The sequence below is a fragment of the Thamnophis sirtalis genome, unplaced genomic scaffold (genome assembly GCF_051295495.1).
Source record: "Thamnophis sirtalis isolate CommonGarterSnake01/CBP01778 unplaced genomic scaffold, rThaSir2_p1.2 scaffold_7, whole genome shotgun sequence".
Lineage (NCBI taxonomy): Eukaryota > Metazoa > Chordata > Lepidosauria > Squamata > Natricidae > Thamnophis > Thamnophis sirtalis.
In genome coordinates this window covers 14977724-15121902 of record NW_028261387.1, presented here as the reverse complement: position 1 = coordinate 15121902, position 144179 = coordinate 14977724, and the positions used below count along the sequence as shown (strand labels likewise).

Here is a 144179-nt window from a genome sequence, read left to right as displayed (position 1 = left end):
TGCGACCACCCATAGGATATACAATATTTTGTTGCAATGAGAAGCCAGCCATGGTATTCTCTTGTCCTGCTTTTTCTGTTGCATTACCCAGCATAACAGGGTTGGTGCACCTCTGAAACAATGCTCTCTGGTGAGACCTATTACCTATGCCTTTTCTATTAGTGGAGCCTTCAGAAACGCATAAAAATCTGATATATTTTTTCTTGGACTTTAGGCCTGGGTTGAATGGAAAGATATGAATAGAGTAATATGAAAGCAATTTTCTGGTCCACCTATTGAGGTTTTGAATTAGACTGAACTTGTTTATTTTGTTTACTTTTATTTATTTATTGTACTTTACCTGATTTGCAATATTCAGGTTAAGTAAATTTTGTAAGTAAATAGGTAAATCTGCATTGCATTGATTTTTACTCCCAAAGCAGGACTGTAATGTCAGAGTTTCCCCCTGCCCCTCATGACTGCAACCAGGGAGATTAGATTTATTCTCCATACTTGCTGTTATTCTAATAATGAACAACTCCCCCACCCCATTTTGTGATTTTATTTATAACTTTAGAAACCTGCTTATTCATATAAACTTGCATTGAGCCACATCAGGCTGAATTTGGTGCTTCATTTCAAGTTTGTAAAGACCAGAATTTTATACTTGCAGCCTATAAAGACTGTGTGGTGTTTTTTTTTTACAGAAAATACTGCTATATAAACAATACACTGGCAATATTCATCATGTTTACCTTGAGGGCTTTCTGCGCAATTTCACTTGAACCAATAGCAATGAGGTTTGGTCCAGCCATGCTGCAAAAGCTTTTCAGATGCAAGGAGTCAGCAACAGGGACTGTAGAAACAGCATAATCCTGCATATAAATGAGGTGTTTGCAAAGAATTGTTTAGATTAATCGTTTCATAAATTAAGCCAATTAGATAGGTAGTCCTTGACTTACAACCATTCATTTAGTGACCATGCAAAGTTATAGCAGCACTGAAAAAAATGACTTAATACTGGTCCTTGCATGACAAATCATAGCATTCTCATGATCACATGATCAAAATGAGGGTGCTTGGTAACTGGCATGTATTTTATAATGGTTGTAGCATCCTAGGGTCACATGATCACAATTGGTGAACTTTCCAGCTATCGTCTGACAATACGATAAAACAAACCTATTGAGAAATCAATGGGGAAACCTGGATTCGCTTAGGAACTGTGTGATTCACTTAACAACTGTGGCAAAAAAGGTTGTAAAACTAGGCGAGGCTCACTTAACAACTTGGCATAATTGGTCCCAATTATGGTTGTAAGATGAGGACTACCTGTAAATTGTACTTTTCAGTGTCTGCATATCTGCATGTATTTTGGAGGTAAAATGCACTCAATTCTAGAAACACAGCACATTTCACTGGACAATTTTCTTTTCTATGTCATCATTATTTCAGAAAACGAATAAAAAATGAACTATTATTCCAAGAAGAACTTCTGTACACTTACAATTTATTTGAATTTTTTACTTACATCAGGTAAAATAAATATATCACAATATTGGAAAGCATTAAAAGCACCCATTCTTATGAACAGGAACCGGAACAAATAGAAATCAGCATGATTTGTAAAACAAACTTATTGACTTTCTGTAAGTTAAAACACTTTTTGGATACTGTTCATCCTATAAACATACAGTGAAAATAAACTAAATTGTTTATTGTTGTTAGAATGTATTGTTAGAATAAGTTTAGTATGAAAATACCAAAATCTTTGGTAATTTTGAGTGATAATTTATTGCATTTATTTATTTATTTATTTTAAAAAAGTGGTAAGCATATAGCTCCCAGGTATTTTTACCTTCATTTGTAATGGAATCATATGCAAAAATCATACTAGCTTAAAGCATCGTGTATCACATTGCTCATTTTTTATCCTGCTGATAAATCTTAAGATAGAATACTGGCTTGGCTCACACATCACAGTAATTCCTAATTACTGGGTTTCAGGGTAATTCCTAATTATTGTTTGGCTTTGGTTTAATATGAACCCAATGACAATTGTTTGTTACCATTGTATATGGTTTATGGTGATGTGTGTGAGAGTATATTTAGTAAATCCCAATTGGTTAGAATAAATCTCATGATGGTCTGGTGTTGGAGAGCAATCATCACAGTCAGGAGGCAGGCTGAAGTGGGGAATTGTACAAATTCCCGTGCCTTTATGCCTGTATATCTATCCCCAGAAAGAACACTGGTAAATCTGCTAACCTTAAAGGTGTCTGCCAAAATTTCTGCACCACGATGGTTGGTCCGTTTTGAAAGACCCACGAAAAATTCCCGTCCTTAAAAGCAGAAAGGGTACAGTTAGCTTAAAAACAGCATGGACTAGAAGATCCAGAAATGATCAAAAGTCTATTAAAAGGGGGCTATTGGAAACATTCTTTCATTATGTTTCATCATTCTTTCATTATGTTTCATCATTACTATTTTCCAAATCAGTCTATGATTTTACTTCCACTTTTCCTGTTCGGGCTATGAACATAACACTTTTAAAACATTTTACATTTTATCTAAAATGAAATTGTTTTTGTCTTTTCTCTGCTTGTGATAAATTATATAGGACAATTAAGACCTAAATGTTACCAATATTGTACAAAGAAAACTATTTGTTATTCACAATGTATGTTACAACTAAGAAGGTCAATGTCAGAGGAAATCTTTTTTTATATCTATCATAATACATAACACGTAACACATGACATACAGGTAGTATTTATTACATTTGTTCTCTTTCACTTGCTATAATAACAAGACCAAATTTTATCTTAGAAAAAGATTTATTGTACTGAACGCCTAATGTGCATGATAGGAAAGCAAGTTTACTAATGTAATATTGTGTTGGGAGAATCTAATAAGTGGATATGTTATGATCAACCTGTCTGCAGAATTCAAATATTAAAAAGATTTTTAACCTTACTATACCTGTAAATAAAACATCTCCTCCGTCTAAGGTTGCCTGGTCATCTGTCATCTCTACAATATTCAGGCTAAGACTGTTAAGTGCTGTTTTCATTGCTTCAACCTGTTTGAAAAAATGAAACAAAACTTTGGTTTAGTGATGCTAAAATATCTGCATACCTGAAATTCAGATCTACCCTAACTGAACCATACTTCTTTTAATAAGTCAACTTTATTAAACTTTAAAATGATAGTATTACCACTGTTACTGATCCAAAATTCTACTTCATGTATAGATTGAAAAAAAAAGACAAATTCAATAACCTGGTTAGGGAAATCATTTAAAAAAGATAAATGTACCCCAGTTTGAACTAGAATACTTCTATGCCAAGCCATCTTTGAACTTGTTGTTTAAAAATGTCAACTATGTTAATGTTTGGAGATATAAAAAAAGAGCAGTACATATAATAAGTAACTAAGTAGTCCAAGCTGCCCACTCATCAATAAATATAGAACTGCTTTGTTATAATTTTGGTATCAAGTCTAGCAAATTATTTCTTCAACTACAATTAGATATTCAATACGGTCAATCTTAGATGCTTTGGTGTGACTGTTAGGACAGTAAAACAATATTTGCCACTTCACAAAGAATCAATTGTTTTCAACTGTGCAATATTCTTCAGTGATCATGGATGTTAATTGCAGCTATATTATACAGTATAGATTTCAACTATACTCACAGTTTATATAAACTGAAAGGTAACATAATAAGCGGTATCCAAATTTTGTGTCTTTCATTGGATTGCATCCAGGCTGGATTGCATTCAGCATACTAAACTCACAAGCTTATGAAATAATTATCAGACTAACAAGATGGATGAAAGCAAAATTAGAGACAAATTTTTGGAAATGTCAATTACTTGTCCTGGTACATAGACTTCAATGTCTTCTAATGGAAAGCAATACTAAGAGAATTCTCTAAGGCTGAATGCATTCTACTTTATTCTGTTAATACTGAAAAAAGGGGAGAGAAGAAATAAAGATAAATGACATTTAAAAAAAAAAGGAATTTCCTAATGCGATCTAAATTCAAATATGGAGCCATTTTTAATATAAATTAATGCTGTGTGTAAGTATGTTCCTATATTAACCAAGTACACAGAGTAAAAAGTGCTTTGCAATAGTTCAGTCATCAGTAACTAGGACATGAGAACTGTATGAAGAGTTGCCCAACCAAGGAAGGGGCATTACTATGGGATTAATTCAAGCCTTATTTTTTTCATTAAATGTAGACTATATAAACCCATATTGTTCAATCCAGGATAAGACTATATGGAATAAGTGAGGAAGACTTACACTGAGCACCAAGCTGACATCCTAATACTGAACCTAAGCCCATAATATATTTAAGTCCAGCTCCTTCAAGACTGAATCCTTAAGCCCATTCTTAAGGTTGCCCCTCCATCACCAACACAATCAATGTACTATATTTATTAAGAAATCACAAGCAGTTATGATATGTCAGGTTTTAAAACATGAGACTAGCCCTTTACAGCAGTAGAGCCTTAAATCGGGCCCAGAAAATATAAATTGGTTTAATTAAATAATTTAATTAATTAATAAATAATACCCCGTGGAGGTTGGAGAAATTAAATTTGGTTATGCTGTAGTTGGGACATATATTTATTTCTTGGAATCTCAACAAGTGATTGAATACTTCCTCTCTATATTGTGATGCTGTCATCTACTTATCGAGTGCACCTTGGCAGAGCTAAGTAGAAAAAGAAATGGTAGGATAGGTTGGCTCATCAGATCCTCAATTCGGTTCTGCTTCAAGTTCTGGTATTTTTAAGGTAACCTGATTATTTATCTCCAGATCTAATTTTGAAACTATTCCTTCTCAGATATCTGCAGAAAAGTGAATTGCTATTTAGTCTTCTAAACAATATTATGAGAAGTGTAGTTGACATTTTTGATTAATTTTTATCCATACTGTTTTACACGTCAGGAAATGCTGAACAATGTAAACAAATTCCTTTTTTGATTTTGACAATTAAAGCTTTACATATGTAAGACAATGGAATGATGCTTCAGTGGAAAGTAGTTCTGTTTGACCTGTTATCAGTGGAATCAATGGCTACTTTCATAGGATAATCTCTTTATACAATGTAGGTACCTTGGATAAAGTGCATTCTTTACTGTTCATCTTAGTTTCTTGTATTTAAAAACCATCCTTTGGTAGAGTACAATTTGGTTTTTGACTTGCAAAATATAAGCTACCTGTGTATGTATTTGACGGAAGATAAACTTGGGTTTGATGCAAACTCTGTTATTGATTAAATGAAATCAATGAAACTTCAGTTGTGAATAGCTTGTTCCACTGATACTAATAGCTTGACTCTGTTTCATTAAATATGGATGGATCTATAACATTGCAGCTTTAAAAAAAAACCAGATGATTACACTTTGTGCACTTTTCCCACTTAAATATCATCCTCTTGACCCCCACATCTCTTTAAAGTGCTTGGAAGTGAAAATTCATGTTTATAAACAGCAAAGAAACTGTGTCTACCATTCTCTAAATGGTGCATCTGTACATATTCTTTACATGAAAGCTGCATATGCCCTCAGCTTAAGATAAAATACAAATATTTTCTAATAAGCATTTCCTACTGATATATCAAGTACTCGAATGGTTAAGCCTTTATTGCTTTGTTCCCCATTTCCCCTCCTTCCTAATAAGCACATTCCTGTTGTGAGATGGAATGTATCTAATCCATAATAAGTCTGGTTGAGAGACTCTGGGTTTAAGCCAACTGAACTTTGTTTGAAGGGAAAGAATACTAAATGTATTTGATGGTATTTGTAAGAATCTCGTTTCATCAATCCCTGGACCTTAAAAATGGAGCTCATTAGTCACTGCACAGATGCAGTTTAACTTTTTTTTTTCAACTGCTGCATATAAAATACCTGTCTCCTCTATATTTGTGCCAACATACTTCAAATGCAAGACATTTCTTAGAAATTATTTCCCGGTGCTCAGTTATCACAGCTCTGGCAACTAAACAAATGTTTTTCAACTGAAAGGAAATATGACAGGTTGATAAGCAGAAGGAGGAGAGGAAAATTAATACTTCACTGCAAATAGCATAGAACAATTTACAAAACAGGTTTGTAATTCTAATGATTATAAGTATGTTTATAAAAAATGTGGATCTACAGTCAAGATGCTCTACTTTCCTTTGCATGCATTCTTTGAAATGGTTAGCACAACAACTCTATTGTAACCTAGACTCCTAAAAGAAATCTGAAATGTCATTTAATGGGGAATAAATTTTCCAGCACGTAATTGCTTTGTCTGATACTTACTGATGCACTGCAAAATTGGGGAAAGTATGTGAATATCATCCTCAACCCCCAAACCATTTTCAAAGAAGTGACAATGCAAGCTAGCTATTAGCAACAAACAACAACAATAGAAGTCATTTTTACTTGGAATAAAAGGCAGCTTTATTTGGAAGAGTTTACAACCTGAGACAATACAACTCCCTATCCCAGGTCCTTGGAAAGGACTCGATAAGTAGACCAAAAATGCCAAATTCAGCCTGAACATCTGGCTGAGTGCAACTAACAATAACAATAATAGAAAATTGGTAAAGCAAACAGATATGTAAGCTTTAAAAGGCATTCTTTTTATTTTTTTTCATCATTATATTCTAAAATTTTATCACTATCCCCAAATACGTGTCTTCTTCTAATTCAAGCAGATATCACAACAGATCTACAGGCTATGCATTTAAGTTTTTTGATGCTTTGAATCTTCTCATTTATAATTAAATATATATACACATGTATTAATGCACAAACATTGATCTGAATATTACCCAAATATGTTGTCTGGTTTAATCTATCACTCAGTATACCATGCAGCACTCTGGAATCAGTTACAAAAAATGTTTCAGAGTGTGCCCTTTCTGGAATCAAATCTAAAGTGATGCATGAGTCTACTACAGACTCAGCATTTTCCAAGAAGCCAATATGTAGAAATGGAACTGTGCCATCTGGCTCATTCAGAAAGCATATCATACATGCCCAATCAATTCTCCCAGAGCTACATTTCTGCATACTGATTCATTTTTCCACATACTGCTTTTAGGCATGTCCTAGTACAGTAGGCTTCAGCTTTGTAGACCAATTAATCCTTGCTTAAGTTCCCTAATTGGGACAAGCAACTCTATAATTAAGTGAAATGGCTCTTAAGTGAAATGGCTGTTAAACAAAACAACACATGGCCATCTTGCTTAGTGTTATTCCAGCAGTCCTGGTTGCAGTCATTAAGTGAACCATTCATAGTCCTAAACCAACTGGGAGGGTCACAAGTGGCAAAATCACATGACTGCAAGATGTTGTGACTGTCATAACTTTATGACAGTTGCCAATAGTCCAAACCATGATCAGGTGACCACAGGGAAGCTGTGACTTTTGTCAATGTGAGAAATAATCATAAGTCACCTTTTTCAGCACCATTGCAAATTGAAACAGTCATTAAAAGAATGGTCATTATGCAAGGACTACTTAAATTATCATTCTTACCGATGGGAATCATTTCAAGGTCTAGCAATTGAAAAAAAATGGAAAAGGAAAGGCTGCCTCTGTGTTTGAAGGAATGAAGCAGCATCACAGAAGAATGCATAATTATTAAGAGGGACCAAGTTAATAAAGGGAAAATGATTTTTTAAAATTCAGCAATGGTACTAATAACAAATTAGTATCTAACATAAATATTGCCAAAAGACTTTTCTAAAGGGTCCAGGATACAATAAATTAGTACCTTTTTCTAAAAGGAAAAAAAGCATGTTTGTCAACATTATGAATTACAGACAGAGAAAGATAAAGGTATAATTAACACATTTTTCCTTTTAACTGATAGAAAATAGTAGCAATAGTGACCAGCAATACTATGAATGCAATTTTAATATATACATAAATGACGAATGTGTGACATTGCATTGTGTTTCTTGTCATATGTCCATGAGCAGCAATTAAATTGGAACAAATGCTACCATACTCTTAGCATACATAAAAAAAAAAGATATCCAAGTATCAAGAATGAAGTCACAGTCTACACAGATCATAGTCAAACTAGTAATTTCAGTTTTATTTTCTTCTTCTTTAGTCATTTTTAGATATCTTCCAAACAACAAATGATTGTTACAAGAACCATAAGTAGTGATCTGATCTTTAAAACATACACATATACACAAAACAGCAGTAAGTTGCATTACATGCTGTCATTAGTTTTGAATCTGTATTGCAGTGATGGACTCCAGATGTAAGCATATAGAGCCCGGGCCTGTATTTGAATGATAGTCAGAAGGCATTGCTCTGTCTGAAGAGCTTTTCTGTTTGAAGGATTGATCTGTTCAAACAACGACCCTGTGAGGTGGGTTAAGTTGAAAGAGAGTAACTGGCCTCCAAGTCACCCAGCTGGCTTTCATGCCTAAGGAAGAACTAGAACTCACAGTTTCTTGGTTTGTAGGCCAGCATAATAACCACACACCATACTGGCTCTTTTATGGTGAATTATACTCCATTTTTATTTAAATTATAGTGTTTACTATAATTTTATGCATATTTTTTCCCTCTTTTGTGTGATGTGCCTCAGTCTGCAGCTATATAATTGTGCACACAGTAAGAGAGAAAATTCCCATTCAAAACTAATGATGTAGAAGAACAAGGAAGATAGAACTCTAAAGAGTATCAAGGCAAGTTTTGGAGGTACATTATAGAAGCATAGAAACACTTCATGTGGGTTCATTATCATATTGCAAAAACATCGGTTAAAAATTGATTGAATAAAGATGACAAAAAATGAACAAAAAATTAAGCCAGAGTCATGTATGCTGAGATAGCAATATTTTGAATACCTTTCTCTGCACAAAGTAACAATTGGCTATTTTGCAAGATGTCGAAGTAAAGAGGCATAATCTATTCTGCCTGGACATGCACGGCAGGCCAAGAATGCACCTGCATAAGCCAAGCATTCATTATCTTTTGAGACACCTAATACTGGAGTGACTGCTAATTCCAAGTGCACCATTGACCACATGCCATGTGCCTCCCCCCTTTTGGAGGCAATGAAAAGTATTTAAAATTCATGAAGCTTGCTGAAAGCTCAGCTATCACATTCTACTCATTCCAAAGTGCATGGGAAAGAGAGAACATAATGGACATTTCAACTAGAGCTATTATTGTCCATGAATAACCAATATTCCATTAAATTGCTAATAGACCTGCTTGAAAATGTTGATAACAATTATGCCATGTAAGAACATTCCTTTTTCCTAACAATGAGATGCTCTATAGTCTTGTTGTTTCTGAGTTGTTTGTTCAGAGCTTGACACAAAATATTCAGAACACTTACTCCTTTTCAGAGAACAATAGTGACTCTATTTTAACTGCCTGCTTTTCCTGCTCCTAGAAACTCTTAATATTGAGTCCTCCCTTTTAGTTGTCATTCTTATTTAGAAAGGAAACTTTATAAAAAAAATAATAAATAAGAATTCTTATGCATAAAGCCAAATAATAAGCATCTAGCATGGCTATTTATCAAAAGGAAACATTTTCTAAGATTAGAAAAATAATAATGATAAATTGCCTGAGTTTGGGATTAAAATGATAGAATGATCCAAAAATATTCTTCAGATCTTAAAGATTTAAAAGGACTTTTTCTCTAATCTATATTTCATATCCAAGTTACGATTCATAGGAATGCATAACCCTATCCAGCATTGAATGTGTTCCCTATGTAGATTAAATAGCAATTTACTCTTACCATTGGAGTACTGCCTGAATCATGAAAATGATTCATGTCAACTGACCAAGTGATAATTAAAAGTTGTCAAAGACCGAAAAGGAAAATCTCATAATATTAATTAACTCTTCCATTTTAATGACAATTGAACAGAATTTTTGGTAACAAAAGTTACCAAGTTGGTAGCTACGTTTATTTGAAATGGACATAGGAACATACTATGGTAAATATACTAAGGCAGCCTTCCTTAATAAGTTATCCTCCAGATACACATATTGGACTATATTTCCCAATGACGTCAGAACACATAAATGGAAGATGAGGTTATGTGGTAAGCCTGCTTTTCCAGAATTAGCATACATTTACAGTATAAATATATGGTAATTAGAGTATAATTTGGTTGATTCTCTAAATGGGACTGAAGTAGCAATTGTACTAAAACATTTTTGTAGCATTGTGACAAATGATACTGGTCTGATTAAAAGAAACATGCTTCTGATCTTATCCACATTTGCCTTACATTCCAATTTAAAAATCAGCTACCTGAGAATTTCAAACATGCTTAAGTCTGATTAAATGAGGCACGCTAACTGGATTAGTTTTTTAAAAAAAATAGAGAGAGCATATAATGAATCCAATGGGTTTTTAGCAGGAGAAATAGATGAAAATAATAGAAAGGAATTTAATGAGAATCTAGACAAATGAGGAAAATTATGGTATGAAACACCTTATTTGAGGGTCTTTTCTATGGCTCAGTTATAGTACTATCCATTCATTCTTAAGCCAGCAAAAAACTATAGTGGCCTAACATTCTGGGTTCCTACTGACAATTTTTATCCTGCCTCTATAGCAGTGTTTCTCAACCTTGGCAACTTGAAGACGTCTGGACTTCAACTCCCAGAATTCCCCAGAATTCGCGAATGCTGGCTGGGGAATTCTGGGAGTTGAAGTCCAGACATCTTCAAGTTGCCAAGGTTGAGAAACACTGCTCTATAGCCTCTGTTCTGGCTTGCCACCAAATGAAAGAGTGGTGTATGGAGATTCTCAGTCATCCATGTCATGGTTGTCCCAAAGGTGCTTTTTCAAGAAGCAACTGGACTTTCTGGTTTTTGTTTGAAGACATTTGGCTTCTCATCCAAGAAGCTTCTTCAGCTCTGACTAGATGGTGGGGAATGGAAGGATTTATACTCCTTTCAGACAGCTACATTTGTTTAGTGTTAAGGCCACTTGGAGTTTTATCTGTGTCATCAGGGTCACCCAAGTAGTGCAAATGGAGCCTTCCTGGAACTGTTGAAAGGCCTGTTTGTAGACTGGAGATACATGATGTCCAACATTCCCTCTTCTTTCCCCCCCCCCTCATAGATTAACACTTCTGTCCATTTAACTTTTACTGGAATAACACACCTGTTTGTATCATTAAATATTATCCATTAACATTTCTTTGTTATTATTGTAGTTAACTAAAGATTATTTACTATTTATCTCACCTCTCCTCTCCACAAGCCCAAACGAGATTGTACCTGTATAACCGTCTTTAAACAAAGATTTGTTAATAGAATTTCTAGGTCTTTTCCCTCAGAGATGGCCTCTTTGACCCGCCTTTTAAACTAGTGGTCCTCTCTGTCCAAAACATGGACTTTGCAATATGTGTATCTGGAGGGGCCTTTGTCTTTTAAATGCAGATGGACTATTGAATCTAGTCCTGATGGTCTAGTCTCCTATGGTGTGCCATGTGTTTATGAAGTGGTTGTTTTGTTTCCCCAAAGTACAGATCTGCATATGACCCACTGCATTGTACTGCATATACCACATTACTCAATTTGTGTCTTGGTGTTTTATCCTTGGGGTGGACACTTCTGTCATATATTCTCTTCCCTTTGTTTGCACAGAGCAACACAAGTTGAGTCATCTGAACTTACTTCTCCTTGCCTGCTCAGTACCTGATCCATTGGGTGGGTTATGAGCCATCATGAAAACAGAAAACCCCTTCCACTTTATTGTATAACTCCCTTACTCAATGGAACAGCTGCAGATTTAGGAAGGAGGGATGACAATAGAATATTAGAACTAATTAAGATGCTGTGGTGGATTTATTCTTTTTCCCTCTTAAGAACAGTGCTTAAGATGAATATTATTTAATATTTATAAGGGCAGTATTTCCACAGAATCTTTTAAGTTCACTGAATCATACATATTAGTGGAACAAAATATTCTGAAGCTTGCTTGGAATGCTGAATGAAGAACATCCTTAGTTCAGCACAGATCAAAGCCAATGCAAAATCTAACATACTGTACGCATATAGAAAGAGACAGAGAGGCATTGGAAGTCAGGCAGCATTAAGTGTAACAAACTATTACGGTGATGGATGCATTTCCTTAGTAATATATTTCAACAACTTGCTTAGGAGCAGAATTTGATGCTACCAAAAGAGGACACATTAGAAAGTAGATCTTGCTACCTTATGTAAACCTCATAGAAGTAAGGCTTGGGGAATTTTTTCTCTGGGATTGTGGTGACCCTCTTCATGAAAGCCAAGTTCAAACTCAAATAGCTTCTTACTAGCTTAAACATGAAAAAACAGTGAGACTGCTAAAATGCACCTTAAGATAGGAAGGAAGGAGAAACAACTCAAAGTCAAGCATTTTTTCTTTCAAGCAGTACCAGTAAAAGGGCAAAGCAATATATTTCTTTTAACCTTGATTAAAGAAGGTATATAGACTGTAGAATTTTACTGTTGATTGCAATCCTTTTTATTATTTTTTATAAATATTTATGTTTTAATGTTTTACAGTTTTTAATCTTGTAAGCCAGCTAGAGTCACCTTGAGACAAATAAATCTACTTGCCACTTAAATAAATCATATTTGTGTGTGTGTGTGTGTGTGTGTATATATATATATATATATATATATATATATATATATATATATATATATATATATATATATATATATATATATATATATATATATATATATATATATATATATATATATATATATATATATATATATATATATATATATATATATATATTCATCTTCAGGCTTGGTGCTTCCAGGAGCTCCTGGAAGAATAACTGAATAACCAAAGACTTACATACTAACACCCGCGAAAACCTCAGAAAACATATATATAAAATTTGTTTCTGTTGAACATATATATAAAATTTGTTTCTGTTTCTGTTAGCAGATAGGAGTTTAAATAGTGCACTGCAATTCTACATATTTATTCAACAGTAAATCTTATTAAATTTGTCTAGTAGTGTGATTAGGATTAGGATTATAAATGATTTTTCTATGTGTACATGTTGCCCCACACAAAGGATTTTCCTAATTATAAAATTATTTAATTAATACAATTAAACATACTTTTGTTTTATTTATTCTTTTCAGAAAATATTTTTGTTTTTTAAATAACTGGGTGGAATATATATTTGGAACGGATTAAAATGAATATTGTCATGATTCTCACTACAGGTAGTCCTCAGTTTATGACCACTCTTGGAATTAAAAACCCTCTTCTTTCCATATCTCACCCCTTACCATCAAGCAAATTGCAAAAATACATATTTCGGTCCTTAACAGCAAAAGGCTATTAAGGGCAACTAGAATTATTAGTATATATATTTTAATCTTAATATTTTAAAAAATGATTTTCTAATCCAAATGTATCACTGTCTCTAAAAAAAATTAAGCAAAGACATCTGTCATAAACAGATCTTTAAAGTCTGGTCATTCAGTCCTGGTCAAAGGAAATTCCATTAATAACTGCCATAAACCACTACATACACATTTTAATCCCAATCAGATTAACTTTACAAAATTTATTTTTATTTTTAAAAAGCTTGATCTTTAGTCCCATCAAGTAGTCTCCCACATGTTGATTTATTATCATTTACTTTTTGTCTCTTTTCAGGAACAGCTTGGATAGCTCCTCTTTATCTCTTTCCATAAAGAGTTTCCTTGGTTTCACACATTCCTTTTATAAATCCAAGATAAAAAGGCTTACCCAGACACTCTTCTTGATTTATTATTTGTATGTCCCATTTAATTATTGACACCAACGGGTTTCATTTGTAAATTCATTTTGGCATTCTTTTTCATATTACACTTTGGCGGTTTTAAATTGATTTTCAGATCCACACAGCATCTTTTTCCATATCACTTTTGTATTATTCATTTTTAAAACTCTCAGTCCACATGCAATTCAATCTCAGTCTTTTTATCCAATCAAATAAAATGTTTGTTCATTACTGTAAATCATCGACTATAGTACCAAACAATCTTGTAAGTAATTTCTGGATATATTGTTCCTAAACAGCCTTAATTTCTTCTTTAGCCAAAATGTGCTGTTCGACTGGTTTTCAGCTATATATCCAGTTATTTATTTCAGTCATCAGAATCTTTCCCACTTTATCTTTATATTATTTATTCAAAATATTAAAGCTTTAGTTTCATTGTTATCATTTGGGGGGGGGGGGAATCTATAGGTGGTCCTCAACATATGACCATAATGGAGCCGTCTTATTACAGGCATATGTTGTGATGATAGAAAATAGATTAGTCACATGACCAATCCAATTTTACAATTTTTTTGTGGCAGCTGTTGTAAAGCAAACAGCGCAGTCATTAAGTGAACTAATGCTCACTATTGGTGCAGTTTTGTCAAAAACTGGAAGTAAGTTCTGGTTTTTGGCAAAACTATTGTAAAATCATCATGTGACATGGGAATCTGCAAACAGCTATAAATACAGCCATATTGCCAAATGCATGAACTTTGGTCACATGATCATGGAGGTTGGGCTGACCTTTGGAACTTTGAATCTGGGTTGTAAGTTCTCCTTTTCAGACCAATCGCTAAGCGACTGGTCGTAAGTCAAACACTAGTAATTCTTCTTTATCTACTATTGATTTTTTTTTTTTTGCAATCCAAGATATTCTCAACAGTTTTCACCAACACAACACAAAGGTATCCATTTGTCTTCATTTAGACTTTTTGACGGGCCATTTTTCACAGCTATTCTTATGTTAAAATTGCTCAAACCGCGGCATCAATAATACATATTGTTATCAATGTGGCTTCCCTTGCACTGTAAACTCTGCACAATCAACCAACCAACCAAGAATAAAGAAAAGAACATTCATACAGTCAGTACAGTAGCTCTTGCAATAACAATCATCCCTTATCTCACTACATAGTTACCCCCCACCCCAACTCTGGCATATACTTTTGCCTTTTTTCTAAAAAACAAATGCTGGAAACTACCTAGACCTACTTCAATATTTAACTTTCCATTGAACACCATGCAAATGGAAGAATGGTATAGTTTCACAGCCCATTGATTTCCCCAAGTATTATAACAATGGTTGTAATATAGAATCTCCCTTGTTCTTAACTTATAAATCATTCGTTTAATGAATGTTCAAAGTTATGACAGTGCTGAAAAAATTACTTACCACTGGTCTTTACACTTAAAAGTGTTGCAACATCTCCACAGTTACATCAAAATCTGTGTGTTCGGCAACTGGTATCCTTTACAACAGTTGCAGTGTCCTGGGGGGGTCATATGATCCAGTGGTTACCAACCAGTAGTCTGCAATAAAATTTTGGTGGTCCGCAGAATTATTTTTATTTTATATTGGACTAAATACTATTTATTTAAAAAAAAAATCATATTAGTGGTCTGTGGGATTTAAAATTATGAATTTAGTGGCCCCCTGAGGTCTGAAAGGTTGGTGACCCCTGATATGATCGACATTTATGACCTTCCCAGGAGGCTTTGAAAAATGTCAATGGAGATGGATTTGCTTAATGACCACATGATTTATTTAACAACTGCTGTGATTCATTTAACATATGTGGCAAAAAAAGTCATAAAATTAAGTTCAATTCACTGAATGACTGCCTCACTTTGTGACAGAAATTACAGTTCCAATTGTGGATGCAAGTTGAGGACTGCCTATAGCATGCAGCAGGGAAAATACATTGGTAAATACCCTTAAGCCTACAGGCTGAGAGATATGGTATAGCAAGATTTCAAGTATGCTGCTTATATAAACAAAAGAGTCAATTTCAGCTGTTTTTAGTTTTAACAGAGATTGTGACATTTGTGAAGGACTGACTAGAAGAATTAAGACTGGCTTCAAATCAAGATTGCCTGTGGAATCTCCAAGTTCGGGTGGCAGAAGATGCAGTGAGAAAAGAGCCTTAATGAAAGGGGAAGCTGCCTATTCCCAAATCATATGGATCTCCAGCACCCCAGACTGAAACATCAGAGTGATGGGAGGGGAGATGAGTTGTAGCAAAATGTGGTTAGCATTATCTTCTCCAGGTAAATGACATCCTGTGAACAGAGCCTGTTGGTTTGTTAGCTTTAAGGAGGTAACTATTTCAAGGTGTTTTTAGGAACACATTAAAGAACTTAAAAAACAATTGTTTAAAAGCCACATTTTCCTCTTTCTTCTTTTCTTTTGGAATAAATGGAATACCCAAATATTTTCTTATAGAACAGCAGCAATGGGCCAACTTTCTAAGGAAAATCTAATTCAGGTGCAAATTTTCAGAACCAATGTGCAATTACTTTCCAATATTACCATTCCCCTATTTTTTTTATCTTAACAGTCTGTCTTCTTCTGGGTGGGTAGAAAAACTCATATAAGGAGCAGGGTTAAAGCCATGCCGCTATTACTTATTTTAATGAAAGATCTTGGAGACATTTCTTATAAAAAATGATTCAGGTTAGTTGTATCACTGGAAATACCCAGAGGCACCCTTACCTAGTCCAATAAAAGTCCCTTTTTATGACCCTCTAATCCCTATTTAGGGTAGATTTTGGATGATTGGATGAAGCTGAGCATTTACTGGCCAGCTGCCCTTCCTGATGCCTAGGTGGAGTTTGCAGCAGATATTTTTTCATTTCTCACAGGAGAGAAACATCTGCTGCTATTTAGGATTGTACTCTCAATCTATGGTGTAGGAGGCAACCCAGAAGTGGTGGTTAGCAGGTTCTGACCAGCCCTGGAGAACCGGTAGAAGAAATTTTGAGGTTCGGAGAAATACCACCTCTGACTGGCCCCACCCCCATCTATTCTTTGCCTCCCGAGACCCAGTTGATCGGGAGGGAATGGAGATTTTACGGTATCCTTCCCCTGCCATGTCCACCATGCCATGCCTACCATGCCTGCCACACCATGCCCACAGAACCGGTAGTAAAAAAATTTGAATACCACCGCTGAGGCAACCAGGCTACCACACCGCTTGTCTTACCTATTCCAATAGGAAACGGAGAAAAAAAAGTGCTAAATGAAGCAATTGTTTTTAGTTGCATTTCTGTGTAATATGATTTGTAGTGATTTGTCCCTACAGATGCATTGTCAAGGTCAGCTCCAGGCTGTTTGTATGCAGTTAAAATATTGCTAAATATGTCTTCCCCATAAGAAACTAACACCATAAAGTGAGACATCAATCCAGTTTGTCTATTTCAATCATTGATTCCTTTCTCAGAAGTTTATCTCACAACCAAAATGTCATTCTTTGCTTAAAAAACACATAACATGTTGTTTCAAATTAATTTTTTTTCCTTCTCAAAGCAGGCCAGAATTAAAACTTCTTTGAATATTTTGTAACGCCTTAGCAATTAGAATAGAGCCAAATGCATGATTTATAGTTTCGCTTAAAATGCACAGAATCCTCTGCCAAATGATCTTAGTGAACTCATATTGCTACACATTATGGTAATATGTACCCTTAATTCCTTTAAACTCTTATGTAACAGAAAAGTGAATAAGTACTTAAACAATTCAGTCAATGCCAGAAAATATAATTCATCATGAAAATTCTGATTTTATGAAAAACAGTTTACTTGATAGTACATTTCTATTATTTTGAATAACTGCTATCTCAGAATATCTCTGAACTACTCTCTGCAAAATCTGAAAAAAGGAGAAATTTTGAAAATAGATTACAAGTAAATTGATTCAATAGGGGCAGTTTTATGGCCCTACTTAAATAACTCTGAATCATGAGGAAGACAAAGACACAGTAACCATAAAATGAGATTGCCAAGTTAATGCTGAGACCAAATGTAAAATCTCCCATTTCTTTCTTTTGCCTTTTACAAGCCATTGTAAGGTAAAGGTAAATATTCCCCTCGCACATATGTGCTCCTTGCTCCCGACTCTAGGAGGCGGTACTCATCTCCATTTCAAAGCCAAAGAGCCAGCACTGTCCGAAGACATCTCCGTAGTCATGTGGCTGGCATAACTAAACGCCGAAGGTGCACGGAACACTGTTACCTTCCCACCAAAAGTGGCTCCTATTTTTCTATTTGCATTGTTAGGTTGGCAGAAGCTGGAACAAGTAATGGGAACTCACTCCGTTACGCAGCGCTAGGGATTCGAATCGCCAAACTGCCCACCTTTCTGATCAACAAGCTCAGCGTTTTAACCACTGAGCCACCATGTTTCCGCAAGCCATTGTAAGAAGATGTCAAAGTAATGTATATAAGATGTACCGGAGTATAAGATACACCAAGATTTTAAAGAGGCAAATTAAAAAAAAAAGTTTTTGCACTCTGCAGACCTCCCAAAAACAGGCCCATTTTTTTTTCAAAAAAAGAGGCTGAAAATCTGGGTGCGTCTTATACACTGAATACAGAATTTTTTGCCTCCCAAAACCCTGCCCCCTTCACCAAAATGGCTGTGCATAGCCTTTAAGGGGTTTGTAGAGTACTCCTGGGTGTGGGGCTCCCCAAAATGAGCAAAAAAGTCTTGTTTTTTTTTTTAGGGAAAAAGGTGTGTCTTATACTCCGAAAAATACGGTATATCTCGAAGCAACATTGATAAAGCAGAATCTTGCCTTCTTAAAACAAACTCTGTGCTTGGGATCTGAATCTATAGGGATATAAAATGGGTTGGTATACTTTTAAGAGGGCTGTAAATCCCAAACAAATGTCACAAATGGGCTATCACATCAGATCTCAAGATATATCCTCCCTAAATACATATGATATTATTGGAATTCATGGAGATGCATATTTTCAAATCAACAACAAATCATTATTGTTCATGTATAACAAAACAGAGACAGGGAGTTTATGGTCTACTAGATATTGTTGAACTCTAAGCCAAACTGCACTTTATACCATTTATGCAACATGCAGTTGATCTTTTCTAAATATTAATAGAGGAAATGTAAGCATGGGAATTAAATCTTGTGGTACTTTTATAGATTTGTGCTTTCCATATTTAGCAGTCAAACAGGAAACTAAACAATTTCCTGTTTTATGATGTAACAACATCATAAAATACCTAAAATCAAATATACTATTTGACCATCTTTTTTGATTGGGAGCAACATTAACAGAATAATAGAGTTGGAAAAGACCTTGGAGGTCTTCTAGTCCAACCCCCTGCTCAAGCAGATAATCCTGTACCATTTCAGACTAGTACAATACAATACAATACAATACAATACAATACAATACAATACAATACAATACAATACAATACAATGCAATGCAATGCAATAGCAGAGTTGGAAGGGACATTGGAGGTCTTCTAGTCCAACCCCCTGCCTAGGCAGGAAACCTTATACCGTTTCAGACAAATGGCTATCCAAAATGTGGTTGTTCCATTTCTTTTTGAAAACCTCCAGTGATGGAGAACCCATAACTTCTGGAGGCAAACCGTTCCACTGGTTAACTATTTCCTTCTTTACCCAGGTCTCCTTGGGGTAGACTTCCCTTTCTATGGATGTCTCCACATAGCCATGAGCCTTGTCCTCAAACTATTTGCAGTATTTTGAGTTGCTATGTCACTGTCTATGTTCCTGTACTTAATTTTCCCATGGAACTCAATGGTTCCTCTAGCTGGCCAATAGAAGGGTGAAAAGTCAGTCAATGCACCTCCCTCATGCTTTCCCCACTGTTTTCCATTATGGAGAGATGGAGGCGAGATCCCATTTGGGTGCTATATAAATGAAGTGGCTTTGGAGTTATTCAAGTGGATAGCAGTAATGGTGGAAAAAATCATGACACTTCTAGTAGAAAGGAGATTGCAGGACATGGAAGACAAAATGAAGCAGAAGTTCTTGCAAAAGAAAACCACCTACCCCACAGGAGAAACATGAAAAGTAACTAAGGCTTTTCTTCAGTAACTATAGGCCAGTGATGGCTAACCTTTTTATCGCTGTGTGCCGAAAGTGCATGCGCACTCATAATGCATGTGTGTGTGGACCCCCATGTGTGCCCCTCCCCTGTGCATGTACACATGACCCCCACATGCACCCTGCCCACCCTTGCATGCACACATGACCCCCCGCATGCGCCCCACTCCTGAATATGTGTGCATGGCTCCCACATATGTGCATGACCCCACGCATGCACATGGATCTCAAGCATGTGCCCTGACCCCTGCGTATGCGTGGTAGAGACACGAAAACCAGTTGGCCAGTGGGAGGTGTGTGTGCAAGCGCGGAGCAGCTGAGCTGGGACGACGGCTCACATGCCCGCAGAGAGGGCTCTGTGGGCACGTATGCCATAGGTTCGCCATCCCGGCTACAGGCCAACAGAATCTAGATAGAGAAAAACAAACTACAGTGATCTCTGCAAGACTCAACAGATAGTAGGTATAAAAGGCAACAAATACTACTAGACTTCGATTTTTGCTTCTAGAGGGGATCATGATTCTTAAGCATAGCAGAAAGTTAGAAAAATAAAAGAAAAAAAATGAGGGCAGATAAAGAAAATAAGAAAATTTACACAAATCTGCATATTTGTATGTAATGTAGTTCATACATTGTGGTAAACTAGGTTTTGTGAACCATATTTTATTGAACAATCCACAAATTAGCTGAGATTATTCAAATGACTAAATCAGAATTTGACAGAGTGGCCTGGTAACAAGGAATCTAAAACTCAATGCTACAGTTTGGCTACAACCAAAATTATTATTATTATTTTTTAAAAAATATCAGGGTTAAAAAGAACTCTGCACCTCTGCATCTATGTCAACATATAAGACAGAAGAGAAAAACTGTATACATTATTTGTTTTCTGACTTCATAAATCATGGTAAATAACAATACATCTAAAGTGCACTTTGAATTCAACTCAACTTTCACCGGTCATCTACAATATCAACAATTAACATACTTAGAAGAAAAAGAAAGTTTAAATATTATTAACAATTACAATGTTCTGCTGATACACTGATCTTTTCATCTATGCTACCAAAATGGATCACATGAAAGTTGAAAGAAAAGCAGAAAGACAGACTGAAAAAGCAGCTCTCCTCCCTCCCTTCCAGAAATAGAAGGTAAGTTTATAAACCAATTTCTATCTATCTTTCTCCCCACAACTACAGATTACTTCATAACTAAACTCTGAATATGAATTGCAACATATTGTGATAATCAGCTGGGGTTTGGAAAATCCTTCAAGGAATTCAAAATAGTTTGGCATTTGTAACAAAGCTGCTGAAAGAAAACCCAAGTTTAACATCTGGAATTAACATATTTCATGGAAGTTGAGGCTTGAAAAGCACAGAACATTTTCTCCTACAGTCACTTCTAGTCTAATTAATGTAATTAATCTTAAAGGACAAAACCAGGGCTATAGACATACAGATGTTGAAATGTTTCAATTAAAATAAATTATGCAACACGTGAATTCAAATCCTGTTTAATAATCTGAATCATGGTCAGCAATGGAAGGCCTATTTTCTGCATACTTGGTTCAATCTCATTTTTTCAGATAGTTCTTTTATACTAGAAGTTGGCATTCAAATGATTGGCTAGTTATAGAGCCTTTTAGGCCAGTAAAACTAGTGTCAGCTAGAATTCATTGTTTCAGTAGCACAGTACAAGATAGATGATTTCATTACTGAATATTATCTGGGCAGCTGTCTATGTTGCCCCCACAAATAGGGCTTGAATATAAAGTGATTTGAAGAAACAAACACTAGACACATTCTCTTGGATCAATACAGTTAATTGTGATTAATGAGTGTCATTAATTTCAAAAGGTATTTTATACACTGCTCCTGGTTTTGATATAATTGAATCAGGTCAATTCAATCTGCTATTCATCCGAATTCAATGCACCAAGTTAACATGTAGAATGAAGAAATACAGAGAAATACAAGATAGGTTTTGAGAACTGTGACCTGTATAAATGTTTAATTTACAGTATACCACAGTATAGTTTCTTATTTGAACAAAACCTCCACTTGATAATTGAAAGTGCAAATATATAGGACATATATAAATCCCTGTTCATATGTTATTGATTTAATGAAGAGAGATGTGAAGAGTGTGATTTAATCAGGAGTGTGCATACAATATCAACGTATGCTTTGCATAACAGGATGCAAATGTTAAAAAACTCAAAATTCTCCATCTCTATAGAAGACGCTGCCTACCCTACATAAGCTCATTTTTTCATATAGCCCAGCTGCAAGGCATTAAGTATTATTTTTCTTTGATGCCAAAGCAGGTGTTATTCAACAAATGCTGATCCATAGTAGTCTAACTCCCATATATTCCTGAAAAAATTATGGCACTGCCTGAGTTCCACTACCATTTTCAAAACAATATTGAAAGGAGAGATGTGTTACTATTCATATTCTCTCTCTTCTTTGATGGAAAGCCAAGGACGTTTTCCTTTCCTTGTACCAGTGATACAGTGATACTAGGGGTAGGTTCTGGCAGGTACTACTGCTGGTTCGCTCATGTGCACTTTGTGTGCACGCTTGATGCACATTGCATGCACATGCACAGTGCAATAAAAATTGTTCTGTGCATACACAGAAGCAAAAAACAAGATGGTGGCCCCTATGGTGCTGCCCGGACAACCAGTTATGCGGTGTGGCAGGCCTGGGTCGTTGTTGGTTCCAGCGATTCAGGCCACCAAACCACTACCGGTTCAGTTGAACCAGTAGCAATCCACCACTGAATGATACCATATGTTCTCTTTTTGGACAGTACTATCACAATGTTATATATCTCTTGACAACAATAATTTAATGTTTCTGAAGTCAGAAATAAGATTTTAATCACCATTGTTTTCTAGTGAACTTTTATCACCCGGCCCACCCAGATTAGAGAGTGCTAAAAGAGAGCAGAGCAGGAAGAATTATAATACAAGAGGAATAAACTACTTAAGTGGGGGTGAATATAGCAAAGCAAAATAGATAATTCAACATTAGCAAGCTGCGCCACATGTTATATGGAAAAGCAAAAGCACAGGAGCCATTTCTTTAAAAATGCAAAAAAATAGCACAATTTTTACCCTTTTACCCGCTGCTTTTTACATTTCCAGAAATACTGCATTCAGTTACATTCTTTGCTCTCTAATAACCAATAACAGGCAAGCCTCAGAGCTAGCTGGCAATCTCAGAAACACAGGATCTCACAAGAATTTCCTGCTTCTGGTTGGGCCAGAAAACAACAGACACTTTTGTGGTATTCTGGCACATTTCTTCTGCCCTTATTTGTTCAGGCCAACGCTCAGTTTCAATGGAAAATTTAATAAGTTAATTTATGATATTAGAATTTCCTTTTTGCCCTATTTACAATTTTATTAAAAGCTACTGTGTTGTGAAATTTATGGTTTCTGTTTATTATTAAAGACTAAAGGGAGGCGTGTCATCCAGAAAGCAGTTCAACAGTATGTTTCATAACCATATTCACAATTAAACTATTCTAGCATTATGATCTTTAAATGTTGGATTCCTTAGCATTCAGTTTAGGTTAAACTTATATTCCATTTATTTATTTATATCAAATTATTGAGCCATTACAGAATTAACTCCCATTGTCTTCGATGAAATAATGATTTTTAATTAGAGTTAATATATTAGTATAGTACAAAGAATGAATAGTGAAACTGCTTCAAAGAAGTGCAGAAGTGCAGAAGAAGTGCTTAAGAAGCAAGAGAGAAGCTCTACATATATTCATATTTTCAGAGTCAAACAGAACATTAGTTAACAACCAAAACCAAAGTTACTAACACATTTATTTATAGTGCCTATAACTCTTCTTGGACCTTTCATACTTAGGGGTGTGCGAAGATAATGCCATAACTACCTTCCTCCCGAACAAGTATGATGCAGCATATCACATATTGGATCCTTTTAGAGCCTCAGACATGTAGGAGAGCATACATGTGCGAGATAGGTTAAAAAAGAGCATTTCCATTCACATTTGAATGAACAGGAAAATGTATATGTGATTATTTTCCTTCGAGTATTTGGTTCCTTAGTTATGTCCTGCATATTCTGACTTACCGGTAATATGTAATCTGTTATATATTAGAGTTCTGTGCCAAGCATTCACCAATTATCCTTGGAGTCTAGTCTTAACCTCTGAGTTATCTACCTCTCCAACAAACCAATAAAGTTTAACACATCTAAATATTGTGTAAATTATACATATATTAAAGCTGTCAGCGCTTTGGAAGACAAAAAGATGCTTCACAGGATACCCATTTCACATCTGCCTGTGTCTCCTTAAAGCAAATGAATATTTTCCCAGGATCAAAAATCTGCTCTTCAAAGCTGCAGCTCATGTATCTGATGTATGTAGTTGCAGAAGTGGTAAGTGTATGCTCTCCCTCATATTCTGAAACCCTTTTCTGCCCACCATCATAACACACCCTACTTCCAGCCACCAACTAATAGTTGTATCATTTATACAAATCCATCCCCTTACAGGTAAGCACCTGTGCAAACTGCAAAATACCCTAGAAGAATTAGCAAAGAAAAGAAATTAAAGGCATGAGAAGTGCACAATCCATTTTGTAATTAAGTCAGGCATTTGTAAAGATTAAAAGTTGCAACATAAGACATAAGCAGATTAATTTAAAAGTATTTCTAAAGTTTAATATATATATATTCAATTTGTCCATTATTGATTATTTTTTACTTTTTAGCTTTTCTCCCTTAACCCAACTCTTTAGTTTAATAATTCGTGTTAAATGTGAAAAGGAAGGGGAGAAAGTGATTGTCTAGGATTATTGGTAATGACTTTTCTCCTTTCTGGAAGCAAAAATGGTCAAGATTTTTTTTTTTGGCCCACTCATAATCAGTCTTTACAAAAGCTACATCCAAGAGCTTCCAATACAAGAATCAGAACATCACCAAGAAAAGGAAAAAAGTTAAAGTAAATAGATATCAATAGCAATAGCAATAGCAGTTAGACTTATATACCGCTTCATAGGGCTTTCAGCCCTCTCTAAGCGGTTTACAGAGTCAGCATATTGCCCCCAACAATCCGGGTTCTCATTTTACCCACCTCGGAAGGATGGAAGGCTGAATCAACCCTGAGCCGGTGAGATTTGAACAGCCGAACTGCAGAACTGCAGCTGAAGTAGCCTGCAGTGCTGCATTTAACCACTGCGCCACCTTGGCTCATTTGAGTATCAATTGAGTATTTTCCATAGGGTTTTATAGGTTTCAGAAATTGGCTTTGCTTAAAAGTTTCTAGGAATAAAATTAAGGGAACCTTCCACCACCATGTAAACTGCTTTGTTCTAAAAGAAAAAAAGGGCATAAATGCAATAAATAAAGACATCATAATCCCTCCAGACTGGTTGGATAGCTCTGAAAATCCTTTCTGGCTACTACAGAGGGTAGAAACTCTATTATAGTCCATTTTAATTTTTCTCATGTCTCTGAATTAGATATTGCAAGGAACTATGGAAAATCACAGTTGCAGATGGATGTGATTGAGGAGGTTAGAGTATAAGATATTGGTATAGATGGGCAATTGTCAAGAGTCAAGCCATACTTGATGGCATCTATCTAATTAATCATGGCAACTCCAAGCCTACCTGATAATGCTGCTGTAGACACTCCTGCCAAATAATCTTGAGGATTTGACCCACCAATTTAATTGTGAGATATGGCAAGCAAGCACCTTGAAATCAAACTATTTTGCGAGAATGTCAATGCAGATCTTCACAGCTCACCATACTCAAAAGCATGAGCTATCTTGCTTGGAAATAAGAGACACAAAAATTGAACGTTGTCTCTGTTAGATAGGGTTTATTTATTGCTGGATTTTTTTCTTCAATGGCTTTTCTAGTTCTTGCAATAAGCATACTTATTTGTGTCCTTGAAGTATTGCCAAGGAAGCTTCTAATTCTAGAATCAGCTGAACAAAAATGATGGGAGGGGGTTCAGAAATTCATGTTTCCCTCCAGTCCCATTTTTAAGTTCATATCAACTGGCTCAGGTAATTTTGACAATCTGGCTTCAGGATTCCCCTTGTTTAAGGACTGGAATTGATCTGGCTTCTCCATAGACCAAGAGACACCGTCACAGGGCTTCAGAGATTTTGTCTTAAGTTAACATCCTGATCATGCTTGATAATAGAACTTGTACAATTGCATGTTTTTAGGCTGTGGCAGAATTCTACAAAAATGTAGCTTCTCAGTCCTTTCTTTTCATTCTTGTCTTTATACCATGCCAGAGAACATTTATTTATGTTTTCATTTGCAGGCACTGAAGCAACTTAGGGGAAGGGAGACTTGTCAACAGAAAAGCAACATGATGTTCCATTCCTTCCACAGGCTGGGCTTCTGCTCAAGCCACAGACTCAGCAATCTGATATTTTACGGTCTGTAATACTTGAAAACATACTGCCAGTATCAAGCCATAAAAACAGTTGCCTGTTTGAAACGTAATAGTGAAGTTATTGTCACTTGCATTACTATATTTGAACCCAACAGCCTATCAGGAAATAATATGAAGTGGATAAAATTAATATTGTTTGAATTACTGCTTATGAACATATATGCTTATATTCATAAGCAGTAATTTAAAAAATATTAATTTTTATCCAGTTCATAAGGCCATCAATTCTTTTTCAGTTCTTTCCGCTATTTAATTTACTGTATATTCCACCTTCTATTTGAGCAGTGTGCTAATAGTTAACAACACAATTTTCCCAACAATTGCTATTATATACAAAAAACATTTTACTATAGTATGGTCATTGACTTACCACAACTGAGCCCAAAATTTCTGTTGTTAAATGAGACATTGAGTTTTGCCTTATTTTACGACCTTTCTTACCATAGTTGTTAAGTGAATCACTGCAGTTGTTAAGTTAGTAACAAGGTTGTTAAGTGAATCTGGCTTCCCGAATTGACTTTGCTTGTCAGAAGATTGCAAAGGGGGATCACGTGATCCTGGGAAACTGCAACCATCATAAATATGAATCAGTTGCTCCAGGCGTCTGAATTTTGGACACATGGCCATGGGGATGCTACAATGGTGATAAGTGTGAATAATGGTCATGCCACTTTTTCAGTGCCGTTATAACTTTGAACAGTCACTAAACAAACTGTGGTAAGTCAAGGACTATCTGTAATCAGTTTTTTCTCTGGCCCATTTATGTAGCCATTTCTATTATAACAAATTCTGTAGATAACTACATGCTACTTAATTCAACTTTTCTTACTTAAAATATTGCTACAAAGCCAGATGAGGCATTATAGTTTGAAATTCCACAATCAATGATTTATTCATAAAGAAATCCGTACATATCCATTAATTAATAGGATGAAACATAAGCAGAGCCTGCAGATGTAGACACTTTGAAATGCCCATAATTTTGGATGCAATATAATCAGAGGCTTCCTCTATTTTATTCCAAATAAGAAGGCAGTTCCAAAAATGTTCTCCCTAAACTGTTTTACCATTTCAGGAAGAGGAAGAGAACTGTCCTATTATTTAAGAAGTAATAATTAATTAATAATAACATTAAAACTACTCAGTATCATATACCTGAGAGACCGCCTCCTGCCGATTACCTCCCTTAGACCGATCAGATCTCACAGGTTAGGTCTCCTCTGGATTCCATCCGCCAGCCAATGTCGGCTGGCGATTCCCTGGGGGAGAGCCTTCTCTGTTGCAGCTCCAGCCCTTTGGGATGACCTCCCTGTGGAGATCCGGACCCTTACTACCCTCCCGGCCTTCCGCAAAGCCACCAAGTCCTGGCTGCTCCAGCAGGCCGGGGGGCTTGTGAAACATCCAGCCCCATGGAAACTGTGAATGTTGCGTTCTTTTTAAAGTGTTGTCTTTGTCTATTTATCCCCCTTTCCCTTGTCTATTGTGAGCTGCCCAGAGTCCTTTGGGAGTGGGCGGCATACAAGACAAATAAATAAATAATAATAATAATAAATAAATAAATATAATCAGTATCCATAATGCTGTCACTAAATAATTAGGTCTTTCAGAATGTGGCTACTACAGTAGTTTTATGGAACAGAGATTGGAACTACAGTGACAGTAGTACCATGTGCAACCTCCAAATCCCTTTTTTTGATTCTCCTTGCTATTATATGTTAATTTTTGATTGTGTAATTAGAAAAGGTGGTGCTTGACATCTTATGTTTAACACTCAACAGTTTTAAGAAACAAAAATCCCTGACACTCCATTCCTGAAAATATCTATTGTTTGTCTGCCTGTTTTGTTTATCCATCCATCCATCCATCCATCCATCCTTACCTACATACATACCTTTCTCTCCATAAAAAAATCACACTAGATTCCCAAACACCACATTAAATATAGTTCTGGCACCACAAAAACCTAAATAACCTTCTACTTAGCAATGTTTTAGTATCTTATGGTTTAAGAGAGTGAAACTTTAACACAGCAAGTTAGAATAGGAATTTGAAGCAAAAACTTAGAGGATTTTAAAAACTTCTTTTCTTGTTAAAAATATGAAATACAAAAGAAAAATGTACACGGAACTGTGATAATTAAAAAAAAAACTAAATGTGTTGAAAAAATTAAATATAACAAAAAATAGAATAACAAAAACATAGCTAAGTATAAGTATCTATAATGAAATTAATTTAATTGTTAAACATATTAAATCTGTATCATATAACAATCTAATGTGTCATCTTCTCATTTACAGGTTACACAAACCTTTCAAAAATAGATAATGAATTAATATCCTGGATCCATTACTTAAAATTAGAACAATGATTCCAATTACATAAAATTATCTTCTTTTCCATACCTCATAAAATTATCTTCTTCTCTATACTTCAAGGTCAATAAAATTAAAGCTCTTATTTTAGGAATAGTATTCAACATCACATTTAGATCTTTAAATAATATAGTTGATTTTTGTCTCAGCTTTACGTTATACAATCCAAGATGGTGTATATAATTTTTCTTCTACTATTTTGCACAATAACCCCAAATGTTGGGTTGGGCTGAGAGACAGACTGATACCAAGTCAACCAATTCCCTTGCAAATGTTCTTGCCTAAGGAAGAACTAGAACCCATGGTCTCAGAGTTTCTAGTCTAACACTGTAATTACTGCACCAGATTGGTGTTTTTTTCTCCTTTCCTAAATTATATTAACATGTACATAAATTTGAATTTAAAACAGAATTTCATTAGAAGAACAAAATAATTTTAGTGAAAAAAGCCAAAATCACTCTTTGAGATTTGTTCCATGATCTTTTTATTTTTCCTTTCAGCATTATTTCCAGCTGTACAGCATTATTTGTTGAGAGGTAGTGTTCAGAAACCTTCCATATATGGTTGTATCATGGATTTGTACTAATTATAAGAGATACAGTTTTGTTGGGGTGGGACTCCGTTTTACTTGTTATTTATATGTTTAGCGGTTTTGATCTAATTATAATGAATTATTTTCTTATGTGTATTATTCTTTTTGTTGACTATAGTATATAACTTGAAAGACACCACCTGTGGTAGTGTTGCCATAGGACGTAATAACAGTAATTATACAAACGTGATCGTTTTATTGCTTAATGGTGCTTGTTTTTTTTTATTTTTATTGCAAACATGAAATCACTGCCTTGCATGTCTTGATCTTGCAAACTTCTGTTAATGATGTGGAATCTCAGTAGTTTGATTTTGTAAATCCTTGCAATTAACAAAGATGTAAATAGCTACCGGTAGCTGTTTGAACTTCGACACTACTTTCAAGATGCATAGTTTTCAAAATTACTTTTTTCTTTATACAAAGTAAATCTATTTGGCAAGTTAAGTACTTGTCCAGAACATTTTCATGTGAAGAAATGGCTACAAATAAATACTCCTCAAAATCAAGAATAGGAAGATGATGATCGGGAAAGGATATAGAAGGCTTTTGTTACACATTTTTAATAGACAATACTGATTCTAATTAAATGTTCTAAATGTTCTAAACATTCTAATTAAGTGTTCGAATCCTGACACATTCTAATTAAAAGCACATGTCTTAGTGAGCAGGAGACTCAGTTTGTGCATGGACATGTGACAACTGCCGTATGCAAGTGTGCAGGTTACACTGAACATCAATTATCAACCATATGCTGATCAGCAGTGGGATTCACTTACTGTACCTTCCCTACCAGTTCGCAAATGTGAATGCACACGCTGCATCTACTCATGCACACTACCTTCTGCACATACACAGTGCTCACACATTATGTTATGGTGGGTGGGCGGAGTCTCCCGCAGCTGCTGCTACCGGTTTGCCCAAATTGGAGAGAACCAGCTAAATACCACCTCTGATGCTGATGATACTTAGCTCTGTATAGTCATCTCTATGTCAACTGGAGATGCTGTCAAAGTCTTGCCCTGCAGTTTGGAAACTAATAAAGTCTGGATAAATAAAAATAAATTGAAACTGAACCCCAACAAGACAGTTCATTGCAGTTTAATTGCCATATCAGATTGCTCTTCAATAGAGTGGGACTACCTCTGTGGGATAGGTCTGTGACTTGCAGCTATTCTTACATGGTAGGTGAAGGCCATTATCAGAACAATCTTTAACCAATATCAGCTGGTTACAGTTACAGCTGTTCCTGGAGAAAGAGGACATGGGTAGTTTACGCATTGCAAATCATCACCAATTTCTGCAATGTACTCTACATGACGATGCCTTTGAAGTTCACCTGGAAATTACAGTTCATCCAAAATAAAATGGTGCTAGTTACTAAGTTCATATTATAGATTTTCTACAAGGTCTGCACTGATTATCAGTAGGTTTATGGGTTGCAATTCAAAGTACTAATTTTGAGTTCTAAAGCTTTACATGGCTTGGTACCAACATAACCTACATAACTAGAACTCTGATCAGAATTGAATGTGGTATGTTCAATGGTACCAGTCATTGAGGTAACTATCAGTTATATGTCTACTTCAGTAGGAGGTTTTGTTGTCTGTTTATTCAACCATGCAAGTTGCAAATTCTGATTTTTTCTGTACATCTTCTTGTTAATGTATCAATATATGCTCCCTACAGTATATATGGATCTTTCTTTGATGTTTTAGGTCAGCATTGGTGAACCTTTTCGGCACCAAGTGCCGAAACGGGAGCATGCGCACACACGTGTGTGCCAGAAACCAGAACAGCAGCTGCCCAGTGTGCATGTGTGTGCCAGCCACCTGGTTTTACAGTTTCTGGTGTGCATACACACACGCAAAGACAAACTAGCCGGAGTGCATATGCATGCCAGAAACCAGAAGAGCAGCCACCCAGTGCACATGTGCGCAGTGGGAAAATGAAGAACCGGAAGACTAGTTGGCCAGTGCGTATGCACCTTCCAGAAACTGGAAGATTATCCTCCCGGTGCGCGCATGTGCATCGTGCAGCTGCTCTTCTAGTTTCTCATGCACATGAAGACCAGCTTCTGGTGCGCTGGAACCCAAAAGAGCAATGGGTGAGAGCTTGTGTGCCCAGAGAGATGGCTCTGCGTGCCACTTCCAGCATGTGTGCCATAGGTTCACCATCATGGTTTTAGGTTGTCCACTTACTGTAGAACAATTAGTCCAAAGGAGAAGTGTCATGTTTCCGCATGATGATTACAACTTGTAAACAGCACTGTGCCATTCACATTGCATGATTGCATTTCCTCTGAAGTTATATTTATATATTTCAGACTCTCCCCACAGTTTCCAATAGAGAAAAATATACAATTGGAAATTGTGGGGAGAATCTGAAATACAGATAGTCCTAGAGTTACGACAAAAGATTGAGCCCAACATTTCTAAGGTGAGACAGTTGTTAAGTGAGTTTTGCCCCATTTTATGACCTTTCTTGCCACAGTTGTTAACTGAATCACTGCAGTTGTTAAATTAGTAACATGGTTGTTAAGTGAATCTGGCTTCTCCATTGACTTTGCTCATCTAGGACACTGCAACAGTCATAACTACAAACCAATTGCCAAGCACCCAAATTTTGATCGCATGAGTCTGGGGATGCTGCAATAGTCGGAAGTGTGAAAAATGGCCATAAGTCACTTTTTCAGTGCTGTTGTAGTTTTGAACAATCACTGTCAGGGTTCCAGGTAATAGCTCCATAAAAAGCAGAACTCTGAGGCAAGCACATATATTCCTCAAAGAACAGTTTTATTGGTCATATCATATTGGCACAAACTGGTGAAAACCAACTCTGATAGTTTCTGCAGAAAGTTCTCGCTGCGTCACATTGCCATCATGTGACATTTTGTGACATTTTTCCCATTTGTGGAGCTGGGGTGGGCATGGCCGGCATGTGACACATCTGGCCTGCTGGCTGCCAGTTTGACACCCCTGTTGTAAACACTTTGTTTAAATTTTGGTATGGTACATCTTGGGAGTTTCCATCCACAATGGAAGGGATTAAAAATATGCTTGAATCAAGGCAAACAATATTGCTTAGCATGTAATAGTGAATCAAAAGCAGCTCTAAAGCCACCACAAAACTCTAATAGCTTATTCATGCCAAGAGGTGCCACAGGTGTAGTTGAGGGCTCCAACAATAACCTATAATAAATAAATCAGCATCCATCAGATCTAGTTCAGCTTCTATGATGTAGATGGAATTCCCTTTCAGTAGGAACTTGTTCAGTCAATTATGAACCCAAAGTGCAGGCACATCTGCTTACTACAGGTTGCTGATTGTTGTAGTGCTGGAGATAAAGAATTCATTCCAACTGGAATGTGTTTTCCCGTGTTTGTTTTTAACTGCATTTCTGATTATTTCAAATCAACATTAATTTTTTTCCAATAAAACAGCTACCATGCTGAGTTCTTTCTCACTATGTCCACTCTCCACGACCAATTCTTTATTATTACTATTTTCATTTGTTTCAATGCCTTTCCTTCCTGTTCAGACATAAAGCAAAACTCACTTTTCAAAAGCTCAGTTCCACCACTTATAATTGCTGTGTCTTCTCTACTCATCCAACAAGTAAAACTAGGAGTAGATTATTTTTTGTTCTTTTGTCTTTCTTGCTACCTGCTTTATTGAAATTTTTGGAAGAACACCACTAAATCTGCACAAATGAGAATGTATACTGCCTGCGGACTAACAGAGTAACAATATAAGTTCACAGGAACAATTAATCTATCAGCAATAACAATAACCTAATAAGATTACAATACAGCCTGAAGGTAGCATTTCAAGGGGACTGAATATAGCCTATGGATTGGTCCCCTTACCTCTGGAAGTTCACCACTCTTTAAACATCAAATTATTTCATACACAGAAAAAAGGAATTTAAGAAGACCTATTGCTGTGGAGGCATGCACACAATTTTTGTGAAAGTATTTTTTTATTTGACCTCCAAATGGAAACCCTGGGGGAAGGAGAGAGAAGGAGAAAACACTACTTTGTTTCATTTTCTTTAAAAAAAGCAAAACTATTCAACAGTAAAACAATATCCCCAACCTTATTTTTCATCTGTGATTTCCAATCTAATTGCTAACTCTCCATTGAAATGCACAGAACACCGAAAATCTATTTTAAATCAGCAATGTTATGAGATATATTCTAGTATTAATGTAATACTTTAAAAGTCTATTATTCTCATAACATGAAATAGCATATGGTCAACACTTTCATTAGTTTTTCTTATTATCAACTTTTATTGTTAATTAACATAGAGCTTTCAGGGCATATACTGAAATCATTACAGTAGCATTTCATATATGTCAATATCCCAGGCCAGCATAACCCTACTTGTCTTTTGCAAGGTAATAAAGATCTGGCTGTTCCCCTAAATATTTGGGCAAGGCGGTTAAACAAGCTTTGCTAGTTCACTGGCTTTATTGTTATTCTTTTCTGTTATTAAGTTGGAGGGAGAAAGCCATGGGTATATGTTATATGGAGGATTGATTTCATTGTTATTGTTTAATTCTTGTAGACTGTCTGGAATCTTTGCTTTGAACTGGGTAGACAAATAAATTGTTTAAATAAATAATTAGAGGGACCAAACCCCCCAGAGGTGGGTTCCTACCAGTTCACACCTATTCAGTAGAACCGGTTCGTCAAATCTACTGAACCGGTTAGAAGAAGTCCCACCAGTGGACCCGGAAAGCAGGCCACACCTACAGAAGAGGTTCCAATATCTTTTGAAACCCACCACTGGTCCTTGGATATGATTATTCTACACTATCATACTCCTATTTATAAAACTCAGTGCCTCTGTGAAAGGTAAGGATGACTACTGCGTTTGTGGTGCAATCAGAACATTGCGTGTGTTGAAGTTGTTTTAACGCAAACCAAAGTTGCCTTTTAAAAAACAAGTTTACATCATATTCTTATGCATGCCAGTGCTGTGTGTGAGGCAGTTTAAGGTTGTTCTGACAAGTATCGTCAGCATCTTCATATCCGGTCACATGGGTAGCAAGCCACTCCCATCCGGTCACATGGGCAGCAAGCCACTCCCACAAAGGAGGCCACACCCACAGAGTAGGTTCGAACAATTTTTGAAACCCACCCCTGAAACCCCCCCAAAAAACCTTACATAGAAGTACACCTTTAATATTCTATAAAGATATACATTAAAAGGCTTATCTTCAGAGGTATCCACCAGTGTCCCAAAAGTGCTTTTCCAAAAGACAACTGGACTTTCTTGCTTTTTTTCTTTTAAACCCTTTCACCTCTCATCCAAGAAGCTTCTTCAGTTCTAACACCAGTGATACCTCTTTCCATTTCCATTACCACCATTATTTCCATTACCACCCAACTACTTGTCACCTATTTTTCGCAGGGAATGAAGAATGACTCCTCTTTCTCTTCAGATACAGCTAATTACAGGATGGTAGTCTAGCAGTTAAGACACTGGGCTCATCGACTGGAAGACTGGCAGTTGTGAACCCAAGTACTGTATGATAGGATGAGCTCCCATTCTTGCACCAGCTTCTGCCAACTTAGCACTTTGAAAGTATGCAAATAAAAGTAGATAAATATTGTGACCCGACAATTGCGCGATAGACATATGCGTGCTGACAAAACCGTGATGACAAAACCGCAACGTCAAGATCGTGCCCACAAAAGCGTGCTGACAAATGCGCACCGACAAAAGCGCGATGACAAGCACAATTAGGGTTAGGGTTATAACATACATATACACATCCTACTATGTAGTTTGCTGATGATGAGATTTTGTTGGTGCGCATTTGTCAGCGCGCTTTTGTGGGCGCGATTTTGACATCACGGTTTTGTCATCGCGAATATGTCTATCGCGCATTTGTCGGTGAACCAATAAATATTTACCATTTTGATAGGAAAGTAAGTGTTCTGTTTGTCTCAGTGTACACTCATGCCAACCACATGACCATGGAATGTCTTTGGATAAGCTGGCTTCCTCAACTAGTAAAGTGAGATGAGCACCGCCCCCTAGAGTTGTACCTTTACCTATGGGAGGGAAATCTAGTATTTTTTGTGGTACTTTGTAATAATATGTGGGAATGACCTGGGGAGAAGGGACAACAAGACCCAGCCAAAGCAGCCATCAATAAAATGCAGTTTAACCTGCAGCAGAGATGTGGATGGGGCAAGAGCTATGGTAGTGCAGTGGTTAGAATGCAATATTGCAGGTTAACTCTGCTGATTGCCAGTGGTTCAATCCTGACCGACTCAAGGTTGACTCAGACGTCCATCCTTCCGAGGTTGGTAAAATGAGGGCCTAGATTGCTGGGGGCAATATGCTGACTCTGTAAACCGCTTACAAAAGGCTGTAAAGCATTATAAAGCAATATATAAGTCTAAGGGCTATTGTTATTGCAAGAAGTCTTCCCTAGTTTCTTAGGATGTAAAGGAGGGGGTGAAAGAGAATTTCAGACTTTGCAAGATTCACTTAATATAACCTTACAATAATGTAGAATTAGCCAATCTGGTCATATTTTATGTCTACCTTGTAAGGCTGACATATGTATTCATAATGATGATAATTTATTCCCCATAATTATTGGGTTTCTGTGATATTGAATTGACAGTGCCCTTATACATACCCTAAGAGTGATAATTCAATTCACTGAAATCATCAATCTCTTAAAAAATTGAAATACATTTAAAATTATCAACTTATTTACTGAATCTATGATCATTAGAGATACATAAAATTAGTCTGACTTTAGGTTTATTGCTATAAATCTAATAAAATAAATACTTCTTTTATTCAAGAATTATTCATTACTGATTTATTTTAAATACAAATATACAGCTTTTTGATCAATTAAGATGTCAACAAATGAAAACAAATAAGTTTAATAGAAAAAAGTATTTTAAACATAGGATCTAACCCTTTAATTTACAGTGTCCAAAAGCAGATTATCACATGTAAAGTCTAAATGATATACCCTTTTTGCTTCCATTACTTGATGTAACATTTTTTCTAAGGCTACTTTAATTTTCATTTCTACTGCTCAAGTGAATTATATCCCTAGTTTCTTTTCAAATATATATATAATTAGGGAATTTAAGCATAGTTGGATACTTATTTTTACAGCTGAGTGATCAATTACTGTCATTGTTATGCTAATATTAAACTGAAAAAAACTAGTTTATTTCAGCTTCAGACAAATAGATATTTATCATACAATTTCATGCATGCTTACACATCCTGGCATCCAATAGATAAATGATCTGACTCATTCTGTATCTAACTTTCTTGGAACTTCTAGAGAGATTAAATTTTCTCTGAGAAAATAACAGACGTAAAGATTAAAAATGAGACCTTTAGGTTGAGAGCTTTTGCTGACAATTTTATATGATCCTTTGAACGATATTGAGTTTTTCATGAACAAATTGAAAGATGTGTGTTAAATGGTTTTAAGATTAATAAACAGCAAAAAAAGATGTTGGTTAATATGATGGCCTGCTGAAGAAATATGGTTTTAAACCTAAGAAAAGGTTAAATATTTGGGTGTTACTTTGACTAATATGAACTGCATGTTGTTTCAAAATAACAATGTTAATGTATGCAATGAAGTAGAAAAAGATATGCTGAGATGGGAAAAATTGCAATTGTCTTCATTAGGAAGAATTTCTGGGATTAAAATGAATGTTATTTCTATTTCAGAAATTGACAACTGATGTATCATTCAAATAGTGGCAAGAAGATATTTCTAAACTTGTTTGACAAAGCAAGAAACAATAATTAAGCCCAAGCTGCTGTAGCATGGTAAAGAAACAGAGAGGTTATGATTACCAGATTTAAAATTTGAAGCTTCTTTAATTTAGATGAAAATGATGGCATTTAAGAAATATATGGTTATTGAAGTACCTGAGTAGAGGATTTAAAAGATAACAATTCTAGGTTGGAGAATTGAGTCTTTTATCTGTTAACTATGTTTTCATATATTACTATAGATGTCAGACTAAATGATTTGGATAATAGTGTTGTAAAGGTTTATAAATTGTATGCCTGCTTCGCAAGGGGAAACAATTTATGTATATGCCTGTTTTATTTTGTCTGTGCACTATTTAGCTGTAGTTTTACAGGTGAAACTCAAAAAATTAGAATATCGTGCAAAAGTTTGTTTATTTCAGTAATGCAACTTAAAAGGTGAAACTAATATATGAGATAGACTCATTACATGCAAGGCAAGATAGTTCAAGCCGTGATTTGTCATAATTGTGATGATTATGGCTTACAGCTCATGAAAATCCCACATCCACAATCTCAGAAAATTAGAATATTACATGCAATCAATAAAACAAGGATTGTACATAGAACAATATCGGACCTCTGAAAAGTATAAGCATGCATATGTACTCAGTACTTGATTTGGGCCCCTTTTGCAGCAATTACTGCCTCAATGCGGCATGGCATGGAAGCTATCAGCCTGTGGCATTGCTGAGGTGTTATGGAAGACCAAGATGCTTCAATAGCAGCCTTCAGCTCTTCTGCATTGTTCGGTCTCATGTCTCTCATCTTTCTCTTGGCAATGCTACATAGACTCTCTATGGGGTTCATGTCAGGCAAGTTTGCTGGCCAATCAAGCACAGTAATCCCACGGTCATTGAACCAGGTTTTACTGCTTTTGACAGTGTGGGCAGGGGCCAAGTCCTGCTGGAAAATGAAGTCAGCATCCCCATAAAGCTCATCTGTGGAAGGAAGCATGAAGTGCTCCAAAATATCCTGGTAGACGGCTGCGTTGACCCTGGATTTAATGAAGCACAGTGGACCAACACCAGCAGATAACATGGCTTCCCAAATCAACACAGACTGTGGAAACTTCACACTGGACTTCAAGCATCTTGCAGTGTGTGCCTCTCCATTCTTCCTCCATACTCTGGGTCCTTGGTTTCCAAATTAGATGCAAAAGTTGGTCTCATCAGAAAAGAGGACTTTGAACCATTGAACAACAGACCAGGTTGTTTTTCTTTAGCCCAGGTAAGATGCTTCTGACGTTTGTTGTTCAGGAGCGGCTTGACAAGAGGAATATGACATTTGAAGCCCATGTCCAGGATCCATCTGTGTGTGGTGGCTCTTGATGCACTGACTCCAACCTCAGTCCACTCCTTGTGAAAGTCCCCAACGTTTGAATGGCCCATTCCTGACAATCCTCTCCAGGTTGCGGTCATCCCTGCTGCTTGTGCACCTTTTTCTTCCACACTTTTCCCTTCCACATACCTTTCTATTAATGTGCTTTGATACAGCACTCTGGGAGCATCCAACTTCTTTTGCAATTACCTTTTGAGGCTTTCCCTCCTTATGGAGGGTGTCAATGATGGTTTTCTGCACAACTGTCAGGTCAGCAGTCTTTCCCATGATTGTGGGAACCAGACTGAACCAGACTGAGAGACCATTTAAAGGCTCAGGAACTCTTTGCAGGTGTTATGGCTTAATTAGCTGATTAAAGTGGGACACTTTGAGCCTAGAATATTGCACCTTTTCACAATGTTCTAATTTTCTGAGATTATGGATTTGGGATTTTCATGAGCTGTAAGCCATAATCATCACAATTACGACAAATCACAGCTTGAACTATCTTGCTTTGCATGTAATGAGTCTATCTCATATATTAGTTTCACCTTTTAAGTTGCATTACTGAAATAAATGAACTTTTCCATGATATTCTAATTTTTCGAGTTTTACCTGTGTTTAGTTTAGTTTAGTTTTTGTTATTTTTTTCCTCTTTTAGAGGAGTTTGTGAATAAAAAAAATGAGATAAAAACTATATGGTTATTGGAATTAGAAGGAGATGATTCAAAATTTGATTGGCAGAGTTATTTGTGGTATCGTAAAGTTAAGGTTCATATAGATTTTAAAAACCATTTTATTAGACATGCATCACTGAGAATTTGGAAGAGATATAAAGCAAAAATGTTTCCTAAAATCCTTTTATGTTTGGCAACCAAAGAAGTATTTTTTAGAAGGAAAATGATAGTTAAACAAAAATGGTTAACCTATGTTGACATGCTGAATTTTTCCCAAATTCAGAATTTAAGTTATAAACAAGAGAAAACTTGGAGTTGGAAAATTTTACATGCTACTGATTTCCTAATGTTCAGCTAATGGAAATATTTAAGTTGGATAAAAATAATTATGAAATTGAAAATGCTAAGACTGAATTGCATATGAAACTGATGAAACAAATGATAATCATATTATTTCTAAGATGTATAAACTTTTATTGAAAATGGAAAATGAATTTTAATTTTTTTTAATAAAAAAAGAAAAGAAAAAAAAGAAAATGGAAAATGAAAAAATTACAGCGTGTATGATAAAATGGGCAATTAATTTTTGGATGCAGTGTTGACTTAGACCAATGAGTGAGAATGTGTGGGGAAAATGTTTGAAATTTACTTTGAATTATAATTTTAAAGATAACTTTTATAAAATAATATACTGCTGACACATGACAAATGGTCAAAAATGTATAAAGCAATTTCAAATATGTGTTAGAATACATATTTGCCTTTTTTTTTTACAATGGAAGAATGGAAGGTGAAGCTGATGGAATTAATGGAGGTGGCAAAATTGATAGTCTTAAATGAAAGAAAGAAAAGGTCTAATTTTATTTCTATTTGGAAGCCACTTTTGGACTTTTTTGTAAGAAACTAAAAGAAATGAAAAGTTGATTATATGGAAATAATATAGATAATTGTAAACCTCAGATGTATTATTTTAATTCATATCTATACCAAGAAAAGTCTGAAGTCATTATTTTTCTATCTTTCTTATTTGTTTTTTTGTTTCTTTTCTGCATTTCTACTTTTTTCTCTTTCCTGATCATTTTTTAAAATCCCTGTTTATTTCTTTAAACCTGCATTTTTATGAAAATCAATAAAAATATGCATATGCTGTAAATGAGATGAACTTTTCTTAGTATTTTGCTCCTGAATCCCTGAATGCATGATATTCAAGTATTTTACTTATGTTTATATTCCATTCTTCCTCTTAAAGGTATTCACTCTTAATACCAGGGATTACATTTTATCTTTGCAACAATGGAGCAAGCAACTTCTCCATCCAAATAAACTTCTGAGCTGAATGAGGAAATAATCAAATTAGCAAACCTGCATTCTCCACACATACTATTCTAAAGCTTTCCAAATTAGGTTTCACCTGTCAATTAGATGCAGTCTGGTTACATCTGAATCACTATGCATAATACCACGTGTTATAATAAATTGTTTGAGTATCCTTAGCGAAAGAAGTTCATATCTTGCTTTCTTTTTGAATAAATGACAAAGGTGTCAATATTGCACTAAACGTATCTTAGATTCTGGCTACGTTCCGTTGTGGTACAAACATCAACTGAAAGTCAACGTACCCTCTCTTATAGAGCAAATTGTTATTGCCACATTCTACAGGCCAGAAAGCAGAACGGATATAATGTTTTTGCCAAGTTTCCTTGGTTTAAAACAAAACAGGAATCGGGATAAAGGCCTTCTAGGTCCAAGTCCATCTCTTTATCCAATGATGACTTGGTCAACATGACCATTCCATTAATGCTTTACCCAAAGTTAGTCTTTAAAAAACACACTTTGAATAAAGCTGTCTTGTACACTTTATGTAATTTATGCTAATTACTGACCATCTCTTTCTTCGCTTCACCTCTGGCATCCAGAAGGGCAAATAGAAAAATTCAAGTAACATATGACAAATTAGGGATAAGTTAGTGCCCAGCAGATTTAGTGAAATATCTTTAGAGTTTCAGCAAAACCCAGCAAGATCTGAATAGATTACTAGAAATAAATGACCATATTCACTTATACCTGTTTATCTATATTCCTTTGAAAAAATCTTTATATATTCCATTGTGCAACAAGCACAGTGTATTTACTAGATATTAGGTGTATGCTTGAAAGTTATAGAATGACATTTGTATGTGTTCTCATTAGTATAATTATGTTATTTCAACACATAGCGAATACAAATAGAAACCAAAGGGTTATCTAATTCATAAACTACATTCTGCAACACATACAAAAGGCAGATTACTCATTTAATTTCTTCCATTTTACTTTGGTTTTCATTTTTTCTTCTCCTTTGCTTAAGGCAATATTAATTGAGAAGACAAAATCATTAATCCACGAGCAAATAAGCCACATTTACATTTATGTTATATGTTATAAATGTTATGGTAACATTTATAACATTGATTTGGCTTTAAAAATATGATTTAGAGTTTGAATAGGTATAAATGTAGCATTTTCCGAGAACAAATATAGCTTTTTTGCAGAATTATTCAACAAACCCAGAAAAAGATGTAGCTGGTTTAAGTGATTGCAACAAGTACTTTATGTGTTACCCAGAAACTGTGAATCACATTTAAACTTCAAAGCTAGATTGCTACTACATTTCTCTTAATTACAAATAATATGATTTAAAATTCAAGAATAAGCCTTTGCACTTTTTATTTCAATGAAATGCAATTCAGTGCCCACTTTGGAAAATCTCTACAGGCTATTTACATGTTGCTTGTGAACTCGGGCTGGGCTCTTCTGCTTTTAAAAAATAGATATGATGTAGATTCTAGAGGTATGAGATATCTACACCCAAAAAGTTGTGCTTTGTAAATATATCTATTTCCCACCCTGAATGAAGGCACTGAAGCATTGTTCTGTGTATCCCCACTAATTGGAAGTCAAATCAGAACATTAACTCTGATTGAGATACAGCCCCAATTTGATATCTAAAGTGCCTGAATCAATACATTACAGGCGTTTCTATAGTTGCCAAAATTATGACCAAAAATTATCCCATTTTAAATAAAAATATGACAACACTATAATAGATATTGATTACATATCTTGAAGCTAATTGAATTTACACTGCGTTTGAAAGTCAATAAAATAATGAGTATGTGTGTCCATATGAACATACTTTGGACTCAAAAGTGTTTAATGTGTTTTTTAGATTCTAAGCCTTTTGTAACATACTATCACATTCAAAGCATAGAATATGCAACCAGTAGAAGCAATATACCATAAAGAACTCAAAGTAATTTAGCTAATATTTGAAATCATGATAATTCAGTGAGACTTAAGTCCATTTAACTTTTCTAGGTTGTATTTATATACTTGTTTTTCTTGTTCTACGTCCAATTGTATTTCATTTATTTTGCTGTTGAATTATTAGGTAGCTTATTTTTAGTTAGCTATTAATCTGTTTTGGCTATGACCAAAAATGCTGACTGCTTTTATTTCATTTTCCAGTTCACTGAGCTTATCTCTGTATGCCTGAACCAATTAGAAAGTGGGTTCTGACATGTCCATTTCTGTCTTAAAAGCGTAGACCATTCAGTATATCAACAAGCTGAAAAAGGTGAAACAAAACGAGACATATTTAAATATAAAATGATTTAATATTAACAAAATTTATTGCAAAACCAAACATTGAAGCATGTATTGCACTACACATAAAGATTGAAGTATTCAGATTATTGCCCACTTCATTGTATCACAAACAGAATAAAGGAAAATACACATGATTTCTACAAAAATACTGGAGAATTCTCACCATGTATCTTTTTGCTTATAAAAATAAATAGAAGTTTGAATTTATGTAAGATAATCACTGGAATAAGAAATGAAAGAACCTCATGTACACATAGTAGAACAAGGACATCATTTATGCATGTTAATTATAGTTCAATTAAGTAACCCAACTATTATTACTATTAACATTTGCCATATATACTTGACCATGATGGGTAAAACCTACTTCTGTTATAATAAAAAGCTATACAAAAGTTTTCAAAACCGAGTAAGGCTCACATGTTAAGTTTGCAATTTTACAACTACTTACCTTAGAATAACCCTTTGAGCATAACTTATGAGCTTTGTACGTTAATTTGACCTAAGTCTCTTTATTTGTAGTAATGTTAAAGCAGCTTAATATGCTACAAATTGTTTAACAAAAACCCTAATTTGTTCCTTCATTATGATTATCTGTGTAGCATCCATTATTATTCTTTCAAAGATTTGTATTTTAAAGGACATACTCAGAATCAGAAATATGATCTCGGCAACATCCACGCCTAGTTTTCTCATTGTGTTTGTTAGGCAGATTTACTTACTACCGCTGTAAAGATTCCTAGCGTTTGTAATAATGTCTGATCCTTTATTTTTATAAAAAAATAAAAATAAAAGAATTTTACTGGACGTTAATTAGAATCCACTTTCTCCTAAAAGCATAATTGATTAAGATAAATTAATTAAGATAATAAGCATGGAGGGATGGATGGAGGGAGGAGGATGCAAACAAGAGAGGAGTTAGGTAGACCAGACTAAACATGTCAAAAACAGGACACCATTCATCTAGGCTCCGCATTCTCTTCAGGGGTTGAAATCTGGTTCAGGTAAGGAAAAGGCTAACGCAGACAAGACTTTTTCTCGACATTCCAATTCGCCCAGAGTGCGCTAACTTGAGGAAGGTTGGTTAACTGTTCAAGGAGGAGAAGTGGCGTTTTCTCTTGAGCATCTTCGCTTTCCCATCACCTCTTCCGCCCTCTCGCTTCTCGCGCATCCTTCCACCGCCTTCTAGCACAGCTGCCACGCCTTACAATAATACCGCACTCCACAGCCAACCGGGGTGGTGGGGGTGGGGGTGTCGGCCTTTCAACAAGACAGAGGCCTCCGGGGCTGCCCCTCCCGGTATCATGTGGGGAGAGCCGTCCTTTCAAGTCCCTACCTTCGCCTGTTTTCCCGGGTTCCAGCCCCTTTCCAGGCAAACCGGAGGAAACGGAGCAGGGGAGCCGCGGCCGGGGGCGCTTGTTCACCGCGCCTTATCCCCATCCAACCTGCACCCCTCTGCGCGCGCGCGCGACCGCCCGCATTCCCGTCTCTACGGCGGGAAGTTGCTGGGAACACCTTCCCCAACTGCGTGAGGGAAAGAGAGAGAGGCAGAAAGGAGAATTCCCCCCCCCACTCCGGCCGCTAACCAACCTCGGAGGCGCCCACCAGCTCCTCGTCCCCGTCCCCCCCCCCTCATCCAGCTCTACCTCTTTCCTCCTGCTGGGCGCCCCCGGGCGCGTGAGAAGAGCGGTCTCTTCGCACACCACGACAACATCTTCCACAAAGACGCAGTCGGGCAAGCTCTCGTCGCCGGGCAGCTCCAACACCTGCAGCCCCAGCTTGTTCTTCAGCACCCCCACGTAGAGCTGATGCTCCCGCTCGGCGCGCGCCAAGTCCACCTCTTTCGCCTTCTCCCGCCTCAGCGCCTGCTGGCACAGCGACTCTGGCAGCGCCCGCACCACGGCGTGGCTGCACCGCCCGAAGCTGGAGGGGCCGCTGCTCAGCCCTGCCATGTTCGCAAAACGGGGGGGTTGGGAATTAGCCGGGAAACTCAAGCCGAACCGAGAGAAACGCCACACAACCCTGCCCTTGCGTGTCCGGCACCGCCGTCAGGAAGCGCAGCTTGCTGCCAAGCGTCCCTCTCCCTTCCCGGCGCCAGCTGAAATGGCCTCCCTTCCCTTCCCTCCCAACAGGAGGAGGTGGTCGCGAGCGCGCTTAGAAGCCGGAGCGGCGGTGGATTGGCCACGCCTTGCTATATAGTACCTACATCATGCTCCGTGTTCAAAGAAGCGTCCATTGGCCGGTTATTTGGGTTGAGATACCTGGTTGGTTCAAACTGGCCGAAATGACCCCGCACCGATTTTATTATAGCCTTGGAGAAACATGCTGATGGTTTAACTGCATCCCTGTAATCGGTGGCCCGTCGGTGGCAGATGCGATGCCTGGGGCTGGCCCTGATGGATGGACAAGAAAGAATAGCTTTCAAAATGCATAAACGTCTGTGGAGGTTCTCAGTCGTCCAGGTCATGGTTGTTGCCAAAGGTGCTTTTTCAGGAAGCTACTGGACTTTCTTGGTTTTTTCTTTTGAAGAGCTTTTGCTTCTCATCCAAGAAGCTTTTTCAGCTCTGACTGGATGATGGGGAATGGCAGGATTTATATTCCTTGCAGACAATTGGTCACTTGCATCCTTTTAGAAGGTCCTTGAAGCACTTGGAGGTTTATCTGTATCTTGGAAATATCTTGTTTATCTTGTATTTTGGATAACCTCCAAGTGCTTCAAGGACCCTCTAAAAGGATGCAAATGACCGGTTGTCTGCAAACAATATAAATCCTTCCATTCCCCACTATTCTGTCACAGCTGAAAAATCTTCTCGGATCAGAAGCAAAATATCTTCAAAAAAACCCCAAGAACACTTGCTTCCTGAAAAAGCACCTTTTGGACTTTCAAATGTATGTTAAGTTCTTCCTCAGCATAACAGTTTATCCAGGCTAAAAAGAGATTCTGTATGCTACTCCCTGACTGGTATTGAAGATAGTTTGAAGGAGAGCCTGTGTACAAATATCACACTTGTTCCTTCTGGTAATATTACACACTTTACAGATTTGTGCTTTGTGGGAGTTTTTAATTGGAGGGGAGGGGAAACCGTGCTAAAAGTGAACCAGAATATGTGCAGATTGTCTTAATAACTTGTGAAGAATTAAAAATAATGTAACATCTGCTACATTTGGGTATAGAATGGATGAAAACAAGCCTTTTCATCAACTTACCCTAATCAATGTTGCCAAAATTTAAACCTGGTGACTTCTATAAATATATATTTTGTACCATGTTTGACTATGACAGGGGTGTCAAACTCACGGCCCGTGGGCCGGTTGTGTCACATGCTGGTCCCACCCCCAACTGGTTTAGCAAAGGGGGGGGAAAGTCCCAATATGTCACGTGACATTGCTGTGATGCCACATGTTTGAAACCCCTGGAGTATGAAGTCACTCAAATCGTTTTATGTTTTAATTAAATTGTCTTTGTTCCTTAAAAATTTCCTTTCCTTTCCTTGCACTGTAACAATTCAGAATTATGTACTCACCTATACATCCCATTAAGTTTCATAGTTCGATTTCCATATGACTACATATAAATTTCAGCCTTAATCTATGTTTGGAAATTCTGGACTTTTTATTTAAATCTTGAAAGTTGAAAATTGCCATTACGGAAAGGGCTTTTTATTCTATAGTTTTCTGTAAGTGAATGTAGAACATCTTGTCTTCTAGATCAATATATCCCAGAGAAAACTAGACTACAGATATTGCACTTCCCTGCTTTCATTTACTGGAAAACAAAGTCATTACGTTAGTTTTTTATTGTGTGTTCTGGCACAATACTCTTCAACTCTTCATCTATTTATCTTTTCTGGATATACTTCAAATGCACATATCAGGTTAACTTATAAGGATATCTTCATATAGCTCATTCTTCAGCAATGGCTGGACACACCCAAAAAAGTGATGTGTAACCCTAAAATAAATTTTAAAAATGATTTAAACATCCCTGTCACAAGAAAGAAGGGCAGTACATTTAGGTCTCACCCCTTAACTTTGTGCTACCACTTAAACCACCATGGACTTCAACCCTCCCTCCACCCAGTGTTAATTCTACCATCGAAAGATTGCCCGTTCCTTGCTTGTAAGAAATGTATAATATATGAAAAGCCAGGATTCTGATTTTCATAAGAAAAGACTAAGGAGGAACGTGCCTTGCACGATGAGATCTAATTAGAAAACCCGTGACCCATTGAGTCACCCTTTCAGAGGCATTTACCTACATGAACGGAGAAACTGAAAGTCCATAGGCAGACTGCTATTGTTTCTGGTTTAAAACCAAAGCAATAGTAATCTGGCTGTGGTCATTCTGTTTATTTAAGTAAAGAAATGTCTTTGAAAGGATGACCTAGAGGATCATGGGTTGTCTTGTTAGATCTATTTACCCCTTTGTTTATGAATTCCCTTTCACACATCCTGACATTTGATGTTATCTCTTGACCATGACTTCCCCCTCTCTTTTCACATGGCGTAATTATGCTGACGATATTTATTTATTTTAAACACAGTGCTGCACTTTGCCATTCTCAACTCAGAACAGTTTAGAATCCTTGCCAGCTTCTCCACTGAATTGTAGGAAGCTGTCAGAGAAAGTTTAAAAATAGGGTCAAAAACTAAAGTATACTGGCAGACAGTGGTGGGATATGACTGGTACGCCCCTGTACGGGCGTACCGGTGCCTGCTGGGAGCACCAGGTACCGTTCTGGTACGGTGCTCTGGAAGGCCCACCTGCCCGCCTGCCCACTGCCCTTACCTGTATTTGAGCCAATTGGGGCTTCTGCGCACGGAGCGTATGGCAGCTGGAGCGTTGCGGGCAGTAAGTATGCATGCATGTGCTGCGTGCATGCTCCGTGCATGCATGTGGTGGATGCCCGGCCCCGTTGCACAGTACCAGTTGCAACGGGATCTGGAACCCACCACTGCTGGCAGATATATTTGATTGACACTAGGGAAATCCAGTTTCTACTCCATCTGCAGCCCCAGCCATTAACTTGGTGACTTTCAGCCCAACTTATCTCACAGAGTTGTTCTGAATCAATATAGAAGGATGCAACACTACGTCTGTGCCTTGAGTCCCTGAACAAAGATGGGATATAAATACATGTATATGTTTGTGTGCCAGAAAAGGGGCACATAAAGCAATAAAAAAATATGCAGGCCTTTCTTCATGCACCTTAAAATTGTTGCTTCTTTAAGAGCCACATTAAGAGCCAGTTGGTTGTGAGGGAAGGAAAGAGGGAGGGATTGCAAGACTGGCTGGGAAACTTCACATTGAACATTGAAAATGAAAGATCAGGTGACTGCAGCAGTATCCAGTAGCCCTAAAACAATCACAACATTCTCAAATAATGTGAATGTTCGCCAGGAATAATTGGCCCTGGATTTTAGAAACATTCTGTTCATTAGCCCATCTGAGTTACATTGGTTCAAAACTGCTGCCCTGTGATGCACTATTTCGCCCAGTTAAACAAGAGTTTTATATATGTGTTATATACTTGGACCTAAGTAACAGGACAGGAAATGACATCTGACGTAAGGCAAAAGCAGAACCAAAAAGAAATGTTCATTTCTTTCTTTGTGGATGAGTTCTGAAGTACAACAGCAGGGTCAATAATGTTCAGCTTCATTGACTGCAAAGATGCATGGCTGCTAAATTTATTTTGGCTCCACAAACGGAAATTGAGAAGATTTTGTGTTGGGGTGAGAAACAGAGGCAAGAGTCTATAAAGGAGCATATCACATCTATTTTAAGTAATACACATCCACACAAAGTGATAGTAAAAAGCTTATTGGTGCATTTTGTTTCTGAAATAGTGTCATTATTGGCTTTCCTTTAAATGTAGTAAGTTTTAAAAGGAACAATTTTGCCAAAACAGGTATCTAAACATGTATAATAAAAATTATATGGGCCTGCTGTATGCTGCCTGACCTTCCCCCCACCCTTCCACCCTATCTGCCTGGCCTTAAAAGCTACTTTAACTACAGAGACTCTATATGGGGCACACTCCAATCATAACAGTCACTTAACAAAATATACACAAGGCAACCATAAAACGCTGCGGGCAACATCTACTTTAGTTTCTGAAGACCTCTTGAATCAACCAGGTGTCAGTATCCTCCCTGAACTGTAAAAGTCCTAAACTGTAAAAGATTGGAAGCTGTTCTAATCCTAGAAGTATTCCAGAGGAATGGAGTTGTTAGAAAGAAGTCCCGTTTTCTTTAGGAGCAGGAAGTGTTAACAATATGTCATTTTAAATGTATGCTTTCAGTAACTAAGACATTCTTTTATTCAAATAACCTGTTAGATGCTGTTTACATATCAAACAGGACTCTCTTGCTACTACACTACTCTAGAATTAAACTTGTTGCATGCACACACTCTGGTATATTCAAGCAGTGATGGAGTTGCCACTACAGCTGACAAGCTGACCCTTTTAACATTTAGGTCAACTGTTGATTCAGAAGAGATCTCCACTATCAGTCTCACAGTGTTTCCCTTGGAGCTGTGGATGCTGAATCACCTTGCCGCCACCAAAAATTCAGGTTGACAGTGTGACTTTCCTCACAGGGTCACCAAATTTGATTCATTTTTCTTGCAATCATAGAAATAAATTGCTATTGTAATATTAGAACCTTAAAGAAAATTAAATTATATTTTACCATTTGGATCCATACTTAACTTAATAAATTAAATGTGATTCAGTAATTCTAACAAGATTAGATAGAACAAAATATTATTTCAACCTTTATTGTAAGTATTTTTTCTTTAATGCACTTTTTGTTAGTTATGTTAGTTTGCAATTTATATTGCTACAAAAAACAAGCTTTTAAAGTTAAAATAGTACAATATAAAAAATATCTAAAAAGTATAATGCTTATACAATGAAGAATGAATGTGTGTGTGTGTGTGTGTGTGTATGTATGTATGTGTGTGTGTGTATATATATATATATATATACATAACCCAATATTTTTACTGTTGCCTTCGATTCCCAGTAAGGGTATGGCTAGCTGATGAGAGCTAAATAGCTTGAAATAGATCTATACTAGTTTCCCTTTATTTATTTATCAGCACAAATACAACAAATGTAACAAAAAGGCAACAGTAAAAATATTGGGTTTCTGTCTGGATGGTCTCTTGTGACGAGCCGAAGGACAGAGAATGGAAGTAGTGATCTTCCTCCCATATTTGGGCATACCGGGGATTGTAACTCTAAATAGATACCTTTCACCCTGGCTTGGCTGATAAGGAGTCGAACTCTGTGGCTTAGTGGTTAACACATCTGCCTAAGATGCAATACAGCACAGGTTCAATTCCCAGTAAGGGTACGGCTAGCTGATGAGAGCTAAATAGCTTGAAATAGATCTATACTAGTCTCCCTTTATTTATTTATCAGCACAAATACAACATACATACACACACACACACACACACAACATTACAGTGATTAACTTGACGGTGACAAAAAAATCCTGAATTAACAGAACAAAAGTCCATATAAAAAGTGCAGCTAATAAAAATAAATTGAATTCTTAAGCTTATCTGGAACATATTGTATTGTATTTTTAGAATACAAAGACATTTCAAAAATAGATCATAAGCTCAGTTTCTGCATTTATTCCTTTAAAACCAGAAGATTAAATTTCTTTCGATTACATAAAATTATCGTCTTTGCTGTATCCCAGGCTTAATTAAAAACAAACCTTTTCATGTAATGACAAACTGCACATTTCAGAAAAACACCTCAGTATTGTATTAGCTCTAGTTAAGAAAATTTCCTGAGAGGTCATCCTTCCGAGGTGGGTAAAATGAGGACCCAGATTGTTGGGGGCAATATGCTGACTCTCTGTAAACCGCTTAGAGAGGCCTGAAAGGCCTATGAAGCGGTATATAAGTCTACTGCTATTGCTATAACCAACCCCCTTGTGCAAACCAGCAAGATTTTTATGTCATATAACCATTGTCAAATTCCAAAGAATATTAACTTTAATACACTTCAATGCTCTCCCCAAAGTAGTTTTGGACAGCCCATTCAAAAAAGTCCCGTATCAGCTAAAAGCATGCTATTGTAGACAAGGAATATTGAAACTACAGCTCATATTCTGTTGCACTCTATTTTCCATAAGGATTTTTTTTGCCTTGGTTTAAAGGCAAAAAATCCAGGAGTCCCCAAACCCTGGGCCACGGACCAATACAGGTCCATGGCCTATTAGGAACCAGAATACACAGCTGAAGATGAGTGGCAGGGAAGCAAGCAAAGTTTCATCTTTATTTGCAGCCACTCCCCAGTGTTAGAATCACTTCCTTAGCTTTACTTCAAATTATTAGGTTTCAGATTCTCATAGAAGTATAAACTCTTCTGTAAACTGTGCATGTGAGGGATGCATGCACAGGTTGTGTGTCCCCCGCCCTCCTCCACCAGTTGGTGGAAAATTTATCTTCCACAAAACTGGTCCCTGATGCCAAAAAGGTTGGAGATTGCTGCATTAAAAGACTTGGTCATATGTCAAGGACTACCTGTATTCATAATTCTGGATTTCTAGACCTCAAATTCCAAATCAATTTAAAAACTGTTAATAAACATAATGGGTATACCCCATGCTATATTTGAGTAGTTACTATTCTAGGTTTCGCCTGTTCTAGGCTTCAGATGTGTTGTTTGACACTTAATGCTATCTGTAATTTTTCCAACTTGTTGCAAATTGGTTAATTTATTTTTATTTGAATTCATTTACATCACAACTGACTATCCGAAGTACCAGATTTTCCAGTAGATAAAATATTTTAAAGTTAATTTCCCAGCAAAACAGCCATTTTACTGTAGTAAACAAATGAAATTGTTGATAAATATAGCATAAAATATAAGATTTTTTTTCCAGCTTGGGCTACTCTATACCCACCTTTCACCAGTCAAACCCTGGGAAGAAAGCACAAAAGTAGCTTGTAAACTCATAGCTATTATTCATTAGAAAAGGACAATGCATGTTAAAATTCCACAGCAACAAAGCAGTTTGCAAATCTTTTGATTTTTCCTTCAAGAGTGAAACAGAACATATATTTAAGTGTCTATTTTTTTTTCAAACATAGGTACCAAAATACAAATCTTTCTATGAATATAAAGAGAGATACAAGTAGATCATAATTTTATGTTCATACAGTTTTAATGAAGTAGCTTGTCTTGGAAGATTTTAAAATATGATCTCTAACACTAGACATCTGAAATTTAACAATTATAGGTACAAATATCTGTGGGAGATTGCCTCTTGCTTTTAATCTGTTATTGTCCATTTTTCTTGTTTAAAATCAGCTGGCAGTGAGATTTATTTCATGGATTTACTGTTTAGCAGACGATGTATATTAATTATTTTTGAAGTATATCCGAGTTGTCTTCCCCCAAACTATAATACAGTTTGTAAATGTGTAGTGAGTTTTATCAATACGCTGATATTTATACACACACACTTACACACACACACACACACACACACACACACACACACACACACACACACACACACACACCAAGCTTTGGAATCTTTCTCAAATGTCAAGATCTGAACTCCCATGCTTTTTAAAAGATGTCCCCGGAGCCCATATATGCCAGTTTTCATACTTGTAATTTATTATCCATCCGCTTAGAAATGGACTGAAGTTTGACCATTAACTCAACACTAGTTATTTGGTCTCGCTGAGACAGCAATACCTCATGGGTTAATAGAGCTCTCTTTAATCCATTGCTTCTTACTATTTATGCAGAATTTCAATAGAGCAAATTCATCCAGCCTTTTTTCTTGGCTCAAGATGTCCAAAGAGGAAGCCATCTTCCTCATTCTATGAGGCATATTATAAAAGTAACATTATCTCCAAGTTACTTAAGACAAGCTGAGAAAGTCTGGACATAAATCACTCACCATTCAATTAACTATATAAGCAATTACATCTACAGTGTTAGAGTTGGACAAAGAGAGGCAATTGCCTGAAAATCATCATGAAATTAATCAGTAACCGGATCTAATATTAACGTTTACCTAACATATATTTAAAATACACCTGTTCTTTTTCTTTGAAGGATAAAAGCATGAGCAGTTTTTAATTGAAGCAATCAGTTGTCAATGTCTTTTTTTTAATGTCAGCATATCCTGTGCCCATAATTCTTTCTTATGAAGGTACAGATTCTCATTTTATGTTGCTGATTTCCCTGAAAGCTGAACTACTTGAGACTTGGAAGCATCTAAACGTTTTGTGCTTGCCAATTACACACACAAAGTATTTATTGCAGTCATAAATCTGTAACACTAAGATGTTGCAAAGTGCAAAATTTCTGCTTAGGAAATGAAAACACGAAAGCATTCTTTTCGATAGCCCAGAGTGACAAAACACAGCTCCAGAAATAATCCAAGGATAGTCAGATTTTTGTCCAAAATTCAGCCAAGTAATTCAAGAATTTTAAAGCAGCATACAGGTAGGGTCACGGACAGTGGCCTTACATGTGAAAGGCTGATTACCACCAAGTTCTAGTAAAGCTTCAGTTTCTTTTATATTCTAAAACTGTCGTTTATAAATAGCAAAAACATTGCAAAAAAACCATTTTTGTTATTGTTGCCATTAATATTCACAGTTACCAAAACAGTCATTGAATGATTAGAATTCTACTACAGGTAGAATTCTACAGGTAATTACTACAGGTAATACCCGGGTTACGAGTGTTCCGTTAGTGGACATTTGAAGTTATGCAATAAGTGCCCCTGGTGTTTATGAACAAATCCTGAAACTATGAATCTGTCATGCCCCTGTTGGAGCCTGAATCTGCGGGGAAAGACAAGCTGGAACTGGAGCAGACAGAGAGTTTAGAGTTTTAGAGTTTTATTAGTATTTGTAGGCCGCCCTTTTCCCTGAGGGGACTCAGGGCGGCTCACATAAAACCGGGAAGGGGGAATACAGACATTAAGATAGAAACATATAATAAAATAGTGGGCAACATACATTCATCATTCGGGAGGGGTAACTATCATTGTCCCCAGGCCTGACGGGCGAGCCAGTTCTTCAAGGCTATGCGGAAGGCCTGGACGGTGGAGAGGGTACGAATCTCCACGGGGAGCTCGTTCCAAGAGATCATTGGCTTTGGGGGGAAATGGGGAAGAGCAGGCCAGGGCTTTTCAGGATTAGGACAGCTTGTAGGCAGGGAGGAACAGAGGCAGGATGACCAAGAGAGACTAAGCAGCGAACATGATAGACAGAGCTCAGGCAATGAGCAAGGACCACCCCCTCCTGATCTGCGAGCACAGAGAGTGGAGAGAAGGTGAGAACAGTGTCCAATGAGCCAGCTCTTCACAAGGCACACTTGGGGACTGAGACTTAAGGAGACACTGTCGGGAGGGGCATTTGTTGAGAACAAACACTGAATTCATGGAGTGTTGAGTGCCGATATTTTGAACTTTCCTGCTTCCTTGCATTCTTTCTAGTTTTCTGGTTTACCTGCCGTGCTTACCTTGCTTTCAGGACTTCTCAACTTGCCCTGTTGGATTTATTGCTGTGTAGCTGGGTTTGATGACTTTCAGAGCAGGAGATCTCAAACTGAAACAGCATATTTGAAGTAGCTGTAGCAGGAACTGATCTGCCCCTCCGAACCCCCATTTTTGCGAGCAACTTGCAGGACAAATGTTGTAGAGCCTCTACAGTTGTTCATAAGGTTAAACAATCGCCGTGGTGCTGCAAGATTTGTAGTTTCGGGAATTGCTCGTAAACACTGGGGGACACTTATCATGTAACTTTGAATGTTAACTAAGGGAATGCTCATAACTTGGGGATTACCTGTCTAAGTAACTCAAGGCGGCAAACACACTTAATGCTCCTTCCTCCTATTTTTCCCACAACAACAATCCTGTGAGCAGGGTTGGACTGAGAGAATGATGGATTAAAATTGGGTCATAAATCATAAGTCATCCAGCCAACTTTTGTGACTAAGGTGGGACTAGAACTCACTGTCTCCCGATTTCTAGCCTGGCCCCTTAGCTGACAATTTTCTCAAAGTGTCTATCTTGGAGTGTTTAATTGGAGTTGGGACCTTCTGGAACGCTGACATTAGCCACATCTACTTAATCATCACTTAAGGAAGTGATTGTTTTCTTCTCAGTTGTTTTTTTTTTTTTTTCCTTTTCAGCCTTGCCAGCAATCCCGGAATTTTCAAGCGATTCCCCCATCCAAGTTTTAACCAGGTTTGACATATTCCTACCAATTGAAGGCAATAAATTGTTATGCAGAAGTCAAAATGTTCAAATCTGTCCTTGTGCCATACACAAGTGAGACAGAAAGAAAAAAATTGAGATCAATTCACTAATTTTGTAAAATGACTCTATTGGCCCTATGCATTCCTGTATAAAAGTAATGTTTAATCAAAAAAAGTATGCATGTATTTTAATCAAACCCTTGAATTATATTTACATATATCATGTGGTTAAACATGAATGGGTACAGATAATTCTGGAAGTATTGCAGTGAAAAATGCTGTTCCCCTTTATCTATATGGAACGAAAGGAGAAAAATGTCTTATCTCATTAAATATAATTAATAATTTTTGAGATAATTACAGATAACAGTAGCTTTCTTCTTTAATTGCACTGTGAAACATCTGACATATTACCATATTTTCCTGTTACTGTGGAACATTCTATCACATTTCTGACACACTAACATAGCTAATTTTTTCTGTTTGGTTCCATATTCCTACAGAATAATGATTTTGAAAGATAAAAAGCATTTGCTTTATTAGGAAACTAACTTTTAATTATAAATTTATTAAATTAATTATTAATTTTAAAAAAATCTAGCTTCTATTTATTGGTTTTAATTAATCTGTTACAACTGAATCTCTTTTTCTGTGAAAATGACGTGTTTTTCATTTAGTAAACAAACTCTATTATAGCCAAAGACCAACATAAAGTAATAGAACATAAAATAAGTATGGAAATATAAGACTATAATATAAAAAACAAAGGATAATAAAGGATAATAAAGGATAATAAAACATGGGGGAAATAAGCACACAGGAGCATCATAGGGAATTCAGGCCATATAAAAATAAGATCAAAATATAGTTAAAATGTATATCTTTACAAAAACTATATATATGACATTAAATACATACATATATATATGTGTGTGTGTGTTTGTACGTATGTATGTACATATGTATATGTATATATGTATATGTATGTGTTTATGTATATGTATATGTACATGTACATGTGTACACACACACACAGACACACACACAAATATATATATTATTTGTGCTGATAAATAAATAAAGGGAGACTAGTATAGATCTATTTCAAGCTATTTAGCTCTCATCAGCTAGCCATACCCTTACTGGGATTTGAACCTGGGCTATATGGCATACTAGGCACACTAGGCAGAGATCTTAGCCATTAGGCCACAGGCTCTTATCCGTTATCAGCGAAGCCAGGGTGAAAGGTATCTATTAGATTTTTGATTTTGATTGATGGAAGCAGTTAGCTTCCTCCCATAATTGGGGCTTACCAGGGGTTGTAAAAATCATATATATATATATATATATATATATGTGTGTGTGTGTGTGTGTGTGTGTGTGTGTGTGTGTGTGTGTGTGTGTGTGTGTGTGTGTAGACAAAGTCAAATTGGACATCAGAACAAATTGTGAAAACTGCCATGAAGAAAATAGAAGTCAAAGCCAAAAAAAGATAAAAATTGCAGGAAGGAACTTAAGAAAGACTTTCAGTGACCTCTTAGAAGAGACATGAAGCAATATTATAATGACCTCTGTAAAGACATTGAAGACATGAACAGACATGGAAAACCACGGAAAGTCTTCGAAAACATCTCTCAAATCAGGAGGAGATTCTAAACTCAAATGGGTATGCTAGCAGCTATAGGGTAACCAGGAGCAACATGAACAAATTCAGTTACAATGCCAATGGTGCACTATTAAAAGACTTGAAGGACCAGGTTAGAGACTGATCATCATGTAGAACAGTAATCTCCAACCTTTGCAGCTTGGTGGCATGGCTCGGGGGGGAGGGGGAGAACCAGACTGCACGAGTGGCAGGCTGGTGCGCCGCTCAACTCACACAAGTGGTGTGTCAGGCCTGCAATTATATTCCTTTTAGAATTTTGGCCTGCCACACTTTCTCTTATTTCATTATGCTGTTTTATTAGTATAGTCAATGGGAGGGGGGAATAGACAGGAGTGAGGTTGTGGAATGTATTGTTTTCATTCTTTACTAGAAGCCAAGGTCATCCTTTGTCTCCACACCAGTACACCTGACCGGAAGAAGCTGGGTGTGGATGCCAGCGTGGAAGAAGAAGATTGGATCATGTGATGGATTGTGGGTGTGGGGACAAGATCATGAACTTTTAACTGGGTGGAATTCTGATGTCATTTCCTGTATTGGGATTAAGACAGATGTGCCTAAGCTGTCTGCTTTATTAAATTGAAACCAAAAGGATTGTTTTGCCTTGGACTCTGATTTAATTCTACATAATACTAGGAACACTGACATGGTGGGCCAGTGCGAACTGCAAGTTAAGTTGCGTGCGAATGTGGGTGCATGCTGGCCTGCCACCTGTGCGGGTCAAGCTGTGCACATGTGCATGTGTGCCGGCCTGCCTCTCATGCATCTGGGTTCCAATCTCTAGAGAGGCCCAAAAGTGAGCCACGCCCCAGGGGACCCCTGATGCAGAAAAATGCAACTGCTAAGAGTCAATACTGACTTGATAGCATGCAATCAATCAATCACTCACTCACTCAATCAATCAATCACAATTCAGGTTTAAAAGCTGCACAAAATCATGACCCATTAAGTTGGGATCAGATCCAATGCCTTTAAGTAAGTGGGAGCATTCTTGTGTTAAAGCAAGTAAGTTTGACTCTTATGTTAAAAGTGACTTCCGACTGTCCTTGTTATTAAATTATCCCAATTGCTGGAGGTTTGCAAAACTTGCCTAGGTGGATAACTCAATCAAGTACTTACAATACTACAAAATTATTATATATTTAACTAAAATAAATTTGTTCTGAATAGAAATAAAAAAGATAATAGATTATACATTTTTCCTTGTTACATCCTCTTTAGAAATGTTTATATTTTTCCATCATATGAGATGAGGTCATTTTAGATTTGGATTTGAATAGCAATTTATGAATAAATTTGAGCCATCTTTCCGTGTTTATGGACTGTTAGTTCTTCTATCTTATCTTCCTTTTAAACTATTCCAAAACTAGAAGCTTTTAATGTATCTATGAGCTCTATGCAACCTCTAATTAGTTTCAAGAAGCAGGGCTTTGCCATAATTGACATTCTAATAATTTAATTGAAATTTGGAAGCAGCAACCCACTTAACTCAGTAATTCCTCACAAGATTTTATGGAGTTCACTTCCTTTTTCCACAGTTTCTTAATTTCTCTTGGTTAAGTACAACCTCATATCTCTCCAGTCATTGCTTTTAATAATGTTTTCCATGTCATGGGTCCTCTCAAGTTGTTAAGAACAGGCAGAGTAAAATGCTCTGTTGTGACCACATGCATTTTCTTCTTACTGCACCATGTCACAATATATATTTTTTCTACTGTTTTTAAAGCCTCTGTTAATATTTTGATTATATTTGTACTGATTAGTTTTATTTCTTTGAATTACAGGAAGTCCTTGATTTACAACCAGAATTAAATCTAGAATTCTGACTCAAGTTGTGGCAATCATTATAGAAGTGACCACGTGACCATACCCAAGTTTATGACTATTTGGCAGTGGACATTACATGAATGTGGCAGCCATTAAACTAACACGGCAATCATTAAAGCAAACCCATTTTCCCCAAGGAGATTTTGTGTTAATCCATGACCTTTATATGTTAGTAATGTATTTTATATGTTATTAATGTATTTACTCATATGCAATCCATCCTAAGCTGAAAACATAGGAAACCAATGAAGTTAGCACGTCTGTATCATCTCTGGCTTTTTTGTTTTTTTTATAATTTGTGTAGTTTTACAAATGAAGTAAAAATTAAGCCCAGGTTGGCAGACATGCTAGATATATTTTATATTCCTATTTGTGACTCCAGTTAGAATGGCTTATTCTGAGGCGTTTGCAGTTAGAAAAAGCAGCTTGGTTATCTAGATTCCCCCCCCCCCCTTCCTTCCTTCTGATCATTCTGTTCCTATTATATTCATATTCCCTGATGCATAGCACAAACTCTGTCTGAAAACCCAGACAATTCACGAAAAACAAAATAAAGAGTTTGGGAACTGTAATGAGCTATCAAATTTGCATGGATGTATGGTTTAAATTATTCATCAGTAAATGTGTTGCATTTTGCTTTGCAGACTTATTTTATAGTCTGAATCTGGGCCTTTTGTACACAAACTATTACTTATTTTATGATGCAAAGCTTTCATTTTGGCAATATTCCCTGAAAGAGATTGAATGCTGTGCCCTCTAAATACAATACTTAAGAAGCAGCTAAAAGCATATTATCTTAGTAAAAATTACAAAGTAGGAAATACATTATTTCAGGGACAATTAATCATGAAAAATTAATATATATCTCAGGTATACAAAGTTATTCATGATATATTCCCGTATAAAATATTTTCTCTGATAGAAATGAAGCTAAATGAACTGCATCTATTAACATGGCAATGGACTATTTAATTGGGTTAAAAAAAACATATAGCGTAATTGTTCTGTGTCCTTTTGAAGAAAAAATAGGCTACAGGGGAAGGGTTGGCAGTATGAACATAGAATGAAGTTTCATCTTCAATTGGTATATTGTATATCAAATTATATGGATATATCTGTGCATAGGTAGACAAAAAAATATAGACAGTGAAATTCAAAGCTCATGAAATGCAAACAGGAGCAATATATTTATGACATTTCTGTGCGGTCTGTAAATATAAATGGCCTAAATCAATATTAAAATCCCCAATTCTACAAATGTCCTGTAATATCATTAAAATCTATGTTTTTAAAATGTATACAGTATATCAGAAATGGCTTAAACAGAATACCACACATTTTCAGCTACCATAAGTAGTATGTGATTTTTTAAAAAAAGACATGTAAAATGTATCTGGCGAGCAGTTTAAATACAAGAAATCTAAGATTTTCCTGAAATCTAAATATTTTTTTATCATTCAGTAGTCTTTATCTTCAAAGAGGTTAATTAATTTTATTAATTTGGTTAATAAATTAACCAAATTTAATTTGAAAAATGCACAGAGCTATTAAAATATTATTTCCTGTTTGGTCATAATAATTATAATAGTGTAAATGGAAATAACTGTCAGAGACTGTACTTTATATTCTTTTTTCATATAAAAAATTGTGGGGCACATGTCTTTCATACTATTCTGTTTCAGGATAAGCTAGGCCAAGCAAAGTGTAGGAAAAAGAGTAATACACAAAAGAATAAGTATGAAGTAAGTGAAAAGAAAATATAATCAAATCTGGTTTACACCAACTCAACATTGTATATTCTGTACCTTTCTCTCCTTATAAACCTTGATTCAACCATATCTATGCATTAATTCATACATTGTCTTTTACTGTTTAAAGAGTAAAATGAGGACCCAGATTGTTGGGGGCAATTTGCTGACTCTATAAACCATTTGGAGACGGCTGTAAAAGCACTATAAAGTGGTATATAAGTCTAAGTGCTATTTTGTAAACTTGGGATAAGATAGAAAGCTTCCTTAAACTCTTACCATTTATGACTACAGAAGTTTGTTTTATTTATTTGAAAAATGTATATGGATATCTGTATTATACAAAACAATGCCAGGCAGCTAACAAACCCAGAAATAATAAAAGCGCAAGATTAAAACATCCCAGCACTGTGCTATAACAACATCCTTTCAAAAAAATATTTTCATACTCAAAATGGTGGCCCCTCTCCCATCTTGGCACTTGAAGGAAGAGTCAGTCTCAAAAGTCTTCTGTGAGACAGGGAACATAAAGTCCATCTGTAACTCAGGGTAAAGAGTCTTCCCTTGGACAGACACGGCTATGGAAAAGATTCACTTCCTAAGTAATCAGAGGTGGTATTCAGAAGGTTCTGACCAGTTTTAGAGAATCGGTAGCGGAAATTTTGAGTAGTTCGGAGAACTGGTAAATACCACCTCTGACTGGCCCCGCCCCATCTATTCTCTGCCTGCAGAGTCCCAGCTGATCAGGAGGAAATGGGGATTTTGCAGGAACCTTCCCCTGGATTGGATTGGGAATTGAGATTTTATAGTATCCTTCCCCTACCATGGCCACCAAGCCACGCCCACCAAGCCATGCCACACCCAACAAGCCATGCCCACAGAACCGGTAGTAAAATTTTTGAATCCCACCACTGTAAGTCATGCTAAATGACAATATGTACTGGTAATAGAGAAGACCTGGAGTAAATCTACTCTGTCTGACTTGGTGGGTGGATAGGTAATCTTGGAGATATGGTTACCCAAATAATGTGGTCTTATACTATACAGTTAGAATTACTGGGATTCTACATATATAATTATGTAGCACAATATAGCTGCTAGACAACTGAATTAAATATTACTGAACATTGAATTAAATAATATTGTTTGTAATGGTTTTAAAAGACAAACTTTCTCTAAATTTATTTAGACATTTTTGACTTTTTGTTTCTGGCTTGATTTGCTGCCATTTCCCCACATCCTCATAAAGATAACAGCCCAGATGAGTTAAATCCGGATATAAACACGCATTTGGTGGAAATTCTACAGCTACATTAAGAAGGGAAAAAACTTCTGCAGCTCATAAATCTCCCAGGACCAGAAAAAAATTCCACTTTTTAAAGGATGTCCTGCAAATAAAAAACTAAGTATCATAAAAAGCAAGTTAAGGCAAAATGTATTTTCCTTTGTGTCTGGGGATTACAAATCTTGTCACTTAATGTTGTTGCTTATGTATTGTAGATGAAGACATCATTTTTTACTTTGCCCTGGCTGAGCTGTTGAAAACAAGCAGCATAAACTGAGTTATCTAGATCCAAGGCATTAGTCTTAATAATGCTGAGGAGACTTCTAGAATTTTAAGTCATTGAAGGAAAAAAATAGGTTAAAAAACCTTATGTCACAGAAAATAGCAGGTTTCTAGAATTTCTTATATGAGAAAGGTTCTTACAATTCACAAAATTTCTAAGGTGTTACAATCCTTATCTTAGTCTTTGCAGATAGAATCTAAATGGAAAAATCTATACATATATTTATCGGTGCAGAAGACGTCAATATAAAGACATATTAAAATATAGATCAATCTTAGCATAAAATAACAGAAGGAAAGCCTCTCTAATGTGAAATGACTGGATTGAGTTGATGTGAGGCACAAAAATGTATTATCGGAAAACTTCATTTTACTCATTTTTACTCATAAAGCTAAACTTGTTATTATTGTTATTGTTGTTGTTATTAACTTATTATAAATTACTTATTATTGAACTGTCAATTGATTGATTATATGCCACCACGTCAGTCTCAGCATTTAGTGACAACATAAATAGATTGATAGAAGACAATCTGACCATAACCAGGTCTTTCTTCCAATCTTTCTTCCACCTTTTCTAGCATTAGTGCCTTCTCCAGAAAATTAGCTCTTCACATAATGTGCCCAAAGTAGAATAATTTGAGCCTGGCCATTTGTTCCTTGAAAGGTAACTCTGTGCTGATTTGTTCAATAATTCTTTGTTTCCTTGGCAGCTCATCACATTTTCAGGAACTTCCTCCAATATCAAAGTTCCAAAGCTTCAATACACTTTCTACTTTCCTCCTTCAAAGTTACTTTTGCTTCTATAAATTATCATAGACAGTGCCGTTGGTTGCACTATTCTGATCTTTGTAGATACAGACACATCACAGTTTTTGAACATCTTTTCGAAGCCCTTCATGACTGCTCTACAAGGTGTTAGTTTGTGGCACATTTGTTGACTGTTTATTTACTGTTGATGGCTGCTCCTAAAAAGCAGAAGCTTTCCCCCACTTTCATATCATCACTGCCAATTCTAAGGTTAGTTGTTCTATATGATATAATTAGCATGATCTTTTTTTTAAATCTCTCTCTTCTATTCTTTCTGAAACTCTTATTGAATTCCTTCCTGTCTTTTTTGTTCTTGGTTTCCCTTTGCTCCAATAACCGGTTTCTTTCTACCGTTTCTTCATCTTTGGCACTCTCTTTTCATCCTTAATGACTTCTTTAAGTTCATTACACAGTTGCTCTTATTCTCTATCAATAAGGCTCAGGGCTTCAAATCAATTCCCGACCTTCTGTTTGAAATATGTATATCTTCAAGATTATATCATGGAAACTGTTTGCCTTTCTTCTTCTTTAGCTTAATGTAGAACTTGCTTAAATGCAGAAATGGTTAAGTAATTCTCTTGCTTCATTTTGGTGTCCTAAGCCATGCGATTCAACTACATTTTCCTTTTTCAATATTTCTAATGTTGGCATTCCAGCCTCTAATAACAAGCAACACATCTTATTTGCGTGCTTTGTCGATTTCAAATTGAACTTAATGAAAAAAACTCATTAATATTTTCTTCTGCGTCAATGGTTGGACAATAAACTTGAATGACGATTATATTAAAGGATGTCCACAAAGTCTAATTATGTCGTTTGGTCATTGATTGCATTGCCCTAGCTATACCCAACCTAACTAAAAAAGCAACATTGTTCCTTCCTTCTTTTGTTTTCAGGTCCTGAATAGTAAAGAGGGTATATTCTGATTTCACTTGTCTAGTATCAGTCCATTTCAATTCACTGATGCCTAACATGTTAAATTACAGATGTTTCATTTCACTTTTCACTGTGTTGAGCTTTTCCATGCTCATGCCTATGTTCCATGTTCCCATTGTAATTCTGTCTTTGTGCCTTAAGATTTTCTTCTTCTGTATGGCAAAACAGCCACTAGATGTCCTGAAGGCTTTAATCTAACGGAAGCTGAAGAAACTAAAGTAGTTCAGAATCTGTCTCTCTAAGAGCTTACTTCCAAATAGTGTCTCACAAATGGGATAAACGATTGCAACTGACCTGTTCAATAAACATTTGACAGTATCGATAAGCTTCCACTGTGTAATCTTCACCAAGACAAACACAGACAAGCATTGCTCCTGTCTAGGAGAAGAGATTGATCTTGCTTTTGAAGGCAGGAAGCTAACAAAGAGTACCAACAATTACATCTTGTTCTAAATTATTGGAAATCATGGTAAACCAATTAGAAAACAATGAATATCATTCTTAAGACTAATTTCTGTTTTAATCTTCAAAATGGAATGAAATCAGCCTGCTTGCTCTATTTAGCATGAAGAGATTCCAATACAGTTTCACACTAGAAGAAACTATTATTGTGGCGAAAAGTAACATACTGTTTATCTTTTAAACCCATAGGATTGTAGGAGATAAATTTAATACCATTATAAGACATAACAATATGTCCTTTCCCCTTAAATTCTAACAGCAACCTGAGAAAAGAGAGCCACTCTCTACTGCAGCACACCAAGCTAAGCATGTATGTAATATTTTAGCAGTCTTAGGGAAATTTAGATTTAAATGCTTTAAATAGGGCAATCAGGAGGAGCTGTCTTGGAGAATTTACAAACTGTTTGAAAGCTACTCTGGGTCCCATTGACACTGAGCAAACCCTTCTGGCTATAATTCTTTGGTAGCTTTAAGATTGATTGTGGTTCTGATAGTAATACTAATCACCCAGTAGTTTTAAATCTTTTTTTGGGGGGGGGGTGACTTGGGAGCTATTTGTGAAAAATCTATTCCAATTCACTCTAAAACAGATATTTGATCCTCCGCTGTAAAGTGGTCAAGGGAAAAAAAAATCCATTTTCTCTTGGAGAGACTGGGAATTCCAGCTGTACTTTATAGTTTTAGAACATCCATTATTGCAAACCAGCCAGGCTGCGTAATGACAAGAAATATTAAAATAAATATACTGCAAGTTGATCTCCCTTTTACAATTCAAAACCACGATTTCACCAGGAAGGCATTAAATCTTCCCCCATCTGAATGCCATACAAAATAAAAAGCAGTATTGTATGAACAACTGATAGCAACAAAATAGAAACATGGGTTTAATAAAGCAAGGAAGCAATTAGTTTCAGCTTCTAAATGATTCCATCTTCTTCTTTCCCTTTTAGACACTGAACCGTGTCTAGAAATGTCTAGAAAGCCATGTGCCAGCAGTAATGTGAGAGAGCAGTACATATAGATTTTATGTGCATAGGAAAAACTTTGCTTGCCTAATAAAGAGTCTGAGGCTCCAACCAGTTTGAGAAGTTTAACTGGTCAGCCTCCTGAAACTTATTAAGATATCCAGAATAGCAAGTGACTCTCATGTGGGTTTAAAAAAAAAAGCTATATTGTGAGGTGGGCTACAATTCTGGCTTTATGTGGACACATTTAGCCTGAATTTCAAAATCCTGTGTACTAATACTAATTTTTATTTTTAATAAGGGTAACTCAGACCTCCCTATGATCATGTACACTCAATTAGGCTATTAAATACAATCAATAATATCTATGCGCTGGACATCTCTATATAGTGGAAGAGGAACAAGTCAACTTTATAGCCTGTTTCAGTGCCCGGTATAATTAACTGATGATGAAGAAATAGATCAAAAAGCTAAACTCAGGTCTTTATCCTGGTTTGGTTCTTTGTTTCTTCAGATACGAAATGTGGAAAAACCTAACAACTGATTGCCACTTATTTACTCTTGTTTATACACAACTCATTTGTCATTAAGTATGCCCTACATAAAATGGGTTAAACAACAATATATCCTTAGTCTACCTTTATATAAAGTTTATATTAACTTGATGGTTGAATGTTTAACCAAAAATTAAACTTCACCTAAAATTGTACACCGGGCACACAATTTTGCAAGTACTGTTATATGTTGATGACACAATAACTCTTTCTTAGCTAATGGCAGGGGTAAAAAGGCATAACACACAGGTAGTCCTCGATTCATAATCCCAATTGAGCCCAAAATTTCTGTTGCTAAGCAAAACAGTTTTTAAGTGGGTTTTGTCCCATTTTATAACCTTTCTTGCCACAGTTGTTAAGTGACTCACTGCAGTTGTTAAGTTAGTAACACGGTTGTTAAGTGAAACTGGCTGCCCTGTTGACTTTGCTTGTCAGAAGATCGCAGAAGATCGAAGCCGAGGTGGCGCAGTGGTTAAATGCAGCACTGCAGGCTACTTCAGCTGACTGCAGTTCTGCAGTTTGGCTGTTCACCGGCTCAGGGTTGACTCAGCCTTCCATCCTTCCAAGGTGGGTAAAATGAGGACCCGGATTGTTGTTGGGGGCAATATGCTGACTCTGTAAACTGCTTAGAGAGGACTGAAAACCCTATGAAGCAGTATATAAGTCTAACTGCTATTGCTATTGCTATAAAAGGTGATCACATGACCTTGGGACACTGCAACCGTCATAAATATATGCCAGTTGCCAAGTATCTGAATTTTGATCATGTGACCCTGCTTAAGGACTACCTGTACTCTAATTCTTTATATAGAGAACAATGTGGAGCTTTAATGTTAATCACATATTAAAACTTCATATGTACAGGGCCTTTTAATGACAGTTTTACTGTTAATTATGAGCACCAGTCAGTTGTTTCCTCATATTTTAATTTGTTGCAAAGTTGTATCTATCTGAATATACTTAAAAAGGCAACAAATGGAACTTAATTGGTGGCAGTGTCTGTATATACTGTATATTTTGGAGTATAAGATGCACTTCCCCACCAAAAAAGAGGGTGAAAATCTGGGTGCGTCAGGAGAAGGAGGAGCTGACGTTGCAATGACATGATGTGTGATCTTGGAGCTCCAAGATCACAGTCATTACTTTTGCTGCTGCACGGTCCTTTTGGACCTAAACCGTCCTGAACAGATGGTGACAGGGAAGAGTACATCCTGCTGATCTCAGGGACACCGCAAAGTCCCTGATTGATCCAGGAAAATCTCTTTTTGCCGGTGACAGAAGCGCAGCCATTGAAGCTGCCGAAGTTGTGACAGCTCCGGAATGGGAGGAAAATGGAAAGAGAAAGTGTGTCCATCTGGTGAGGAAATATTATTATTATAAAAGAGCTTACCCCCCAAAAAATTAAAACTAAATTAAATTTGAAAACAGAAGAGAACAAGTGGCGAAATTAAGCTACATTAGACAGTATGTTATCCTTTTTTAAAATTTTATTTTACGGATGGAACTTTTGCAAATGTTTCCTATTCTTTAAATTGAATGGATTAGCTTTTCTTCTACTTTTTATGTTCTTTTTTTATACCTATGGATTAAAATCTTTTTCCTTATTCTTATAATGCTGGATTGGATGTGGGTTCTTTTTGCTCCATTTAAGAATTTTGTTTTCTTTATGCCTGGAATATAAAGAAGATATAGAAGGAATACAAAGAGGGCTGCAATAACAGAGGGAAAGGAAGTAACACTGCCACTTGGAGGCTGGAGGCTTGGAAGGCTTGGAAATGTTGTCTTTTCTTTTTTCTCTTTGATCATTTGACTTTGCATTTCAAGGTTCCTCAGCTTGTTTACAGAGAGTGATAGTGAGAAGAGCATGGGTTGTTTATACAGGTGCTCTTCAGGAGCTTTATTGGCAGCTGGAGTAGAGTGAAAACAAAGCCTTGTCTTGAAATATTATAAATGAACTTGCTTTAAATTTAATAAAAAAGTTTTGAATGCCAGAGTAGCAGTGTTTACAAGTTGGAAGAATGGCGCAACATGGAAAAGAAACCTTAGCATTGCAAAAGATTATGTTTGAAATTCAAAAATTATTAGAAGTAACAGAGAAAATTGAGAAGAGATTGGAGAACATAGATTGTAGAACAGTAAACTTTAATGGAAAAATTGAGGATGTTCATCAAATGAAGACAGTGAAGGTCAGTTCTAAAAACTGAAGGAAAAAATAAACAAAGAGACAAAAAATGTTGATACTGACAGTGAACTGAGTGTGGTTGGAAATGGAAAGAGTGGAATATGGAAAGGGAGATAGATGGACTGGAGCTCTACCCCAGATTTCAAAGTATAGAAGAAGAAAAGAGAGAAGAATTGATGGAACAAAGGAGAGAAATTTTGTCAAAAGCACTAGTGATAACCAAAGATAAGCTGATCAAAGAAGCAGATGAAGGGTTTCGAGCTTATACAAGATATTAAATAAGCAATAGGTTGTGAAGAGAAATCTATACAAAACTTACTAAGGAAATAACCAGAATACTAATGCCACAAATGGCAAAAGACATAAGACTGCACTATTACTGGAAAGAGACAGGTTGATGTAATGAAAGCTTATAACAAAAAATAGATAAATTTAGAGCATTATGTATAAAATGAAGTGATAATGGATACAGTTAAATAATTGATTGTTAATTATAATAATGCATATACACACACACACATATACATACATATACGTTTGTGTGTGTGTATTGGTTTGATAAGAGCAAATTTGATATAAATTGCAAATGGTGACTACGAAAGGAGGTTTAGAAACTCTGTTATTAAATATAACCAATTTTTATTTAGAACATGTTATAAAGATGTAATGTTACTGGATGATATTGGGAAGAGCTAATGGAATGCCATTATGTGGTTTTGCTTTAAATCTGGAATATTTTATATAAAAGGACATAAAAACAATTATAGTCAAATGAAGGTTGAGGTATGATGATAGTAATATATATAACTATATTTGATATAAAATGTATGATTTGATATGAATTGTAGGTGATGACTGTGGAAGTGATGCATAGAAGTTTTTGTAACCAATTGACACACTTTCTACAATTTGTAATGGAAGATAGTTTTGTGTTGTTTTTTTGTGTTTTGTCTGTTTGTGCTTATTCAAAAATAAAAAAACAATTCTTTATTTTTTAAAAAAAGGAAATCTGCGTGCGTCATACACTGAACACAGCATTTTTGGACTACTGAAACCCTGCCCTGTGCATCCCGTTTTTCACAAAAATGTACGCGCAGAGCGTTTGGGAGGCCTGCAAAGTGCTCCTGGGGGCTGGGGAGCGCAAAAACAAGCAAAAAATGGGCTCGTTGTTCACAAAAACGGGGCTGTTTTTGCTCTTCCAAGCCCCCAGGACAGGGGTGGGTTCCTGCCAGTTCCAACCTCTTCTATAGAAGAGGTTCCACAAATCTACAGTGCTATTTAGAACTGATTCCAGCTCCCTCCCCCTGCCCGTCCGCACATCATCAAGATGAAGAGTGAGAGGAGGAATTCTGGGAGTTGAACTCCACAAGTCTTAAAGCTGTCAAGTTTGTACACCCCAGGGTTTTTTTCTAAAGGGTTAGGGGTGCAAGGGTCTTGTAACTTGACAGCTTTAAGACGCACACTTCAATGCCAGAATTCCTGAGCCAACATGACTGGACGAGAAATTCTGGGAGTTGAAGTCCACAAGTCTTAAAGCTGTCAAGTTTGAATACCCCTGTGGTTTTTTAAAGGGTTAGGGGTGCAAGGGTCTTGTAACTTGACAGCTTTAAGACTTGCGTGCTTCAAATGCCAGAGTTTCTGAGCCAACATTTTGGTTGCTAAGCAAGAGCGTTGTTAAGTGAATTTCATCACATTTTACAAGTTGGCCATGCCCACCAGTCACATGGCTGGCAAGCCACTCCCACCCGGTCACATGGCCAACAAGCCACTCTCACAAAGCAGGCCACACCTACAGAAGAGGTTCTAAAATCTTTTGAAACTCACCACTGCCCCAGGAGCCTCTCCAATTCTCTGCATGCCCCTTTTCCACAAAAAACAGGGTATGCAAAGGGTTTGGGAGGCCCACACAGTGTTCCTGGGGGTCGGGGAGAGCAAAAACTTTTTAAAAAAGTTTTGCATATCTTGCATGTACTCTAATTGTCTCATCCAATCCACCTAAAATGTGTTCCTTACTTCTTTCTGTGACCCCTGGGAGGATTTCTGCAATCTTCTCTGCTAAATTCTCTCCTTTCTCCTCTTCAATGTTCTGAAATCTTAAGTAGAATTCGGATCTTTCCATTTCCCAGAGTATGGAGGATTCACTTTGCTTTTTATCAATTGTTATCAATTTATAATCCATCTCCTCCACTTTTTTCTCTGTTATTTCTGCTCTTTCTTCCACCTTCCGCAATCTCTGCTCGTTTTGCCCCATCATTTCCCTAAATTCTTTCAATTCATCTTCCACCTTGCCCACTTTCTCTTCTACTTTGTTTACTTGCTCCTTGAGATCCTTAAGATCCATGTGTATGGCTTGCAACATACTTTTCAGCTCCGAGGTAGCTTTATCTTGCTGCGTTGGGCCGGAGAGGGCAAAAACTTTTTTTAAAAATTACCTCTTCAAAATCTTGGTGCATCTTATACTTCGGTGCATCTTATAGTCTGAAAAATATGGTAGTTAAGAAAATATTGGACCAATTTTGTTCCTGCTTGGATTGTAATTGCTTGGAAATGCAATGTTTTTCATACATAAAGTTCCTGTTTTAGTATTATCAATTGGGTTATTTTTCAGTGCTTTGCAAAAAGTATTTTTTAAAGAACCTGAATATTTCTTTTTCCTGATTCAATTCTCATATTTGTTCTAGATATGTGGGATACAACTTAACTTTTTATAGAAATAGCCTCTTTCCACCAAAGAGTGTCTGTAAAGGAAATAAAAACCTCCACCATGCAAGATCCGTAGGCTTCTGTTTTGGTAATGCAGTTTTCCAAAAAGGAAATACTTTGGTGCCCACTATGATGGTGATTTGTGCTTTTTGGATATTTTCCACTTAGGACACCAGACAAAAAAAGCAGCAATAAATCTATTATAAGTTACTTAAAAGCTACACTGGTCCAGCCAACAAACTGAAAGCAAGAAAGAGGCTTTGGTTTCTAAATCCTTAAGATGTTGTGCCAACGGCTGTGCCCTTCCACAGAAAGGATAGGATTTTCTCTAGGTTGCCTTTTCTAAGATGGTGCAAGGTTGCTATGCATGAAAAGGAAAGTGAGCTACGTAGCTGATGGCATGTTTATTAACAACCAATACAGCTATAGAGGTAATGCCACCCATTTGCATTGCTTAGTGAAGCCACTGAGAGTTTGCTTATGGTTGCCCACTTCACTTTATTCTGCTACTGCCACAATATGTTAGTACTGAGTGATCATTGTTAGCACTCACCACTCTCCTAGAAAAATGCAATATTTTATAAAAGGACAGAATATTGCCCCTAAAAGGGAAGCAGAAACTCACCCGCTTCCCCTTTGTCAATGGGTCATTAAGGCCTGGGTCAGTCTCTTCTACATAACAAAGATCTACCTCCTTCAAGCAGAGCCATAATAGGAATCCCAAAGCCCTTTCATTACATTATTACCTAGCAAGAGTCAACCAAGCTCAGGACAGCCTACAGAGTTGCCCCTACATGGACCCATGGGAGTCTGACAACCAAGCAGAATACAAGCTTAAATTCAAAGCCAAACAGAGGTTACACACATCTCTCTCTCTCTCTCTCTCTCCCTCCCTCCCTCTCTCCCTCCCCCCTCCCTCCCCCCATGTGCCTTTTTCCCAGGACCTCAAACCATATGAGCCTGTCCACCATTAAACCATCTTTCCAAGCGGTCTCCATGTTTCCAGTGTCTTTTTCCCCACTTGGAACTGAACCCAGATGCACATTTCTTCTAACATCACCACAACAGCATTACAATATCAACTATGCAGCATAACCAGCCCTAAATTCAACTGTGACCTGAAATTATATGACTCCTCAGCTCATCAGATTAATTTAGCTATTATTCCAAAATTCCAGTTTTCAGACAGTCTTCTGACCCCCAGACGTGCAGTTTTGTGAGATTTTAACTCTTCAGCAAGAAAGACATTTTTGGCAGAGCTCAGGTGAGAAAAGAATAGACTTTTATCTTTCTTATTTGTGTTTGCCTCCTTTTATTTTCTTAAAAGTAGCAGCATTTCTTTCAAAATACCGTATATGTTTATGAACATGAAGAAGAAATGATAGTTTTCCTGAGGTTTAATGTTATTGGTTGCTAGTACACATTTTATAATATGCCATTTTAACTTCATGAGTCACAGCCCCACTCCAAAAGCCTTATTGAGTATGTGCTGCAGGTGAATCATTACCATAATTATGGGATTCCAAAGAAAACAAATGATAATAAACCTTTTAAGTGTTTGCAGATTTATACTGCTTTCTTTTTACTATGCCAGATGGGAGGAAATAGAATTAATTCAATCATTTTGTTTTATATTCATGAGAGTCATAGAGCAAAAAACACCAAGGCTTGTTATAATGGGCTCTTGAAACCACTTCTGTTTATGGCATGAGTGACTTATATATTCCAGTTGTAATTTGAGTCATTTTGAGAAAACTAAGATTCCATTTTCCAGACTAGAACACCTAAATTTACAATTGACATTTTCTTCAAAGTTCCCACTATGGACAGGTGAGGTAAGGCTGTAGTTTATATTGTGTATGATTTATATCTGAAAATCAAGGTAATATGTTTTTATTTCACATGCCTTTCTTTATGGAAAGAATAAAAACAGGGAAATAGAATTTTGTTCTTTTTCTGAACGATACAAATGTTAGCAGTTGGGACCCAAACTGGATTCTGGGGAGTGGGAGGGACTCCTAAATGAAATCAGCACAAGATGGATTGTTTTACTATTCCAAGAATTCCCAATGAGAGATATTAGATTTTTTAAAAATGTAGTTGAACAAGTTAGTTAGAACAATTAATCGGTGGAACAACTTGCCTCCAGAAGTTGTAAATGCTCCAACGCTGGAAGTTTTAAAGCAAAGATTAGATAACCATTTATCTGAAGTGGTGTAGAGTTTCCTGCCTAAGCAAGAGGTTGGACTAGAAGTCCCTTCCAACTCTGTTATTCTATTCTATTCTATTCTTGTCAGCCCTTCTTCATTCAAAAATCAGGAAAGAAAACCACAGGACTCCATTGGTAGAAATCAAGTGTACTTTTACTAATTATAAATGAATAGAAGCGAAGCTAAGCTAAGTGTGGATATTTAGGCACGAAAGTGAATAATATATTGTATAATTCATTCCCCTCCCCTTGGCATCCCGTGCACAGTCCAATCATAATTCTCCCAAATGTCAGGTGTGAGATAACTTCGAAAGGCATCACCAGGATGGAATGCTGGTCCGTTGGCCTTGGCGGGAAACACTCCTCCTCCACATGCACAGGTAAGGTAGACAGTTCAAAACCTAGAATCTTCCTCCAGCACAACCATGAGTCCCCTCCCAAATACCATGTCCCCCCTCCCCGTTTCAATGGCAGCTGAAGCAGTAGCAAAGCGGAGGCTGACAATTCTATTCTATTCTACTCTACTCTATTCTATTCAAGTGAAAGATTTCCCTCCACTTTAGCTCACTCATATAATTTTGTAATATATTACAAAGAATATACTGTAACATACAAAATACCCTCCCCCTTGAAAAAAAAAGTGACAAAACCTCCTTTTTTTCCTTCCAGGGAGAAAACTCCAAAACTGGGAACTGAAATAATAGAAAAGTTATTGAAATCAGATACTTACAGTTAATCCTGAGGATGGGTATCATTTTCCTGGAAAAGCTCCTGCATTTGGTATTCTGTACTGTGGTAAACCAAAATATTCAAGGGTCATTACTAGTTACCATAACATCCCACCACTTACTATGTCATGCAGACAACTTACTCAACAAAAGCCACACATAAGACAAAATGTTGATGTTTAAGTAGTTTGAAATGTATTTTTCCAACCAGCAGCTCATCATGACTTCTTTTCCACAAACTACCTTCAAGGCCAACATCTCAAAAATAAATTTTGTCTTAAAGAAATTTAGAATGGGTAAGGAAAGATCTGTATATTTAGATTCTGCCGAATACATTTTTCAAATGAGGCATTTCCTTCGGCTTGCTACTTCCTGATTTAAAGTTATATCCCAAAGTCTACTTTTTACAGTATTTATTTTTTCTGGCTCTTCAAATAGCCTTTGGGACAAGACAGAAGAGTCAAACTAAAAAAGGCAGCAGCTTCCAAATGGATTTTTTTCTACCTCTTCCAAAAATAACTACACTGTCTTCCTCTTCTTAGACGATTATTATAGGTATGTTAAAAAAAAAAAAGTAAAAGCAAAGATGATAAAGTACGAAAGACTGACAAATAGAAGATTATATTAGCCAGAATGAGGAGGCTGCAAAATAAAAGTTTCACCTAGAACTACCAATGTTGGCTAATTACTCACCCAATAATTAGTTACAGCCTATAGTGCTAGAATTTGGCAACATAAATGGTAAGTAACTTCTGGTTGGCCAGCTGTGTGGTATAGTATTTGTACATCAGAAGGATTTTCTAACATCAAAGCTCTGGCTTTCACATATGTGGAAATTCATTTTACAGTAGTATAGTAACATCAGTGAGGCAGAGTGCACATAAGTAAAGGTAAATAAGGTTCCCCTCGCACATATGTTCTAGTTGTTCCCAACTCTAGGGGGAGGTGCTCATCTCCTTTTCAAAGCCAAAGAGCCAGCGCTGTCCGAAGACGTCCCCTCATCATGTGGCTGGCATGACTAAACCACACAGAATGCTGTTACCTTCTCACCAAAAGTGGTCCCTATTTTTTTACTTGCATTTCTACATGCTTTCGAACTAGGTTGGGAGAAGGTGGGATAAGTAACGGGAGCTCACTCCATTATACGGCACAAGAGATTCGAACCGCCGAACTGCCGACCTTTCTGATCCGCAAGCTCAGCATCTTAGCCACCGCGTCCCAGTGCGCATGCACAATGACAAACACCTGTTAAGAGAGCCGAAGATGCTTGCTTTGTTATGGCCCCTAGCTATAATAAAAATGAAAACGAGACACTTGAAAATAAAGTATACATTTAAAATGGACTGGGGAGACCGATAATTTGTATATTGTTTTAAAGTTAAAAAGCCAACTGCCTAAATTTGAAAATCTCTTTGACTTTGATGTCCGGGCCAAATGACCCTCTTACCTGCATGTGAATACATCTGTATGCAATTGCGATTAATTCCTTTGGTACCTCAGTGAAGGCATGAAACAATCACAAGAATGAGGCGAATATGTACAAAGCTGTACGTGTATCTGCTTCACCACATGCTATGTTGTATACATAAACAAGCACTACATCCAATGCGTCTGTATCCAATTCAGTATCAGTGTGAACTACCCCAATGAAGTTCTGTTACACAAACTCTTATTCTATATGAGCCTTGGCATTTCCCTCTACCACAGAGCAAATCCGAGCCAGGAGTACTTCTGCTTTCGAAATCCAGCTCCTTTACAGTGAATTTGTTGGAATTTTTATGTAGAGAGACACAGTATATGAGCACTTTGGTTATGTGTGTGGCAGGCCATTGGAATGTTTGGACTGACATCTTCTCCTCCATTGCACAGCACTGTGTGTATAAACAGTGGAATGAATCAGCCTTTTATTGAGACAGAACATTGGTCCAGCCAATGTTTTCACACTGACTAGTAGTGGTTCTTCAAAGTTGGAAGCAGCCTCATTGCTGGAGATCCTGTTGAACTGGAGATCTAGAGGACATCTGCAGTTCCACAGTCTTGATTATAGAGGAGGAAGTTAATGTATGCAATAGCAATAGCAATAGCAGTAGACTTATATACCGCTTCATAGGCCTTTCAGGCCTCTCTAAGTGGTTTACAGAGAGTCAGCATATTGCCCCCAACAATCTGGGTCCTCATTTTACCCACCTCAGAAGGATGGAAGGCTGAGTCAACCCTGAGCTGGTGAGATTTGAACCGCTGACCTGCTGATCTAGCAGTAGCCTGCAGTGCTGCATTTAACCACTGCACCACCTTGGCTCATATGGACCATATGTTGTTTCCACTATCACTATGTGCACCTGTACAATGGGGCTGCTTCCAACTTTGAAGAACCGCTACCAGTCAGTGTGAAATATGTCGAGGCCACCTATATGTCGAGGCCATATAATTGCAAAACTGTTAGTTAGAATACTGTTTACACAATCCCTACTTAACTATAGTCATTTCCCCTAGGAATTATGGGAATTATAGTTCACCTTAAACAGACAGCAGCAGATTGAAGAAATCTGAGAAAGTACTGTAAGTAAAGAAGCCGCAGAACCCCAGTGAAACAAGAAGTGGCCTCTGGGTCATGAAGGAAATACATTAAATTGTTTCTGAAAGGTAAATAGGAGTTTCATCTCAATAATATAGCTGATGACCACAAACCTTAGGAAACAAATGGCAAAAAGGCCTCTTTTCAGGTTTATTCCTCTAATATTAATTTTGTCAATGTTATCAATATCAGAAGCAGTACAATATGCCTGAGACACCAAGATATTTGCTACTGAGTTGGACAGCTACTTTAAAATGATTGTGACAAAATACATAAAAATCAGACCGTAAATGTTTGTTTCATGTTTTGTGAAACTGTAGGTCAAGTTGCTCACAATGGGCACTATTCTTGAGTACATCTTCTCTTTGCCATTGCTTATTTGTTTGCCTTTCTCTGAAATCAATGGGCACAATAGCAATAGCAATAGTAGTTAGACTTATATACCGCTTCATAGGGCTTTCAGCCCTCTCTAAGCGGTTTACAGAGTCAGCATATCACCCCCACAGTCTGGGTCCTCATTTCACCCACCTCGGAAGGGTGGAAGGCTGAGTCAACCTTGAGCCGGTGAGATTAGAACTGCTGAACTGCAGATAACAGTCAGCTGAAGTGGCCTGCAGTACTGCACCCTAACCACTGTGCTACCTCGGCTCCACAATGTACAGACAGAGAAGATTATCTGTAGGCTGTCACTCCTTTCCCAGAGGTCTCCTGGCAGGTAATAGCAATAGCAATAGCAGTAGACTTATATACCGCTTCATAGGCCTTTCAGGCCTCTCTAAGCGGTTTTACAGAGAGTCAGCATATTGCCCCCAACAATCTGGGTCCTCATTTTACCCACCTCGGAAGGATGGAAGGCTGAGTCAACCCTGAGCCGGTGAGATTTGAACCACTGACCTGCTGATCTAGCAGTAGCCTGCAGTGCTGCATTTAACCACTGCGCCACCTTGGCTCTCACATAGCACAAGGAGGTGATCACATAGCACAAGGAGGAACAAGCCCACAAGTCTCCAAGAACTGCTGGCACTCCTCCTCTGAAGAACAGGTTTCAGGTTATCTTCCTTGATTCTGAGACCACAGATCAGATATCACTCTAAGCTCTGATCAGATATTTGATCTGTGAAGAGGTATATTAAAAATATCCCATCTCACCCCTATGGATGATTGTGTCTTCCTCAGAGGCCTGGGAGTTTGAGGGTTCTCTGTAGTATCTTAACTGTTCTAGCACTGCACTCACTGCCCTGAGCTCTAATGTTGATCCTGGGAACTGTTTGAGCCACTCTCCCAACTTAGGTTTCACAACTCTAAGTGTTCCTATCACCACTGGGACAGGGGTGGGTTTCAACCGGTTCGCGGCGGTCCCTGCGAACCGGTTGGTCGGCGAACCCGGAAGTAAGTAACTTCTGGGAACGGCGAAGGGTGCGCCCGCCCGCCCGCGGTCCTTACCCGGTTTTGACGAGTTCTGCGCTTCTATGCATGCGCAGGACGCATACAGCGCCTGCGCGATCCTCCAGGAGCAGCTGGAGCATCGCGCAGACGCTAGTACGCATGCGTACACCGCGCGCGTGCACGAGGATGCCGCCGGCCCCGTTCCAACCGAACCGGTTGGAACGGGGCGAGAAACCCACCCCTGCACTGGGACCACTTTAGCGTTTATTTTCCACACCTTCTCTTTCTTGCACTAGTCTTTTTTTGTCTTCTCTTTGTTCCATATGTTCTCCCAATATTGTTCAGTTTCACCTGTTGGTGGCTGTGTGTTACTATGTTGTGGCACTGCAGTTGGGAGTATACCATGGATGATTCTTTGGAGAACAGAGCATTTATCTTCTTGGCCTGTATTTCTCTAGTACATGGGAGCAGCTTCTTCTTCATTATGTTGAGGCATTAGGTAACTAGCTGTTTTTCAGTTAGTGTAGACATAGATCTTCTTCTGTCCATCCATAGTTCCCTCATATGTTTCATATACCCCTTCTCATTAGGTCTGTTCCCTACTGGTTCGTAAATGTGAGTGTGCATGCTCACTTCCGTGCATGCGCACAGCCTTCCGTGCATGTGCTTTTGGTGAAAAAAGCACCTAAATGGAATGCCATAGAGCTGGGGCGGGTCGTGAGGCACCCACGATTTCTGCTACCGATTTGGACGAACCGGTCGGAACCGGAAGAATACCATCTCTGGGTTTGCTGTTATGTAGCATTCCATTGTTTCCAGGTTCTCATTTATAGTTTGTTCCATATCTATTCAGCCTCTCAGAGATTTCAGCCTATATTCCTTGCTTCTGAAAATACAGATCAGCCATCACTCTAGGCCAGTGGTTCTCAACCTGTGGGTCGGGACCCCTTTGGGGGGGGTCGAATGACCCTTTCACAGAGTCGCCTAAGACCATTGGAAAACACATATTTTCAAAAAAATATGGAAAACATAAAATAATTTTATGGTTGGGCGTCACCACAACATGACGAACTGTATTAAAGGGTCACGGCATTAGGAAGGTTGAGACCCATTGCTCTAGGCTCTATTCACATATTTTATTTGTGAAGATAGGTGTGTGTGTGTGTGTGTGTGTGTGTGTGTGTGTGTGTGTGTTTCATATGCATTTGAGGTCCATTTGCATACAAATTTGTAATTCTATTTCAACATTTTTATTTTATTTTCCACTCTTGTAGAAATTGCCTAAGTATTCAAATGTGGCCACAGTAAGAATGGGGCCAGTGAGAATTATCCTGATCTCTCCAACCATGTTTACAGTCTCGGTATGTCTGTATATTCCTCAGCAATTTTTCAGTTGCTAGGATGGCATCTCCCTGAAAGTCAACAATTAATGCTAATGGTGACAAACAGGAAATAACTGATGAAAAATTATTGTTCCATCCTCAGAGATAGCACCTAAAAGTGCATTAGAGAATAAAAATACAAATTAAATAAGCTAATAAAAATATGTCCTAAAATAAATGTACCTAGGAAAGCATATTGTGTACAAAAGTAGCAAAAAATTGTACAAGTGTGTACTTTATAAAAGAACAATTGTCTTAAACAACAAATGGGAGACAAATTGTGAAACAGTATAAATGAAATTATAGCAAAGTAAACTATTTCCGGGCATGTAATATCAATGAATTCTTTACATAGCTGAACCAAAAAAAATCAAAATTGAATCTTGATATACATAAAAATGTACATAGCTTGAAAAACTATCTCTATATCTCTTTACTGTAAAAAAAAAAAAAGATCTCTTTGCAGCGCGCACGAAACGAACTGGTAGTAAAATCGGGAGCAACCCACCTCTGATTCAAGGCATGCCAATTACCTCCAATAGACCGATTAGATCCCACAGATTAGGCCTCCTCCGAATTCCATCCGCCGGCCAATGCCGTCTGGCGACTACCCGGAGGAGAGCCTTCTCTGTGGCTGCTCCGACCCTCTGGAACGAGCTCCCCGTGGAGATTCGAACCCTCACCACCCTCCAGGCCTTCCGCAAAGCCCTTAAAATCTGGCTGTTCCGACAGGCCTGGGGCTAAAGAACTTTTGCCCCCCCCTCGAATGGTATGGTTGTTGTGTGCTTTTAAATTGTGTATTGTTTTGTTTGTCTTTTTATCCCTTATCTGTATCCCCTTCCCTGACTTGGATTGTGAGCCGCCCTGAGTCCCCTCCGGGGAAAAGGGCGGCATATAAATGCAATAAATTCAATTCAATTCAATTTCTGTTCTTCACTTTCTTGATATCATAGATAAATGGCATTAATGGGTGGCCAGAGAATGTTGAAACTGCACAGTATCTGTTTTTAAGTAAATGTCATCTCTTGTTTTTCCTGAGAACATAAAAAAAGACTCAGTTGGACCAGGCCAAATGATTATTTATAGCAACCATTCAGTTGCTATAGTGGTAAACCAAATGCTTATGAGAAAAAGAGTTTAATATATTCTATCAAAGTTCTTTCTTATTCTGCTTTTTAAAAAATCTGTGTATGAATTTTTAGAAATTCCTAAATATATGAATTTCTTTCAACATTTCCCACATTTTAAGGAAATATATGGATTTCTTTCAATGTTTCCCAAGTATCCACATTTTAAACACAATATTCAAGCTGGAAAATATGTCACCAGTGATTTCCATAAATTATGGATATTATGTACCCTGAAAATGTCAGAGTAGATTGTTTTAGCAGATCTCATTATTTCTCCATTTGATTCTGAAAAATCAAGGAAAGATTTCTGTACATTCTTATAATAAAATTATAATAAAATTTCTTATAATAAAATTCCAAGGAAGACATCAAGGCAACGTCACTCTCCATTTCACTGATAGTAAGAGCCATATCATCTCAGATTCTCTAACAATGTGACGTATCACGACTTTTTTCCCCTTTGCTATCCTAATGCTAAAGTACTGTGAAAAAAACAGTTTCTGAAACAATTGTGCCTATTTTTGGAAACATTAATGCACAGTGCTTTTGCTTGCTGAGATGATTCCTATTTTAAGAACACAAGTAACAGACCAGGATGAGCCAGAGAGAAAAGATTAAAATATTGCATCATGCATCTTGAGTTAGCAGTTGGTAATGTTGTTAATCTGGCATTTGTCATTTGTGGTATCTTTGCAAGTATAATCCATTTCTAGCCAGACATAAATCTCAATACCATGATAAGTATAGGTAGTCCTCAACCTATGACCACAATGGACCCAACATTTTTGTTACTAAGCAAGACAGTTTTAAGTGGGTTGATAAGTGAATCATCTGGCTTTTCCCATTGGCCTTGCTTGTTGGAAGCCAGCTGGGTGTGTTACAAATAGTGATCAGATGACCACAGGACAGCACAATTGTCATAAATACATGCCAGTTGTCAAACGTCTGAATTTTGATCACATGGTCATAAGTCACTCTTTTCAGTGCTACTGTAACTTTGAATGTTTGTAAGTCAAGGACTACCTGTAATCAGAGATGCACACTTGATGTCTCTTTACCTCTGATGCTACAGGTTGCCATAAGATTTTTTCTTATTACAACATTTAACCCCAGTTGCATTTTATTTCAAAAATATCTGTTGTAATATTTTTCTAAGGGACCGTGGTGGCTCAGTGGCTAAGATGCTGAACTTGTCAATCAGACGGTCAGCAGTTCAGAGGTTCGAATCCCTAGCGCTGCATAAGGGAGTGAGCTCCCGTTACTTGTCCCAGCTTCTGCCAACCTAGCAGTTCGAAAGCACGTAAAAATGCAAGTAGAAAAATAGGAACCACCTTTGGTGGGAAGGTAACAGCGTTCTATGCGCCTTCGGCATTTAGTTATGCCAGGCACATGACCACGGAGATGTCTTTGGACAGCGCTGGCTCCCTTGGCTTTGAATCAGAGATGAACACTGCCCCCTAGAGTCGGGAATGACTAGCACATATATGCAAGAGGAACCTTTACCTTTACTAATATTTTTCTATACATCTCAGATATTCCAAGTCAATGTATTTTTCAGATGTTACAATAAAACAATGCCACCTTTAAATAAGAACACATTCTGATACTGAAATGATGTGATTTCTTCAAAACCTCACATGATGCAACCTGAAAACAATGTCAAATTGCAATACAGACGCCTGATCTAAATCTTTCTTGGACTGAGAATTTAGCTGAGAGTTGTCCCTTCCATACGTCTGCCCAACATTGTAATTTGGGTGATTTCTAAAGTTGAGGCTCTGCAACCTCAAAAAGCAATAACCATGGCAGAGGATGAAAAGTCTCTTTAAATCAGTGGGACTTAAACCACAATTAATATAAATTCTATTGATTTAGATAAATAAAATGAATAAAATAGGTGTTTATGACAAAAAAGAAATTCACTGCTTGAAAAGAAGAAAGGATGTTGCAAAAATAGCTACATTCTTACACAATATTGCAACCATGGAGGGGGGGCGCAAACCAATAAGAAGTCAAATGACTGCAAAACAAAATATACATCAATTGTGGTAACCAGCATATGTCAGGTTGATACCAATAGATTCCATAAATTATGGACATTATCATTTCTGTAAATGTCACAATGGAATGTTTTAGTAGATTACTGTATTTGTGTAGGGCAGAAAAATCAAAGAGAGACTTCTCTGCATTCTTATCATGAAGCCCCAAGAAAGAAATTAAGGTAATAACCTCTTCCTTTCACTGCTTAATTAACCTGTCTTCTCTGGGTGTGATGCTTATATGAATAGTGAATTTTATTTTTCTAACAATAAAAAATGTTCCTCATTAAAAGCCAGTATTCCAGGTTTTTTGTTAAATCAAACGGTATTTGTAATTTAACAAAATATGAGATGAGATAATCTCTAACCTCCCCCAAATCCTAATAAAAGGAACAAGAAAAAAATTTCAAAGGCTTTTTAAACATTCCTAAGAATTTACTTTATATATATAAACATTTCTTTCTCCAATTAACTTTCTGAGTTGTCACATTAATTGGAAAGAACTTGTCTGATGAAGATCCAGGAAGATTCTTTTGAAAGAACCAGCCTGTTGTTTCAATTTTGTCTTATTTATTCATTAAAATACCATTAGCTTGTTGAAATGAATAACTGGAAGAAATTATCTCTGATCACTCATAGAAATATTACTGTTTGAAGTTCAAGAAGTATTTAAAATAGCATTTACAACCCACAGTTAACATGAATTTCTCACTACGATTCAAAATAAAACACAAATGCTCCCCTGCATTGTTTGATACTCCCCAAAAATTCAATTTAGCATGTACCATATTTTATGTTAATGAAGTGCTTTACTCTCTCTCTTCAAGCTGTTTTCAAATTACAGGTACACAGGAAAATAAACAAATATTTAATAAAATATAATTTTTAATTACTTGACATTAATTACTTCAGTGAAGATGAAGTTAAGAGAAATGCAAAGGGAAGAGGAAATTTATATTAAATGCGGTGGAGTCTACAGAGGTGTGTATATGCATGACAACCCAATTACCCAGCTTGGATTGTGATGCAACATCCATCATCTTCCCTGTTTTGGTTTTTTTCCATAGATGCAATCCATCAAATGTACTCTGAGCATGAACTCTAACATGGCTACCCGTTCTGTTGTTGTTCTACAAGATCACGATCAGTGATCTATGCAGAGATCAGAGTAGATCACAACCAATTTGCAAAGAGTTTTTCAAATTAAGTGATACAATTAGTCCTCAACTTAAGAGTACAGCTGAACCCCAAATTTCTATTGTTAAGCGAAACATTTGTTCTGTGAGTTCTTCCCCATTTTACAACCCTTCTTGCCACAATGGTTAAGTAAATCACAGTAGTTGTTAAGTTAGTAACACGGCTGTTAAGTGAATTTGGCCTACCTATTGATTTTGCTTGTCAGAAGGTTGCAAAAGGTGATCACATGATCCCAGGACACTGCAAAGCACTGTCACAAATATGAATCATTTGCCAAGCATTTGAAATCTGATCATGTGTCCGTGGGGATTCAGGAAAGGTCATAAGTGTGTCACTTTTTCCAGTGCCCTTGTAACTTTGAATGGTCACTAAATGAACTGTTGTAAGTCGAGGACTACCTGTACATTCTGTAGATGATGCAAAAATCATAGCCAAGCTTTTTTCCTGTAATATCAAGAACATTCATATAAGATGTTATCAATCCAGAGGCTTTCTATTACCAGCCTATCACAGGACAATTGTTACATCCCATTCTTCACTCACTCACTCCTAAGGACTCAGGGCCCAGTCTCCAAAACCGTGATGGCAAATCTATGGCACATATGCCCGAAGTGGCACATGGAGCCATGTTGCTCAGCACGAGTGGCATTGCCCGTTCCCCTTCCAGGTTTCTGGCACGCATGCACATACGATGGTCATCTGGCCCTTGTGTGTGTGGCAGTGCCAGGAACTGGAAGAGCTGGCCAGCAATAACCTTGCTGGTTGGCACGCATGTGTGTGCCTGAAGCAGGAACTCCTTTTTTCAGCGCGCGCATGACCCCTAGGCAGCTCCTCTTCCTGGTCACGGCCCAGACGAGGCGCAAAGTGCTCCATTTTTGGCACTTGGTGCCACACGCACTCCCTTTTCAGCACTTGGTGCCGAAAAGGTTCGCCATCACTGCCCCAAAAGATTACGAGAGGCAAACTATGAAATGTATAGTCTCAGTTAATAGCACCACAATTTAACTAGAGTATTTCATCATCTTCCTCAGAGAGTTCCTCAGCAGAAGCCCTGAATAAGCATTTAGAACATTGCAGTCAGTTATATCCTAATAGTCATACATACACACACACACACACACACACACACACACACACTAATAAAGCCTCACTTCATCTGCTGTGTATTTTAAGCAGTTTAAAAATTTATGGTGACAGCAGCAACTGGGGGTCAGGGTAACCATTCTTAACCAGGTTTTATTATTACAGCTTGCAGTACTCGACCCAAGGCCTTCGCCAAGAGATACACCCGATATAGTGAGAATTCCTTTCAAGACCTTGAGTCAAGTTCTTGTGTTACTTGAGAAGATGCTGTTCTTGGCTGATTTCATCAGATGGGAGGTGAAGGTGTAGAGGGGAAAGATCGCAGACATGTTAGCTGTCAGCTCTTCTGCTCTAGCCATGAAATGCTCAGTATGTGAAAAGCTTCAGATGTACATGAAAGGGGTTTTATTTCCTGTTCCACAGGAAGAAATGGTGTCAGTATGTGACAGGACCGTTTCCTTTCCTTTAACATGCTTCAATTTATGGTGGCAACTTTCTTCTCTCTTATCAATTCTGGGTTTTTGTTTTTTGTCCTGTTTTATGCATAATTAAAGAACCAGCAAGTTTTCTTTTAGCTGTCATATAATAAACTAAAAGATGGAAAAAATAAGTTACCTATACTATCAACCTGGGCTGACAGTATTGTTCCAAGACTTCAAAATTAATTGGGAAGTAAAAAAAAGGTGGGGGGATGGCTTGATACTAATAAAGTATTTCTAAGGAATAATCTTAGATAAACTTTAATATTAGAAAGGAACAATCTGAATGTCCTTAGTGCATCGTGGGGACCTCAATGGGCATTGATATTTGAGAAATTTCTCTTTTTTCTTTTGGTTCTGTTCCAGTTTATTTGAAATTGGAGCAACTCTTTTATTTATCAAAACAGGAACCTTGCAAAGCTTGTAGGTAGTGCTCAATCAAGGGTATATGGTGCTACCTCACAACAACACAAATATTTATATTTTTAAAATGATTCAGGAGGAGGGTGTTGTTGTCACTCTCTAAGCTTTGCACCCTAGACCAGTAGCTACTCAACTTCAGCTTAAAGCTGACTCTGTGAGTATTTCAGGAACTTTAATCTTACCCCACCGCTTAGCCCTGAACTTCATTTTCCCAATACCAGTGCCAGTGTTTACACATTGTTTAGAATGTTTTTCCCGAACCCCAGCTACCATAACAGCATGAAGTCATGGTTAGAGTTACCAGGAAAAGTCCCTGGTTGCAAATATGAAACCATGCTATCATGTCATGACCTTAGTTTGCAACAAGCTTTTAAGTGCAAGAAGAAATTAAGTTTGGCGGCTATACAGCTTTTTCTTATAATATATGCTCAAACTGTATACAAGGCCAAGAGAGATATCCACAGTGTAACTGAAAATGTCAAATTGGAATGGAAATGGAATGGCTCAAAATAAAGAGAATGCAGAGTCTGTAGTAGTTCTAGGAGCAGGATGCTTGTTGGATTATATTTTTTCACACTCTCATATTTATTAGCTATATGGTAAACACTTCTGGCATTGCCTTCATATTTAAGAGTAAATGTAATAAAGTGTTTTTTTTTTCATCTGGGGGATTCCTTACCCTACAAGTCTTATACAAAAAGAAGAGAAGGTCAAAGAACATGATGCAGACTCAAAAGAAGATGGAGAGATAATATCAAAGACACACTACATCAGTTAACAATGGTTGAGGCCACCAAAAGAAAAGAACCAGAACCTTGAAACAGGAAAGGGTCAAAGAAGAGGAAGAGGAAGAGCAGGAGGAGGAGGAAACCGAAGAGGAGGAGGAAGAAGAAGAGGAAGAGGAAGAAGGAAGAAGAGGAGGAGGAGGAGGAGGAGGAGAAGAAGAAGAAGAAGAAGAAGAAGAAGAAGAAGAAGGAAGAGAGAATAGGAAACTTGTTTTCAAACTACTTTATGAAAAGGCCAGCAATAGGAAATGTATGGTGTGATAGCTTGTTCCTAGAATTGAGAAAAAGCCCACCTTGTCTCTTATATTGTTAGTCTAACTATCCTGTAGGGTCAGGATAGATATATGAATTATTCAGTCAAACCAAACCAAAGTAAGTACATTACACCCAGGTACTCTTTTAATGCTGGCCACGAAAACTACTCATTTTTTAAAGAAATTTTTAAATGTTATTTATTATTGCTAATTTTAATTGTTTTTGTTACAAAAAATTCATAACACGCTTCTGGATGACCAAACTTGAATAGTACTGGAGTATTATTTCAAAAGCTTATTCTGCTTGCTGCTCCTATGAACTATGGAGTCCTTAGTATTAAGTACTCAGCTGAAGAGATTACTGAGGCGATTTAAGCAGGAACAGAACATATTTATTACTAACAGCAACCACTGACAGAACAAGAACAAGCAACTCCAGTTTGACAGCTATTTATAGTGTGACTGTCAAACTGGCAACCAATCAGAATGCAACCAACTCTTGTTGACTACGCATGCGTGTCTTAGCCAATCCAGGCAACCACTGTTGTTGATAGACATCTTGCGGTGGCCATGACACTCCAGACACAACCCCTCTTCCCCCCAAGAACATGCAGTCGTAGTCGGTTAGATAGGCTGGCCACTGCCGGATCCTTTCAGAGTGACACAGTTCCTTGGGTGGCGCAGAAGGAGGAGCTGGACTTATGATGGGTTCGAGACTCTGATGGTCATTATGCAGCTGCGGAGACCCTGCCCTGGATAATGGCTGCTGGTCCCCAGCTAAGACCCCCGGTGGAGTCTTGGCAGTAGGGTGCGTGCTGGGATTGACATCTGTAGCTTGGCTAATCCTGCAGGCAGCAGCCGGTCTCTCGTTGACAGATTGGAACACAGTTGCAGGAAAGTCATTTGGAACTTCGCGGTAGCGTAGGTGATCAATGTGACGCCGCCATTGTCAGCCATCGTTCAGAAGGACTCTGTAAGAACAGGGTCCTGTTAGTTCAATTACAGTGGCCGGTAACAATTTTGGTTGCCCCGCGAAATTACGTGCGAACACCTTGTCCCCCCTCGAGAACTCCCTCATCTGGTGAGCCCTTGATGGCGCAGAGACATTACTAAACTGGGGGTGGAGCCTATCAAGCATGATTCAGAGTTTCCTGCCCATTAAAAGCTCGGTAGGGCTCCTGTTAGTTACCGGGCAGGGAGTCGAGTGCTGGTATAACTACAAATTTTGTCCTGTATGTTTCCTGTGGTCATTCATCCCAAGGCCTCTTTGGCTGAGTGGACCACTCGTTTTGTTCGGCCATTGCTGGCTGGGTGGAAAGGAGCTGTCAACACCTGCTGAACCCCTAGCACCGCTAGGAAACCCTGGAAACTGGCTGCAGTCCACTGCGCCCTGTTATTTGAGATTATGATATCTGGCAACCCATGGCATGTGAACAGTTTTTTTAATACCCTAATAAAGGCTTCTGTGGTGGTCATGGTCATGGGCACCACTTCCACCATTTTGAAAAGGCATCCACAACTACCATGATGTGGGTACCTTGAATAGGCCCAGCAAAATCAAGGTGCAGCCTTGACCAAGGCCCTGTGAGTTCCTCCCACTCCCTGGAACTGGCTGGGAGGCTTCATACTGCCCCACCCAAATCTTTATGGCTTCATCCATTCCTGGCCACCACAGGTAACTGCGCCCCAGGACCTTCATGTAGACAACTCCTGGATGGGCCTCATGCAGCCTTTGTAACACCTGCCTGCAAGGAGTGGTTGGCACAACTACCCGGCTGCCCCATAGCAAACATCCTTGAAGTGTAGATAATTCCAGGCACCGCCTCCCAAAAGGCACAAACCCCTCAGCAAAAGGGCCCATGGGACATCCCCTGCGTAACTAGTCTAAAACTTGGGACAAGTCTGGGTCGCGCTGAGTATGGCCTGCGATGTCCATCGAAGTGAGTGGCAACCAACAGTATGCGGGAAGTCAATGCCAAATCCGTCACCTTTAAGGGAAGCGAACAATGGCTTAAAGTGTCAGTGTGCCCTACCTGCCTACCTGGTCGATGCTCCAATCAATATGAATTCAAACCATCTCAGCATCCGGGGAGATAATATGGGAGGGGTTTGACGATCACCCGCTAAAATCCCCAGGAGTGGTTTTTGGTCAGTTACTAAGAGGAAGGGGCAGCCATACAAATAGTCATGGAATCCCTACTACAACCGCCAATGCCTCTTTATCAACTTCACTATAATTTCTTTCAGTTGTCGACATAGTGCGGAAAAAATAAGCGATAGGAGCTTCCTGGCCACTTGGCAACACATGAGCCAGGACAGCTATTCCATATGGGGAAGCATCACATGTAAGAGTTAAAGGCAAATTCTCATTGTACTGAATGAGAACAGCTGAGGATGTTAAAAGACGTTTCACGTCAGTGAAAGCTTGGTGCTCACTGTCTCCCCAATGCCAATCAGCTGCCTTATCTAGGAGCCTATGTAAGGGCTCTGCAATTGAAGCTTTATGTGGTAGAAAGACCGCATAAAAATTAAATAGTCTGTAACTCAGCTTTAGACCTCGGGGTAGGTGCCCTATGAATGGCTTTGACCTTTTTGGGTGTAGGGTGGATGCCCTTACCATCGATTAAGATTCCCAAAAATTCCACAGATGGAACCCCTAGGGGGCATTTACTTTTTTTAAGTTTGAAGCCGGTTGCCCTGAACCTTTGGAGGACAGCCCGTACCTTAACGATGAGGTCTGCTCTGCAGGTGGCAGCAATGAGGACATTGTCAAATACGGAATGACTCCAACCAACTCCTGGAGCAACCACTCCATAAGACATTGGAACAACCCTGGGGCTATAGACACCCCAAATTGTAGTCTCTTACAACAAAAAGAGCAATTGTCTGAGCATCAGCAGATTGCTGGTCCACTGGCAATTGCTGGTACGCTTGAGCCATGTCAAGTTTGGTGAAAATACAGCCTCGTCCCAACGAGTGCAACAAGTGTTGCACTACTGGGACAGGATATGGATTCGAATTTAGCGCTTTATTTAAAGTTGACTTATAGTCAGCACAAATTCTCAACAATCCGTTGGCCTTCACAGGGGTCACTATAGGAGTTTCCCACTGTGCATGGTCGATGGGCTCAAGGATTCCTTTCTCTACTAGCTTATTTAATTCAGCCTCTACTTTGGCTTTTAAAGCGAATGGAATCCTCCTGGCTTTCAATCGTATAGGGGTAACCGTGGGGGTCTAATGGTAACGAAATGGGGGTGCCTTTGTAATGACCCAAAACATTGTCAAAAGCATCAGCAAATTCTCTAGTTAGGTCCTCAAAGTCCTCAGCCACTGTAACAGAGTGGACAGCCTCTACGGTAAGTCCTAAAGGCTGGAACCAGTCAATCCCGAGAATCGAAGCCAACGGCTTGGCCACAATGATGATAGGGAGATGTCCTTTGAAATTCTTATGCTCCACCAGGACAGATGCTTGGCCCAGGACAGGAATCAGGTTGCCGTGGTAGTCCCGCAGGCGACAGGTAGACTTATGAAGTTCTTCTCCGCAGAGGGACGGCACTAGTTGTTTCAAACATGCCCACAAAATGATTGATTTAGTGGACCCAGTGTTGATTTCCATATGACATGGACTTCCCTCAATACGAACGGTCAGGAAAAACTTTGAGGTTTTAGGGCAACGCTCAGACGCGTGTTGAACGTCCCATGCATCTTGGTCTGGCTCGCCCATCACTGTAGCACAGCTGGGTTGAGAGAGGGAAGCCTTCTTGGCTTGGGACTTTTTATTGTAGGGTGAACCGGGATTGTTCTGGCTCCTGTAATTTAGCCCAGCATACAGCAGCCAAATGCCCTTGTCTACCACAACGCCTGTAAACATCTGTTTTGAAACAGCAGGTAGAACGGAGGTGTTTGTCTCCACAACTCAGGCAGCCGCTGTTAAGAATTTTGGCGGGCTCTGACCTGAGGTGATATTTGGTATTGACATGGCTGATCTGATCATATTCATCAGAGCATTCACTTTCCTGGCCAGCTAGTTGGGTGTTGTGGTGCAGTCAAAATTTTGGCTAGTCCCATTAATACTATTTTGGATCTGGGCAGCCAATTTTTCCACCATTTCAGCAGCCCTCGCCTCATCCACAGCAGTTTGCAATGTCAGATCTGGCTTAGTCAGAAGCCAGCGTTGTAAATGGACGTCTCTAACTCCGCAAACTAATTGCTTTAGTAAAGCTTCGTCTAATTCTTTAAATTGGCAGTGAATTGCTTCCTGACGAAGCGTAGCCATATATTGGCAAATAGTCTCTCCTTCACACTGAGTACATTGCCTGTATGAGTGTCTGCGCGCTATTTTTGAAGGTGCGGGGGAGTAATGGTTATTTCAATTTAGTTAAGAGAACCTCCCAAGGTATTGTGTTCACAGGCACAGGAGCTGACAGAGCTCTAGCCATGCTGAACATTTCAGGACCGCACGCACTGAGGGAAAAACCCCTTTTTCTATCATCCGTGACCTCAGTCAAGTCATGGGTCAGCAGGAAACATTCAAATCTTTCTAAAAAGGCTTCCCAAGACTCTTTGTGAGCTCAGAAAGGAGCAAAACTAGGAATGGCAGACATGTTGTATCACAATTTCAGGCTTGGAATGGTTCGTGGAGAATACTCCCAGTCCTCGTCGCCAGTATTAAATACTCAGCTGAAGAGATTACTGAGGCGATTTAAGCAGGAACAGAACACGTTTATTACTAACAGCAACCACTGACAGAACAAGAACCAGCAACTCCAGTTTGACAGCTATTTATGTCAAACCGGCAACCAATCAGAACGGAACCAACTCTTGTTGACGACGCCTGCACGTCTTAACCAATCCAGGCAACCACTGTTGTTGATAGACATCTTGCAGTTGCCATGACGCTCTGGACACAACACCGAGTCCTCTCTGAGCTTGATTGTTCATTTGCTGATGTTCAACTACTCAACTAAGTAACATTATCTGCGCTGATGAGTGTGGGGTTTGCTCTCTATTTATATACATAGCTTGCCCTGCCAGTGTTGTTGGAAGTGATTTCCTCATTCGTAATTCTCAGCAACACCCTATATAAATTCAGAGCGAACCCCATGCTCATCAGCACAGATGATTTTACCTAGTTGGGTAATGAAACGTCGGCAAACAACCCAAGGACTCCACAATTCAATCCTAAACTACACATATTCTCTTCCGTTGGAACCTGCTATGAAAATTTATGATATCTAAACATGATAAATGTCTTAAGACTTTCCGCAAAGGTCTGAGAAATATTTCCTTCAAGAAATAAAAATACCTCTCTGTTACTGGTTTTTTCCTGTCAGATATCAGTGCTTGACCCAAAATGCTCTAGAAATCTCAGGTTTGTTTACAGCTTTGTCCTTGACAAGCATTTTTAGAAGCCTGCAATCAGCACAACAAGCCATTTGATCTGTCCTTTGGCACCCTCCAGCTGCTACTTGGAATTTCAACACTGTTTTATTGCACTTGTGTCCTCTCAAAACTGCAATTCCATATGGGTTTCTTTTATCTCAGAAGGGATCACATGAATGGAGAAGCACTGAGGCTGACCAGCGATATTTCCCAGAAACATTTCAGGCATAATGTCTTAAGATAGATGACCAGGAAGTTTTACATAGAATAGGAAGAGTGTTAAGTCCTGCCTTTGAATTGGAAGATGTGGAATTAATCCTTTTCTCCCAGCTCCAACTCAGGGGATGAAGAATAATTAGTTCTGCATGGTCAGTATAGAAATTTTAAAAACTATAAAATAATGTCACATGTCACTTCGTTACAAAGGAACAGTTTTATGACCAAAGTCATATCAATTCTACTTTGAAGAGGCCACCAGTTCAGATTTCACTATTTTGTTCACCCAAATCCTACTTGGTAGCAGGATGCCTTCTGAATACCCCAAAAATAAGTGGGACTATAGACCACTTTTTATACTTGTGTGTATACTGTATGTGCTTCAAGCAGAAATAATGCTGAATGGAAAATTAGCTCATAAAAGGAAATATTCAACATTTCTTTTTCCAACATTTTTCTGTTCAAAATAATTTCTTGTGGGTTTTCGGACTAAACACGCTTCAAACCCACAATGTGTATGGAATGGGGAAAAGGGATTTGGAGGCAAAAACATCAACCAAAGAATTAAATCTTCTCTTTGTAAATTGTTTACTGGTATTATTATAATGGTTGGTTGCACAGTCAGCCAGATGTTTAGACTGAATTTGGCATTTATATACACCTATCAAGTCCTTCCCAAGGGCCTGGGATAGGCAGATATTGTTTTCATAGTGTGAGAGGTATCATTGCATGATGTAAGCTTTATTAGATTGTTGTTGTTCATCGCACAGTCATCTTTTCATCCATCTATCGAGTCCTTCCTAAGGACCTGGGATAAGCATATGTGAATGTTTGATGGTTTTAAAGGCATTGTCACTGTTGTTGTTCCAAGTAAAGCTGCCTTTTGCAATTGACTGAGTAATTTTTTCAATGCCAATGGTGTTCAAGTAGTACTTCAGTTGTTTTGGGATTGCTGCCAAGTTGTCTATTACTAAGGATACTACCTGCAGAAAAACAGTTTTGCGGTGGGGGTCAGGAGTTGTTGGAAATGCTGAGAGCCACACATTGGGTACAAGTAAGCTGGTAGAGAAGGATTTATAAAAAGAGTTTCGAAGTTTTCCTTGCTTTCCTAACTACAGTTTGCCTATCTGAAGGCTTACACTACAATTTGTCACATTTTCCCTTCTCCTGCCCTTTCAGTATCTTTTTAAAATTAAATAATAAAAAGACCAAAGGCCAAAACTATAGCTATAGAGCTAGAAAGGAAAATAAAATATAAAGCATTTTTATAACATCACACAGCTACCACAGAAATGTTATAAAGCCTGACCTCTTTAGTGTTATTTTGGTACCACAATTGTTGGATTATTCCAGAAGACATAATTCACTTGGGAAAAAATGATGCAAGAATAAAAACAAAAGCAAGAAAGTAAATAAGCAAAAGCATTTAGGTAACATTTGAGCATAATATTTACATTCAATATTCCTATATACCAAATTGCTTTATTAAGAAAAAATATTTAATCTAACTAAGAAAATATAACCAGTTATGGATGAATGTATCCTTGATTTTACAATTTTTCAAAGCTTTTTGTTCTGTTTAACTTTTTACTGCAGCAATTTTCCACTCTTTTAAATTCCACTGTCTCAAATCTGCAGGAATCTGAGTGGCTTTGAGGTCTAGAAAAGAGAGCTTGAGGAGCAGAGTACAAAGTATAGATAATCCCTGAAAAATCTTATGATATACAGAACACATTTGCCTCTTCACTAGCTCACGTTCAGCACTAAGTAATCTCCAGCACCCTTAAATGGCTTTAGCATAATTCTATAGATGTACTTTAGAGGCAGTGGTGGGTTCCAGATCCAGTTATAACTGGTACGGTTGCAATGGGGCCCGGAGTTCTCCACATGAACATGCGTGGCACGCACGCACACACGCGCATGCGTCTTACCGTGCAGCGACGCCTCCGTGAGCCTCTGCGATGCTCCAGCTGCTCGGTGAAGCATTGGGCAGGCGCTGTATGCACCATGCACATGCGCAGAAGAACCGAAGACTTTAAAGACAGGTAAGGAATGTGGGTGGGCAGGTGGGGCCTCCAGAGCACCCTGCCTGCAACCCACCACTGTTTAGAGGGGGAACTAAATCAAATTTCTTTTTGGAAACATCCTTTTGATGACAGGAATAAAAATATATTGATGTATATTGATGTAACCGAATGTGAGAATTGTTCTGTCCATGAGCATTCCAGTCAAGTCTCACTAATCATTCTTCATCAATTCTTTGCATGGAATGCCAGAGTTTGGTTTGAGTCCAATATTTTCTCTTTGTGAGGTCTGTCATTGCTACCATCCATGAATAGGGTTTGGCAAATCTATAATTTTTCCTCAAAATCAGAGCATTTGAGCAATATTTCTTCTTGTTTTATTTCTAATGGCAAATTCTAATGGCATAAAGCATGGGCATGATTACCGTGGAGAAGATTTATTAGGAACCCAATTCATGAACTCTCTCTCTCTCTCTTTTTTTTTTAGTTAAATTTTATAGGAGATGAGGATAGGAATGCAGACACAGAAACAGACAGACAAGTTCATACGGGAGAAGATGGCCTAAAGGTATTCCCAGCTGGTATTGATTTGGTTACATTCTTTACATCTTAAGAAATATGTTCAATTGCTATTGTTTACTTACTGCTTAATCTATATAGGCCACAGGTATGTTGCAGTTAAAATAACTGTGGAAAAAAAACATTGCTTTACCTGAATTTGGCTGATTTCCAGTTACTGAGATTTCACATTCCTGCTTTTGTCCTTTTCGGTTCTTTTCCCTTTCTATTTGACTTTCATTTTCCTCTCCTATTGATAATTCAGTGTAAATCAGGTAATTCTTATTTATGATATTCATGTAATTGTCAAAAAAATATATATTCAAAGATCCTAAGCTTTGCCATTTGAAAGGAGGAATGCCACTCCGTTACAGAGACATGAAAACTGATTTTGAAAATAGTTTGGTTATGAAAAATCCTGTTCACTAAATATGATTTCAGCCCCATTGGAACAGATTTCAAAATTTTTGATTTTTTTTAAAAAAATTGGAAAGTTTTGAAAAAAAATAGCTCAAAAGTTTTATTTTAAATAAAGCTACATTGTAGTAGCCATCTATCCAATCAAGACCAATATTTTTTTTGGGGGGGGGATGTTCTAATGATGCTCCTTAGCATTTAACAGATGATGGGAATCAGGTCGAACAAATTCAAAGAATGATTCAAGCCAAAAGTATCCTGTCTGTAACATTAGGGAGTTGTCAAATTCCTTCTTATGATTGCTGAAGTAAATAACATAAATCAAGTCTCACTAATGCTTACTACTTATGTAATTTAATTATCTGGAAATGTGCATAATGTCATTCTTTTTGTATGGATTTTAAGATGACACACAAATACAGAAAAAGTTCAGGATTTAATACAAGGCATCAAAGTTACAGTCCTAGGAAGCTTTGCTTATATTCTTGCTTTTTAAAACTAGACTTGTAAACATTACTAGCTCAGATCTCTGAATCGGAAAATGTTTGCATATATCTGAAATTCTATACTGTAGAACAAAAAAATTGGGGGTAAATCATGCAAACACTGGGCCCAAGAGAGGGTATAAATCTCTCTCCCTCTCACCCATGTGCTATTTTTTTGCCCAGGACCCAGAAAACCCAATGTGGTCCTGTCTACCATTAAACCATCTTTCCAAGCAGTCTCCATATTTCCAGTGTCTTTCTTCCCAATTGGAACTGAATCCAGATGGACATTTCTGCTAACAATATGCAACAGAGAATTGCTTCCCCATGCTTCTAACTTTTCTGGCCCAAGCTGCTGAAGTTGATAAAATATGTATTGTAAGAGCAATAGCAATAGCAATAGCAGTAGACTTATATACCGCTTCATAGGCCTTTCAGGCCTCTCTAAGCGGTTTACAGAGAGTCAGCATATTGCCCCCAACAATCTGGGTCCTCATTTTACCCACCTCGGAAGGATGGAAGGCTGAGTCAACCCTGAGCCGGTGAGATTTGAACCGCTGACCTGCTGATCTAGCAGTAGCCTGCAGTGCTGCATTTAACCACTGCGCCACCTTGGACATGCCCTTCAATCACCAGGGACTAGCCATATCATTAGGAAAAGTTTAGTAGAGATGGATAAATTGACTACTTTGATTAAAGGCAAAAACACTACTTGGAAGCCGCATGTTGACTTCGTGCTCAAGGTGGGGGGGAAAATGAATCTTTGATTTTGGGTTCTACTGATTAGATGTTAGTTGTTCTAGAACTGGCTAATTTATACTATTACGTAAAAATAAAAAGTCAAGGTTTGATGATATTATATTATTCTGTTATTATCTTAGTCAATGTCTTTTCTTTCTTTTTCTCTTTTCCTTACACTTTTTCCTTCCCTTTTCCCTCCCCTATCTTTTCTACTATTTTCTTTTGTATTTTTGTATCTTATATTATTAATAAATAAATAAATAAACAAATGGAAAAAATGAGAATATTGCTACTGAAAGCAGATTCTGGAAGGGAACAGCACTGTAGTGAACCCACACCCACACCTCTAGCTAGAGGTGGTATTCGGCAGGTTCTGATCAGTTCTGGAGAACTGGTAGCAGAAAGTTTGAGTAGTTCAGAATACTGGTAAATACCACTGGCTCCGCCCCCAACTATTCTCTGCCTCCCAAGTTCCAGCTGATCGGGAGGAAATGGGGATTTTGCAGTATCCTTCCCCTGGAGTGTGGTGGGAATGGATATTTTACAGTATCCTTTCCCTGCCACCCTCACCATGCCATGCCCACCAAGCCATGCCAAGCTACACTCACAGAACCGGTAGTAAAAATATTTGAATCCCACCACTGCGCCTAGCCAGCAGAGAAAATAGTTATATTGAAAGTGGAGATGGAAGTGATGGTCTAAATCATCTGGGAAGGCAATTGTAGAAGAGAAAGATTGTGGAATACGAACCTACTTATATATGATATTATATAAGACCCAGCTAAACACCAGGAAATAACTAATGATGATGAAAAATATTAAATGTTTCCATGTTTGTTGAATAATTAAGTGCTTAAGCCTTTATATCAGCTGCTGAAAGATATAGAATTTCAGTTGTCCTCAGCTCCCAGGGTTCATGTCTGCCCTGGCATGTGACAGCCTCCAGCATTTAGGCTGCCAGTCAACTGAGAAACTAGTTAGGCAGAAAGAAGGAATACCAGAAGCTAATAGCAATCGTTAACATTAAATTGGCACTCTGCAAGGTTCTTGTCTCATCCTTTGAAAGTTTCGGTTTAGATTTTAAAAGGAATTATCCCTATTCCATGTCTCAAACTTCTGAAATGTGTCAGCAGATTATTTTACTAGTTAAAATGAAGCAGGCTAATGTTAGAATTGGCATTTATTGTTGTTAAAATATTTCTGCAGACATGAATGGGTATTGCATGCTGTTTTTAAATCATTTTTAGTGTGCATATTTACAATCTGATATCATTTTCTTCATCACCAAGTTATGTAGCATTATTGCTTACATTTGCATATGTTAGCACGCTAAAGAGTAGGGCAGTGATAGCTAACTTTTTTCTGACTGAGTACCCAAAGTGTGTGTGTGTGCATGCAAATGCACGCAAGAACACTTCAACCTCCAAAATGCAATACATGCACTCTGCCCCCCACATGTATGTACCCCTGCAGGACCCCCATGCATTCCCATGGAGGGGGCTCTGCATGCCACCTGTGGCACATGTGCCATAGGTTCGCCCGCACAGGGCTAGGGTGAAGTGAGACAAGCCATTTGCAAGCAAAGTGAAAAGAAAATGTTGTACAAAATTATTTCAAGCCAGATATCATGCAATACACTTTAGTCTCATGTAAGTTGGCTAAGATTGAAGCAGTTAGTTAGCTGGTGCTATTTCAGGGAAGAAACATTTTTTTTTATTACTAAAAGTTTTGAAAGATTAGGAGATCCTTGGGATGAATTTAGGTATACTAGGAAAGATTGCTGAGTAATACACAGTATATGGATTGCTATAGACAAATAGTGCAAAATCACTATTGCCCTAAATCACTGCCTTCTGTAAAGCTTGTGCGGAGATGTCAGAGCAGTTTAGTGATTAGCAGTTGGTAACATAGCTGGCAGGACATGGCTTATTCCAGTATTGCTCCAACATATCTTGTATCCAACACTTCCTTCTCCTATTTGCCCACAACAATCCTATGAGGTGAATTGGGGGGGAGGGAGGGAGGGAGAGGGAGAGGGAGAAACTGGCCCAAAGTTACCCATCTGGCTTTCATGACCAAGGTGGGACTTGAACTATGGTCTTTTGCTTCGTAACCGGGTGCCTTAACCACTAGTCCAAACTGGCTCTCCAGCCTTCAACAGTCTCTTTTCACTATTTGTCTCTCTTCACTATTACCACTGAAACAGTGATGAAATTCATTTTTATTATTTTACTAATGGTTCTGTGGGCTTGGCTTGGTGGGCGTTGCAAGGGATGGATACCACAAAATAGCAATAGCAATAGCAATAGCAGTTAGACTTATATACCGCTTCATAGGGCTTTCAGCCCTCTCTAAGCGGTTTACAGAGTCAGCATATTGCCCCCAACAACAATCCGGGTCCTCATTTTACCCACCTCGGAAGGATGGAAGGCTGAGTCAACCCTGAGCCGGTGAGATTTGAACAGCCGAACTGCAGTCAGCTGAAGTAGCCTGCAGTGCTGCATTTAACCACTGCGCCACCTCGGCTCACTTCAAATCTCCATTCCCACCCCACTCCAGGGGAAGGATACTTCAAAATCTCCAGCCCACTCTGGAACCAGCCAGAGGTGGCATTTGCCGGTTCTCTGAACTACTCAAAATTTACACTACCAGTTTTCCAGAACCTATCAGAACCTGCTGAATTTCACCCCTGCACTGAAACCATTTTGACAGGGGTCTCCAACGCTCAGACCGCAGCCTACTATCGGGCCTGATCCCTTTGGAACCGGGTCGTGGAAGTGATGAATGAGCGCACATGTGTGTGCACATTCCTAGTTGCACAAGCAGCAGGCAAGCGCATGCACACATGCTCCATTTGCACGAGCAGCAGGCACGCATGCCTGCCATCATGTAAATGGAGCTGCGCGTGCCCGCCATTCGCACAGAACCATCCCTCCCCCCCGCCACAAAACTGGAAAGGTTGGGGAACTCTCCATTTTGATACTGAGTGCAGATTTTTTAAATTATTATCTCCATAATTTGGTGGCTTTTGATGTAGCAGGATTCTATTATAAGTCAGGAGCAGAAAGTAGAATTGCTTGGAATTGTTTGGAGACATGGTTGCAATGTCCACAAGACCTGACATCTACTTAAATATATAACCAGCCTATAATTTGATGGAACAAAAGCAGAATTTCCTCGTACAATTGAACAGAATTAAGATCTCAATTCAGGATGCACCATTGTTCTTTCTGCCAATTAATCTCAACATGACCACCTGGCATTTGTTTTCCGGGTACCATCTGAAATTATCTATTAATTTCAATTACTTAACAATGCATAAAATTACAAACATGTCCAATGGCACTGTGTTGCCATTGCATAACCCTCTCCACTTGGGCACATGAATAATGAAAACCCTGTTGAGTCCATAATAAAATCCAGAGATTTTTCAAGTCTCAGAACTGAATGTTCAAATATTGTTGCTTGCTTCTTTTTCTAACCAGACAGCGGAAGCTGCCAAGAAACTTTCTGGGCGCATAGCCCCTTTCCGTATTAGTACAGGAGTGTATGTATTTATAGCATTTTACCAGAGTAGCTGAAAATTAAATCAGATGCTGATTGTTTTACCCTAATTAAATTATATTCTTAAGTATATGTAATTTTCTTTTCTCATAAGCAGAGTTTATGAGAAGATTAAAGCTTTAAAGAGAGGAAGGAGAAATGGAAAGCAAAACTTTCTCCACAATAATTAAATTTATATATATATATATATATATATATATATATATATATATATATATGTTATATTTGTGCTGATAAATAAATAAAGGGAGACTAGTATAGATCTATTTCAAGCTATTTAGCTCTCATCAGCTAGCCATACCCATGTTGGAAATCGAACCTGTGCTCTATTGCCTCTTAGACAGATGTGTTAACCATTGAGCTACAGAGCTCAACTCCTTATCAGCCAGCCAAGGTGAGAGGTATATATTTAAAGTCACAACCCCTGGTATGCCCAAATATGGGAGGAAGGTCACTACCTCCATTCTCTGTCCATCGGCTCATCATAAGAGACCATCCAGACAGAAACCCAATATTTTTACTGTTGCCTTTGTTAGATTTGTGTTGTGTTTGTGCTGATAAATAAATAAAGGGAGACTAGTATAGATCTATTTCAAGCTATTTAGCTCTCATCAGCTAGCCATACCCTTACTGGGATTCGAACCTGGGCTGTGTTGCCTAATCTGCCTAATATGCAACACAGCCCAGGTTCGAATCCCAGTAAGGGTATGGCTAGCTGATGAGAGCTAAATAGCTTGAAATAGATCTATACTAGTCTTCCTTTATTTATTTATCAGCACAAACACAACACACACACACACACACACATATATACATACATACATTCATACACATATATTTGTGTCTGTGTGTGTTTGTGTGTATTGTGTCACAACCCCTGGTATGCCTAAATATGAGAGGGAGCATACTGCTTCCCTTTTCTGTCTTTCAGATCACCCTGGGAGCCATCCAGGCAGAAAGCCATTTTTTAATGTTGCCTTTGTTACATTTATGTTGCAATTATAGATCTATTTCAAGCTATTTAGCTCTCATCAGCTAGCCATACCCTTATTGGGAATTGCACCTAGGCTGTATTACATATCAGGCAGTTGTATTAGCCACTAAGCCACAGGCTCTCCTCCGTTATCAGCTAAGCCAGGGAAATAGGTATGTATTGTGTCACAACCCCTGGTATGCCCAAATATGGGAGGGATCTATACTAGTCTCCCTTTATTTATTTATCAGCACAAATGCAACATAAATGTAACAAAGGCAACATAAAAATGGCTTTCTGCCTGGATGGCTCCTAGGGTGAACCAAAAGACAGAAAAGGGAAGCAGTATGCTGCCTCCCATATTTGGGCATACCAGGGGTTGTGACACAATACATACCTATATTTAGGTATATATATGTGTGCACACACACACACACACACACACACACACACACACACACAACACTATATATATATAGTTACAGAGGCCATCTTGTATATCTTCTAAGAAAGGCTTCCTAGAACTTTTCCAATATGAGAAGGCATGCAGCTTGCAAATGAAAAAGCCACATGTGATTTCCAGTGTTGGAACTCAGCATGCTAGGAGAATGCTCGCCTATTCATTTGATTTCAATGTTAAAGTATTTATGACTTTTACATTAGTAATTACTAACGTAGCCAAGAAATTAATAGGAAAGGTAACTGAATTTTATCCTCCTGTCTGTCCCTGTAGCAAAAAAAATGCACATTTGTTTAATTTTAGAAGGCAACGAATAAGTTGATAATGGATCCAAGCTTATACTACATTTACTTGCATATACTAGCATTAACCCATGACAATGCATGAGTCCCATCATGCACCACATCTATGTACCCAAGCATGGGTCTAATCAGCTATGCTTTACTTAGCCCAGTACAATTTGCAAAAGTACTCAGCTAAAGTACTCTGGAAATGTACAATTACATTTTGTATTATTCCTCTGTACCATTTACCATTTACCGAGAAAGAGAGATGTTCTTTGCCTGCATGTGTATTGTGTATATGTAGTTATATGTGCTGTGTTAGTGAGCTTATGAGAAACAGATAATTATATGTGTGTTGTCTTCTTTTGAGGTTTGTGGCATATTCCCTTGCTCTGAGATGTACAAATATTTCCTACAAGTTGTTCTTGGTGCTTAATTTCTTGCTTATGTAATACATTCTTTATGTGGTTTGGTTCTTCTGTGTGTAAATTATTATTTATGCTCTGATTCTGAAATAGAGCCAATAGTACTGAAACTTGGTAGCAAGATCCTTAGAAATATACATGACAGCTTTATACGTCAGTGGGTAAAGTGATGCCCTCTAGATGTTTACATGTTTCTTAATTTCTAGATAGCATCACTGATGGTTGGGATTTATGGTACTTAACGATTCAAAATATTTGGAGGGCACCCCTACAACTTTGGGTGTAGCCTCCAGAGTCTTTCCAAAATTTGGTATCAATATATAAATTTGCAGTGTTTAATGTGATAGACTATAACTAAATAAATCGGGGGTAATCATATTAACTCTTAGTACAATCTATGTTCTGCTCTTGCCTCTAGAACAGGGGCCTCCAACTTTGGCCACTTTAAGACTTGTGGACTTCAACTCCCAGAATCCCCCAGCCAGCCATTCTGGGAGTTGAAGTCCACAAGTCTTAAAGTGGTCAAGATTGGAGACCCCTGCTCTAGAATGTCTGCCCCAGGACTAAAATAATAGTATCTAGTGGTGAAATTCATTTTTTTTAACTACTGGTTCTGTGGGTGTAGCTTGGTAGGAGTTGCAGGGGAAAGATATTGCAAAATCTCCATTCCCACCCAACTCCAGGGGAAGGATACTGCAAAATCCCCCCCCACCTCTCTGGGGCCAGCCAGAGATGGTACTTGCGGGTTCTCCGAACTACTCAAAATTTCCACTACTGGTTCTCCAGAACCTGTCAGAACCTGCTGAATTTCACCTCAGTAGTATCTTTCTGCTTCAGATGAGCAAAATTTATTCTGTATGAGCACATTTTATTCACCTCTTCACACTCAGCCTGCCAGATAAATAAGAACAATTATATAGCATTATGCCCATTTAAAAAGGACAGATCTTTTAACTGTAAACATTATGTGAGATTCAGTTCTGTTGATAACATTACTATATTCCTTAAGACTGACTAAAATATCTTGATTTTTGTAAATTGATGTTCAAGAAAACCATGACTTGTGGGGAGTGGGGGGGAGGGAGCAAAACACTTTCCCCACATCAGCAGAAACTGTAAAGGCATTTGGAAGCAGACAGCTGACCCAGGCTGAGGATGAACAGGTGGCATCTACAGAATATAGATCCTCTTGGCTTAGAAATCATGTTCGTTTCTACTGTGCTAGTTATGCACCGCATGGACATGAACACAAATATTAATTTGTCCTCAGAAAGAAAATATGGCCTTGCAAATGCTATTTAATTCACTAAAAATCATAATAGCTTCACCCTTTTGAACTATAGCCCTAAATCTCTGTGGCTTCTTTAAACTGAAATGAATAAATTACGGAGCCTGACACTGAGTGTTCTTTGTTTGTTCTGTCTTTTAATTCTAAACAAACTGTTAACTTTAATGAAATAGTTTTGTCATACGCTAGAGCAAAAGAAATTGTGAATGAAACAGTGAGCAGTGTCCAAATAAAGAGAACTGGACATATTTCAGAATTCAGTATAAGATTAAAAAACCATGTACAATTTAAATGAATTTCCCCCCATATTTAATTCCACCACGAAAGCTTCAATGAACTTTTATTTATTTATATGCTAGTGAGATTGGAAGAAGCACATCCTGTGATTGGGTGGTAGAACTGCCAATCACTGCATAACAACATGGGACACCTCCTCACAGGTTATGTTCCAGAAGGAGGATAGAACTAGAGGGAGATATTTCAACAGTTAATGAAAGACAGGGTCAAGGGGACCTCAGAATCCAAACTCTGAAACACTTTCTTTTCCAAGGTTAAGAATAATTTTAGATCTGAAGTTTGCTAGTATTGACCAGACATACAGTACATACCTTGTAGAGTTGAACAAGCTTAAAACACATTTTAGCTATTTAATAAAAGTCAATTTATTCCTCTATTTTTGTCTTAACCAAAAAATCTGGTTGGCGGTATTTCACTTCTTCTCCATGTTAATCCTAACCATGTTACCATATACAGAACTAAAGAATTTCTAAGACAATGAGATTGTAAAGCTCAAAGATAATAAAGGAAAAGTCCTCCCAAAACAAAAACAACATATATCATAGTATTTGATACAATAATGCACTCTACATGGGGATGCCCTTGAAGAGTATCTGGAAACTTCACTTGGTTCAGAATGCAGTGGCCTGAACAGTTTTACACAAATCTAGATTTAGATCACCTCTTTCAATTTAAGGTGCTTGTTATCATATTTAAAGCCCTACATGGCTTGGGCAGAGGCTATCTGAAGGATTGCCTCTAACCTATTACATCTACCTGATGGCAGACTATGTTGCAAGTCAGTGGTGGGTTTCAAAAAATTTTCGAACCTACTCTGTGGGTGTGGCCTCCTTTGTGGGAGTGGCTTGCCGGCCATGTGACCTGGTGGGAGTGGCTTGCCGGCCGTGTGTTTTCTCTCTCTCTCTCTCCCTCTCTTTCCTTCCTTTTGTCTCTCTATCCCTTTTTCCTTTTTTTCTTTCATCTCTCCCTCACTTTTTCTTTCTTTTTTCTTTTTTCTTTATTTCTTTCTTCCTTTCTTTCTCTTTCTCTCTCTGTGTGAGTCTGTGTGTGTGTATGTGTGTGTTTGTGTGTGGTGGGTTTCAAAAAATTTTTGGAACCTCTTCTGTAGGTGTGGCCTGCTTTCTAGGTCCACTGGTGGAACCTCTTCTAACCGGTTCGGTAGATTTGACGAACCGGTTCTACCAAACTGGTGCGAACTGGTAGGAACCCACCTCTGTTGCAAGTCCTATCTATTAGAGATGTAAATCTGGTGGGACCACAAAAAAAGGATCTTCTTGCTGGTGGCCCCTTCTCTATGAAACATCATTACACCACCACCACCCCAAGGTACGAATGTCCCCCATCCTGTTGCTTTTCCAAAAGTCATGGTTTTGCTAGTAGGCCTGGGGACCATGAATGGAGATGGACTTGATCAAGCATGTGTGGTTAAAGTTCTCAGAAAGTGCGTAACTGGCAAATGGAGATGCAAAAGTGAAGAGTATAGAGAACTTTTTGTTATAAACGCTAATAAACCAGCAACTAGGTGTGCCAAATTTTGGTGAATGAACAAGGCAGTTCTAGTAAATGAACCTGAGAAGAGATATTTTACTTATGAAAACATGAGGCTTCTTCTTACAGAACAGGCTATTTTATATGGCAGGAAATATAGAGAAAAAGGCAGGCGAACAGATTCAACCAAGTAGGGAGCGAGTATTTTAAATATTTGAAAGAAACACTATAGCCATGATGGCGAAAGAACGTTGGTCCTTACCTGAACATTTCTTTTCTGTAGTAAAGGCGGGAGGGGCTACAACAGGGTTTAGTCACAGCCTGCTTGGTCCAGAGACTGAGAGATTTTTCTTAAGTATCCTCCTTTCCCTCTCGGCTCCCAGTTTCACGAGGTCGAATGGAGAAGCTGACAGCATTATGTAAGGAAACAACACCACACATACAGAGAAAAGACATTGACCACCCCGACCCCATCTGATCAACCATGGGTGGGAAGTAGCCCCTCCTGCCTTTACTACAGAAAAGAAACATTCAGGTAAGGACGGGAGGGTCTACAACAGGGACATACCCAAGCTAAGTCCCAGGGTGGGCCATTGACTCCGGGGGAGGGGGGTCACCACCTATTGGAGCACCCAATGGCCAAAGGCTGCATCCGCCAAAGCAAAGCAATCAAGGCGATAGTGTCAAATAAAGGGGGAGGCCCAGGTGGCCGCCCTACAAAATATTATTTAGCGGAGCCCTGGTAGCCCACGCAGCTGTGGTAGCCACACTTCTGGTGGAGTGGACAGTAATGCCCTGTGGTGGGACCTGGTGTACTGCCTGATAGGCCTCCCTGATGGCCTGTCACAGCCACCTGCCTATGGTGGCCAAAGACACTCTAGCACCTAGCGTGCTAGGTTGGAAGGACAGGAACAGGGCCTCTGAAAGCCTGATAGGAGATGTACGCCTCAGATAAATGTGTAGGGCACGGCGGACATCTAGGCGGTGCCAGCAGACCTCCCCCTTGTGGGAAGGGGAAGGGTAGAAGTTTGGAAGAACAACCTCCTGCGATCTATAGAACAGGAAGTTAACCTTTGAAAGAAAGGCCGGATCTAGTCTCAGGACAACACTGTCTTGGTGGAATTGGCACAAATCCTCCTTGGACAACAAGGTGCCCAAATTCGTCTAGCCGAGGTGATGGCGACACGGAAGATCACCTTCAGGGTTAGGACCCTAAGGTGTACCATCCTCAATGGGGGGGGAAGGTCCTAAAGGGCATCGGGGGGGAGAGGAACTCCAGACAGAGATCCTTCCTGACCGTCGACCTGACCAAGGCATTTGATGTTATCTGATCCCACTGGTCCATGAAGGATGCTAGGCGGCCGCCTATGGGTTGACTCGGGTTGGAGTCATTTCCCTCTGTGGAAGGAATGGCCGTCCCCTCCGCAAAAGGGCCGTTTGGATTGACCTTGAAACCTATTCCTATCTTGATAGAACAGTCGCTGACTCTGTCTATCATACCTGTAGGGGGCATACTGCTGTTGGCAGTAGTTCTGGTCAGGTGGCCTGAAAGATGAAGGCCTATGGTAGGAAGACGGACGGTTGTTCAGCTTCTTAGAATTTGAAGGTAGGACCTTCTTTTTATCCTTGTTTTCCACAAGGATGGAATCCAGGGAATCTCCAAAAAGGGTAGGGCCAGTGAAGAGGGCAGCCGCCAGGTTCCATTTGGACTTGTTGTCAATTTGCCAATTGCGGAGTCACAGGAGTCTCCTCGCAGTCACAGAGGTGAATAGAGCTCTGGATGCAAATTTAAAGGAATCCAGGGTGGCATCCGCCAAGAACTGGGTAGGTGAAATGATCTTAGTGAGAGGTCTTGGTGAAGATGCTCATCTTGGATCGGGATGTGGTCCTGTAGTTGCCGGAGCCACATGACCATTGTGCGGTTGAAATAGGACGCTGGCGTGGCCGCCTTAATGGCCCAGGCAGAAACGTTAAAATTCTTACGAAGGGTAAGCGCCACACACTTGTCCTCCGGCTTCAGCTTGTCAGCCACGTCACCCGAGACTACTGTGGATGCATTAGCCAAAAGGGCGACTGGGGCATCTACCGTGAGAAATTGCAGAGCCTGGGAAAAGGTCTGCTCCATATTGTAATAACGCTTATCATTGGGCAAGGAAGAAGGCCTTGCCCACTGATTCTGCACCTCTTCCAGGAAAAAGGGAGGGGCTGGAACCTCCTCTTTATCCGTGTTGGGATTTATAAACATGGCCAAGTTGGGATCCCTGTGCTGGGAGACTGGCGGAGTCCCCGTGCCAATCTGGGTAGTCTTTTTGGCCTTGTGTAACATAGGCTTGAAAGCAAAGGGAGGAAAAAGCCCCGGAAATGCTGGGGCCTCTAGGGGAGCAGAATCCTCATCCTCTGAAAACCCCAAGTCTGGGTGTGTGACCTCCCCTAAGATGGAACCCTCACTGACCGCTGAAGGGGAAGGAGGCCTAGGATTATCGTGTCCTCTTGAAGAAGAGGGGGACCTCTGCCTGGAAACTGCCAGTGGTCTGGGCACCCCTTGGGAAGAACTGTCCCTCTGGGCTGGGCCCAAGGAAATACCCCTAGATATAGCTGCAGAGATGAGTCGCCTGATGCTATCAGGTAACTGGTCTAAATCCTCTAAATCCTCCTCGGAAGAGCCCCATGATGGAGGCCCTTGGGGGGCCAGTTGGGCTGCCGGTAGGTAGTCCTGGGATCTCCCTTCTCCTAGGTCCTCCACCCTTTCCCTATAGGTTCTAGGTGAGATGGGGGAGAAGGAGAAGCCACCCTCCTGCGGGGCCTTTCAGGGGAAATAGAAGGAAAGACTGAAGCCCCTAGGGGGCGATCCAGAGGTTTGAGAACGGGGCCCAATCGAAGAGCTAGATCTGCTGGAGGATTCAGGCCTAGTTGCCTGCGCCAGCCTTTCTGCCCTAGCCACCTGTTTTTCCAGGGCTTTTGTCTTCTGGATTCATCGCTAGCGACTGCTCTGGAAAGGCACTGATTGGCTGTAGGGCGCTAAGTCTGTCCTGGCCTTCCTCCGCTAGATCTCCTTGGGCCTGTGGTTCTGGAACTTTGGAGACCACACCTCACTCATGTGCTATCGGATGGACTGTGATTGTCTGCTGGCCTCGATCCCTGGCCACGCTGCAGACGCTGAGCCAATCCTGTTGCCTGCAGGGCCCGATCCGCAGTCCCGAAGCAGGCCACTGCTGGAATTGCAGCAAGAGGCCGCCGCCCATGAGGTCACACCAAAAATGGTTGCCGCACCTTGTGGGTGGTGAAACGGCCGATCGTAGGGCTCTGAAAATTGGTTGTGAGGGATTAGCCTTGCAATGAGCCGAGTCCTTGAGACTCCTGCGCCCAGATTCGCAGTCCTCCAGCTTCCACAGGCCGTGCCACACCATTCAGCTAATTTAAACACATGCAGCCTCCAATAGTAAATCAGGCTGCGGCAGCTCTTTGAAGCCGCGGCGAAGCTCTGGTGGTGGCGCTGAAAGCAGATCGGCTGAGCAGTAAAACTTAAGTCACTAGAGGCCGTGCTTGAGCTGCAGAGACTGTAACTTGAGAAACTGCCGCTGCTGAGCTCTGAAGGAGCTGGCAGTTTACGGACTGGCCGCAGGGTAGGAGGCAAGCCCCCCCCTCTTTCTCCGTGAGACTGTAACAGTCTCTTTTGGCCATAGTCTGTTTTAATCAAATTTAGGATCTCCAATTAATCGAATCAATACTTTAATCATACCTCACTGGAGCCACAGCTAGTGCTTGGACCAAAGACTGAGGGAAACTGGGAGCTGAAAGGGAAAGGAGGATACTTAAGAAAAATCCCTCAGTCTCTGAACCAATCAGGCTGTGACTAAGCCCTGTTGTAGCCCATCCCGCCGAAACTACAGGAAAACCTATGGCATACATGCCAGAGGAGGCATGCAGAGTACTCTCTGTGGGCATGCGAGCAGTTGCCCCAGCTCAGCTCCACCACGCATGCGTGCATGCCTCCCACTGGCCAGCTGGTTTTCGGGTCTCTGCTGTGCATGCAGAGGGGGTGAGGCACATGCGGGAGACACACACGCATGTGTGGGTGGGCAGGGGGAGTTTGGGAGTTCATGTGCACATGCGCGGTGGCGAAGCATACACAGGGCGTCACACACACAAGTGTAGGGGCGGGGGTCACGCACACATGAACGGGGGTTGCGCTTGCATTGCATTACGGGTACGCGTACACGCTTTCAGCACGCAGCAACAAAAAGGTTAGCCATCACTGCACTATAGCGTGAAAAGAGATACCAACAAGTTAAATTTGAAATATTTGGGATAAAGTGCAGGAAGTGCTCTGATTAATAACAATTTATTAAAGTTAATCCTAAAGTCTTTAACTCACATATTCTTCATGAGAACTTTTACAGTTTTTTAAAATTACAGTTAGTCCTCAGCTTACCACTACAATTGAGCCCAAAATTTATGTTGTTAAGTGAAACATTTGTCAGGTGAGTTTTGCCCCATTTTTGCCACTTGCGTTAAGTGAATCATGTCAGTTGTTAAGTGAACCTGGCTTCCCCATTAACTTTGCTTGTCAGAAGATTGCAAAAGCTGATCACATGACCCCAGAAAACTGCAAAGTTCGTAAATATAACCAGTTGCCAAGGATCTGAATATTGATCACGTGATCATTGGTTTGCTGCAACAGTCATAAGTGTGAAAAAGTCACTTTTTTCAGTGCCATTGTAACTTTGAACGGTCACTAAATGAACTGCTGTAAGTCAGGGACTACCTGTACCTTGAAAGGGCTGCCAAAGCATGGAAAGTTAAAGAAAAGAAATTTCTGAAATTTATTCCTAGACTTATACAAGAAGATTCAGCAAATATCAGTAATAAGACTCCAGAAAACAGGCTGGCTCATAGGGAAAAAATAGACATGCTTTTAAGTAGGCCAGAATTTTTTTTTAAAGTAAATTTAAAACTTTATAACCAAAAGTTAACTAAGAGAGTTTGATAACTAGATTAGACCTTAATACAGTCAGCTGCTCAGGAAATGAATGAAAGGGACTAAGATAAATTTCTCAGAAAATATGAAAGAATTGGCAAAGATCAACTAGTTTTCCTCAATTGCTCCAGACATTATTTTGAAACTGGCAAAAATAGCAGTCCAGTTAGCCTTGACAATACCCATCCCTACTTAACTGATCAGAAGTGAGGAAAAGACATGCTAAAAATTAAAAGCAAACTTCTCAAAACTGCTGAGCAGCCTCTTAAGGTTTCTTGTAGATCAGTAAGAACTTTAACTGGTGTCTTCCAACAACTAATGGCACTATGACTAATGACTCTCTGGAAGTCTATTCCTAGTTGGGTAGAATGATATCTTTTCCATCTGGTATGCTTCCCTGATGAGATGTTAAAGATATAGCTGATTGTTGATGTCCCACAATAGAAATCCATTTATGAACAGTTTTGTTTTGTTATATATGATGATCACCCAGACATCAACCAAATATATCTGGACAATGTAAGTGAAATAAATCACAGAAACATTAATAGACCGAAAGAAAGAGAATTACAGTGAGAAAGACCAATAATGGGAATCTCAGGCAGAAGATTGACTGGAAATGAAAAATCGTACAGTGGCGCCAGGGTAGTACAAATTACTGAAAAGCCGAAGCAATAATGACTTCTTTGCTCTTTTTATATACAAATTAAGAGGAAGTTTTTAAAACTTGGCCCTTTCCTTGCCATCTTAACATTTGTGACTTCCTGTATTTTCGCAACACTCATAGGAAGACCCATTAAACTTTCCATGTGTTTAAGGAGGAAATGAAAGGAGTTAGGAAAAAAAAAACAGGATTTGTAATGTCATAAAATGTGATCCAAACTGAGGAGTAGAAGAAAGCTGAGCTAATATTTTTTTTGTGCAAGGAAAACTCAGAATGGAAGCCAGCGATAGCTAAGAATATGCATTAGGAAAAGCACAACAAAGACTTAGAAGAGTTTACACAATATACTTATTGTAAATACATTTGGTCATTGTTTTTTGACAAAAAGCCTTCGCCTCATTTTATAGTGAACAAATAGGATAATCAGAGTCAGAAATTTAATGCAAAACTGAATAACAATTCAAGAAGTATCTTAGTCTTTTGTGTTTTTTAAAGAAACCATGGCCTGACTCAATATAAAATTAAAAGAATAAGCAAATATTGTGTTTTGGGTTAAACGAGATGGCAAATAGTATATTTGTTTAGATGCAATTTCTTGCTGTAAGAGAAAAAAGACACTTCTAAAAGAGGGTTAGGGTACCATTAACATATGGTATCTCTTCTCAGGAGAACAATAGGCTTGGCTCCTACATTTGGGATGGAGAATTATTAACCCATGTGCTGCAATTTAAAAAGCATAACATTCAAAATTGAAAATAGCATCATCAGGAGTGCTTTTAAAGTGTCTGTGTATGTATGAGAGAGAGGGGGGGAGGGAGGGAGGGAGGGAGAACAGGGAGACTTGAGGAAGTGCCTGACTCAGCTGCCAAATTCTTTGCCATCCTAACTTCCGAGTCCTAGAAATACAGTTGACCTCAAGTAATAAATTACCCTAAAACCTAGACATACGCTTGGCCTTATTCCCAAATTCACATAAGAAACCATTTCTTACTGAAGGATCTTATTCATACTTACTCAACTCCTAAAATGCTTTATCTTAGGTGGCACTTTTAACACACCCCTGCTACTGGATTAACTGCCTCTTTGCTTTAAAGGTTTCTAGCTAATCTAGTAAAATCACATAAATATCAAGAGGCTTTAGTTCCTTACATTCAGATAGAAAAAAGACTCAGGAGAAACCACATTACCATTAGAGTCATGGTAACATCCAGACGTAAGCTGGCAAAGCACTCATTTTTACACCTTCCGTCAAGCTGCCTGCTGTCCCTGACTTCAGTGAAGCAGAGAGCTTTCAGAATAGACCAAGGATTCAGGAAGGCAAAATTAATCAGTCTATCATGTCCTAACATCAAGACTTGCTGTTTTCTGACCTTCATCAATGCACTGCTTACCATACAAATTTGATATTTCCTTTCCATATACACACATAAAAGGAGAGACAGAGACAGAGAGACAGAGGGAGGGGAGAGATGGGAGGGAGAGAGAGGGGGAGAGAGTGGGGAGAGACACAGAGAGAGATGCCCGCTTAATTCTTACCATGAACTGAGGTTGCTAGGCTATCTTAAAAGAAAAACACGGCAAGGCATTTTGGGTGGGGGGAAATTGCCTGATTGCATTGGAATCAATGATTTTGTTTAACCATAGGTTGCCTATTTCATGTGAACTCTGTCTTTATTGCATATGTGTTCTTTATTTCCAAAGCCTTCAGCCAGCTTATATTCAAAACCAAGAATAGCATGGGTGTAGTTACTACAAATAAGGTGTTGCCTATCCTTTTAGTTAGGGTTACAAACTCAATTCTTCAGCGTGGTATGAGGGACACCAGGGAAAGGCAGAATTTTCAACTGAGGAGGAGGATTGAATAAAATAGCTGTTAGCCAGTGGTGGGATTCAGCCAGTTCGCACGTATTCGGGAGAACGGGTTGTTAACTTTCTAAGCAGTTCGAAGAACCCGTTGTTGGAAGAACTCTCATTTTGTTTTTTCCATTTTAAAGGGCTAATCCTGTAAGAAGGATTAGCAAGAAGGAAACATTCTAGTGTTGTTTCTAGCCTAATCTTTATTGCCCTGCTTACAAAAACTGCCTCTCTGCTTTATTACATTGTAATAAGTTCCTTATTACATTGTAACAGCTAAGGCGAAGCACCCATCTTTGGGAGTGACGTTGAGTTGGCCATGGCCACATGGTCACATGACCACCAAGCCACACCTACCCAGCTGTCATTAAATTATTTAAATCCCACCATTGCTCTTAGCTAACTCATGGCTCTTCCAATATGGCCAAGGAAAGAAAAAAGTCTATTTGTAGATAAATAAGATAAATACACATCTATCTGTTTTCTACAAATAAGACTTTTTAAAAAATCTAAGTTCTTAAAAAGAAGGCAGAGATGCAGCTCTAGTCTCTGGATATATTTCTTTAGATTTTGAGTGCGTTACAGATTACTCAGTGTCTACAAAATCCAACTGCAGCTATGTCTCAAGGACAAAGGAGTACAAAAAAAGCGAGACAGGTCTGAGGTCAGAGGACCATTGATAAGATAATAGCACAAGATGTAACCAAAAAAATAGACCAGGGTATTCAGAAGACTCAGCAAATTCCCCATACAATTGTTAACAGCTTTTGCACATTCTAATTGTAGCATCTTCCTTATTAGGTAACAAAGCAGCAACTCTCAGAAAACAGAGATGTTTAAAACAAATATGTTAATAGTTTTTGTTGATTCCATTTCAACATTTGAAAAGGAAGTTCTAAATGGCATTTGAGAGTTTACTAGGCATTGCTGCCCTTGTGAAGTAGCCAATAAATTACTAGGATGCTCAGCACAATATACTGAATTGTGCTTTCTGAAACTGACAGGAACGCTTAAGGTAACATAGGATGGGAAAGTGTACTTTGGAAGTGGAGCAGGAAAACACACCTTGAGGTAACTCCAATAGTGACTGAGAGATTAATAGAGACTGAGGTTGTCATCAATCATATGATAACTGCTTGCTTCATCCAACACAACTAAAAATTGTCATTACATAGCCAGTCCGGTAGCTAAGTTTAGATCATCAAAGTTTGCTAACCTTCAGCAATCTAGCTACCAAGAGAAGAGTTATATTGGATGCTCATCCAGGAGCTGAAAAGAGGGATTTCTGAAATTCCATAATTGTGAGTGTGAGAAAACTAGAATATAGCTATAGCTAAGCCTCAGTGGTTTTTGATGCAAATACTTTTATAGCTACAGGTACAAAATCACAAACTTTAGAGTAGAAAACTCAGAATAGTTATTGCAGCCCTTCAGAACGAAAAAATTGCATGATTGACCTGAATCTTCTGTCTTCTTCATGAGGCATGAAATACTACATCTAGGTATTTAAAGTAACTGATCTTTATGGTACTCTTACCAATAGAATATATACTTGGCCTTTTAGAAAGTTGCCTACTGCTAACAGAATGGAATATTACTGGAAATTACGATGGAGATTTAAAATGTTTAGTTTTTCTTCAGTTGCATTTTTGCTACAATTTGGAATATATTTATTGTTTAGGTTTATAGACTCACTACTTGCTTGATAAACATAACTATATATTTATTACATTAATTTTTTTGAACATTATTATTTGCATTATTTTATTAAGTATCAACTTTGACCACAGTTTGCCATGGAAAATCAGTTTATAAACACAATGGTAATGTAATGGCTGTGGTCATGATAATCATGGGGTGGAAACTGAAAAATATTCAAGACTTTCAGAACTCATAATGGTCAGGGTGTGGTCAGGGTAATTTGAATGTGACAACTAAAATATGCCTGGGCATATCATATAAAGGGCAAATTTACTTTTTGTTGGTTATTTAATGCCAAGAAACCACAAGGGAGCAAACTTGTAGACATTACTTTCAATTTATACAGAAAAAGAGAACAGAATCTTTAAAGTCATGGAATAATCAAAGGCGTAACAACTCTATTGTATGGGAGCAGCAGATAATAAGCGGAGTTTTCCAGAGACAATCAAACATCAGTCAAAGTTATTATCTTGCTTTCTCCTTTTTCCTGTTCTCCTAAAGTATGCTTTTTGTTTGTAGTCTACATATTTAAGGGTTATAATCTAACTGCTTCCGGAACAGAGCCTGGTGGAGCCATTATTTTTTTTCTGTTTTTACATTCCCTTTCCTATGAATACAATGATACTGAATCTAGAAACATACTAGTCCCTTCTCTTGTATCAATATGACACAACTCAAATATAGTTCTGAGTTGTTGTTTTTCTTAGAAGAAAGTTTTTCCACTAGCTAATATTTACAGTACATTTTCCTGATCTAAAGAAGAAAGTCAATGGAACTTTTTAATATTTTTAGAACATTCTCCTTTGAGACCACAAGCCAAACAGTATAGCATTGTGCTTCTACATGGAGCCAAATGTAGAAAGACTATCTACCTTCATTGCAGAGAAAAACTAGGAAAAATATGGAGAAATACATTTTGCATTCAAAATTTCCCCCAAAAAATACCCAGGTTCAACACTAAAAAGATACCACACAGAAAAATAAAGAAGCTACATTTTAAAATTTAAAGTTTCCAGTACAAAGTCAGTATATTATTACATTATACTACATTAACATACATATACACATATGTACTGAACATACAAACTCTTAAACTACATTGATCCAACTTCAGATACAAAATTCAAGTTGTTTTTTATATTCTTGGGAAAACATTACGTTCCCCAGAATTACTTACTGAATTATCAAGAAGTCTGTGCTTGAATATAGACTGCTACTAGATCAGGAGTAAAATAAGTTCCCAGAAATCAAAGCAATACTTATTGAAATAGAATGAACTCTAAATTGTCTAGCAAAAAGCAAGGTCAAACGTGTAATGGCATATAACAGTGGATTGCTTTGAAAACTGATAGCTCTGGGTCAATTAATATTTTTATTTATATGTAGAGTTGGGGTATGACATTTCTTTCATATCTGTTGGAAGAAACTGTCACCATAGTAATTTATTATTTTAGCATTGTGTTAACAATTCAACAATTCTCTAACTGTATGAGCCAACTACATTGAAAATACAATTCTGAAAAATGCTTCAGGTGCACTTTTTCTTTATGCTTTGACAATTAAGAGGAGTAAAACACATTCATAATAACATAACTTCATTTGATAATAGGAAATTGAAGAAAGAATTATCAAGAGAGTCTACTGACCTTCAGCTCAGAAATGTAGGGATGTTATCAGAAAAATGAACTAAAGAATGCAAAGAAGACAAAATACATCAAGGCTTTCTTCAAATATGTTAAAATCCAGAAGAAGACAAAAAACAGAGAGGCTCACTGCCTATTTAAAACAGAGAAATATTAACAGATGACAAAGAGCAAAGCTTTAGACACATTAAGGTTTAAATTCTGTTTGGCAATGTTAATGTATCATTTGAATGGCTCTATAGTAAAATAGTTCATAATTGGGTAGCTAGTCATACTCATTCATTATTGATAGATCTACATTCAATATTACTATTAACGATCTAGCTATGGTTATAAAATTTGTGGGCAACATAACATGGTTGTGTGTGAACGTGTTAGGAAGTGTGGAAGAAGACGGCCTTCAATAAAAGATATGTAAGATGTTGCACATGAGCCATCAGTGTGAGAACATTGTTAGAAGGTCTAATGCAGTTTCCAGCTGTATTAGAAGAAGCATGACAACGAAGGTTTATGAAGTCTTTATTCTACTCTGCACTGGGTAAAAATCTGGGCACCTCATTTCCAGAATTATACTGATAAGTTAAAACAAACTATCTAGAGCAGGGCTGTCAAACTGCCCGCGAGCCAGGATGCATCATGTGCTGGCTATGCCCATGCCCAGTTTAGCAAAGGAGGGGAAGGTCCCGATACATCACGTGATGTCGCCGTGACAACGTGAATTTGACACCCCTAATCTAAAGGGAAGGCAAACTAAATGAGGGCATGTCCTGGGAGTAAAAGCTGCACAAGATTAGCATGTTCAATATGAGGAAAAGAAGATCAAAAGGAGAGTTGTCAGTTTTCAGGTATCTAGAAGGATCCCCATAGAGAAGATTGTCAGCGTTCCATTGCCATAGAAACTAAGATTAGAAATGAATACATACAAGCTGTAGGTACTTAGATTTTGCTCAAAAATAAAGAACAACTTTCTGACTGCAATAATTGTACAGTACTGGAAGAGTCTACCTAAAACAGTGGCTTCTTAATCCCTGAAAGTTTTTAAGACTTAAGTATGCTTTCATTTGTTTTTATGCACGTTGCCGAGAGTTGAACTACATGATCCTTGTCATCTCTTCCAGTTTCACAAGGCTATAATTTTATAACACGCTATGTATAAAATGCCAGTGGAGTGTTACCATGTTTTCCTCCAATTACTGGCCATGATGGTGATATACCTACAAATATTTCAACCACAATCATATTTCCTGCTTGTGGCTCTTGGAGCAGGTATAAAAATGTCTAGACTTGTTCAAATATATAGCCTTCAGTCTCCTTGCTGTGGTTCTAGGGAATGTGTAAGGCTCAAGGGACCTACGCAGCTCTGAACCTAATATATTCAAAGAATAAAAAAGGCATCTCATTGCTACCATAAAATAAATATAAGTATGTACATTACAATTCTGTAACCATGTATTGGAATGGATGGTTTATTAAGCTTAATGGGACTCCTTTTGGAGTAAATAGATTGGAATATACTACTAAACTATCATAAAATGCACTGGGCTAAAATAGAATTGCCACAATTAACATTATATTTAATGTTTCAGGAAGCAAATAAAATACATATATTTGGCCTTTTAGAATAATGGATAATTCAAATGGACATGGTTTGCACGCACATATCTTTTTCTAAAGATAACTAGGCCATAATATTTCCCAATCTGGAACCACACAGATGTATTGGAATTATAGTGTACTTGGAATTCTGGGAGTCACAACACATCTGAAGGGCACTTTCAGGCAAACTGGATTAGAATATTCAATGAATATATCAAAATGAAGATTTTGCCTTGTATAGTCAAATAGGGTATAGTTAAAAACATAGCTTCATAATTTGACTTCTTTGCTATACCCTATTTTAATCTAATAAAGTGAAAGAATCCCTGCAGATTTTACTCTGCTAGTTGTTGCTGACTATAGGGGGCGATACTCATCTCCATTTCAAGGCCATTGAGCCAGCATTGTCCGAAGACATTTGCATGATCATGTAGCCAGCATGAAGCCATGGAGCGCTGTTACTTTCCCACTGAACTGATATATATTTATTTACTTCTGAGCTGCCACGTGGGCAGGAGCCAGGATGAGGATGGGAGTTAAGCCCATCATGAGGAACTCAGGTCTCAAACCTGGGCTGCCAACTTTCCAGTCAACAAGCACAACAGCTTAAGTGCTGAACCACTGCTCTGCCTTAATCTGGTAAGTCAACTATAAAATTTATCTTCTCTCCAATTCCCAGAAAACTCAACCTTCTGTATTTAGTTAATAGCAATAGCAATAGCAATAGCAGTAGACTTATATACCGCTTCATAGGCCTTTCAGGCCTCTCTAAGCGGTTTACAGAGAGTCAGCATATTGCCCCCAACAATCTGGGTCCTCATTTTACCCACCTCGGAAGGATGGAAGGCTGAGTCAACCCTGAGCCGGTGAGATTTGAACCGCTGACCTGCTGATCTAGCAGTAGCCTGCAGTGCTGCATTTAACCACTGCGCCACCTTGGCTCTAAGTTAAATTAAAAAAACCTCCCTCAAGTATGAAATATCATTATGATTTGGAAACCAATCAAGCTAAAAGGTTTCCATTCATTTAATTTATAGATAAACAGTACTAGGAAGAGCAGGTGCGTGTGCATTCCTAAACAGAACACCTGCATCAATAATAGTTCTTAAAATACATCTATTATTTTTGGCTGCCAGCATGTCTTTCTTATTTTATCAGAGAGGGTGAGATGTTTACATTTCTCCTTTTAAGAAACCATCAAGTTCCTTTACAAGAACACAAAATCACTTAAAAGTGAAGACCATTGACACTGCAAATACTCATTCTTTCCAAAGAAGGCCTTACAATATTCCCAGGAGGAATTCCGTGATACAATTCCTCAAATCAATTTCTAGAAAGTAAGTTTGATGTAGCAAAGAATCAAAGGCTTTGTGACACCTTAAAATCTAAAGCATAAAATGAAAACTTCTACTATAGCAAAACTGAAAGTCTTTAAATTGCTCCAAGACCAACTACTGTTTTTGCTCAAAGTATAGTGAATGGAAATTTAAAAAAATCACTATCTTGAGTACTTTTAGATGGTAAAAACAGCAAGGTAAATGATAATTTTCCAAATACTGAAGCTTCAAGACATAACTTGTATCAGCAAATGCACAATCTTTTCTTTTTTAATGTATGTATGTATGTATGTATGTATGTATGTATGTATGTATGTATGTATGTATGTATGTATGTATGTTCCAGCATAACTCTGGAGCGCCTTGAGCAATTTCAACCAAACTCAGTACACAGATGACTTACCCTCTGGAAACAAATACTAGGGGGGTAAAACACCCCTGGGGTGTGTGTGTCTGTGTTCCAGCATAACTCTGGAAAACCTGGGCCGTTAAGGAGATCGAGTGTGATATCCTAGAGTGGCAATTGTTTATAATGTCATGGGAGGACGAAGGGAGAGCCTGGGCCATTAAGGAGAACAAGTGCACCATCCTAGAGCGGCAATTTTTTGTGATGTCAGTTCCTTTGCCGCTTCCTCTGGAAAGCCAGCCGTGACATTTGCCCTTCAGTGGACCAATGGGGAAGCACCTGATAGATTTGGGGCAAAGTGCCAGGTTTGTAGAAAGGGCAGAAAAGAGGAATGCATAGGAGGAGGAAGGGAGGGGGCAGAGGATGGGCATGGGAGTATGGGGAAGAAAGGACCCTCTCAATAGCTCCCTGTCAGACAAACGCTTCAGGGCAAAGTGCCAGGATCATAGACAAGGCAGAAAAGAGGAGTGCATAGGAGGAGGAAGGGAGAGGGCTGGGATGAAGACCATGGAAGTAAGGGGGAAGAAAAGCCCTTCTCAATTGCTCCCTATCAGACAAACACTTTGACATCTATAAAAATCCGGGCAACGCCAGGTTATCAGCTAGTCAAAGATAAAGCATAGTAGAAAGAGTTAAATAAGTAAAAACTTATAATTTAATAGAAACTAGTAAAAGCATGTGTAGCTTTCAGGGAACAGCAAAGCATAGAAGAGATGAAGTTAAAACCCAGATTCTTGTTGGCCCTGGCTGGGATATAAACCAAATATTTGGAGACATGAATATGAAAATTATTTCATGCATTCTGGAAAGGAAAACATAAGAACTGTGCACACTTACTTCAGAAAAAGTACCACTAGACTCAGTGGGACAGAAATAAAAAAACAGTGGAGAAAGTTCTTTCAAATTCTATAAAATACTTTATAAGACTAAAGAAACAGAGATGCCTTTTTTTAATACATGCAAGAAGATTATCTGTCTGTCTGTCTGTCTGTCTGTGAGTCATCCATCTATCCATCTGCTGTATCCATCACTCAACATGACAACATTTGCTAATGTACAAACCATAGAGACATGAATCAGTTTCTAGAAATTCTATTTAATTTGTTTATTTAAAAAGAGCACAAAAACCAGGAGAAATTTTTTTAACATATATATATATTTATATATATTAAAAATATATTGTCATTTGTTTGGAGCCTTTTCTCTACCTCAGAGGTGTCAAACTCATGTCATCACGGCAGTGTCATCTGATGTACCGGGACTTTTCCCCCCTTCACTAAACCAGGCGTGGGCATGGCCAGCATGTGACACATCCACCCTCAGGACATGAGTTTGACAGCACTGCTCTACCTTGTTCATTGTTGCTGCACTATTTTTTAATAATAAAAATAGATGGTGGTAACAAAGGCCAGTAAGAGAAAAGTCTAGTAAGAGATAAGGAAAATACAATGGCATATTTAGCAGAGATAGAAAAAAAATCTGGAAAAGGGTTGGGAAGATTTAATAAGATTTAATTTAAAGGTTTAATAAGGACTGAGAAGCTATGGAATATTAAGTATCAGACAAAGAAAAGGGACAAGAGAAAGATTTTTGAATATTTTGCTTAAGCTTTTTACAGATTAAGCCTTATTACTGAATCTGGGAGGAAAGGATTGCTATTTATTCCTAGATCTCGGAACAGCAATACATTTATTTAAAAATGAGGATGAATTGCTTTGTTAAATGTTCAACATGCTTATTATTAATTATTATTACCTTAACCTTCATCTATTCCTATGTCAGAGTGCCATAAAAACCACAATTAAGCAGCAAAATGCAGCACCACATTCCTTTCATTTAACAATAGAACAAAAAGAACCTATACAGATCATTTGTACATGAATATTATTCCCAGTGAAATAAAATTGAAAGGCTTAGTTGACATGCCCAGAGTAATTTATTTATTTGTATGCTTAATCCTATTTATAGAAACCTCTTGTCAACAAGTACATGCCCATGGCTTCCTGAAATGAAATGATTCCATATATGTTAATAGTGACACATCTCTTCACTCAAGTCCTATTACAAATTGACCAAGCCCTACAGTGTTAGGAGATTTTTCTGAAGTTTGACAGAAGAAACTCATTCATTGACTATGTTTGTTCAATCCCTCCCTGCATGACCAGACTTTATTCATAGTCAAAGTATGAGTATGACAGTGAAAGCTATGCTGATTTAGGTGACAACTGTGCCAGTGGAATTTTTTTTAGGGGTGGGGTGGGGTTCCTCAATGGAACTCACAGGGCTTGATTAGGAACTACAGTAAGAGGTTATTTAAAAAATCTTTACTAAAGTTACATATCTCTCCATATTAAGAATCACTATGCTTTGGACAATACTGGAGATAACATCAATTGAAACTATGACTTCAGTGTTCTTCTATGAATCTTTGTAGGACACATGTGATAGATGGATGGATGGATGGATGGATGGACGGGCGGACGGATGGACGGACGGACGGATTTCTCAAGTTTATAAACTGTTCCATTATCAGAGATACTGAGAAAGTAAACTTTTGGAATTACCAACAATATTAGCCAATCGCATAGCAAAGGAGATCCACATACATTATTACCATTTGGCTATGGGTCTTGTATATTATCCTGGTTTTGCTTTGAACTTTCTTCAACTTTTTGAGTGGCGTAATACAGTGTTTGAGACATAATTTTGACATGGGCAGTGGCCAACTTGACAGCTGAACCTGTAATACTTTAGCATACTTCCATATATATTGTCATTTAATTACACTTTGTAATGCAAACATGATAATATGACTTCATATTTAAAATAAGATTTGTATGCTCTTTTATAATAGAACAGGCACTATTTTATACATTTTGTAAAAGATTGCTGCTATTTTATATTTACATTGTAAACAATAAATTAGAGATTCAATAAACACTTCCATGAATAAGAAAAATTAAATATATATATATGTAAGCGAAATACCACTCATGCATCATCCCAAAATCTCCAGAAGCCTACAAACTTGAAATTTGTTCCTCTTGGCTTCCAGGTGCTCACTAAGATTTTTTTTTTTTAAATGACCATCAGATCATTAGTATTTCTTATAGTATTATTAACATGCTCCGATACTAAGGAGTTAGACATTCTACTTGCCCTTCCCACCTGAAAAGAACTCTTCCAATTGCCACTTGGGCATGGGCATGGCCAGTGCATGACTCATCCGGCGTACAGGCTGGGAGTTTAGACATTCTACCCCCAATCCCCATCTGAAAAAAACACTCTGATGCTAAGGAGTTAGACTGAGGGAGATAAGGAGATAAGAGAGGCCTCTGTGGGGCAAACCTGAGGGAGAGAAGGGGAGAGGAGAGGCTGATCGTAACTACTCATTTATTTTCAAGCTGTTAAGTGTCAATTTATCAAGCCTGATCACATAATTTCATAGTGGAGCACTGATATTCAGCTAGTCTTTAAATAAAACCTATAGGCTTTAAGCAGGATTATATAATTATTTTCTAGGATTTAAAATATAGAAATTGTTTAAAATATGTAATTGTTCTTTGTGTTGTGGGAAGTTATTATTCAGCCCTCTTCCAGAAAAATGAAATATCCTAGGAAATATTGAAAAGGCAGAATATTTCTCTGGATATGAAAAGAAAGAAACATGTTTTAAAAGACAGAATAGTTGCTTGTAGCTTCCTGCCCATCACCACTGTTAATGGGCCATTAAGAAGGCCAAGCTAGTCCACTTTACATAATAAAGGCTTCTCCACTGCAGCCGCAGGAGGGATGGGATTAAAAGCATGATAATATTGGCCCTTTACTCAACTGATCACATGGCATCTGAGAACTCAACCAAACCTGGATTCAAAACACAGCCCAGAGAGATGCCCCTGCATGGCCCCATGGGAGTCTGACAACCAATCAGAATACATTTCTTACACAGGAACAGGAAACAGAGAGGTGGGACTGAACAGGTTATAAAAAGCCTAGCAAGCCCCTCCCTCAGCCCTTCTCTTCTTCTCCACCAACATTGAAGCAAGTGATCACCTTTTCTGTTCAGGGCTCCAGCCATGTGGCCCTGTCCACCAATAAACCATCTTTCCAGGAGCCTCCATGTCTCCAGTGTCTTTTTCCCCACTTGGAGCCGAACCCAGAAGGACATTTCTTTCATCAGTGTGTTCAGCACAAAAATATTAATATTATTAATATTACCTCTTCTGTAAAGCAGCACTCACCTAAATTACATAGTGATATTTTTTGCTTTGAAAGAGTGAATGAATTTTATCTAATGTGCTTTATCTTTCATGCTTTTTCATTTTATTTCTCTTATTGTTTGTCCTGGTCTTGCAGTCCCATCATGTGTAAAATTAGATTCTCTGTTCCTTGAAGAAGAAGAAAAAAACAGCACCTTTTTTGTACTCAAAAAACTTCAAATGATTTTGAATTATGCAGGAAAATTAATAACATAAATGTTGTATACTACAGCAAATGAAGAAAATGTATTTCAATATATTACAATAAATGAATCCTTGAGGAAAAATACTCTCAACAGAGAATTGAAACTATAAAATAAATATTTGCCAGTAAAGACTAAAAGTGACTGTAGGAACTGAGTGTCCCTTTCAGTTCAAAATATTGAATTTCTATAGAAAATGCCAGGGGTAAATTCAAACTGTCATGAGCATATTTTAAAATCACTACTTGCCTTTTCTATCTAATAGCATTTAGACTCATAATCACTATATTATTATGCAATGATGTTATGGACTTTAAACTGAGGAAATAAGTATTGACATGTGTTCCTATGTTTTTTAATATTTATTTATTGAAAACATTTGGATACCACTTATTAAAATATATCTCATAGTATACTAGTATAAACATTAGTCTTAAAGCTATACAATACTGGTTCCCATTAAAAAAAAACACCATACCATGTGTGCATAATTGAACAAGCTTAACCAAGCTTTCCAAAAGCTTGTTTTAAAGGTTAGAATAAGCATGTAGTACATTGGATGGTGGTAAGAGAAAACAAGCAATAAAATTTGTGGGAACAGAAAGACTTTTGAGCAGTTATAGGTCCAAACTACTATAGGGGAGAGACTGGCAGAGCTAGGGGAAGGAGTTAAAAAAGTATCAGTTTGGAATCATTACATAGCCACAAAAGAACAAAAACCGCCACTCCTTTCTGAACACTGCTAACACTTACCAACCTCTGACCAGGTGCTAACCATAGACTGAGAAAATTCCTATGCATAGGCTTAAGGAATAGGAGCAATAGCACTAGACCTATATGCCATTCCACAGTACTTTACAGCACTCTTTGAGTGCTTTACAGCACTCTTTGAGTGCTTTACAACATCAACATATTGCCCTCAACAATTGGGTCCTCATTTTATCGGCCTGAGGAGGATGGAAGCCTGAGTCAACCTGGAGCAGTCAGGATCGAACTCCTGGCAGAGTCTAGAGTTTGCCTGCAATACTGCATTTTAACCATTTTGCCACTATGGGTCCTGTAAATAAATCAGTTAATTAGCATATATGGACCTGTTTTTTTTTTTGTACCTGATAACTACAGAGTTACTTTCAAATATATTGATGTAGATGGGCAAAAGGGAAGGAAGAATTCAATTAGATTATAGACCAGGACCCTCCAAAGTGATCAATATGGAACCCTAAGGATAAATAGGACTATGCATTGTTGTTGTTGTTGTTTGTAGTACAATTAGTTAAATAATGATTCATTACATTATTTTCGTATTGCAAATGTTTGGGGGTTGATGAACAATCTGAAACTTTATAAAGGGGTCAATCAGCTGAGAAATTTGTGGACTTGTTTTAGAAAATGGTTTGTGGAAAAGTGAAGTTCTTATGATAATGCAATTGTTATAAATATATATTTCTATAGTAATATATTTATAGTAATGTATAATGTCCCTCTCCATCTCTTCCCCGACAACTTGCTATTTTAACACTGCAGTTAATTTTAAGATAACTTGAGATGATTATTAAAATTTATTAAACATAATATAATTTCATAGCAGATCTAGTTTATGCTTCCTTGATCTCCATTTTTGTCTCAACCAATACTTGCAACCAATTCACAAACATCTAAGTTTCTCTGACAGAATGTCTGATGGAGATATTAAATCTTGAATCTCCAGTGAGCATTGACAGTCTAAAACATTCAGACTCCAGTCTCTAATCTGAATCTAATCTGTCTCTAATCTCCAGTCTCTAATCTGAAAACAGGATATTTGCATATCTGTTATAGAAAGTAAAAGAATAGAAAGTTCATTCCAAAGTGATTGCTGCTTCCTGAAATTTGAGAAGCTGCAATGTTGAAACTCAGAAAGTTTGATAGGGAAAACTTTCTAACATTAGTTTTGAATGGGGATCTGGAGATTATGTCACATTGCTAATGTCATTCTTAGAATCCAAGAGAGCTGAAATTTTCTCTCCACCTACCCACCCCCTTCTCTCACTCTCGCTGTCTCACTCACACACACACAACACATGATTAGAATCACAGGAAGAAAAGTATGAGCTCAAACCACTAACAGAGACCAGTGTGCCAATAGAAATGAAGCTGCAGGGTGGAAAGTGGTGGTTTGAGGCTATGCTACTTCTTTAAACTTTGATTTTAGGAGTGTTCACTTCCATAATAGCCTGGAAAATTTGTTTATTTTTATACCATGTGGACTTTGAGCTTTTCCTCACTAACAAACTTTAGTATAACCCAAGCTTTACTATGGCAATAGAAAGAACCGTTGGCACAATGACACATTTTATTTGTTTTGCAGAGAACAGGTGTTTTACAGGAAACAGCAGTAAGATAATGCTACGTAAATCATGGATTCGGGTTTAGACAAGCCAGATGCTAGTAGATACAGAGAACATAGGGTTGCTGGGGCATTTTGAAGATGTTGTGGTTAACTAATGATGAACCTATCTGAATCTACGTTATAGCAGTTAGACTTATATACCGCTTCATAGGGCTTTCAGCCCTCTCTAAGCGGTTTACAGAGTCAGCATATTGCCCCCAACAACAATCCGGGTCCTCATTTTACCCACCTCGGAAGGATGGAAGGCTGAGTCAACCCTGAGCCGGTGAGATTTGAACAGCCGAACTGCAGAACTGCAGTCAGCTGAAGTAGCCTGCAGTGCTGCATTTAACCACTGCGCCACCTCGGCTCATAAACCTGATACACTTGCAGGGCTATAGAAATTCTTACAAGTATTTCCGCCACCCCCACCCCCCCAGTTGTAAAATTTCTCACTTACACAGCCCAAGATGCATTTGTGTTTGCTAAAATCTGAAGAGAGATCATTATACTTTCACTCAAACTGGAGGACTCTAGGCATATCTCAAATAGATGAGGGACCTCCCCCAGGCCGCTTTGTAATCTGAAAATAAATCCGAATACAAATTGATTACTTTTTTTAAAAAATCTACATTAATGTGAGGCCTTCGCAGATGTGTTGTAGATATAAATCTGAGAATTAATAACATAGCTGGTGGCATCAGGTTTGAAAATCTAGCAAGACGTCTCCCAAAATCTGGATGCCCCCATTTTACTGTTGATTAGAAGTGATGTAAAGATCTGGTCCAGGGACATGGTAGCTCAGTGGCTAAGACACTAAGCTTGTCAATCAGAAAGGTCAGCAGTTCGATGGTTCGAATCCCTAGTGCCAAGTAATGGAGTGAGCTCCTGTTACTTGTCCGAGCTTTGGCCAACCTAACAGTTCAAAAGCATGTAAAAATGCAAGTAGAAAAATAGGGACCATTTCGGTGGGAAGGTAACAATGTTCCGTGCACCTTCAGCATTTAGTCATGCTGGCCACAAGACTACTGAGACATCTTCGGACAGTGCTGGCTCTTTGGCTTTGAAACAGAGATGAGCACTGCCCCCTAGAGTCAGAAACGACTAACACCTATGCGCAAGGGCAACCTTTACCTTTAAAGACCTGGTCCTTCATCCACAACTTTGGAGAGACAGACTCCCTTGCTTCATTGTATTTATGTATTGTGTGCATTTTATGTTTTTATATTTGTTATGTTATTTTGTATTGATTTTATTTGTTGCGAGATGCTCAGAGTTGCCGAGAGTCAGGTTGCATACATGTTTAATAAATTATTGTGGTTGGTTGCACAGAGCCAGAGTTTTAGATTGGATTTGGCATTTGTGTCCTATTGAGTCCTTCCCAATGATTTGTGATAGGCAGATGTTGTTGTTTAATAATATTAAAGATTATTATTACTCTCTAGTGCCATTGTTATTATTTTAGAATAGCAGAGAGATCCAGAAGTAAATTTTGCAAAGGATGAAAGATTAATGTAAGAATGAGCAACCAAAAAAACCCCTCTAAGCAGTTCTTAAGGAGTCCTGTTTATACAGATGTTACATAGGAAATATAAATGTATACATTTCATCCAAAAGAATTAACTTTATGCAACCTGAAACCACATTAACATTAAATGCTGAGGTCATACTGTAGTTCCACTGTCTTTTCCTATGAATTTCCATGTTTAACTATCTTTCCCAGTTTTTCAGCTCACCAGTGAGTCATGGAACCATCACTTTAAAAAAAATCCTAAAAAGATGATTTAAGGCTGCAGGAACCAGTGGTCTGGCAAAAGCAGTAGGAGAGGCCTATTCTAAGGTAAGCAGAAAATTATCTATGGAAAAATTGAAAAGGGGAGGGGAAGAAAAAAACGACAAGGGGGAAAAAAAAACAGAATTATCCGGGCTTTAGGGCATTTTCTTTGCTTTAAACAAACATTTTCTAATACAATGTTTGTTCACCATTTGCCATATGTACTCTTTTTGAATTTACTTTCTGGGAGTTCATGCAGAATAAAATATAAAGTCTGAAAGAGATTCCATAGAATTAGTGAAAAGGAAGAGAACTCAGGTGATTTATAGGTAGTCTTTTGACTTCTGACCCCAATCGAGCCTTTCCACTGTTTCCTTTGTTGAACGCTTAGAGAGGGCTGTAAAGCACTGTGAAGTGATATGTAAGTCTAAATGCTATTGCTAAATTAAGCACAGCAGTTGTGAACTGAGTTTTGCCCCATTTTACTACCTTTTTGCCACAATTGTTGAATGAATCACTACAGTTGCTAAGTAAATCACACAGTTAAGTAAATCCAGCTTCCCCCATTGACTTTGCTTGTCAAAAGCCGTCTGGGAAGGTAACAAATGGTGATCCCAAGACCCCAGGACAGGGTAACTGTCATAAATACCTGCCAGTTGCTAAGTGACCATGGGGATGCTACAGCAGTTGTAAGCGTGAAAAACAGTCATACATCACTTTTTTCAGTGCTGTTGTAATTTTAGATAGTCACTAACCAAATGGTTTTAAGTCGAGGACTGCCTGCAGCAGGTTGGAAAAATAAATGCTGTCATGAAAAAAGGACATTAAATTGAAAGACTATAAAGACTAATAATAATAATAATAATAATAATAATAATAATAATAATAATAATAATAATAATAATAATAATTGAATAACAATTGAATAATAATAATAATAATAATAATAATTGAATAACAATTGAATAATAATAATAATAATATATCACAAGATACCAGGACTTAAAAATCGAAATTCAATGACTATGGCACAAACCAGCAGTGATAATTCCAGTGGTAATTGGCACACTGGGTGCTATTCCAAAAGCACTGGAATTACATTTAAAACAGTTAAAAATTGACAAAATCACCATCAGTCAAATGCAAAAAGCCGCACTGCTTGGATCTGCACGCATATTATGAAAATACGTTACGACGCCCTAGGCCCCTGGGTGGGGCCCGACTAGTAACCAATGCCAAATCCGGCGAAACAACTGGCCGCTGTGATACAATTGTATAATAATGCAAAGGACTACAATAAGGAAGCAAAGTGGATACATGACTTTGAGAAAAGCATTGGCAACAAACAAATGCAAGTATTAGAAATAACAACTGAGATGGTCAAAAATCGAGTAAAAAAGGTAAAGAATTGGACATCACCTGGAAAGGACCAATTACATGGTTTCTGGCTCAAATATCTGACCAGTTTACATGCCATATTGGCCAGGCAACTGAATGAAATTTTACAAAAGGGCCAAATTGATGAATGGTTAACAACTGGAAAAACATACTTGATTCAGAAAGATGCAACTAAAGGAACAACACCTGAAAACTACAGACCAATAACATGCTTGCCAACAACCTTCAAATTACTCACAGGCATTATTGCAGATAACATGATGGATTATTTGGAAACAAACAACATCTTGCCAGTAGAGCAAAAAGGCAACAAAAGAAGGAGCAGTGGCACAAAAGATCAGCTTCTAATTGATAAAATGATATTAGAAAATTGTAAGAACAGAAAAACGAACTTGAATAGGGTCTGGATTGATTACAAAAAGGCATTTGACTCACTGCCACATAGTTGGATCATAAAATGCTTAGAAACAACTGGCATTAGCAAAAATATTACATCCTTTACTGAAAAGGCGATGAAACAATGGAGAACTGAGTTGGCAGTAGGGAATGAGATCTATGGAATGGTTAATATCAAGCGAGGAATTTTCCAGGGTGATTCACTTTCACCTCTTCTCTTCACCATCACAATGATCCCACTATCAGTAATCTTAAAAAAAATGAAATTAGGCTACCAAACAGCCAAAGAAGCTGAAAAAATTTCGCATTTACTATATATGGATAATTTGAAACTCTATGGAAAGTCAGAAATAGAAATCCAATCATTGACAAACACAGTCCGAGTATTCAGCACCGATATTTCAATGCAGTTTGGCATGAAAAAATGCGCCACTGTATCCATAAAAAGAAGCAAAATCACTGCATGTGAGGGAATTGAAATGCCCAATGGCCAATTAATTAAATGCAAAGAAAATGAAGCCTACAAATACTTAGGCATTCTGCAGTTGGATAACATCAAGCATGGAGAAGTAAAAACTATTGTCAGGCGAGAGTATACCAACACAGTTAGGAAAATTTTGAAATCTAAATTGAATGGTGGAAATACAATCAAGGCCATAAATACCTGGGCAATACCAGTTATAAGATACACAGCTGGTATAGTTAACTGGACACAAACTGATTTGGACCTTTTGGACCGAAAAACCAGGAAACTAATGACAATGCACTACAGTTTACATCCACGTGGTGATACTGATAGACTATATCTGCCCCGAAAATCAGGTGGCAGAGGATTATTACAGGTGAAGCAAACAGTTGAAGAAGAAAAACATGCACTGGCTGATTATTTAAAAGAAAGTCAAGAACATCTATTAATCGAAGTAAAGAACAAAAATCTACTGAAGGCCCAACAGATGAAACAAGAATACAGAAAAGATGTGATAAAATCAAGAATGGAGAGTTGGCAGAACAAAGCACTGCATGGCCAATTTCTGAAAAAAAAAAAAGATAAAGTGGACAGTGAACAAACTTGGTTATGGTTAACAACAGGTACATTAAAGAAAGAAACAGAGTCACTAATCCTGGCTGCGCAAGAACAAGCTATCCGCACAAATGCCATTAAGGCCAAAATTGAAAAATCCTCTGATGATGCCAAATGCAAACTTTGCAAAGAAGCTGATGAAACTGTTGATCACATACTCAGCTGCTGTAAAAAAATCGCGCAGACTGATTATAAATTGCGGCACAATTCAGTAGCACAAATGATCCATTGGAATTTGTGCAAAAATTATAATATTAAAACAGCAACAAACTGGTGGGAACATCAGCCTGAAAAAGTCACCGAAAATCAGATGGTCAAGATCTTGTGGGATTTCCGTATACAAACCGACAAAATACTGGCGCATAATACACCAGACATCACACTGATTGAGAAAAATAAGGTCACAATCATAGACATCGCAATACCAGGTGATAGCAGGGTCGCCGAGAAGGAACATGAAAAAATAGCAAGATACCAGGACTTAAAAATCGAAATTCAACGACTATGGCACAAACCAGCAGTGATAATTCCAGTGGTAATTGGCACACTGGGTGCTATTCCAAAAGCACTGGAATTACATTTAAAACAGTTAAAAATTGACAAAATCACCATCAGTCAAATGCAAAAAGCCGCACTGCTTGGATCTGCACGCATATTACGAAAATACGTTACAACATCCTAGGCCCCTGGGTGGGGCCCGACTAGTAACCAATGCCAAATCCGGCGAAACAACTGGCCGCTGTGATACAATTGTATAATAATAATAATAACAACAACAACAACAACAACAACAACAATAAATCGCAAGATACCAGGACTTAAAAATCGAAATTCAACGACTATGGCACAAACCAGCAGCGATAATTCCAGTGGTAATTGGCACACTGGGTGCTATTCCAAAAGCACTGAATTATATTTAAAACAGTTAAAAATTGACAAAATCACCATCAGTCAAATGCAAAAAGCCGCACTGCTTGGATCTGCACGCATATTACGAAAATACGTTACGACGTCCTAGGCCCCTGGGTGGGGCCCGACTAGTAACCAATGCCAAATCTGGCGAAACAACTGGCCGCTGTGATACAATTGTATCATCATCATCATCATCATCATCATCATCATCATCATCATCATCTCACCAAAGATTAACCAAATAATAATGATGGTGATGATGGTGATGATGCCGCAGTGGTGCAGTGCTGCTTAGAATGCAGACTAATTCTGCTGGTTTACTGTAATTTGGCAGTTCAAATCTCACCAGGCTCAAGGTTGATTCAGTCTTTCATCCTTTCGAGGTCAGTAAAATGAGGACCCAAATTGTTGGGAGCAATATACTGACTCTGTAAACTGCTTAGAGGGCTGTAAAGCACTATGAAGCAGTATATAAGATGGTGTTGCTAATAATGATATTAATTAATAATTCGTGAATATAAAAATCCTACACTGTGATGATCGTAAGTGTAAAAACTGGAAAACTGTATTGAATAACATCAGGTGGACAATTTCCAATCAAATTGATAACACAATAGGAGAAATAATATAAAAAAGTTAAATCCAGTTACTCAAGGTGCTTCTATGTATAGGTTGTGAAACAATCTATGAATTAGATGATAGTGAAATATGTATTAAATTTAGAAAATTACAAAAAGTAGGAAAATAAAGTTGTTTTAAGAAGATTATGAAAGATTATGAAAGGATAGAACTATTTCTGGAGAATCCATTCACAAAATGAATCTACTAGAAAGAGAAGTATGAAACAGGTGGGCATCTGGAGGCAAGGGCAAGGGAATCAAGGGACAATGTATGCATGACAATGCCATTACACAAAATAATAATTTACAGAACTGCATGAGACATCGGAACACAAAACTATAATGCCAGCATTTGATTGGCATTGGATACACATTCAATGCCAGCATTTGGATATCATTGGTTAAATGTCATCATTTTGGTATCAATGCCGTTTGCTGTGGACATCATTAAAAGCAAAAAAAATGGCATTGGTTTTAAACTGTTTCAAACTGCAGAACAAGCAGTTAAAGGACTCACAGCACAATGCCAACAAATACGGAATGAGACTATATCCCCTACAGTTTGGAAAAGAAAGATATAAGCTGCTATATAAAAAACAAGATGAAAGAGAATATGCAAATTAAGAGAATATGCAAATTAACTAATTAATTATGTACCATCAAGTTAGCATTGACTCTTAATAATTACACAGATAGATTTTCACCAGGATTTAACGTGGTCTTTTAGGTCTTCCAGTCTTCCAGTGGTGCAACCAAGGCCAGCCATCATACGGTACTACTTCTTTTTCCTTCTGTCTTTCCCACCATTACAGCTTTCTTCAGAGAATGAGGTTTTTGCATAATGTGTCCAAAGTAGTATATATTTTGAGCAAGGTCATTTTTGCCTTGAGCAAGATAATTAATAATCCATTGGTTCTTTTTCTTTTTCTGTGCACAGTATTCTTAGGAGTCATCTTCAAAACCAGAGTTTGAAGGTTACTATAGACTTTATTATTTCACTCTATTAATTAAAAGTAAAGAAGATTTCAAAATCAAGAAACTAAAGATAGAATGTGAAAACTAGAATATGAAAATATTACAAATTTAACAAGGAGCCGAGGTGGAGCAGTGGTTAGAGTGCAGTAATGCAGGCCACTTTAGCTGACTGTTAGCTGCAGCTCAGCGGTTCAAATATCACCGGCTCAAGGTCAACTCAGTCTTCCATCCTTCCGAGGTGGGTGAAATGAGGACCCGGCCTGTGGGGGCAAGTTGCTGACTCAACTTGCTAAAAATTTGTAAACCGCTTAGAGAGGGCTAAAAGCCCTATGAAGCGGTATATAAGTCTAATAAATAAATAAATAAATAAATAAATAAATAAATAAGACAAATATAATGTAAATTAGCATGTTTGATATTGAGAATTGATGGTAAATAAGTGGTAAATAAGTGTAAGTGGCATTTAGATTTATTTTGGGGGCTCAAGCATAGGCAACAATGAACAATATAGGAGGCAATGTCAAGCTTACATAAAATATTATATGTTAAGGCAGTGTCTATGACAATAGATATTAGAATAAAGCAATGTTTCCTAATCATGATGTATAGATGTAAAAACTGACCATTGAGAATGAGTACAAGAAAGTACACTTCTGGATTATGGATTTGAAGATAAGTATTAGGATTATATGGATTACAAAAAGAACCAATCATTCCTGAAAAAAGTAAAGGCTGACTGCTCCTTTGAAACAATGTTTAGACAACAAAAATCATATGTTTTGAATGTACTATATGAGTAGATGAACTAAGAAAAATGCTTGGTAAGAATGAGGGAGAGAAGGGGGGAAAAGCAGATTGATGGATCTGAATGTAGAATGCCTCTAGAAAAGTTATAGCTTGGACCTGAAGAGCCCAATTGCCCATACAGAAGCTGGGACTGATGAGACAGCTTTAAACTTTCCCACTTTGTGGATGCTTGAAAAATGTACCTAAAGTCAACTGGTTTCATTAGATTACAATCTAATTGCCATTTAACAGTTGTTAAATGGCAATTATTTGTAATGAGCTGAAGACTGTTCTTGGCCAAACATCTTCAAAGAAAAACCAGAAAGTTCAATTGCCTCTTGAAACAACCATGACCTGGGTGACTGAGAATCTCTGCAAACATTGCCATTTAACAGGTTTCCTTTGTGGAAAATAATTACTTTGCTTCTAATAATTTACATCTAAATATCAGTCTTTCATCTATGGCATTTTAATGTCACCAAGAGGATGCCTACATTTTCTGCATACAAGAAAAGAGCATGTACCATCCAGGTAATGGTTGAACTGGATCAAGACAGATATTTAATGAGTTAATGTAAAAATGTCAAAGCTGTTAAATGCACCCCTAACTTTATGTAGGAATTGCTTCTGACAGATGGTCGTTCCTAAGGCTTGGAGCTACCTCTTAAGTACTTTTATAGAGCTGGAGAATAAGTCAAGTTTTCACATTATTTCAAGAATGGTTTTAAGTGCCCTTCTCAGATTTCTTAGTGCTTGACTAATGATTCTACAGTAATATTTCCAGTCAAATTCCTCTGATTACTATGTCAAGCAAGGCAGAAATGACTATAGTAAAATGCAACATTCTTCAGAAGTTGTTGGACTGGCACAGAGATGTCCAGCTTTATTTATTCAGCAAATACAAATGGTTGTCCAACTACCATTGGAACTCTGGCCAATGAGCAAAGAAAATAAAAGCATCATACAAAAAATATTTTTTTTAAATGTCAAGGTACTGCAACAAAAAAAACGACATCCACATATCCCAGACAATCTTGCTGGGCTCCATTAATAGCCTGCCCCAAATACCTGGAGGAAAAGCTAGGTCTTCACAGCCTTTCAACAAGGATGGCCATCTGAATCTACAAGAAGCGGATGTTCCATCAAACAAGTGGATGACAAGGAAGGCACATTTTCTGGGCCTCGCTGCTTCACAAAGGGCGTGACCCGTCAAAACCGCGGTCCACTAAAGCGCGCCCGATTAAAGCGCGTACCTGACGTCATCAGCAGCGCGACGAAAAAAATTAAAAATAAATTAAAATAAAATTAAAATAAAATTAAAGCAAGCCGATTCACATAAAGGTAAGGGTTAGGTTTAGGTTTAGGGTTAGGTTAAGGGTTAGGGTTAGGGTTAGGGTTACGTTAAGCGTTAGGGTTAGGTTAAGGGTTAGCATTAGGTTTAGCGTTAGGTTAAGGGTTAGGTTTAGGGTTAGGTTAAGGGTTAGGTTTAGGGTTAGGTTTGGGGGGGTTAGGGTAAGGTTTTCGCTTTAATTTTAAATTTACCGCTCACAGCGCGATGTTTTCGTTGCGCTGTGATGATGTCACGTACGCGCTTTCGTCGAGCGCGCTTTAGTCTACCGCGGTTTTGTGGTGGAACCCACAAAGGGGACCTGAAGCCAGATCAAGGCCACCCCAGAGCCATGGAAGCTTGCTAAGTGGTTTCCCCCCAGTCACTTTCTTTTACACCAACTTGGCACCAGAATGTTGTGAGGAGAATGGAGGAGGGGAAGAGTGTGTGTGTGTGTGTGTGTGTGTGTGTGTGTGTGTGTGTGTGTGTGTTGCAAATTGCTTTGAGCTCCTGCAGGAAAGATGGAGTGTAAATTCAGCAAACAAACCAATTGGTGCTGCCAAAATATCCATTTCGTTCCTCTCACAAGACTTCATCAATTTCCCACTCCTTGGCTTGGATTCACAAATGAACCCTGAAACCACCTAGACAAGGACTCGTTTAGAGCCATTCAAAGGCAGGAAATGGCTGCCTAAGGAGCACACTTTTTTTCCGTCAGGAGAGGAAGCAATATTCCTAACTCTCTCCAGGGAGAGATAAAGCACGTTCTTAGAGATTCTCAAGTGACATGTATCTTCGGTATGCAATCCAAGGTCCTTCTGAGCGTTTCTGGCGGAGCTCCATCCCTCTACGCCATCGTCTTAGCAGAAGCGCCGATGACGAGGTCCTCTAAGCTTTCACCAAATATGGCGGGAGTTGGAAATTCCTTCAGCCGAAGCCGGAAATCACTTTGGCCGGAGCTTCCCCCCCCCTCCGCTCAGCATCCCACTCCCCGCTTCTCAGTCTTGGGTCCTGGGAGCCAGGCTGGAGAGGAGGGAGGGCGGAGTAGGCTCGCTCTTCTTCCCTGCTCTTCCCAACCGCACAACCCGGGCAGCTGAAGGGATACTTTGAAGCCTCGGCCGTTTCTCAATGAGCTCCTGCTCCAAGCAGCCCCTTCGCTGCCCTCAGTGTCTGGGGAAGCTGCAACAGCGTTTTCCTTTGGGGAGGGTATTCGTTCTGGAACAAGAGGAGAGGGCAGGAATTGTGAAAGAAAGAAAAAAAAGGGGGGGGGAAGTAACCCAAACAGTTATTTTTATCCCGAGCCCCGCTCTATTTTTTTTTGGCAACCTCGCGGACCAGATGGTTTCCTCATGTTGCCTTCAGCAGGGCAGAAATAGATGGAGAGTGGGGAATTTCCTCCCCGAAGATGGACCCTTATCCATCAGCCTCACGTCTGCTCTTTGGCAGAGAGAAGGAGACGTGTGTGCGGGAGGTAGAGGGGGGCAGAGAGAGATGCCTAGAACCAAACTGAAAATATTCTTTATGTCTGAGACCAAACCTAGTCTGTTTGTGGAAACGTCCCTGGATTCGAGTCAGCCTGGGGCTTCCAGCCTCCACCTATACAAGACACTGGCTCTATTATACTGCTCCAACCTCCCTGGCTGCAGACGCAACCAAACCCTTTTCCCAAAGAGAGAGAGAAAAAGAAAATCTGATCATTTCTAAAATTCAAGAAAACTGCCCCTTCCTTCCTTCCTTCCTTCCTTCCTTCCTTCCTTCCTTCCTTCCTTCCTTCCTTCCCTCCCTCCCTCCTTTCTTCCTTCCTTCTTTTCCTTCCTTCCCTCCTTCCTTCCTTCCTTCCTTCCCTCCCTCCTTCCTTCCTTCCTTCTTTTCCTTCCTTCCCTCCTTCCTTCCTTCCTTCTTTTCCTTCCTTCCTTCCCTTCCCTTCCCTTCCCTTCCTCACAATATCTAACAGACACATACCATTCTGTGTATCTTTCTATACCTCTTCAAATTAAGACTCGGGGAGCAACTTACCCCAACACATGTTCATAGTCCCATGGCAGGTCTCCTTCCATGCACTAAAACCTCCTTAAACTCTGGCAAGACAGGCAGCTTGGGTTTTCCTTCTCCTAAACAGCCGTAGGGCTGGCAAGGGGTGAGTTCCCCTCCCCTCCATGGCCACCCCCCTGTGACTGAGTAGCACATGTAAGACACCAACCAGGCAGCCAGGTCGATCCCATTGCTTTCCCATCCCAACACCTCCCTGTTCCCCCCCCCTCCTATTAATCACTTGCTTTTTTTTTTTGCAAGTGCATTCTGCATATTTCTCGTGTTCTAATTGTTGAAAACAAACATAAGACCTCCATTGAAATAAAATTAGCTACAAACTCAAATGGGGTTCCTTATTTCACATAAAAGGAACCAGCCCCCCCCCTCTCAGCAAACCACTATTATTATTTCCAATGCTGTTCCTCCTAAACCATAATAGGCAGACCACTGAAGAAGGGGGTGGGAGGGAGGTGGAAATACACCCCATCAGGAATTCCAAAGAATTTCCTGCCCTGGGAACAAAAGTGAAGTCTATATTTAACAGTATCTGAAGCTGTCAGGAATGCTTTGTGGTTGGATAACAGAGTAGAAAAATGTGCAAAATGCAGGCTACTGCTCTACCAAATATGGAAATATTGTTACGTCTAGTGTCTGAATCACCATCTGGAAATACTTACAGTCCTAAAGTCAAATAGTAATAACAAAAGCTAGGAACAACTGGCTCCCCCAGCTTCAAACAAGATAAGAATTGCTAGCAAAGAGCATTAATTATCAGTAAATAGTAATATTATTAAGTATTAACAGGACAAATAGTCTGAAGATGTATTGTTGCGTTACATTACTGACAGGCCTAAAAAAACTGTTTCAGGCCCTCAACATAATGTAGGATTCTGAAGAATTTTAAATAGTGGAGCTTTGGAGTCATATGCATTTTTGAACATATTGCAAATATTAAAACTCCTAAAGCATGAAGCTTTTTCCCCCAAAGTAGATATAGTTAAACAATTTATTTCATCATTTTAAAGCCATTGCTTTGATAACGGATGTGTAAATTGGAGCATGCAATTAAAGTGTTTATTATATTTACTTAGGGTTGGAATAAAGGTCACTGCGAGTTCAACTGTTCTATTTGCGCAGCTTTGAAGGTTTCACATTTGCTTTTATTGAAACCTCTCATCCCTTTCCCACCTTCCGCCTGTATCCCAACCTGCAGGCACATCACGTGTCTTTTTTTAACCTTTATTTCCAAAGTCCATTACAATCAAAGCAGAAAGCTAATCCAAAACATTTTCATCCAAGTATGAATGCAAAGATGAAAGCCAGTTTAGAACCTAGAATCATAGAATTGGAAGGGACTTCAGAGATCTTCTAGTCCACCCCACTGCTCAGGTGAGGAGGCCTTATAACATCCCAATCAAAAGGCTGGTGTAGCGGTGAAGATGCTGGCTTAGAAAGTAAGAGACTATGAGTTCTAGTTCCACCTTAAGTATGAAAACAGATTTTGTGACTTTGGGCCAGTCATTCTCTTTCAACCCAACCCACTTCATATGGATGTTGTGGGCAGGGGATAAGAGGAGGTGGAAGAAGCATTAAGTCTGTTCACCGCCTCCAGTTACTGATAAACTAATAAAGGCAGGTTAAAAATCTAATAAATAATGGAAGACACTCAAGATTTGTTAAAAGCACATCAGAACGCTTGCTTGCTAACTCGTGTTCCTTGCGATGACCTGGAATAGCGGGGACAAAACTTTCAGGAGCAAAGGGGCGGGATTGTAACTACAACCTCCCCCCACCCCACCCCAAACGTAAAAGCAGAGAAACAAATATTTCCCTTCAAATGCCTAAGAAAACGGGGACGACCAAGCTCACAACTCCATTCATAAAGCTTAAACCACGCCATCAGGTTTTTTTTTTGGGGGGGGGGGATACACCCTTTAGTTCCAGCCCTGGATCCCACCCAAACGTCGAAAAGATTTGCATGGCTGTTCTATCCCGCCGTACCCTTCCCATTCTCCCGTCCGTCCCCCCCAAAGGCCCTTCTTCACCCCCCCCCCAAGCTCCCCTGGCGTTGAAGCTAATTTACAGCTTCAATTATCCGCGGGACAATCTGCTACAAGACACCGGTTTCCCAAGCCGCAAATGGAGGAAATACAACGCGTAGGGAAGACAAAAAAAAACACACACACAACCAAAACTCCAAAGCGGTGTGTATGATGGTTTAATAGGCTGAAACTAAAGGTGGGGGGGGAGGGAGAGAAGGAAAGAAAGCCCTTGCTGTAAGCTCTCCCTCCCTCCCTCCACTTCCCCAAAGCATAAAGCCCTTAGACAGGGAGGAGCTTGGATGCAAACCGCGCCAAGGAAACATTCCTGAGATGCTTTAGAATTCCTGATGCTTTAGAATTCTGGCTCGACGTCAGCGGAGCTGCAGCACGCGGCGGCGGCGGCACGGTATATAAGGCGGCTCCCACTCCGCCTCTCCTCAGACAGGCAAAGGGCTTTGAGAAACGTCAAGCGGAAGAGCAAAAGAAAGAAAGAAAGAAAAAAAGCAAAAAACCAGCCGAAAGAGAGACCCGGCGTCTTCTCTCTCTCTCTCTCTCGCTTTCTCGAGCAAAGGAGCTAGAGCCGGTGGCGAAGGCGTTTAGCATTCCTCCAGGACTCGAGCCGTCTCTGAAAGGCGCCGCCAGAGCAGAACGAAACCCCAAGTCCTGCTGTTTTGCTCGGGTTTTCTTCCCTTCCTCCCCTTCTTATTTTTTTTTCCTCCCTCCTTCCTTCGGTTTGAGCTAAGGAAAAAAAAAGAAAAAGACCGTGTATCCACAGCGTCTGGAAACGACTGAAGATGAACTCGCAGAGAACCAGCTGTTGGATCCTGGCTTTTGCCGTCCTTCAATTAGTAAATAGGGTAGGTATGGATTTTGATTTCAAATGGGTGTGCAGGGTTTGGGCTTTTCCTCCCCTCCTGGTGTGTTTTCAGTGAGAAATGTGCCCCTCTCTCTTTTAAATAAAGTTGCGTGCAAGGAACAAAAAAAACAGAGCATGTGTGAATGTGTGTTAGTACAGGGGGGGGGCTGGCATTCCTATTCGGGGGTTTAAGAAACAACTCCAAAGTTAAACCTATTCAATAACTTCCAGATGAAGAAAGTGCTTGAATGGCTGTAACTGAGTGAACTTCCTGAATGTTTTGCTTATTTAGGACAGGAAAACTTGATGGCTTTAACTACCTTGTTTACAGTAGCGATTGTATCTCACAGCTATGGTTCATTTGCTTCTCCTCTGCAGGTGATTTCTTCTTCCTGCCCAGACACTTGTGAATGTCCTTTGAGGGTCCCCAAATGCGCTCCAGGAGTGGGTCTGGTTTTGGATGGTTGCAAATGCTGTAAAGTCTGCGCTAAACAGCTCAATGAGGACTGTAGCAAGACTCAGCCTTGTGATCACACGAAAGGGCTGGAATGCAACTTTGGCGCCAGTTCCACAGCTCTGAAAGGGATCTGCAGAGGTAAGAAGCTGGCAGTTTGGCTCTTTTAATATCTCATTCATGCAGATACACACATTCGTGAAGTTTAGCAATTTTCAGTCCATGTATGGTTATGCTTTGTTGTTGCTAGATTGGCAGAAGGGCATATTACTTCAGCAGTCTGGAATGCAATTCACTATGTCTGGACTGCAGTAACAGCACATAAGGAAAAGTGATTCCTGACTAACTTATTGTTCTAGCCCAGAGCTCAGGGGGATTGTAGGGCTCTTTACCCATAAACTGGATTTAATAGAGTAGGGGGGGGGAACCCGCTCTGTTAGAGGAGACTTGAAACCCAACTTACGGTCTCTGTCTTTTTAAACCTTTACAGCACAGTCAGAAGGAAGACCCTGCGAATACAACTCCAAAATTTATCAGAATGGAGAAAGTTTTCAGCCCAATTGCAAGCACCAGTGTACATGCATTGATGGAGCTGTTGGATGCATCCCACTCTGCTTGCAAAAACTCTCCCTTCCATTTTTGGGCTGTCCTAACCCAAGGCTAGTAAAAGTCCCTGGTCAGTGTTGTGAGGAATGGGTCTGTGATGACTCCAAAGACAACCTGGAACAGGTGGAAGGATTCTTTGGCAAAGGTTTTGACGTGGATGCTTCTGAAGGAGAATTGACCAGCAACAATGAATTAGCCACAATAAAAAGAAAACTGAGAATCTTACCAGGTGAGTTATAAATATTGGCTCCACGTTTTCCTCTGCTACCAAGTGGTGGTGGTTGTGGGGTTATATATTGATGTCTACAGGGTTTTGCTATGCATGCTAAGTCCTAAGTATGAGAGACTTACATTCTTTTCTTCTTTCTGTCTTTTAGTCTTTGAAACCGACATTCACAGCCATTCCTTTGAGAATCCAAAATGCCTAGTCCAAACAACTTCATGGGGTCCGTGTTCAAAGACCTGTGGAACTGGAGTATCTACGCGAGTCACCAACGATAATCCTGGATGTAGGCTAGTTAAAGAGAGCAGGATATGTGAAGTGAGGCCATGTGGTCAGCCCAGTTACGACTCCTTGAAGGTAAATGGGTCTTCCTTATATTCACCCTGTTCTTGTGTCATTTCTTAGTTGGGTGGGGCTGTGTGTGTGTCTTTTAGTCAAGAGTTTTGCCTAACCACACAATCTCTCTTCTTCCAGAAGGGAAAGAAATGCACCAAGACCAAAAAGTCTCAAATTCCAGTCAAGTTTACTTATGCAGGATGCTCAAGTGTAAAAAAGTACCGCCCAAAGTATTGTGGCTCATGTGTGGATAGCCGATGCTGCACTCCTCAACAAACCAGGACTATCAAGGTCCAGTTCCACTGTGATGATGGAGAGACCTTCACCAAGAATGTCATGATGATCCAGTCTTGCAGATGCAGCTACAATTGTCCCCATGGAAATGAGGCATATCCTAATTACCAGCTATTCAATGACATCCACAAATTTAGGGACTAAGTGGTGATGTGTACAGGCTTGAGAAGGAGGATTGTAATTAATATCTGACTTTATTTTTGAAGTACCAGTGTGGAAAAAAAAATGAACTCTTATTGAAGTGATGCCTTTACCCAGTGGAGGGCAACATAGAAGAGCAAGAAAGGACTGTGTGACTGGTTACTCTTACAAAAGTTTGAGCATACTTAAAGCTTCATAGTACTGGAGCAAATTTACTGCTTCAATTTGGAGCACTTGTGATTACTGATTTCTGTTTCTATCTGTTTATGCAAAGTTTTGTCTGTCTGGGCAGTGAAAACCTTCAGTTTCTACTGTTCAGCATAACATCATATTTTTGTTGTTTGAAAGTCATGTTGGAAGTTAACGCTCCTTTCCAAGGTGGGCACTTTTGGAGTGCCCATCTATGGCAGCTATAAGCATCAGCTACATATTTCATATCAACAAACAGAAATTGGATGTTTTTAAAGCTGAATATTTTATTTATCAAAATGTAGCTTTGTTCTTGGAGGGAGAAGAAAAAAACCTTAATACTGGAATAAGTTGTAAATAATTTAATTTTATATTCAATGAATTAAAGTTTATTTATAGAATTAATCATTTAATAAAGAAATATTTACCTAATTTTTCAGTCAATATGATTCAAACTGCCGGAGGGGGTAAGCAGGATCATAACTCCATCTACACTGTAGTACTTTTAACATACAAATGACTCCTGCTTTCAAATAAACATAATAAACAAATTAACTTTTATGATAAATATAAAAGTTCTGCCATTTTACCAGGGTCCTGGAGCTAATTATTTCTTTCAGGAATGAAGTGGAAGAATTAGAAATATTTCACAATAAGAAAACCCTCTTTACCTGTAACCTTTAAGCACTGTTTCCCAGATCAGTTCTTGATCTCTAATCAGGATGTGCCTTCTTAATAGCTATGATGATCGACCATTGCTTTTTGGTAGAGACCCTGTTAATTTAAAACATGTTCTACTCATGATTCAGTGAAGTAGACAGCAGCAGCTAAGCAGGACAGTGCTTTGTATGATTTCTAAGGTTACTTCCTGCAAGTGAATGGGCTCTTTGTATGCTTTTCTACAGTCTGCAGGAGGTGGTTTCACTAAATTCAAATTTAAATGAGGGTGAAGCAATTACTGGTCTTACTCAAAGTAAACACATTATTAAAGAAAAGAATGCCAGGAATTCATCTCACTTTTTGCTGCAGGCTAAGAGCTAACTTCTCCTTTTGCCTTTGATTTCCCCTTTACCTGCAAATATAAACCTTTGTTCAGGCAAATAACTAAAGAGATGGGCACAGAAGGAACCATTACTTTTAGACATTTTTGTCCCACTTAAGCCATGAAACATTGTTCTTTTCTCATTAATTTCCATAATAATTGAGCAGCAAATCTCATTAATATTTAACCTCTAGTTGCAAGGATTAGGACTGATGGATTTGGAATTCTTCTACATTATCTAATGGGGTTTAATGGCCTGGTGAATAAGCCACACACAATCTAGAAGCTACCCAGTCTAAACTGGAACACATTAGTTAGTTGCCTCATTTACTCTAATTCTGATATAGATGTATTATTAAGTGTTTTCTTTTGCAAAAAGCCCTGTGTGGCCAACAATGCAGAGAGCTGGAAACACGAGTTAGCTTGAGGGAGCTTGGAACTAAATCAGTGAAAATATAAACAGTTTAATATTTAGAAAGAAATCCTGGGAGGTATATCTCTTCCCATAACCCAGTGCAGACCAGGTATGCTTACTGATGGTAGATTGCTGATAGCCTAATATAAGAAACCAGATGAGACTGAAATGGAATACAGAATGTCTAACATGGCTAACTGAGTTGCCTGCAGAATGGAACTTCACTCTACAATATTGTCTTCAGGTTCCATCCACTAATATTGTTACACAGATAAAAGTTGATTCCCAAGGCCCTTGTGAGGTAGCAGTCATGTTTAAGATATGGACCCACCAAATTCCTATTATTCCATTGTTAACCCGGAGAGGAAATGTGGGAGTGTAAGGCCTTAAAAGTGATAAGTTTAAATGGCTCAAAATCCATCGGAACAAATCTATTATGGTTAACCACCATGTTAGTTAAGGGGAATCCCCTGATGACTGGCAGTGTAGCTTTGAATAATTAGA

General features: G+C 38.3%; 2 protein-coding genes and 1 long non-coding RNA gene across 5 annotated transcripts in view; 2 read left to right on the top strand and 1 right to left on the bottom strand.

Moving 5' to 3' along the window:
* DDAH1 (dimethylarginine dimethylaminohydrolase 1) overlaps positions 1–44928 on the bottom strand; it is a 61040-nt gene extending 16112 nt beyond the window's left edge. The window contains exons 1-4 of one of the 3 annotated variants that reach the window (XM_014073191.2): positions 44463–44928; positions 2962–3061; positions 2248–2321; positions 735–854 (exon numbers count right to left, since the gene is read on the bottom strand). In XM_014073191.2, coding sequence (XP_013928666.1) covers positions 735–854; positions 2248–2321; positions 2962–3061; positions 44463–44768 — 600 coding nt within the window. In that variant the 5' untranslated portion in view covers positions 44769–44928. Of the gene's footprint in view, positions 1–734; positions 855–2247; positions 2322–2961; positions 3062–33218; positions 33323–40390; positions 41712–44462 lie in introns of those variants that run through there. The other 2 variants (XM_087719357.1, XM_087719358.1) reach the window with 2 other exon arrangements.
* A 46277-nt stretch (positions 44929–91205) lies between these two features.
* On the top strand, positions 91206–115672 carry LOC148044544 (uncharacterized). The gene is made up of 3 exons (XR_015697381.1): positions 91206–91436; positions 94276–94356; positions 115575–115672. It is a non-coding gene; the product is annotated as an uncharacterized LOC148044544 (long non-coding RNA).
* A 23932-nt stretch (positions 115673–139604) lies between these two features.
* Positions 139605–142650, top strand: CCN1 (cellular communication network factor 1). The gene is made up of 5 exons (XM_014058332.2): positions 139605–139976; positions 140354–140570; positions 140920–141264; positions 141413–141615; positions 141733–142650. Exons 1-5 carry the CDS (start codon positions 139914–139916, stop codon positions 142030–142032), a joined length of 1128 nt encoding a protein of 375 aa, XP_013913807.2. The 5' UTR covers positions 139605–139913; the 3' UTR covers positions 142033–142650.
* Positions 142651–144179: the final 1529 nt, after the last annotated feature.

Excerpts from the sequence above, each read along its gene's own strand:
- CCN1 (XM_014058332.2), top strand. The coding sequence starts at position 139,914 with ATGAACTCGCAGAGAACCAGCTGTTGGATCCTGGCTTTTGCCGTCCTT. Across the intron at positions 140,571-140,919 it reads TCTGAAAGGGATCTGCAGAG|CACAGTCAGAAGGAAGACCC; the intron begins GTAAGAAGCTGG and ends AAACCTTTACAG. Across the intron at positions 141,616-141,732 it reads CCAGTTACGACTCCTTGAAG|AAGGGAAAGAAATGCACCAA; the intron begins GTAAATGGGTCT and ends CTCTTCTTCCAG.